The following is a 104,191-nucleotide window of genomic DNA, read 5'->3' as shown; positions in this document are numbered from 1 at the left end:
TTCTACTAGTTGCTTAATCAATAGTCCACCTCAATGTGAACAGTTTTCACTTCTTTCTACGGAAGAAATCGCTCATGAAAACTGTTTGCAGTGAAAAGATACATTCACGTTTTTCAAATATCATTTTTCAATGCTCAAAGGAGCACAAATAAAATAACCTCCACTGTATCGGTGTGCCAGCAGAAGATGACTAAAATCTCTATAAAACCAAAACTACAACAGGGGGTAAGTGAGGAAACAAAGTGTAATTTTGATGAACCAACCTTTTAACTCTGCATCCAAACTTAATTCTCTTTGACCAGAGGAATACTCCTCAGTATAAACTAGCTAGTTACAGCAGGTCATGTCAGTGTACACCTCAAAGGCCCTACAGGCAACCAACATCTAAAGGGTGGATACAACAATGATACTTGTAGAATCAATGCCAGCGTTGTTACCGTACAGACTGCCAATACGCTCAAGGCTTAAATCATTCACCTCTGATGTCTTACAGAAGGTGTTGTCAGTATGTCTTCCCTGTATGACGGGCGCACACCATCAAAGCCCAAAAGCAACCTGAGGTTTAGTCCCAGTCGAGCTACAATGTCCTCCCAGACTACTGAGTGAAAACAGGTATACACACGTGCTGCAGAATCAATATACAAGGAGATTGCAGCTGTAAGTGAGAGCATGATGAATGAGACAGACTTGGAGGTGATTGAGCATGTCTGCTCTGATGGTGGTGCATTTAAATTGGGCTGTGCATGTAAATGTTTCCCCTTAATTGGTAGCCAGAAGAGGTTTATCACCCGAGGTGAATACAGATCTGCAACACGGGCAACTAAAAAGAAATTCAATTCAGATTTAATGAGCTGTAGGCTTGAAATCTAGGTTTACGCTTATAGGTTGAGCGGAGACCCACTTCCCTTTATACTGAGATGTAGAGATTTTTTTAAACTCCGGTGATTAATGTCCTATCTTTGACCTTATTGACTTAAAGCTCAAATGAGGAAATTGCTCTCAAGAGCGGTGCACTTTACCCTTCATTCAGACCAGTATGTCACATGTACAGATCGTGTTTCTGGATGGTAGATTAGTCAGACCGATTTTCCTGTGCAGAGCAAAACAGAACCCGAATTAATTTTGAAAATTACACTACAAACAGCTGGGATGGGCCACAGATGGCAGTAATGTCTGTTCAGGTGGACTGGACATCAAGGTCTTTACTGTTGAGATGGCTCGTTGATTAACGTCTCAGAGACCAATCAGTATGTAGACAGCTCCTTTATGGTTGTGACAAAGCGTAGGCAAAAATACACAACAGGAAAAAACCACAGGGAACTGGAAAGTAAAGATCTGAAAACAAATCAGATGCCCATACTGAGAGAATTACAATAAATCATCAAATAGTAGTGGGTGCTGTCGGAGCTATCGTCTTCACACATCACAGCATGCAAACTCCTCAGTAAATGAGATGCCTCTCATTTTAAAATGGCCATGCACACATGTTTGATGCCGCACATGAGAAGATAAGCATATTGTTGAGAGAGCATTTATCCATTTTAACAACCAAGAATTCTTATCAGGGTTGTGAAAAACAATTTGACTGCACAAAGAAAAGTGATTTATGGATATCCTCTTTATGTTAGTAAAATCTAAATGATCTGATACTGCAGTGAAATTGAAATTATTGTAAAGGCACTGCATGGCAGCACCAGCGTCAACTTCATGTACTGATAGATGACTGTAATAAAGTGCGGCTATACGTGGCATTTTTCAACCTATGCTGAGGATCCAGGAGGTTATGAACAAAATGAAATTTTACATGAACGTACTTGATATCAGGACAGCCATTTATCCTACAAAAACAGAGCCACTGAATCAATAGAGCCACTGATATGTTTACTGTATTGCACACTGGCATAAAATCAATGTAATATGGTTTCTGAATATCCTGCTGGATGTCTTAACTTGTGCAATTGGTGGATAATCTTCTGAGATTTCCTTTGGGTTTCTTTTAGAGCAGCTGTACAGTTTGTTTTAAGTGGTTCAGTTACTAGGCTTTCCACACCATCAGAGCAACTGTGTGATTACTGCGCACTCTTCTGAGGCTCCGCGTAGCCTGCTAGTGTGCTGGAGCTAATCTCAGTTTAGCATTTTCACACAAAAGCTGTCTTTGTGGTTACTCAAACAATGGAAGACCACTACAGGCCTCAGATCAGGCTGTTTGTGAAAACAATGACACGCAACCCCCAATTTCAATCTTTCTGAAACGGCAGTTTGTGCATGTAAGCCGCAGCTCAAGTGGTCTCCCACCGGACTGCCCCTGAGGCCCTAAGTTCTTTGTCATGAACACTAACATGTTTATGAGTCATTTTGCGCAGACAGCAGTGACGGCTGTCTATATACTTCAATGAGAGAACTTAAAATTTCTTGGAGGGAACTACTTGAAGTTTACTAAGTTAACTTTGCATACATGCATAGAGGTGAGGTTTTTGTATTTGTTTAAATGATACTGCATCTTCTGTCAGACAATAAGCTCTTCAGAGACAATAAGCTCTTCAGGCAGGTCATTCCAGGGTCAAAACTGCAGTGACTTGATCACCTCACCTTTTTTCACTTTGCACACTGAAACAGGCAAAAAGACTCTGAAAACCTGCCAGTGATAAAAACCTGTGCAGCAACTTTGCAGCTCCAGCACAATGTTATAACATGCTTAGCAGTTCCACTGGGTCCTGTTGAAATCCACTCTTGGTTTATCATTCATGCCGTGCATGGTAATAAACCCTGTGCTAACCGACAAATCCTGTGCTCACCAGCTATTTATAACTTTTACTGGGATCACAAATAAAAGCTGAGAGATTCATAGAAAATCAGAGCAGCAGCATGCATAGCTCTAAAATCCAAGAAGAAGTAAAAAAAATTAACTCTGAAAAATGTATTGTTTCACTTTGACTGTAGGACCATATTCAGAGAAAAACATAAGAATCACATTAAAAATTTAGTAATACAGTTGGCATATATCAAAGAACATAGTGCACATTGGCTCGAGGGTTGGGAACGTACCATCAACCTTCAGTGTGCAGAGATTGAATCTGGCCTGGGAATTTTTTACATCATCCTCTCAGTCTTCATGTTGGTCCACTGTTGGCTGTCTAATGAATGCAGAGGCAGGTCTGTCTGACCAGTCTCCTCTCCTTCTGTAAAAAAACTACATCCATCTCAAAATCTATATGGTAATAATTTAACAATATAAGAAAACCACTTTTTCAGTAATAGTAATACTACTATTACTTTTAAATCCAGACCTCTAAATAAAAGATATAATGGGAATTGCTAGATAAGCTACAAATATATGTAACTACTGGAGCCAGCCAAGCCAATTACGATAAAATGTTCATGAGAGAAAGATGAATGTTTAGTAGCAAACTAAAATAATTTTTTTTCGACTTAAGACTGAAATTCAGATATTTTGCAACTTGCGTTGTGGTCATTACAGTGGACAGCTTTTCTTGTATATGCATGGGTTTATGGTTTAGTTCAGGGGACTGGCTCTGGAGCCACATGTGGCTCTTTAACCCCTCTCTATAGTGGCTCCCTGTGGCTTTGACAAAATTATATGGAAATGAAAAATACATAAGATAAAGATAAATATTTTATTTTATAATTTTTGTAGGCCAAAGTGATTCTTATATTATCCAACTGTAAAAATGTGTAGCAATTGCACACAATCACAGCTCCAGACAGATTCTTTTCTTTCTTTTTGGGATAAAAATGGCTCTATTCCTAGTGAAGGTTGCTGACCCTTGGTATGGTTGACCATCAGTCACCACAGTGGTTGCTAGTCCATCATCACATACATTGCCACCCCACCATTGGCCAGCCATTTAAAGTGCAACAAAAAATTCTCAGAACCAAGATGGTTTACAGAAGAGCAGAAACACTGAGCAGCTCAGGAATATCTTGCCAATCCCTCTATAGTAGGAGACCTTGCAGGTAAAAAATAAAATTAAAATGGTCAAGTAACAACTGAGGAGTAACACAGTTGTTACATTTTTTCTACTATTGTTTATGTGTTGGAAGAAAATGAAAACATTAGACATTTTATCATCATGATGTCCAGAAGGGGTGAATAATAATTTAAAATCATGAAACTTCATTGATTCGTATCATTCAGCCGTGTCACATTCCTCTCTGAGCAGCCTGGTTATTATCTGCAGCTGTTTCATGACAAATTCACAGAGGGATTTGTCACACCTGAGCATCAGAATATCAGATGTCCCTTCTCCCCTCCTTCCTACAATAGCCTACCTCACATTTAAGAGTGAGAGAGGTTTGGCAATGCTGCGTATCAAATCGCATGTCACATGAAAGCTAAGGATATAATCTGCTTTCAAGAAAGAGATAAATCCAGACACACAGGTATTGATATTGTGGTTGCTCTGATGCCTTGTCTGTGCTCATTACTTCTTATGTAAACAGAGAAATGTTGTGCACAGAAGTTATATCAAAAGTTTCGCAGTTCAAACTACATCCGGTTAGTTTGTATTAATTGTTTTGGGCATCTTTTGTCCTGACATGCTCATAAAGCTTGACACCGTAACAACAGCCGGCTTGGCGAGCTCAACACAACTGTTTATATTAGCATAAATCTTTAAAGTGGAAGCTGTCACTCATTTGGTTTGACTGGCATTACTGGTGATGTGAGGCAAACGAAAAGTGGCTAGATAAGCCTTTTGTCTTTGTCTGTTAAATGCCCTGACCTTGGATTATTGAGCTTCTGTCAACTGCAGTCTCCACTCCCCGTTGCTTATTTACCAGCAATGTGCTTGTGTAAGGACATTCTGGTGTGGAGATAGATGACAGTTTTGAAGCTGTCTTTACAGACACTCAAGACAGTCATTAGTCCTGACCTCACCTGGCACTTGGACGTAGGCTGGGAGCCGTGCTTTGCAATGTTTCGCATCATGTTTGTGAGTGTGAAAATAATAACTTGACATTTGTGAGCAGCATCTGCTGCACAGTGAGTACTGTGATGAGAAATGTGAGAACGTGGTCTTGTTTGTATATTTTGGGAAAATGTTTTGGACAACATTGAGAAATAGCTGGGTCCAAATGTCAGTATGCCTAGTTTACTAAAGTTATGCCTGCTTGGATACCAAACTGATTTAACTAATGCACCAAAACACAGTGTGGTTATGTTCATGGGTTGTTGCAGCTACCTGTTTACCTCAAACGCACTGGAAAAGCCCTATTCAATACCAATATTTACATAATGTTATAATTTGGATACATATAGTATTACCTGCCAAATGTACTTAAACTATTGAACATATTTATTATGTAGATAAATAATTTAAAATGTTTTTTAATATAGTGACGTTTTTAATATACATGATGTTTTCAGATTCATGTACTGCTGCATTTATGTGCATGTTAAATTTTACTGCTGTAGATGTAGGTTGTGCTAAATTGAACTACTTTGTATACTGTTGGGTAATCTACAGCAATGCATATTATGCAATATTCTTTAAGATCATTAAAGCGTCGCTGTCCTGTGAGACCCATGTATGTTTAAAAAGTAAACTTTTCATGAGCTCAGAAAAACAGCCCTGTTCTCAGCTTTGTGACAATGCATTTTCCAGCTAATCCCAGAGGGTTTTTAAATTGTTTATTTATCTTAAGAGGCAGGAGAATTCTCTTAACCCACGGAGGAACACTTAATCCTTCAGTCTATCAGAAAAAAAATAAAAACTTGCTTCTGAGGTGTTGTGAAGAATAATTATTAATTTAAAATGGAAGTAAGTCAAGTAAAGTATAAGTACCTCAAATTTGTAAAGTACAGTACAATACTTCAGTAAATGTACTTAGTTACAATGCATACTTTACACTAAGTCAGTTTGCTGAGTTATTTTACTGTTACACCATTTTAGATTACCAGTGATGATGTCTATGTAGGGAAACTCGATGTGTCATCATCTTGTAATTGCCACTTTTTACCACAGCGGTCGCTATTCAGTAAAGATTACTGGATCTAAGAATAGTAAAGACATCTCTACATTTTGAACACGTCTAACAATTTTGTTTTGGGGCATTTTTTAAGAATTGCAGTCTCACTGGGGCTTTAGTGTGGCTATAGATCTTAATGTTGTTTTGATTAATATCACTGAAGAAAATGTGATGAAAGATTATAATTATTAAATTCAATATCTTTTAACTTGTTTCTGTTTTCTTATTATTATTTGTGTGTGTTATTTTTATTATTATTATTATTAGTAGTAGTAGTAGTAGTAGTAGTATTGATTATTATTATTATTATTATTATTATTATTATTATTATTATTATTAATAGTAGTAGTAGAAGTAGTAGTATTGTTGTTATTATTTTTATTATTATTATTAGTAGTAGTAGTAGTAGTAGTAGTAGTAGCAGTAGTAGTAGCTGTGGTTGTTAGCACAGTTAGCCTTTGGAAAGCGTCACATCCTGCCATTAAATTCCTTGTTTCAGGGCCTCATTACAAAAATGTCCGAAGCTTGATTGAAAGGCACAGCTGTGATGCAGTAAGGCACACTGAATATAGTCTGTGAGGCATTAGTCTATTGAGCCCATCCAGGATTATGTAACTGCTGATGAGGCTGGTAGTGTTATGGATTTGTTGTCTCTCATTTGTGCCAATGCTCAGGATTTAGCCTTTCTTTCTGCTCTGTGGCAGCATTTCAACTGTCAAATGATATTCTATGCACCACACTGATGGACTGTGAAAATCTTAAGTTAATTTGAATGCATTATAAGCATGGAAGTATAAGCTATATTAATATCTGCATTAAACAGAAAAACAGCGATGGCTGGTGTTCCATTCAGCTACATGCTGCTTTTTGCGTGGGCTCTTTTTGCAGGTGCGACCCACACAATGACTTTTTTTTCCTTTTCAATTACTGGCTCAAAGCTATATGGATCCCAGGGAGAGCAAACAAAGCTTCAGTCATTCAATCACTAGCAGTGGAAGCATGTATTTGTGTGCCTTTAAAATTGAAAGCTACGTTAGTTATTACGCCTTGCCTGCAAAGCACATTCCTCTGCAAGAAAAACTGATCTCGTCTAATTCAGCTTTCCTCAACTTACTAATATTTTTCAAACTTGAAATAGATCCAATAACAGTTATTCAGCCTGAGCTCCGACGTACTTTTTGTTTCATCACCAATGGCCAAAGATTGCCTTTGTATCAGTTACTGAATGTGACATATACCTACAATATGCCGCTCACATATACAAAACCTCTAAAAACGTCTAAAAACCTGAAAATCTTGAATATTGCCTTCATATGAAATTAGAAAGTTTATTATGTATAAGAGTTTTGCCCTTACTCAAAGTTTACGCAACCACCCAGTGTTACCACATGTAACTGCTCACTCACTGGACGTGCTTATATAGCTTCACCGAGAAACATAATACCCCTTATTTGCCTCTGGGAACTCGCATTATCACAGTGGTGTAATTTAGAATTTTGGTAGGATTGTTTGCTTGATTTCTCCGTTAGCATGCTCCATGGAAGTTAATCTCTTTGGCCCCTTTCTCTCTGTCAGCAGAAGAAATATATTGGATAGAGAAACTTCAGGTGACATAAAACTAATGGGCTTTAAATTTAACCATGAGAAGGGAAGATGATTGGAAAACTTTTTGAAGAATGTGAAATTATAATTCAGCGTCCCTGAGGAAGAGTCTGAAGCATCCGAGGACCTGTGTAATTCTCTCTCTGATGAAAACCCTTAATACTGATTTATCTGATCAAGAGCGTCTCAACAGCTTTCTCAGGTTTGCTTGAGGAATACTAATAAACGAATCGAAAGGCTGGTTCGACAAAGAACTGAACAGGACTCAGGCCTTACAAACAACATCATTTGAGGCTGCAATATTAAATCACCCACAATTTATAGCTGTGACGGCCGGGTTGGATCTGCAAAAACAGATTTTGTTGTCACATTTATCTAGTAATATTACTTTAATATAGCCTGTAACAATAAACAGCAAAAGGCATCCGAGAAAAACAGACAAAAATGTGTTAGAGAGGTTTCTGGACACGTTTGGATTGATTCGGTGTGATTAAGTAACTGTAACAAAAACCAGTCTCAAAAACTTGTGAAAAAGCTGCAAATCTGAAATCTCGCTAAAACAAAGGAGAGTACAGTCACTGAGTCCTGTTTGGATCATATTATTCATGTTTATGTGGGGGGGAAAATGCTGGATGGAAATCATTTTACAAAAGCTTCTAAGGCGAGAAAAAACGAAAAGCCATGGCATCAATTCCAACCAAAATGGCACTCAAAAAGGATGTCTGGTCAAAAGCACGGTGCCCAGATGGAATAAACTGCAAGAGAGAATGATCCAGTTTTACATGCAATCTGTTGTTTTCTGTTGGGACTAAGATATCGACTGGATCCTTTGCTATTAAATCCCAGATGGTTAAAATGAATTGTCCAATGAGTAAATCAGTTATTGCATGTGACTGGTTTTTAACCATAGTTCTTTTGAAATTGTCATTTTTAAAACTAAGGAACCAGCATGTTTGTTGGGTTGGACAGCAACAAAAGGAATTGTGTGTGTCATGTTTTTCAAAAAGTACAGAGGTGATTATAATAAAAACTGGTAAGGAAGAATAACATTTTCATAATGTATTTAGTACATTTCAATTTGGCTTTTCTCTTTCTTCCAAACAGAGTTTTATTTTCTCATGGTCGAAGGGCAGGGTGGCAGAAATCTGTTTTCTGAGCCATGAAGAGAAGTGAATCATTCATTTTTCAGTGACATATTAGATGTGAAATATTCTACTTTGAGCTAAAATGGAATCAAAGTCTTCTCTGAGATTCAGAGGAAATCAAAAGCTGCTGCCAGCACTTGAAGTGGCAACCTGCATTCTATCTGGTTTTAAAAATAAGAACAAAGGCTCCTCTCTAGTGTAGTAACTCTTAAGCACTATTCTCTGTCTCACAGTTTCAGACTGGTGATGTACCAAAACATCCTCACAGTGTGGGGCCCACAGATGAAGGTGCCAAAGCGTCGTTTATTTGGCTCAACAAGGGTACGCTGGGGTTGAGAAACTTCTTTTTGCATTTTAAAGTCCCAGCAAATATCACAAACTGTTTGCTTACAAAGCTGGTAGAGCAGGTCTTGTAATTTATCACCCAGACTTAAATTTGTGCCTGGGGTCTGCCTGGACAGGTATCACCTCATGAAGGTCAATGAGGCAAAAAATAAAACCGCTTTGCTCCTGAGGACAAGCCTTCTTATGTGCGCAGAGAAGATTTGTAAGTCAAAAGCTACAGATGCAGAGACACAGACAAGGCTTTCATGTGCGCTGGATTGCATTTACTCTCTAGCTCTAGCATTTTCCAGAGGATGTGTCCTTTACCTGACACCAGACTCAGCTCATATGCAGCCGTGGCATTTCAAAGCTTACCATCCCAATTTTCAGCATTCCCCCGAAAAGCAATAGATGGAATCCCTGTGGACACTCACATGCTTTAGAGATGCCTCTTTGTGTAAAGAGGAGGTAATCGCGCATAACTGCTCAAACGTCATCTGGACATTGGAGTCATAAACGAGAGCCTGGCACTTGCCACTTTGGCAGATTGCACTGTCAGGAGGTAAACAACAGAAAGAATGAGGAAGGACCCATCTGATAGGAAATGTCAGAGCATGATTGGATTAAAAAAACCTTCTAAATTAGGGTCATTAATCATGAGTAGCAAAAACAGTGACAGGTCTTGTTCTCAAAAGCTCTCCTCTGGAACTAAGCTGAGTGCCACCCGGAAATTGTGCAATTACCTTAATACCTGATTTAAATGAAGAGTATGCATGGCAGTGTCAATTGTTAATTGGGGAAAACAGCTCATATTATTTAGAGGTAATTGCCATCACAAGAAGTCTAGTTATCTAATCCTGTCTTTTTTTTTGTATGATGCACCTGTTTGTCTTGAATGCATAATTCACACAACACTATTGCATTAAATTCACTTCTATCTGACGCTGCCCTACACTGTGCAGCTATGGCTTAATATCATATGAAATGTCTTCCTCTGATGTAGTAAGAACTGTTAGCCGCATCCCGGCCAGTAATACAAATGTCAAGTATGACATCTTAAACTCTATCATCTCTGCACTTTCAGATGGAAAATTGAGAGCTGTGCATTGAGCAGAAACTTATTTTTTTTTTCCGTAGTCCATCTTATAGTCATCATCTTTCACCCAATAACCCAGTTCAATACTGCAGAGAGCACACAGCAATTAACTCGGAGCAACAGTTACACTAATGTATCACATTTCTCTGCTCTCTGTGTCGATGTAACAAACTGCACCCCTGAGGGCTGCTGCTGCAGAATGATGGCACGAGAGCTGGAATTGACGGGGGCATGTTAGGAACCAACAACCCCCCACCTCTCCCACCACTAGGAAACCAGACAGCTTCTCACATGCACTGACTGCCCCACTGTGCAAAGCTGAGATATCAGAGGAAATCTAATCAGAACTTGCCTGACTTGTACATAAGTCATTACAGAGCTAATCAATGCTTATTCTGCATGAATTTATTGATATCTGTTGTGAAATCCAAGCCTTTTCTTTCCATTTGAGCTGCTGTTTCTCCATCAGGCCGGGCCAGAGAGGCTCTGTTTAATGCAGTGAGAGCGAGACGTGGGAAGATGTGTCTCACATCAAATTCTTCCCCCCACATGTACGATATGTTAAAGATGTCTCACTCGCTTAGTGTAAGCGAGAAGGCTGCGTGGTTTGAGCATGTGTGTATTTTGTTTGTGCATGCTCCCAGGCTGTCTCTTTGTGGATCTTGGTTGGTCTCAATAGCAGTCACAGAGAAAGCCATGTGCACTGGTTCTTAGTACACTTGTGTTTGCATGACTAATGTGAATGTTTGAATGCCTTTATGAGAGAGGAGTACAGGCATACAGCTCTCTATTGAGTAGCATCTTAATTAAACCAAATTTTTCTGAAAGACTCTAAAGGCAGCTATTTTAGATTGCAATTAGCCATGCTTCACACAGCTAGCCCCTTGTCCACAAGTCTTTACAGGTGTGTTGTTAAGGCAATATTTCAGACTACTTTTCTGCATAATTTGTCCAAATGCAGCACACAGCTGGAATGCACATCATATTTAGCTTTCAGAGAATTACCTGATCACTGAACCACTGCTTTTCCCATGGTCATATCACACCAAATGGATAATGCATGCAGGGGCAGTATTATTACGGCTGCAATAATCACATATCCCCAGGCAAACTGGGCTCTCTGGCCAGCTTTGTCACATGCAAATTTAATACGTTTTTAGTGGTGACCACAATGGGCGTTTCATCTCCCAATTAATCACTCAGGTTTTCTCGTTCGGTTTCATTAGGAGACTTGAGATTTCATCACTGTAAATGCACATGTGTAGGGAAACAGATGCAGCCATTGTCGCAGATTCCTCAGGTGCAGCCAGAGGCCAGTCTTCGTTCCAGTTCCATGTCCTCACAGCTGTTTGACTGTAGCTTGCTTCTGCCACACCTGAGGCATTTTGGGTATGTGTGCCACAGAGTCAGAAATAGTGGAACACTGTGTCAAACCTTTAGATATCTTGTAAAATCAGAGGTGAAACAAAGTCTGGGTTCACACTGCAAGCCTTAGCACTCAATTCTGATTTATTGCTCAGATCTGTTTTGGGGGGTTTTCTTCGGCTGTTTTTTTTCATTATATATCATATCAGATTCCAGTGTGAACAGGCCACGGTCCTGAAGTGCCCTGCATGAGGAATGTTAATCTAGAGTGACGTAACAGTCATATGAATTCTGATATGACTATGACACATTGTAAAAAATCAGGCCTGTATCTGATTTGGACCATGTATGAAAGACCACGTTCAGACTGCAGGCAAAAGTTGCTCAAATCAGATTTTTTTGGGGGTCAAGTGACCAGGAAGTAGTGTGAACACTCAAATCTCGCCCAGATCTGATTTTATCAAATCAGATTTAGACCACTTCCATATGTGGTCCTGAATCAGACCCAGGTCTGATTTTTTTCAATGCGGCCGCAGTGTGAACAACAAAGGCGGATTTGATGCGACTTTTACGTCAATTTACTTCGACATTTGTCACAATTATGCGCCGGCGAGTTAATAATAAGTTAATAATAATAAGTAATTTGCAGCCATAACCCCGCAAAAAAAAAATCGGATCTGAGCAAAAAATCCGAATTGAGCATTAAGACTTGGTCAAAGTGGTCAAACGTGGTCAAAGTGTCCTGAATCAGAATTTAAAAGAATAAATTCCATGTGATTTGTGCTGTTCACACTGTCATAAAAAAATCTGATTTGAGCCGCATGTGAGCAAAATGGTTAGATTTGGGTCACTCTGGCCTGCAGTCCAAATGTGGTTAAAGAGCCGATAAAAGATTGTGATGAGTTCTTTCAACAGGAAATGTACAGATCGGTGACAATTTAATGGAAAAAACAGCACAAACATCCTAATCTATGTGTTTGATTGATTTACATCATATTTAGTCTCATCAGAATGTGTGAAAACCACTGCATTATCATGTTTCTCCACTCATTTATTCACGTATTTCCTTCAATTTCTCACCTGTCTGTATCCAGATCAGAGAGCCAGTATGACCTTAAATTGTGTTGCAGTTTATATCAGTTGTGTTCTTTAGATCCAATATGGTTTTCAGTGAGAATCTTTTATATTAGGACATCATGCCTGTGGATTGATGGCTCTGTCTCATATCTCATGAACCTTCCAAGTTATGTAATATTTCTATGTTGCAGACTTGTCTCATTCAGTTATAGGACACATAGGGAGAAGCCTTTTAAGCCCCCTTGTTTTGTCAGATTCATAATGCCATTGTGCTCCCCTACCGTAGGTGAGCTGGGACATGCTTGTCAAAGCTCTAATAAAATATTCCTGGTATACTGCTTACATTATTTTTACCTGATTAGATGAAGCATCCAGGCATGACTTTATGGTTCATGAGAACAGAACATTGATAAAAATAATAAAAAAATAAATTTATTGTTATCTGTTTAGAAAGTACAGGTTGACCACAGGCCTGCTTGCTATTGCTGGAATATGACGTTAACACACACTAACAACTCAGCTGCAGCCACATGACTCTGCCCAGGAAGGTTATCTGTCTCCAATGATTTATCTCTCTGCTACCTACAGTCAAAGCAGGTATCTTATTAGGAAAGGTTGCTAGTTAGTTATCAAGGAAGAAGGCTACAAGGCAACCTTCCAAATGACACTGAGCAAAAGCTCATCCCCACCCACAGAGCTTATGGTCTGCTGTTGATAGCAAAGCACTAAATTATTAATGCATTTTCATTTGTGTGTGTTGGCTCTCACCAGCGCTGCAACATTCGCCTCTCCATGGAGATTGTTTTTACACTTTGCTCAAAGAGTATGCCTCTTCCCAGCCCCCTGATGCTTTAAAGCACCATAAGTAGAAAAAGTCATTGAAAAGACTTAGTGCCACTGGTGACAGAGCCTCCACTCCGTGCCTACCAAAATACTCATTTGGAGTGTGACATCATTATCACAATCCTTCCCTGTTGCATGAAGAAGATGTGACAAATTCCCCTGACTCCAATTAGGCTCTTGTTTAATTACTTCCATTTACTAAGGTATTAATTCAGATCCCTTTCCTCAAACCCTCACTAATTCCAGTATGATGCATTGTCACCCATCATTTCTGCACAGTATACAGTTCACAACTTTGGAAAGTAAGCCAACTGGCATCATTTATCCAAAAACCTAGGCAGAGTCACAGCTAAGAGTGTGTAATAATAAGATAACAATTAAGTGTAATATAGCAAAAAATAATTTAGATGTGGAGCACTGAGTAATGATTTGCAGAGTTAGATTTTGTGAAAAAGCCTATGACGGAGTTTGGATGTGAAGCAGAAACAAATTTGTTGCAAAACTCTGCCAAGAATAGCCTATTTGGCAGGTCTTAAAGATTTATTTTTTTATTTTAAAAAGGGTCATTAAAATCAGCGTACACATGGACTTCAGCATATTGATGCTGAAACATGCTGCTCTGACTCAAGCTGGCCCGAGAAATAATAATATAATGCTATCAGATTAGTATGCGCTTATATCTCGTGGTTTTGTACTATTTCTGTATTTGTGCAGAAATCGAACTCAGATTCACTGTGGTCCTGTCAATGTATCTTCTTTCTTAGTGATTTGTGGGTGAATGGGAAGTGAAGTGTGGTGCAGGGGGTCATATTCTGCTTATAGGAACCCCAACAACTCTTGAGCCAGCCCTGCTTTAACTCATCTTATCAACCCATAATAATATAACACATTAGTTTGCCTATGTATAAACTACGTTTTATTGTATCATGTGAAATGCTGCTTTGATACAGTATGTTCACTTTGAACAGGGGTTAAGGGGTGACGTACTGAATGTGGGACCGAGTGCGGGTCTACACAAACTGCTGTAAACTATCCAAAACTAACCAGCAGGAGTCACACGACCACTATTTTTTATGATAGGTAGCCGGAAAAAAAAAAGCGGAGAAAATCCAAGCGGAAGTGAGGAACTCAGCGGAGCAGGAAAACTTTTTTTTTTGGTCAACTTGGAGGCGCCTGTATTACATCGGAGCTACGTGATGACAAATAAAAAACTCTTATATACCGAGTTCTGAAGTTTGAAAAGCAACTTCGTCGCTGGGGTACAATGGGACTCCCCACTTTGGAGTTCACTGACTCTTTCCTGGACAGTCCGGACTTCAGAGAGCGTATTAAATGCCATGAAATCGAGCTAGAGCGGACAAATAAGTTCATCAAAGACCTCATCAAGGATGGGAATATGCTCATCACTGCGCTCAAGAGTAAGTAGCCCAACGTGGCCTTTTTCCACTCCTACGGGTCCAGAAATAATCTTTTATAAGTGTAACTACCTGAAAGCCACAGGCGCCTTGTAATTAGAGGATGCATTCATTACAGCTTATTTAAGTCTGCTGTGTTAGTGTCTGAATGGTCCATATTTGAACTCAAGCCACCGGAGCTGAATAACCCTGTGCTCTCCCATTGGGAAGCATTTATATTGCTGGGGAAAAGCCTTGCAAAAAAAACCCCCACACATAATTCATTATTTGGAGGTTGTTGTATTTCCAGGATTCCTTTTTTTTTGTGTGTGTCTTTTTGTGTTCCTCCCTGGCTGCATGCATGCATAGGCTTGTCTAACAGAGCCTGAGAGTACAAACCAGAATCTATGATATGAGTGGTTTTACTCTGCTAGATGCACAATCACAAGGCCACAGACAGACATGCATATGAGTAGTGCAGAGCTGGAATTTGCTTTAACTTCAGTCCATTAATGGAAAATACTTTCACCCTCAAGGGCTCTCAAGTCACCTATTAGGAGGGAAATATAGACTAGTCTTTAATGACTGCATGAATGAGAGCTGTACGACTGTCTGGATGCGGATGCAGCACTGGTGTGTCATGGGTCATTGTCCTCTCAAATTCCGAGTTTAATCTCAAATTCCACTGTGCTGATTAAAGTGGACTTCCTGTTCTGCTGTATCACTGTGGGGATGGGAAGTGTGTCTGTGAAATGAAGAAAGATTGGAAATATAGGCCTAATAAATATGGAATAGGCTTGGAATAGGATGAGAAGGCCATGGCAGTGCAGTAATATTCACAATTCAACCTGGTCCTGTCAACTTTTGTGAGATTTTTTTATCATCATTCCTACATACAGTACATGTTTTTGCTTTTTGTTGCTTTTTGTTGCTTCAATGACTGAGCGACGGACAAAACCGTCGCTCAGTCATTGAAGCTGAAACACCAACTAGGAATATAACACATTGACAAGGGTTAACAATGCAATATCAAACTTTAGCATAAAAATTTTTATTATAGTTTTAACATGTTGCACATTATTAGACTGTCTGTATTTGTGTCTTCTGTTTGTGGCTTTTGTACCAGAAATATTCAGGCATGATGGTAACCATGGGGGCGTAAGCCAAGATTTCTTGTATTGTATGGGCCTTGTGTAGTGATCACTGAGCTGAGTTGTATTAAAGCAAAGCTATATCACATTATGTTTTTGTTTTATCTTTTTGTTTTTTGCATGACTGGGCCTTAATATAGGTTTATATTGGCTCATTCTACTGTTAGGAGTACACAGAATATAAAAACATTTTGATTGTCCTCATGTATACTGAAGGCTTTGATAACTATGTAGTTTTCTTGGCCCCACATTTCAACCTATTTTATACTTTTTTTAGCAGGAAAGCTGTTCTGTCAGTGGGCAGGGCACAACAGGTGGACAGCAAAACCTTGCTGAATGGTTTATTCATGACAGCTAGGACACTCTGCGTGTCAAAGGTCCATGTGGTTTAATACCAAATATGACCATAATGCTCCAGGTTGTGCTATGCATATTCAGCAAGATAGTATCAATTGAATTGAGACAATGACTTTAATGAATGCAGGGAAACTATATAACAGAGACCCTAGTCTATCCCAAACACTCCATGTCCCAGGTCTCTGCTGTCAAAAAGTTAAACTAGATGAATGTAAATCAACTAGTGATTGTGTAACCTATTGTAAGCTCACCTACAAGTGAAAGTGTAAAGTGTTACAGTAAATAACAAAAAAAACCTCCCAACTCAACCAGCTATAGGAAGGGATTTTGGGCTGTATTTGTCTTTTCTGTGTAGCAATGAGTGGAACGGTCCTTTATCTGGAAAGCCCAGTTTCGGTCAGGGGTGGAGTGAGAGCACGGGAAGCGAAGAAACGGAAGTAAATTATTGATGGTCCTTAACTTAAGACGCCACAGAGGTTTATGACCCTTTATGACCCACCATCAGTGGTGACATTACTGGGAGACCTTTAATGGAGCTCTTTTTTAATAGTAATCACCTCATGTTTCAAAATAGAATAGTATAACATAATTTGTTGGCCTTCTCGTGGGCTGTCTGTGTGAATGAGGCCCGTTGAGCCAAGGTTGACTTTCATGTTAATACGTTATCTGTAAAAGGCTTCTGCACATTAATGAAACTGCATTAACGAGTGTGTGTGTGTGTGTGTGTAGTATATATGCGTATAGGATGTAAAATGGGAATTCTGTCATATGTTTAAAGACAATTAGGTATGGTCAGAAATGGTGCTTTACTTCGTTGTAGGATTAACCATGTAATAATTAACATTTGACTCCTTGTTGTTGCTGAAATAGTTTAAGAAAGGCAGAATCAAACTTGGCTTTGGGGATAAAATAGAGGCTCTTTTTTCTTGGTCCAACCATAACCACCATCATTCATCAATTTATTCTATTTTTCTCTCTTTCAATATGTAAACATGGTATGAAAACATTGCAGTCTTAGTCATATCATTATCATGAATGTATTAATGCTCATGATGAGGATTATGAAACAAAACATTTCCAAATCCCACCACAGTTACACTTATTTTTGTAGGTTTGCATAATTTGTTCCAGGTGCAAGTAACATCTCTCTGCAGATGCTGTGGATAGCTTTGCCTTACTATCTGTGGCTGGCACTGACTGTTCACACCTGGTGTAAATAACAACTGCTGACTTTTATTAATCCCTCCGCTTGACTGCAGTAATTGAATACACTAAAAGCACTAATTATCCCTTTGTGAGTAGGGTGGGTGAAACCGCAGATACAAGCCATATAATGATACATTTTAGATGGGCTAGGTAAGTTTGTATACAAAGCTCTTGGGCAGGTACCCAGGCATCAATGGAGACTAATGTTGTATATTTGAAATCTATCTGGTAAAGTTCAAATGATGAGAGAATGTGGGTAACACAAGACGCCCAAACCATATTGTCAAGATTTTCTGTTGAAACCAACTGACAGTGACAATGACTAAGTGAAGCAAACGTGGAAGTTCTGGGAAATATGCTATTTTCTTGCTTGCCAAGAAATAGATGATGAAAAATCGATACCATTGTCATGTCTATACGATAAATATGAAACTACAGCCAGCAGCTGCTTATCTTAGATTAGCACAAAGATAGGAAACAGGGAAAAAAGACTAGTTTGGTTCAGTCTAACAGCAAAATCCAGTTTCAAAATGCGCCTACCAGCACCTCTAAAGGTCATGATGCATCTTTGTTAAATTTGTACAAAAACCAAAATGTAAAAACGTCAAGCTGCAGATTATGATATTTCTTTTCCAGGTGCTTTAACTTTGGAAAAGCTCTGCCTAGCAGCCTCATAGTGATGTTAAGACTCCAGGAAGTGACCTTGCACGGACGAGAATTGGTCCCACTTACAACATTTTTCTAACAAATCACAGGCAGCAAAACTCAAAAACAAACTTATAGCAAGAAAACTTTATCATTCATGGCTCATCTTAGCAAATGCTTGCTTACTTATTACTTACTTATGACTACTGCCTAGAAAATACTTTTCTATATATACAAAATAACAAACATGGCAGCAGAATCATTTTCAGGACACCTTGTCATGTTTTATCAGAGCACCATCTGCAGTCCTCTATCTCACCACGTCATACTATAAGTCATTTAAAACGTGGATTGACTGGCCAGCTCCCAGGAAAAATATCTGAGACCTTTTACTCGCTAGATGTATGACATTTTTCAACCACCGCTTGTTTACTTGACTTTTGTCATTTCACACTGAACCTGTAGCGTTCAGTTGGCTTGTGAGCTTGTGTCCAGAGAGTGGGTCATGCGATTCAGAGGACAACCTTTACAAAATCCTTTCAGCAGGCTACGGGTGATGTCACCGATGCTCCATTAGTGTTTTCTACAGATTTTTTCTAGTTGCTGTCAAAAAAAAAGTATTGTTCAAAGCCAGCCCCAAATTGTGTGCTATGTCACATTCTTGCTTTAGAACATGCACAATATTGATCACAATTTATGAATTTAATAACACTGATAAATGTGTATGAAAAACAACACTGTGCACTATGGCTACTCCCAGTGCAGTGTAGAGACCCTCTCAGACTCGGGCAGTCTTTGGCTAAACAAAGGGCCGACTGCTTGTTCTTCCTTCATAGTGACAGCAGCTAGGGCATGTAACCTACTTTAGGAAACTGTGCATCACTGCCCTTCCACCATATCTGCCATGTATGCCTGGCACTTAGATTTTCTGCAACACTGCAATATTTCTCAAATTTAAGGTGTTTAAGAGTTGTTTCTGTCTCTTTACTGTTATCGTTAAAACCTTTCTAGAAGAATGTTTTAAGAAGATTCATAAATCCGAGTAAGCATTTAATTTCCATAAGGTTTTATAAATGCAGACAGATTATCTCAGTCTGAACTTGAAGACAGCCCATTATTATGTTAGCTGACTGTGTCTCTCTGCCACCACCCCATGCCCACTCCTGTTCACCAGCTACAGAGTGGATGCTTCCTCTCTGAGATACACGCAGTAATGAATGGCTGACACGCATGGGTGTTGTTATTATAAAAATTACAGTATTTAGCACGTCTGTAAACAGCATCTTTACTTGTTCAATCTGTGCCTTCATAATTTTGAGATGTTTATGCAACTTAATATAGCTTAATTAGTGACTGTCATTTTATTAAATGACGAGAGGCTTTTTGTTAAAAGCGATTGCGCAAAAGCTTTCAACTTTGGGAACTGGAGTGTTTGTTTGTCTGAGGACAGATGATGCTCCCAAGGCTCAGCCACAGGAAATGTCCTGTAAACATGCTTGTATAACCATCCCCCATCCTCCCTCAGATAGCATTTGGCTGGACATCATTCTGCTTCAGTGTGTGTGTGTGTGTGTGTGTGTGTGTGTGTGTGTGTGTGTTTTCCCTGTATGTGTGTCTGTTGGGCTGTGACTGTAAAGCAGGCTATGTGTTGCAGGATTATACCATTTATAATGTATTACTGCTGCTTTGACTACTTTGATGAATTTGAACTCATGTAATGGAAATGAAATACAGGAGAACATTATGTGACTTGTTTAGCAATAAAGCGGAGCGAGGCGGTAAGCACAGCTCATGCGGCACTGCAAGGGACTCGGATGTTTTTGTGGACAGATTTTGATAAAAGGATTAGACGTTGTATTCCTAAAAGCTGTTTCCCCTCAGACTGCGCAGGGAAATGTGTTAGACTCCAGATTGAGGTCTGGTCTGAAGTGCTCTGTTGTTACTCTGTCAGTCAAAGTGATTGTCACACCGAGCACCATTCTCATGCTTAAAGTCGCCTGGCATCGCATGCTGGTGCTTTTGTTGCTTCTTCAGATTGAAAAGGATACGTTGACACATTTGCGTTTCTCCTCCACAGCATTAAAAATTCACTCATTTCAGCTTCGGCTGCATTATTTACTATATGTGTGTTTTTGTCTTTTTTTTTTATCAAGGTAGATTAATGCTGTGTTGTGTACACAATTCAAAGTCACCAAATAGCTTAATATTATTAGAGGGTGATGACAACAAGACTCTCACTTGAGTGCTGTTCCTCCCAAAATGCAATTTTAGTATATTAAGATCAAATGACTAGTCACGTTGTCCGTAAACACATGATTTGCGTAGGTTATCTGTTAAAAACAACCCATCCAGACGTGGCCAATAAACAATATGAGGGTGCGATACATTCTTGTGATTAACCCAAAGAGTGTCTGGTAAAAGATGGTGAATTTCCATGTCACTTTAGCCTACGCAGATGCTAAACTCAGACTTTGGATGGCACATTAGAAAGTCTCCAGTGCCTGGCCCCATGTGTTGCCAAGTTTTCTCAGTAAGTGTTTGGACGATGGGGGGAGGGTTTAAATTTATTTTGCACACCTTTTTTTATTGTCTTACTTGGGAGCATGTTCTTGGCTAATTGTATTTGCCTTGATGAGAGCAAGAAGGCCTCACACAAAATAGATGTTTTGGAAAATGCTCCAACTATTGCTTCAAATGTGAAATTCGGCTTATATTTTCTGAGTGCTTTTTCTTTAGAGGCAAGTTCATCTTTGTCAGTAGTTGTGTCAGATGTGTCTTCTGAAAGAAAATCTCTCAACTCAGTCTAAAAGCTGTAGACTTGGTGATAAATGGTGGAGACTGGCCTGGCTGGCTTTTTTCATTCCAGCCGAATTGCAGGGCTAATAACTGATCTTTTTCTTTAGAGCTTAGCAATAGGCTGTAGCATTGCATCAGCATTGTATCAAAGAACCGGGGTCAGGCTCTTTCATCTCTTCAATTGTTTTTAACAATTTAGATGGATACGGTGCAAACAATGCAGATTGTATTCTCCAGAGGTAGAGGGTACACAAGGTTGATTTCTCCCTGTCATATTCTGCTATTCAGTGACCAATGCATTGTCACAACATATTTAGATCAGTTGATTTAATTAAGTACCCAATAGTCAACACATTTAGATTGCATTATATTATATGATATTACTGGTTATGTTTACTTTCGTTCTTGCTCCCCGGTTGTTCAAATGTTCAAAAGCATTGGTATCTGGCGACCTGGACCTGTATCTGTTTCTCCAGAATGAATGACCCCGCTTTGGAAAGCAGTAGTGTGAAAATGTTTAATAGCATCATACCAACAGGCATTTTAATTGTAACCTATACCATATAGGCTGTATCAGTGCACCCCAGAGACGCTGTTCTATAGTCTCCTCCGTACATATTTTATTCAGCCATATTAAGACCCCTCTGTCCCTTAAGAATTAGGTCTGCCACTTGGAGTTACTGCCTAGCTACTACGGCAGCGAATGTGGACTACTTAGATAAGGCTTTGTTCGAGGCAACAGTTGTTAATGGGATACGTTCGGTATGCTCCTGGGGTGCACGGGTCTGTCTGGTCGGCTCTCTTCACACAGCTATTCTTCCTCTCCTGCTGGGCGACTGACAAGCGAATGTAATAGTAGGCAGGTAGAAGAGGCCTTACCTGAAGGGCCACTCCCCCCATTACAATCCCTCCAAATGGAATCAAAGGGGGACAATGCACCCTACTGTTGCATCAAAGAGCTCTCCCCGTCTCTCGTTAAGCTGGGTGCATAGAAGTGTTCCCCTTTGAAGACCTTCTCATCTGAAATCAGCTGTCTCCCTCACAAGATAAAGTAGCTATGCTGTGTCTTACCACAATGTTGATGTACAGGCAGACAGTGAACTGTCTCTACAAAAGAAGTGTATTGTTGCGGTATGCTTTTGTTTTTGTTTGTTTGCCTCAATAAAAGACAGATATATAGTAAAGTCTGGGGATGAGCCTTGTAAATATTAAACAGAAAATACCTTGAGTGCATTCAGAGTCATTTGAGGGAAAGTGTAAATATGTAGCTATTTAGCAAAAGCTGAAGAGGATTTTTTTATCGAGCAGATGCTTTTGTTGCTTTTTAATGGAACACATTTATGCCCATGACTTAAGGTTTTAAAAGCTTTTCTGCACTAATTTGTGTTAAAGCACTTCATTAAAACCCCCAAGAATATTCGGAGGAGTGAAAGCACAACAAGGATGCTGCTTAGTAATTAGTGTTGTCATGTCAGTCACATAACACAAAGTGCTGGTATGGTAAGTGCAGTGTGATGTTCATGCCTCAACATGTGCTAGTCAACAGGACATTTTTTAAATACTTTCTTTATATATTTTCTAAGCCTGCAGCTATAAAAGAATCTGTCTGCAGGGGGTAGACAAAATAACATGGACATTTTGTGAAAAAAGTTTCTGTGATTTTTGAGACTATTCCAATAATTAGCAGTTAAACAGGTTTATGACCAGTGCCTATGCAGTTTTGGTCGGATGCATTGGCATTGTAGGAGGCATTTTCATTGAACATTACAACATGAAGGAATTAAAAGACAAATGCTTCTAATTGGATTTCAACTTTATAATTACATTTCTGAAATACCCCGATCAGCCATAACATTATGACCACTGACTGGTGAAGTGAATAACACTGATTACCTGGTTATCATGGCAGCTGTCACTAGGCAGCAAGTAAAAACTTTGTCCTTACGTTGATGTGTTAGAAGCAATGTGGGAAAATGGGCAGCGTGGGGATTTGAGTGACTTTGACTGTATGACACTGATATTTATGTTGCATAAAACGTCAGATCTACACGGACATCGTTTATTAAAGTCATTACCCCTAAACTAAAAATCTAAATTGCTGTCGCAGAATTTATGCGCGTCCTTAAATTGTAATTTATGTCCTAATAGCTACTGACGTAGACATGCACTTCAGCTGTTTGTGAGAAAACTGCAGACTTTCCTGCAGTGTTGTCTGTGTTTTGTCAGGGGTTTTCAGCAGATGGAATTTGGTAGTATGTGGTTGCCCTGGAGACGAGATAAAGGGCGTACCCAGGGGGCTCTGCTGTGAGGTGACTGACAGCCATAGTCCTCTCTCACATCTCTCACACTGGGCACTAACTGGGAAAGCTGCTTCATCCAGTCATGTCTTGGCCGGGTGGTCGGAGCTCTACTCTTTGATATAAAACCTGCACAGGAGGACGGCACACCATAACTATTGTTCTTTCCGTTACCCCTCTGTGCATACCCGCTGTGTAAAGAATCATAATGTCAAATATGATGTTTGTAAAATTGCATGCAGGGTAAGATTAAATGTTTGCCCAGTGTAGTAAAATTAGAAAACACTATTTTAAGGTGGTGTTATAAATAGTGTATTAATTAGTCAAAATGTCAAAAATAGGCTTTTCTTCTTGTAGCTCTGTAACTTCTACAGCAATAGCTCTTTCTTTTTTACTTCAGTGTTACACTTCATGTGGTAGATAACATCCTCAGTTTCAGACCTTATCAAAGTTACGCTTCTTTCCTTTTATTACACCCCTGAACATCACAGCTTTTTTTCACCACATCTTCAAAGTGATATGCACCAAGTTCCTGCTTCTGTCAGAGAAGATGCAGAGGAGTAAGATGAAATATCTGGGGAACCATGAGGTCTCCAGTTCCTATACTCGCAGCAAAGGTGTCCCTTCCTTTTTGTCTTTACTCCTTATTTTCTCCCTTTCTTCTAGAATGGATGCTACATTGCTATATGTCTTTGTGTAGCACCGTATCACCTGTGAGGTCTTATTTACTCTACAGTAATCATATGCCCAGCACCTAGCGTCATAAACATGAAAACCAGAGTATTCATATAGTTTTAATGCATTTGTGGACTATGATTTGGTTAAGCTACACTTTTGCTAAAACAACTGGCCTTCCAAAGTAAAATGTAGCCTTGGAAGCTACACGACACATTGCTCAATTATAAAGCTGATACACAAAACCTTAATTCATCAGTAGACTTAAATATTTGGAAGCAGAATGCCAACAGCAAGCATTGACATTTAAATAGATAAAACACCCTGAAAGAAGAGGCTCTTTGTCTGCATTGTTTCCACTAAAACTTTAAAATGTACAACCTGGAATGTGTTGCACTGATTATGCTTTTCCTGCTTGCCTAAGGTTAAAAATGTAAGCTGTTCATTTATCTTTCTTTATACTGATTCTCTTTCCATTTATCTTTGCTACTCAGCCTTGTGATCACTTGTAGTCAGTTGGTTTCTTTGTAACAGCTTGAGAAATATTTTCTGCAGTGTCCACTAATGAGAAGAGGGCCAAAATCATGTGTGGTGATTCCCAAACATAGTAAATAATGCATATAAATAGAACTTAAACACAAAATTGTTGTGACAGGTCTTTCTTGAGTATTCCACTAGTTAAAATATGGTAAACATTTATTAATGCATATGTTTACGCTGAGGTATAGCCGCGACAGGTGTAGTGAGCCTCATCATGTAGGCAGCCTGTTTCCCTAAGCTCTGCTGCTGTAACTTAAATTACACATTGTACTTAGACTATTAAGGTTTGTTAATTTAGAGTGGAGATGCAAAAATAAGTAAGTGTGTAGCCTCCTGAATGGACAGGTCCAGCACCCGTTTCAACCACATCTCCCATGGGCCCTTGGTGAAGAAGTGCTGTTATGAGAGCTGTAGCTGTGAAAATGCTAATGATGAGGTACTCGGGATTTACCACCAAGTAAAGTATTTGATGCCATGTAACTTTAGTTTTATGTGCCACCTTGAAGCTGAGCTAGATCACCAACACCAGAATTATACTTCTTTGGAACATTACCAGAAATATGAAAAATTATGTATACAGTATTTTTTATATGTATAGTTAAGAGGCAAAAAAAATTTTCAATCAGTAACTTTCTGAATAAATAATACATATGTACTTTTGGTAATTGACAGTTTGGGATTTGAGTTGATACTGAGTAACCAGACATTATATTGAATGCTGTTACTGTTAAAGATTATTACAAAGCAAGCAAATATCAGATGCTGAGGCTGATTTTGTTATCGTTTTTATGTTATATTCCTTGGTTTTTGGTGGCTATAGGGAAAGTGCATTGAGTTGGTGGCAACATTCGTAGGTTTGTTTTTGTGAGGTTGGTGCCTGTCTGTATGTCTGAGCTAAAAGATCATCCTGTTATTGATGGTCCTGTGAGCACATCCAGACAACTGCAGCTCGGTATTGATCTCAAATCAGCGGCTTTAGAGTCAAAGCAGGACCACATCACTGGCACAATACATCTGGTGGAAAAGTTTCACTCAGGCAGCCTCAGCAACATTTAGTGGTCAGACATTCTCATTCCCTATGGTGTAGATGTCTTTGAGAGCATTTCAATCTGTGGTCTCATTGAGCAAAAGTGTTGTTATTCTGTGCCTACAGATTACTAAAATACACTGAAATACATAGTAACAATGCTTGCTGTTATGTAAAGAAAAAGACACTCACTGACAAATATCACATGACTCTTCCAAGCAATTTATGCCCCTGTGAAGATGAGAGCATTGATTTTTGGGTGCTTTTAAGGCCAGTTTATACTTTGTGATGCCTGTTAGATAAACTATTGTTGTCACAGTAGGAGCTGTATAGGTTTCATCACTATATCCATTATGAACTGTCAGACATTATATTAAACAGAAAGGTTCTGTTAAACTTAAACTTAATAAAGGAAATTTTGAAAGCAAGTCATTTCATAATTTTCAGTTTTCAACATTCAGTTATTATTATTATAGTTGCTAAAAAAAAGTGATCAATTAAAAAACTTCAATCATAGCTTCTTTTATTCATTTATTTTGACAGCATGTCTCATTTTATACTTTTCATTATGTTGTTCCTGTAGTAATTATAGGTATGTAAGGGGTCCTTCTTAATGAGTAATGCCAAAATAGGAAGCATGTAAAGTATGAAAAATATATGAAAAAGTCTACATATGCATACAATATGTACAGGAATAATCTGCAAAAAAAAAAGCAGAACAGTTACTCCAGTTTTTTCCTTCAGACTAGTACTAGTAGAAGTAGTACAGTTTATAACAACCTCAACCTCAATAGCCTTCATATTCTTCTATCACATTAACACACAAGTTTGAGTCTGTAGCTTGTGCAATTTCTTACTTCCACTCAAGAGTCTGTTAAGGTCACAGTTCTTTGAAGTAAATACATGAGTGCTGGTGAGAGAAGAAAGAAGGAGAGAGGCAATTAGTGAGTCATTGTCAACAATGGATATAAGAAAATGTGTACATTTCAAACTGTGTGGGCTGACAACTAAAATGTCAGAGTATTTTAGAATCTGTCTTGTTTTGCTTTTAATTATAAACTCAACTGAATTATGAAATGTTAAAAGCCTCCATTACGTGCTAAAGCCTCATCCCACTCTTTAAAGTACTGGTAAACATAGGTTACGTTCACCTCAGCAAGAATATACCCACAGTGCTAATACAGTGGACCCACACACCAACCTTTATGTAACTGAGGTATGAAACAAATTGAAATCAGTTGCATGATAAAATTAAAATAAAATTACAAGTGATTCATGCTCTTGGTCAGCTATTCACAGGTCAGCACTGCAGTTACTTTCCCCTTTGCGTTAAAAAGCAGCTTAATTGCTTTTCCTCCCAACATGTTCGATTTTCTTGTGAATCTGACTGAAATCAGACCGTCCGTGCCTGATTTCTTGCATGCTGATAATTGGATACATATACTGTATCTGTAATGGGTCTGGATAGATACCACCCAGATTTTCTTTTACTCTAATTGAGTAGTGTTTATTTTTGTCTTATCTTATAGTTGTTAAAACTCCTTTCCACATGATAACTCAAAATCCATGCCATTATCGTAATGGGTTCAATAATTTAAAAAATAGAGAGAGACTCTAGAGAGATTTTTGTTGAGCTTATACATGCTGTTATTTCAGAGAGGAAAAAATTTACTAAACTCTAAAAAGCAGTTGTTGAGCAGCCTTGATGTTGCCTAATTGGTTTGAGCCCGTCTTTAAGCATTTGATACACCACATAAACTTTTGTTCACACTGAGAAAATTAGCATTACAACTCAACTATATAAATAATAAAAGCACATTAATCAACTAAAAATGGAATACTAACACAACATACATTTTTTATCCCAATAGCTATGGTTTTTAAGCTGAGAGAAAAGGTAAAAGCTGGGAAGTGCAGGTCACGTTGAGCTGCCTCAACATGACATACACTTATGGGCCAATTTTGCTGTTTGTTGTTTTTATTTATTCTGTGGATAATAGAGAAGTGAAGTGGGAAGGTTTATTTTGAGCGGGCAGGGTTCAGGGAATAAAAATCTAGTCTTTTTTTCCCCACATACACAGTGTAGGTGAGAGACTGTTAAAGCAGTCTAATTCTTGAATGGACATGTAACACTCCGGCTGACTCATCAGTACGGTTGACTCATCACTACAAATGATGAGCAATTGCTCTTTGCCAATTCTGGTTCACTGCTAGTAAGTCAAAGGTAAAAGACCATATACATATACTTTACTATAGAAGTCAAGCGGCTCCCAGGGATCTAACAGCAGGATGAAAACACAAGTTGTAGAAATTGTTAAATAACATTTAACAGCTTAAATCTGTTCAGATTTGTCTTTCTGATTTTGGATCATATTTGGATCGATTAATCAATTCAGCTGCTACGGTGCAGCGATTTGTTCCTGATTGCTACATTGAAGCTTTGTGAATATGTCTGGATTGATTTCAACCTTTAGCAATGACTGCAAAGGCTCATGGGTCCTGTAGTATTTAGAGCCATTCTAACATGCCAAACAAAAAAAAACATAGACAAACATAATTTCCCCCAAGCAAAGATGAAATATAGTATGTAACACACTGTTATAGCATAGTCCTGTGGCATTGTTAGGGATCTAGTGTTATTTAAAGTCATTGGAAGTTAATTGTCAAATGCAAATTTACAATCGGAAAAATAGAGACTGTAAAGGCACCAATTTTTCCAGTGACATCAGAGGTGAATGTTTGTATAAGAGGCAGGACTCACTTTTTTCTCGACTGGAAAGTTGGAACACAAAAGACTAACACCAATTCTCTGGAGGTTGTCAAATGTCACTCTGAAAAAATGAGGACAGCATTTTATCCCAACTGAACTGCTGGAATTCAATAAACATCATAAATTTTTATCTAACCGTGTGAGAGGATCCAAAGGTGGAATTTTTCTAAGAATTTTAACTTGTACTATATCATGTTTGACACAAAGGTTAGGCAGCTCAGCTGGGCTTAATATTTCTGGACAGATCTCAGTATTATGATCAATGGACAAGTGATAAAGTAAATATAGCAGATATTGCAGTCACTCACAGAACTGCTATTGTATGAATGTCAGTGGGCATAGAATTGGACAGTCAGCAGATCATAAAAGTGCATTATTTTGCTCTTTTGCTCCCAGAAGTTGTCAAGTAATAGTCTTCTTAGGTTCCACTATTTTGTTGCTGTTGTTATCACTATAACAAATAGCAAACTTAACACTGCTGTTGCCGCTGCTCGTTGTCCACCATTGTTGCTGTTGTCGTCGTCGTCGTCGTCTTTATGTTCATCATCATCAGTCACTACTATTAGTGTAGTTGTTGCTACTGTTTTTGCTGTACCCCAACTGGTCGAGGCAAAAGACCACCCACCTAGAGCCGAAGGATCTGTCCTAGGTTTCTGCCTCTTAACAGGCAGTTTTTCCTTGCCCCCGTCGCCAAGAGCTTGCTCATGGTGGTACTGTTGGGTCTCTGTAAATAATGTTATAAAGAGTTCGGTCTAGACCTGCTCTATTTGAAAAGTGTCCTGAGGTAACTTCTGTTATGAATTGGCGCTATACAAATAAAATTGAATTGAACTATATATATATATTAAAAGTACCACTTTATCCACAAAGGGAGAAATTAAATCTACATGTATGTATACTGGTGAATATGATGAACTATGACATATTATTGAGTTTGAATTTTTTGCTTTCTCTTTCTATACATTATGCTGCCAACTTGTCAATAATCAAAGTGATGGTAAGGCTACCTTGACACACTGATATAAACATATGACTTCAGAGGCATTAAGTAAACCAGTCTCCATGTAACTTCTAATAAGTAGTTCATGGGTATTCTGTATGTGCAAGGAGGTTACATTAGGTTTGCACTCTATTGTGCATATGTAGAATGTGATCCATGTGTCTTGAATGTCTGAAGCATTTGTGCAATGCTTTGTTCTGATGCTTAGACCTTCTGATTTTCCAGATCTTTCTGCTGCCGTCCAGAAGTTCTCCCAGTCCCTGCAGGAGTTCCAGTTTGAGTGCATAGGTGATGCAGAGACAGATGACGAGGTGAACATTGGTAAGTTTAGTTTGGCCAGGCCCAGGAGCGCACATCTCTCTCTTTGCAGTCTTTAATCTTCTTTCCTCTCTGCTCTAACCAATTACTTAGATTGTAACCTCAGTCCGAACCTTTTCTGACATTTCAGTAAGGATTCTCTGGGGAGACACTTGAACAGAATTGGCTGCAGTGCTTACACATATCATAAGAGCTGTCCTCTGGCTGAGGACCAAGTGCTCAACATATGATATTATTATATTTGAGCAATTTTACATCAGTGAAAGTAGTAGGAAGAGGAGAAAGCTTCATCAGAGTCACTGGGAACTGTTTTCAGACAAAATTAAGCATACTCTGCAAATTCTTGGAATGGGATTTGGCTTTTAGTATAGATCTTAAAGCTGTCTGTGATGCATGTATAATTAATGCTATTGATTTGCTTATGATGCTTCCCCTGTATCGTTTCAAGCCTATAAGAGATCAAAGGGACTAATTGTGATCAGTGTCAGAGATTAATGGAGGTGCGAACCTCCTTGCCTCCAACAGGAATATGAAAGCAGCTGTGCAGTGGGCCTCTCTGGCTCTAATGGGCAGGACTCCCAGTCTGGCCTCTTCTTCCTCTTCTTTTTTTTCACTGCTCATTATCCCCAGCTTGAGTCCTTCGCTCCGTGGAGCTGGAGACTGCTGAATTACTGTCCATCTGTGAGGGCTAGACTGGATATCGACCTCCTCTACATGAGGCTGTAATGTTCATCTGAATGCGTAATGAATAGGCATTCTTCCCTTTTTTCTCTCAAAGCTGTGGCGTCTGTATGATAGGCAGGGGTGCAGGAGACCAATTATGCTTATTGGAAAAGTCCACACCCAAATCCAAGCCTCATTAGAATCAAGCATGCTTTAATTTGAGGCAATGCACCCTTTCCCTGGCCTTCAATCAAGACCGGTGTCGCTCTCAGATTGAGCAGTGGATATTTTAGCTTCCCACCTGTTATGTTGCTGGACCTGCTGTGTATTTACAGTGCAAATCACTGGCACCATAGAAGCCAGTGGTTTGGCCGTGCCTGTGGCTCAGATGACAGAGCTGTTTGGAAGCATTTTATTGACTGTGTATTACAGACAATGGTAAATCTATGCACTTGGGAGGCATTTAATCAAGACCACTGTGGATGCAACACTGGCACAAACAACATAATGAAATTGAAAATAATATAAATAACTTAACACCAAGAAGATTTTGCATCCCCAACACATACATTCTTCACCATTAATCGAGCCACATCGAAGTGTGTTATTTTGCAAGTTTAAGGCTTTGATATCTTCCTAAAGAGAACTGATCTCCTCATACTCTAAGCTACTGTGTTCACTCACCATCTCGGAAGAGAAGAGGCTATGATTACAATTTGAGAAAAAATGAAACAGCCTGTTGAAATCAATCTAGTCATCAATGAAACTGAGCTTTCTGACTGACATAGCTAGACCCTTGCGTGAATGCCATCCACAATCTTGATGCAATATTGGTATAGTTCACTTTGATGCTCCCAACTTCCACACATAACACCGGGATCCTGTATGTGCTGCCAGACGGGTTCACCTGACCTTTTATTGATTTCACTCTATGACTTCCCGCAGTGACATTCACATTCCACGCCAGTTATTCTGGAATCAATGGGGCCAAAAGATTGATGTGGCTATAGAAATTTAAATTTTTAGAAAAGTTACATGCCCTTCTCTCAGAAGGTCAATCCTTTAGTCTCCAAGAGCTGTTCAGAGCCTTCTGGGGTGGGACAAGTCACGTGAGGTCTATCTCTAGATCTGAAACGTTAAATATCAAGCAGAGAGGCAACATTTAAACCCATAAAATTGATCAGAAATATACAAACTTCTTATAGTATGCAGAAAAAATGCTGATGTGTGGTAATGTCTCTCTTTATTTTCGCATAAGCTCATCTTCTTCATTCATCCACTCTTGAGGTAGTAAATTTTATTTCCTTCAGTGATTCATTAGGTCTATTGCCTTTCCTCCATTTACCAGTGAATGATATGCAAGCTGTAACCTCACTTTGACTCCCATTTCCTTTCTTTGGAGTCTAATCTTGTCCCATCAACGGCTCCAGCTGTGCCCTTTACCCCCTGAGAGGTTTGTGCTCTTGATAAAGGAGCTAGTGGCGTTAATAGGAGGCCAGCCTGCCTGCAGGATCACTGGCACAAAATCATTGCTCCCTGGTCTTTAAAAGCTTTGGTGTGTAAATGGACCAACGTGTCTAAGATGATGCATGGGTCCCCATGCCAGGCTGTCGCGGCTGATAATGATGTTACTGCGTTGGCAAGCAGAGCAGCTCGACCGCTGCTAAATGGCTGGACACAGGGTGACACAGGGGCTGACCAACAGAGGCCACGCTGTATCTGGCGCTCTATTTAATGAAGCTGTGAAGCTATCAAGGCACAATTCTCTGGCAGATAAGATTCAATGTATTTTATGCTGAATTCATCTGGCCCTGCAGAATGTAATATAAGCTACTAAAGTATAGCCCAGATGGTGTGAACATATCTCTACCATATCAGTCTCTCCTACATTGTGACAGTATTGTAAAGCCTAGCACGGTACGAAAATAAAGGGAAGTAATCAGTGGGTTCCATTCAATTGAAGTATTGTTTTTTACTGCTAGTCTTGGTCTTAAATTGGACAGCTGCACACTTTTATTAGGTTCTAAAATTTGCTGCACTGAAAGCTCTGAAGCTGCAGTGCAAATAAACATTTTAGCACCACGCTACAGTGCTTGTGGGGTGCCAGAAACATCTGATGTTTAACGACTGAGCCACTGTGTTATAATATCCTTTTTTATAATCTGAATACAACAACACAGGGGATAACAGTGTACATGTTCACTGGTGAACATATTGTGCATGATGTATCATACATGCTGATGCATTTATTGACCAAACATAGAGTATTTCACCTTTAAAATGCTCTTGTAGAAATCGGTAGCTCACTTGCAGTAGCGAGAACCACGTATCAAGGTTGAGTCCTTACCGCAGCCTTTGCTGTCATTCCCCTCTCTTTCTCTCCCCTCCCTTTTGTGTCTTCTCTCTCTGTACTGTCAAAATAAAGCAAAATGGCAAAAAAATATATGTTACCAAAAAAAAAGAAATGATCTTTCTTTGTATTTCAGCCCAGTCATTCAAAGAGTTCTCCCAGCTGTTGAACACTGTTGAAGAGGAAAGGAGACGCTTGGTAAGATTGCAATTTTGATATTTAGATTTTCTTTTTATAGATGATTTTCTTGATTTTGTATATGTATAGAACAAAAAAGAGGAAGGCTTTATTGCTGTGAGCAAACTGGTATAGAGTAGAGACATCTGGTGAAAAGAATGGAATCTGCAGTTCTAGCCTGCCATTTTTTCTCTAAAGCAAACAAAGCTGTCGATAGGACCTGTGGATTCTGCCACTTTGTACACCAGTCAGTCAGCTTATTCAGTGGTGGAAAGAGATTAGTGTTCTCTAGAAATACAATGTGGCTGAAATTTCCCCAAAACTCCTCAGTGTTACAAAGTTGCAATAGTAGAAACTGACAGAGAGAAAACTGGTTCAGAACATTCACAGTACATTTGAACATGGAGTGCCTTGTACTTTATTGATATACATTATGATAAGTTATGTATTTATCTTCATGTTTATTTATTTCACTGCAGTTGTTTAACAGTTTCACCTCTGTGAAATTTGCTTTTGAACCGTTTTGAAATAAAAAATATTTTACTTTTAATAAATACTATTTAACTGCTTGATTTCTGACTTCTTTGTCTTACCAGCTTTATAGTTGACTGCATATCTTTCTTAGTTTCATCGCTGTGTTGCTTCGTTTGTGCAGAAATAAACCTGGGCTTGCACTTAGCATTTGTTTTGCAAAAGTAGACATTTCAGAGGGTGGTACTCAGAGGTGCCTCAAGGCAGGAATTACTTTAGTCCACATACTTCAGCTGTGCATGATTTACCATGTCTGATATGCAAATGCGATCAGCTGCAGGTTTGCGCTCATAGGTTTTAAAACTACCTGAGACGTTTTCATTAGCACTCCATCCTCTTTAAAGGAGCAGACTACAACATTTTTACAGCCACTTTTTTTAGGCAAAGGGTGTGAGTGTTTGATACTGAAAAGATTTAGCTTGGAATAACACTTTAAAGGGCAGCAAAAATGAGACTTTTAGGATAAACACTGAAGATTAAGGTAATTCTAAAAATATGAAAAATATTGAACTGCTAAAGCATCATGTCCATATTGATTCACAGATATACTGTACTTCAGCTTGACTATGAATTGTATTGACTGAGTATTACAGTAGTAGACCCAATGTGAGAAATTTCCTCCTGACATTCAATGTGCAGCAAAATTTTATGATGTGAAAAGTTGCCCTTTGAAGATGTGGGTCACCTCTATGCAGGCCTTTTTAGCTTTATGGAATATTTTGTCATCATAATCAATTTGACAAGCATAAATGCACCGTTCATAAATTCATATTGCCTGTAAAGATTGCATGCATGCATGGCCTGTAATGCCCGTGTCAGTCTGAAATTGCAATATCTGGTTAATTTAGCATTGATACAGAGCTTGAATATATTTTGTCTAGGGAGTAAAGGACAGTTGCTTTTAATTCAATTAATCACTTTATGATACCTCCATAGTAATGTTTTGTGATTCGTAATCAACATTCATTTGCAATCATCTTCTAATGTGTCCCAAACATACAAAAATGTATAATGATTAGTCAGAATTTCTTGTGTGCATACAGCCACATTTGCATCAACCTTAAGTCAATCTTTGTCTTTGTGTGAATATCCTGTAGCATGAAGTACAGCAAACAGTTACCTTATGGATATGATGAAGCATTTGGATGACATGAAGTTGAAGAAATTATTTTGTGAAAAAGTAGTTTACAGTATTAAGTAATAGTAAACAAATGTGTTTTTTTTCTGTCACTGTTACTGCTTGATCACATCACAGGCAGGGACATTTTTTTTAAATAGAGAGATATTTACATACATATACCTGACAATGTATGTTTGCATTCATAAAGTTTTGTTAAAGTTAAGTCTGTTCTATCTTATAATAGAGAGGAGCAAAGGAACGCACATTTCTACTCAGATTTTTGGGATTATAAGACATTTATCAGATCATCCTGCATGCAAAAACAGGACGTGACATACTCGGCAGTTAACTCAGCGTGACACAGGGCTGGTTGGCTCTTACTGTCCCTGGTGTCTCAAACTAGGCACTGGCATATGGTTGTGACTCTGTCTTTCTGGTGTAGTGGTAGTCATTTGATGGCTGTCAGGGATGATCAGGGAAGAATTGGTCACACTGAGTTACATGTTACTTAAAACAGCCTTTTTGTTTTTGAGCGCATGGCACAATGAGAATGCAAACAGTACATATTTTGGGGTCAGATATCTGGATTGCACAAAGAGGGACCACTGCTTCACACACTGATGTGTTCACAGCATGTGTATGCAAAAACAATAGAAACACAGAAAGAAGACAAATACATATTAATGCAAGTATTTACACTTTTCTTTCTTTCCTTTTTCTTTTTTTTAAGCGTCTAATTTCAAAGGGTGCAAAGAAACCAAAACAAATCAAGATGACAAGCAGAGACACGGCTGAACTCGATAGCAGAAATTAAATGACACCACAGCTGAGTAGGACGAACACTGTAAGACAACAACGGCATGCACGATTGCAAAGTAATGAAAATAAACTTAATAAATCAAAGCAGCTGTGACTAGTCACAGATGCTATAGGATGCAGTACTTCATTCAGCTGTGATAGATTTAATAAGTAAAAAACCTGTTCATAGCACACACACCCTCTCTTATATACCCTATCTGTCTCTACTTGCTTGAAAAGCACCATTTTTGCATCATCTCTTTTCCCTTCACCTAGCAGTCTACTGTCTCATCAGATCACAGGAATATGCAAGAAACATGTCTCTGATCCCTGCTCTTTGAGCTTGATTGTAATGTTGGTGGTGCAGGAAATAAAACTTCTTCTTCACATGCACTTATTTTATTGGGGTATGGAAGTGCCAGCAATGTAACTAATGTCAAATGTAAACATAGTATTTTTGAAATCCCTGTGATATGAAAAACGACGAGTTTTCCAAGAAGATTATACTGAGGTGGTGCTTACTTTGAAGTGAAACTAACTTTTTTTTTATCTTTGCATCTCCTATAAATGAACTGTAAACTGCTAATGACTCACCTCACATGAGGGTGTAAAACTGTGATTGGCATAAGCTTCTGTACGTACTGTGCTAATTTTCAAGCTCATTTATAGAAACAGGTCTTGCATCAAAAAAAAGTTGCCAGTACCATTATTTACACCTTATTTCAACGTCTCAATTTCCAAAACTGTTTTCACAAAAATGCCACCTTGGCATAAATTGATCTCCATCATAAATAATTTAAAACGCTCTTTTATGTAGTCTAGGCCAATTAAACATAGACTCAGCATTGAAAACTGCACCCGTTGCCCACTGTAGCAACTTCAACTTGCATCAAACTTGAGATCAGAAACTCTATCCAGTACAGCTCAGCTCTGTCCTGCTGTTGCAAATGATGAACATTAGTCAGATTTTCGACATGGGACAAACCTTTATCATTTGCAGATTGAAAAACAAAGAAAAAATGATATATAAAAAATATATATCTGGTCCACTACCTTACTGATTATCAGAAACTAGCTAATATTGCTAGCTTGCTAAAAATGTTTCCTCTTTTGCTCCATGCTCTTCTTTTTCTTACTATAGTTCGTTTCCCAGGCCTGCTACTATTCTTTTAGAATTCCTCAGCCCATGTATGATATTCACTTTAATGGGAATAAACTCAGTTAACAGTTTTGAAATATAAATAGCTTCTTGTTGTTAGAAATTTATTGAAAATCAAGTTATGCAGTAATTTGGATGTAATATATTGGAAGTACAGGCTTCAAATGCCTCCAGATTGAATCCACATTTTTCTAAAACTAAATAGACCCAGACCATTTCCTTAATTCATATTGATTCATAACTGAGCTTTGCAAACACTCAGCAGTAACTGTTCTAACTACAGTCTACATATCCTATAATTTTCAGATATCCAAGAACTGTGATAAACAGTTTGTATAAATCATGTTTGTCAAGTAAGCTCTCCTATAATAGTTTTTCTTTGCTGTAATGATGTAATGAGTCCACCATAAAGTCTCAAGCTGAAATGGCTCCAGTTGGTGTGACCAGCAGCAGGGGAAAAATGCTCTGACAAAGTAAATAACGTCAGATTTGTCTTCAGAATAAACGCGAAGGGAATACAGTAGTTCTCATAAAGTAGTCATAAACCCACTGTGAGAATATTACATTCTGCCCCCTGTGACTAAATCACAGTTGCACCAACAAAAAATCCAACCTCTTTAAAGGGGTACAGGCTGAGATGATAGCCCATTTAATGCTACAAAACATATAACTGATATATTTTTGTAAAATTGTTAAATAATTCACTGTTTTAGTATAATAGGCACGTTGGGGCCAGTAAACTAATTGTTTAGACGAGTGGTTTAGACTCCTCGAGGAATAAAAGTATACATAGCAATCATTAGAGATAACTTTCCTTTTCATGACTTGCATTCATGTATTTCAAAAGCAGCGAGTTATGTCCGCCCAGTATTCATTAGATTTGTCATTTGACAGTCGATCTAGCTCAGGAAAATCACAACAGAGAATAGAGAAGCGACAATGGAACCTTTGTGTAGGCATTTATTTTATTTATGTACTGTCTGACATTTAATTTAAAACAATAATAGACTTAGTTTTACAGTGAGGTTCATATTTTGACCTGCTTTGTTTGCTGGTTTCTGACAGCTGTATCAGTGTAACATATTATGGTATTTCCAAACAGCAGACGATGTATCTCATGTTGAGCCACAAAGATACAAAATCAGGGATGACAGCATACAAATACAGTGTCGAGATGAGGTATGTGTGATTGTCAGGAAGAGAGGTGCCAGACACATATATTCAGCTGTCTGTCATTGGCTCAAAATATTGTTGAAGTTATGAAAAGCTTTCAACATTTTGCACTGAATACCTTTTATTTTTAATAAACGACTGCCTAACTGTTACGAGAGAGCACAATGAGGAAATTCCTTAAATGTTTTCCAGATCAGTGCTTGTCATAGTGTGTGCATCTGGTTGGGTGAGAAAAGCAGGAAAGCCAGATGACCAGAAGGTTTAATTTTGGTCTTTATGTAATTTGAAAGCAGTTGTTCTGCAGAGCTCAATTAGTGCATCTCAAACCAACACATGTTCACCAAATTTATTAAATCTTTCCTAAGGGAAGTATACTATTCTCAAAACATGAAATATTGTGCATTATACCAGTTGAGACTTGATGCTCCGCTACACTTAAACCACAATTGCTGCCAGATGGTGTTTCTATTTGTAAGGTTTGTTACTTCTGTTAAAGCAGACAGATGTGGCAGTCATCGCATTGGTAAAAAGAAACTTGTCACACTCACACTGAGTGGGTGTAAACTTTTAGCAGCAGATCCTGAAATAAAACCCTGATTCCCCCACCCACTTCACTTCACTTCACTCCCATTTCACATCTGGACTGAATCTGTTTACTAAAAATAGAAGGACACAGACTGATAAGAGTCACCGAAACCCAGACATTTCAAAGCAGATGGAGAGGAAACCTGTATGTCCCAAATCGAGCCCCCTGTTCTTTGTGGAATGTTAACTAGCATATTGTATATCAAAGGTGCCTCTGCTGCATGGGATAGACTCTTACCAGTAGCCCAATTTCTGCAGGCCTTGTCAAGCATGAAGTGTTTTATTGTCTGTTGGCTTGGCGGGTGGCCAGGCCTGAAATCTCTTTGCTTGTGCACTTTGTGATTGGCTTACCAACTACCCAAGTGTGTTATTCCGAGGGAAGACTTCCCAAATACTATCTTTTTAAAACGATTTCTGGTATAATTCCCCTGCTGATAACCCTTTCAGCAGCATAAAAAGAGTGAAAGTGGTTCAAGTTCTGCATGGATTGAGAAGGTTCAGCACTGCTGAGCGTGGATGGCATTTAGGAGTGGAAGGGCAGTGCCCCGATGTTGTGGCTTTTGGAGTGATGATCATAACCCCCTGGGAGGGAGCAAAGGAAAACTGATTGTGTTTTCCTGTTGTTGTTTTTTATTGAAATGAAACGAAAATGATCAGGTTTAGCTTTTTTATTTTTTGATCCATATAATACATGTGGTGTAAATTTGACTTTGAACAATTAATAAAAATAATAATAATAATAATAATAATAATAATAATAATAATAATAATAATAATACACTTAAAGCACTTTTCAAAACAAAGTTAGACATAAAATCAGGCAATTAAATAATATACAAATAAAATGGCCACCTTTTATCCTGGCTCATGCAATTCAGCAATGTAGCTGGGAGATGAAACATGAAGTGCTTTAAGAGCTGGAATATATTTCATTAGTGTATAATCGCCTAAAAATAAGAATTGCTGTGGTTCCGTTATCTTAGAATGAGTTGTTTTCAGGTCCTAGCGGGTCCTTTTCTTTGGAGTGTGCTATGTTGAACCGGCATGTTTCTACAGTTGGCCAGAAGAGACAAACCAAACACTGGCTCTAGATAGGGCCTTCTGCATTTTTCGTGAGTTCAGCAACCACTGTAGTTCTCCTAAATGAAGGCGAGCAGTATTTAGTTGCTTTAAAGGTCATTAAATCTTAAAATCAATTATAAAACTGACTAGTAACCAGTAAGGAGTGTATAAAACAGGGCTGATATGATCTGGTCTTAAAGTATTTGTTAAAAGCTGAGCAGCTGCATTTTGTACCAGCTGAGGATGTGAGATTGAGGGCTGAATACCCTGAATTACAAAAATCTAATCGAGATGGTATAAAAGCATAAATGACCTTCTTGAGATAATAAAAGCATGATTAAATAGCGTGTGTAATGGGGCTCCTGAATAGCTTCCCTCCTGCCTTAAGCTTTCTTAAGGCAGGAGGGAACACAGCCAGTGGACAAAGCTATTTACAATCAATAAAATAGTGGGACCAACTCTGTTAGAAAGCTCTTTGAGAGATCTAGCAGGTATAAAATCTGAAAGACTCAATGAAGGCTTTAATTTGGCCATTATAACCTTAAAAGGGCCTAAAGGTTATTGAGCAAGGCAAAGGGGTTACAGTGTGGAGAAGGGTCACTGGTGGCATTACTGATTGTTTTTTTATCTCAATTTTTGTTGTGAAGTAGAATAAAAATTGCTCACAGATCATTGGGGTGGCTTCAGTTAGTCAGCTTGGAGGTTAATTATGGATTCAATGGTTTTGAAAATAATTATGGAATAATGATAGTTTGCTGTAATGATGTTAAAGAAACAGAAGGACCTGGCTTCGTTTGCTGATTTCTGTTAGGTAGACACTAGTTATTTCATGATTTGATATGAAACCACCAGACAGTCCTTTTTCCATTTCCACTCTACTTGTCTGCGTTTTCTCTTTTTTTCCTCCGAGGTTGTTATTTAGCCAAGGCATGTGGTGAGTTACATTAAATTACATTTGTTTTGATGAATGGTCATGTGCTTAAAAAGAAAATCTGCATTCAAATAAAATAAAAACTTAAATACCCATGTTAAAACCTGAACATTTATAATAAATAATAAAATTATAAAAAAAAAAAAAAATGGTCAGAAATCTTATGTTTACTGTCAGGTTACAAATATTTCTGAATGGTGTGCCTTGCAGTATGCCCTCTGCTACTCTGGTAATGTGATCTTGTTTCAGTGAAAGAGTTTTACCATGCATGTCAGTTTTATCAAGGGTGTGTTGAGATTGTTTTCACACAAAGAAAATCTCAGCTAGTACTTATTGCATGTTCAATGATTTGTAAATATGAACAAGACTCTTTAATTGCTCAATGATCCTGGTCATTAATGAATCTAATAAATATGAAAGACGTGAAGTCACAATTTAGGGTCTCATTTTTCCTAGTTTGTTTTGATTTTGAAAAACCAAGCTGGGAAAGCATTAGGGCTTTAGAGTTGCTCAAATCTTAGACAGCTTAGCAATATTCAACAAGCTGTAGTGTCCTTATTTTTCTGTAATATGTGCAAGATATATCTTGTTATTCTGTTCTGCTTTTCCTGCTCTTCTATGAGATGAACAACAACAGTCCCTTAAGTGCTGATTTTCTGCCCGGCTCTGAATTTATTTCCCATGTTGAGAGTTTTCCTTTGGTTTACATATTTTCAGCAGCCCTTAAACACGTACAATTGCACATAATTTGTCTATGCCACAGAACTGAAACCAAATGGTCTAAAGTGTGTCTCTCTCTGGCATGAGGCATATGCTGCTGCTGTTTTCTCAGGATTTAACAGTACAGTAACTCTGCTCTTTGGGTAACTTGTGTGCTGGCCTGTGAACTGAGGAATGTCCCATTGACCCTGAAACAACAGTGTGAAATAAAGGCAGTCATTGTTCTTAGCAACATCCATGGTGGCTCGTTTAATGAAAGTCTGAAACAGACAGTATCAAACCTTTGTGCTATCCAACCCACAGCTAAAATGAACATCTGTGAGCATGAGCCAAGAAATCATTGTGTATATCATTATTCACCTCAATCATAGATATACATATACTGAAAGTTAAAATACTAAACTTAACCAGAGACTGTTTTTTCTTTTACAGAAACGTATAATACATATAAGCCATAAATTACAGCATTTTTCAAGAAATCCTGGCTGGCATGTAATATATATAAACTGAAAGTTTTATAATACATCAATAAATGTAGCCTTTATTCAAAAAGAAATGTTTGTTATGTCAGTTACGTTCTGGGTTTCTTTCAATAGCAGCCAAGTGAAGGATAAAGAAAATGGTTTTATCCATGAATGTATCTCAATATCCTTGTATAACTCACTTTTTATTATATTAACAAAGAATCTGTTAAAATGATAAGCACCTCAGGCAATGAACAAAATGCCTTCTATCCTCCAAATTTTCTGGCAAACCCAAGTTATTTCTACAAAGCGAGCCATATTGACTTAGTGCATTCCAGGTGTATTTCCAAATCACGTGTTAGCTGAGACAAACCAGGAAAACAAACCTCATGAGAGCTGATGAATGCCACTGTATAAAAGCACGTTCACGCTGCACTGCAGTGAATCCTCTTCTTCTTGCCCCTCTCGATGTCTTTATGCTTTCTGCTTGTTATGTGTCACTTCAGTATAGCATGGTCACAGATTCCTCTGATGAAAAAGCATCTTCTGTTCTGATGTGACCCATCAGTCTGGAGACAGCTGTTTCTGGGAAAGTGTAGAAAGCAAATAAGGCATTTAGACACTCACTTGAAGAGCGTTTGCTGACATAATGTATCACCTGTCACTCGTCTGTGCTAAGGAGGGACTGGATCCCACAGAGCCAGGCGTGCTAAAATACCTCTCCGAGGCTAGAATTTTTATGTTCCGATATATCAACCTGAAGTTTCACCAGGCATACATTAATTAATACATGAAATATGATACTTAAATATCTATGTTACTTCAGCAGACAAATTATCTCGCTCGCTCAGGGTTCTCAGTAAACTCCGCCTGCCAGTTTTACTAACTTACTGACAGCTAGCTACATTTTTTAGGATCCAATTGAATTTTTTATTACGACAGTTGAGTTGGAGTTGTAAATGTTTAGTTTCAGTGCATTGAGACTGCATCTGTATTGCTTTCTCCACATAATCTGGCCCACTCATACACCTGACTGACAGCAAAGCTTCCTGTTCTGACACACATATATCATGAGTAAATAGTAATACTATTTTGAAGTTGCTGTCATTTCCCCTGCCGAGTTTATATTTAATGTAATGTGCTTCAAGCTTATCGGTTCAGAATAACAAAAGTTTCACTATTAGACCACAAAAACAAATGATTTTGTACTGTTGTTGACAAAATATGTAAAACGATTACAATGTCAAAAAGGGTTTTACAAGTGCTATATAACTGTCTTAGTTTTTTCACTCCCAAATTGATCGACATGTCTTTTGAAACACGTCTTAGCTGATAACTAACATTAACATTAAACATTGGCTAATTCTAATTGAATACATCATCATTTAAAAAATGTTAATGATACAAGTTTCCTGATGCTGGTAAGGGGAAAGTCAGCTTTGTATTTATTTATGCCAGATCTAGCTATTTTGCATCGGCAGTCCCAACAACAATCACTGAAAACATGCATACGTGCATACATCACATACATACATACATACATATATACAAAAAAATCTACAGGCACGCATCAACATATGAAAATAAGCACATTTATTCATACAGTTTCTTATAATTAAAAATCGTAATCACTGTCAAATTAATGTTGATATGTGTGGTTGCTTTTTATTTTTTGTTATGATCAGTTGACACAACACGATTCAATTTTTTATGTACTGTTAATGTACCTCATATCTGTGTTGCAGAAAATAGAGATTAATAGCTCTTTGAGTACCTTGGCTCTTCATTTGGAGAAAGCAGATTAATACACAAGGACAAACACACATAGACAAGTACTTACAGCAGCCTCAAACTCTGCTATCAAGAAGCATTAGAATATATCACAGGGAACCAAACTGTACTTAAAACAAACAACAGAAAATCCTCATGGGACCCACACGCCCGCTACTGTCTCCATTTCAGCGGCTGCTTCGTATCCTTGCTTAACAGCTTACTCTCCGATGAAATGTGTAGGGCAAATGTGTCACATCTACTCTCACACTGTTCTGTGACTCTGTCTGCAGAAGGTTTGTTTTTATTTCATACCTCATAAAAGTTAGGGGAGGATGACTTTTCAGCTTGCTGCAGGTGCCAGTGCTGCACCAGATAAAGATTTAGCTCTGCAATGAGATTGTTACCCCCTGCCACAAACACACACACACACACACACACACACACACACACACACACACACAAACACCTCCCTCCAAAACAATCTGCAGACAGAAGTGACTGAAGCACAGAGCTGCACTCCCTCTTTTTAGTAAAGGTCATATCACACCGTCAGCATGAAATGGGACGTTTTATTCTGTCATGATGATGAGGGCAATAATGTTTATTATGCGTTTAACACATTAATTAGGTTGTGGGGGCTTTGCTTACACCTACTTTAATGAGTTAGGCTAATTCCTTTTGGTTGCTGCTTCTGTCATTGTGGTTATTGGTGCGAGTGTTGCTGATGTTTTTTATTTGATGCTGCCGGCTATCATTAGTTGTAATTCGGCTCAAGACAAAGACGTGCAGATGTCCGACACTCAGACAGTCTCTTTTTCATGTTAGGAAAACACACCCATGTTATCCAACTCAGAAGCTTTACCAGTAGCATTTATTAATATTCCTCGGCTGCATGTGCCAATGTCTCACTGCTGGATTTTACACTTAATAAATTGACACAGTTGCACATTCAAATCAGCTGCATTTCCATCTCAAGGGTCTTAGTTGATCATTCACATATGACAGCCGAACTTACGTGAGGACCTAATGGGAAAATGTAATCACTTACAAGAATGAAGGCCACTTTCAGTATGCATAGTTAAATAGTAAATTAATTAATATTTATCACCAGGAGACCTCTTTATAGTCTCAATTTGGAAAGACAACCTTTGTAAGAATATTCTTGATTCATTTTAAACAGATGGACAGGATTACAGTACATAATGGTCACTTTACCCTTTAAGTAAACTTATAGTATACTTTACTTTATTTCTACTGTTATGAGATCAGTAACTTGTTAAACATCCGACTTATACTTTGAGGAATTTTTTTTGTCTCTGTAGCAGCTAAATATTTGCTTCTCCACCTCTTTAGTCCTCGTCACTTCTACTTGTACAAACCTACAGACACTAAAACAAATCAGTATTGGCCAGAAGCCTGCTTGATGATGTTTGAAGTTGTTTCTATTAATGTACCATTACACATGGTTGTGCTAAGCTGGCTACATATATAAAATAATTGGACAAATTTAAATCGTAATGTAATTTCATGTAAATTGCAGTTTTTTTTTTAGATGTTAAAATGTCAGTGATTTTTTTTACCTCTTTCTGTCAGAGGCTTTCACTTAATTGTCATAGTTGGCAGATTTTAACTGGCAAGCACATACCGATTAAACACCCACTTTTGAAAGCCCAGAACTCTTTTCTCTGCTTGGGTCCGTGTTGGATACTGTATGTGAGAGTGAAACTGCTAAACAGCAACAGTAAACAACAACAACAACAACAACAACAAAAATAGGCTTTTTTTCATTTGAACGATAGTGCAGCATGGTGACCGAGCAAGCTTTTATGATGCCTCTTCAGCCTGCATAAAATTGCCGCACTGGCGTGTATGTATGTGTGTGTGTTTGTGTGTATTCATATACAAATAGATTCAGATGATTTGCAGTGAAGAAGAAGGGCTTTAGGTGTATCAAGCTGGCTTTTTATTGTGAGGACATTGTCATAACAGAACGGGCAAAAAGCCTATAAAAGTTATTTACTACCCAGTTGTAGACTTACATACGTTACCAGTGAGACAGAGCAATCCACAGTTAAATGCTACAATGATTATAACCTATAGTCATACAATAAAATAAATATACCAACAGATCCCTGGGCATGAATGTGACATATACAACCTACAGTACTGTATCTTCACTGAATGCTATTTCAATAGATATGCAACACAATATACTGGATAATGCAAACATTTGCAGAACAAACAACGTGGTTTTGTTCAAGAATGTATGTTTCGTGACCCAGTGAGAGTTATACTAACAAGAGCTTACCTTGGAGATGGTTATCTGGAGGCTTCTGTGAGTTATGCATATGTATGCACACTGTGAAGAGAAACTGTTAGACACAGCATACTGTATGTGTATGGGAACGCGGTGGGAAAAAGGCCATCAGGGCATTTTATTTGATAGTATTGTTCCTAAACTATTTAGAATAGACATTCACATTTAAACAAAAATACAATGTTTTTTGACAGGTGGCAAAGGCAAATTTCAATTGGTATATAAACTTTGAACTATTCAATTTCATCTGGCCTTGTGGCATTCTGATCTGTCTCTGCAAATTAACCTCAGAGCAAGACTTTTGATCCAGTTGATATTTGGACTGGTAAGAGCAGGAGCAAGGGAAATACAGCACATTGACATTCCTCCCCCTATCTGGTAATGAAATTGCTTAGCGCTATTGCATCCTTTCAAGCATCACACTGTGCTCGCTCATATGGATTTAATCCTGTTTAGAAAGGCTGTTGCTGAGGGCATTCGGCACAATGCCAGTTTGAAAGTAATCCATTGAGTCTTAAATAAGTTGGCCTCTTTCAAGTATAAAAATCTGAATCAGCTTATTGGAAATTAATCATCGAAACTGATCTGAAATCTCGAGCATGTTAAATCTTGACATGCTGATTACAATCTCTTTTGTCCATTATCCTCATTGTTTGGATGTGCACTATTGCCACTACCAGTACTCCACTGTTAATTCTTTTGACATGAACAATTGATAATAGATGTGTTCCTTTTCAGAGTCCAACTTTAAATTTAAGCTTTATTGTGGTCCTAAAACAGTCAAATATCAGGTTTCAGGGACCAGTAACCTTCTGAAATAATCTAACTCAACAACCAACTCTATTGAAATCCAGAAAAGAACAAGAATGTTTTTTTCTTTTTGCTTTCATTCAATTCTTAATATTAGACCATAATCTCAAAAGTTTATAGTGCTGTATATTTAATTGTCCTGTCCATTTAACTGAAAATGATAAAAGCTAATGGTATTGGAAATCTACCTTTAAAGCATGGTAATACTGCAGACTCAATTAGACTGAAAGCATGGGAGATAAGACAGAGGAAATGACATTATCACACTGGCAGAGTAGTATAATTCTCCCTGTTGACACAGTAGATAACACGATGACTTCGATATGACTGGAGGATTATAATAGCCAGATTTGATGACCGCAAAATGTCCTCTACGCTCCTAATAGAGTGTCACTTGTAAGCAAATTGCCTTGGTTTATCTCACAGAAGTACTCTCTTCCTTATGCCGTTTCAGTGCTTTTAAATCCCATCTAGTGATGGCCTATAATACAGGTTTTGAGAGGTTATATTGTATGTGAAGTGATTTCTGCATGTTGTAGATTGTAAATAAAGGTTAAAGATACCAAATTTCAAGGGCGTAACTTCAGTTTGAAAAGTGGGGTGGGGGTGGAGGGGGCAGGGGGGCGCAATAAAATGGGGGCCTGGAAATGGAAATGCGATTCAAATGTTTTACATTAATCCAATTTCGTGCATACATGTTACCAATACAAAATCCGGAAAATAATTTGGTAATTTGATAGTATCATAAGTGCCAAACCTATTTTTTTTTTAAAGCAGATCTAAAAGCAGATTTTCAATCGGCAGATAAAATAACAGGAAAACTCGGCATGCCGCCACTTTAGAAAAGCAGACAGGAGTACTGAACATAACATGTTGAGTTTATAATTCTGATAGATATTTAAAGAATGGAACTGACATATATATAGTATTATGACACATTATTGTGGTACTATCAATAATAAGTGTGTTAGCTTTTTTATGTACGTCTAGTGTGTAGTTATCTTTAATATGAGTATTTCTTTTGTGATATTACATGTGGCTTTGGTTCTACCATATCACAGTGTCACTCAAAATGCATACTTTTTGTAATCCCCCTTTGCATGAAGTGACAATCTTATCTAACATGTATTTCTGTAGAGTAGTAGTCAACCTATTTGTCCTCAAAGTTAAAATAAATGGTTCATTATTGATATTTTTTTCCATTAGTCCAACAATTATTCAGTCTATAGTTACCAAAACCAAAAATATCTAGTGTGACCTGTGTAGTGTGACCAACAGTCAATAAATCCATTAATACAGCGATGCAAGATAATCTTTGCATTTACACCAATCAGCCATACCATTATGACCACTGACTGCTGAAGTGAATGACACTGATTATCTCGTCATCATGACACCTGTCAGTGGGTGGAATACATTAGGTAGCAAGTGAACATTTTGCCTTCAAAGTTGATGTGTTAGAAGCAGGAAAAATGGGCAGCATGAGGATTTGAGCGACTTTGACAAGGGCCAAATTGTGACAGCTAGACGACTGGGTCAGAGCATCTCCAAAACTGCAGCTCTTGTGGGGTGTTCCCGGTCTGTAGTGGTCAGTACCTATCAAAAGTGGTCAAAGGAAGGAAAAGCGGTGAACCATCAATAGGGTCCTGGGTGGCCAAGGCTCACTGATGCGAGGGCTGGCCCGTGTGGTCTGATCCAACAGACAAGCTACTGTAGCTCAATTTGCTGAAAAAGTTAAAGCTGGTTCTGAAAGAAAGGAGTCAGAACACACAGTGCATCACAGTTTGTTGCGTATGGGGCTACATTTATTTGCATTTTGAATCTGTTATTGAATAAGTTCAGCATGATTTCCCCTTGCTTTCTTTTGTTTTCATTTAACTTTTAGTTTTTGTTTATTTGTTTCATCCATTGCACGCAACTTTTTTCCAAGTCAATACAATACTACCTGTCGCACAAAATGATGATCCATAATGTCTGATATCTCAGTTTACTGCTTAGCGTAAAGTAAACTATGAATGTTTATTATATAGGAAACACAGTACTAGACAACAGTTATTTAGAATTGTAATGTAGTGTAACAGCCATAATCTGATTATGGTTTCAAGTGTGAAACATCTGTCTTTATTTGATGGACCACAAATATCATGGCGTAATTAAAGTACATTATTACAACAAAGCTACAAATTTAAACTACAAGCGTACAACATCCCACAACACTGCATATAAAAGGAGAAGGAAACATTACGGGCTCAGAGAGATTGCAGCTTCTTTTGAAGTCACTCGTTCTGGTTGGCTGATGGAGCTGACAGGGTTATTTTGGGACAATGAAAATGCGCTGTGATTAATGGTTCAAAACAAAAACTCTATCCCAAGACGGTGTGTGTTCAGAGGACTGTAGGGGAAGGGGAGCTGATAGTCCATCTGAGCCGACACCTCTAAATTAGTGCTGGTATCATAGATGTATTATAGAGCTCAGCCCTTACTTTATCACATACACTCACCACACAGAATAACACCTTAAATCAACCTAAGAGCCATGTCATTTGTGACAGCACCTCCTGTAGAGCGGCCCCACCAGTCTGATGTCATCTGATCTCAGTGGATGAAAGCCCATCCACGGGAAATTCAGAAGCACCTTAATGGCACCTTGCCGAACTGCTCACTCGTAAGGATTGAGCGTAGACTGTAATTGGTATAATATATCTCCCCTTATCTATTTCTGTCTGGAATGAGAAAGAAGAGGCTCCAGGAGAGACCTTTTACTCCAGTCATGACGCGGGAGAGGTCACCAATATGTAGAGACATACCTCAAACATTTAAATGCATTGCATGCTGCAGTTGTAAAGCTCCCTCATCTGCTGTGCTGTGTCATATTTCAGCGAGGTTCGACAATGCTGGTGGTTCACAGCTCACATAAAAAGGCTCAATTTTCTTCTATCCAGCAGAACCATTGTTGAGTGCTCTATCTGCTATCTCTGCTGTACTCATTTTGGGTACCTCACTGTAGCACATTGTTCATTGTCACTGGCTTAAGAGATATTAATGAATATGATTGCTCTATCCTCTACTTGCGTTTGGACTTGCATCTGTATTTGACTTGGGCTGGAAAATTTTTGGTGCTATAATTTCCTGTGTGTCATACTCTTTCTGGCACAATTGTAAAGCAAGACCATTGTAGTAATAAAACTGAATGACAACTAGATTAAAGATTTTTGGGATATTTGTCCTTCTTGTAATTTTGAATTATTCAGAAGGTTACAATGAGTTAGACTAATAGACTATCTGAGTCTGACATCTGTCTGTCTCTGTATTTTTCTTTATTTTTCATTTCAGATTCAGAATGCTGATGATGTGTTGATTACTCCCCTGGAAAAGTTTCGCAAGGAGCAAATCGGTGCTGCAAAGGTAAGAGACCTCCTCCACACGCAATTAGCAATTTAACAGCGGAGGATGTTTCATGTGTTCTGACACCCTCGCCTCTCGTCCTCACTCCCCTCATCTCCCCTACAATATGTAAATCATTAATTAAAAGTAAAATGTGACACTGCTAAGAGAAATGGCTTAATCAGACTCATAGGGGATACAAACAAAGAAATCAGTTTGCAAGTGTGATATTAAAAGATATTAAGACTTGTGAGTTAAAAAGTTCATCTGTTTTCTAGGATGGCTAGTTTATGTTTTAGTTGAAGGTGGCATATTGAACCGAAGAATTATTTGTCTTTGGCAGACACATTACTCATGAATAGAGCTGTGAGTGTTTTTTTCAAAGATAATTCAACACAAATTTTATCTTGCAAATTACATATTAGATTTTGAAAATGTGATGTGATAAAAATAAGTATGTCACAGCCTTCTGTAACACAGTCTAAGTGCTGTTCTTCCTTCAAAGATACTGATTCTGCATGATCAAGCAACAAGGACTTCTTTAATGCATTTATAATCAGATTACTGTAAATTTGCAGTATCTAACATATTGCATTCAACATTTTTGTAATCAGATTACTGTAATCCATTCCGTAATGCATTCCTCCCTAACCTATTGGATATAGAGGACTGGTATCAGTAGGGGTTTGCATAATGTAGTTTGAAGGCATCCTGGTTCCACAGTGGATATGTTGTTGAAGCCAGTGTTGACTGCAAAGAACAGTGTGGGCTTTTTGCTACAAGCCATGCTTTCATTCCTGGCCAACGCAAAGGCATAAAATGAAAGCACGGCAGCTTGTTTGTGGTCATTCCCTTGGTGGGATCACACACGAACAAGCTAGAAGAACTCAAGCCTCTCCACAGATCTCCCACTGAGTTTCTGAGTCCACCACTAACTCTACACTCGACTCTGTGATTCATTCGCACATCTTTACATAACCCTAACCCCTGTGAGGGACATTCCAGCATCAAAGTCAGACTCTCACCCATCTTGATTTATTTTACATGACTTGACAGCGACTGGTCTACAAAAATAGTCATTTTACTGTACTTCATTGGTGTCCTCACAATCCAACCTGCAATGTAAAATAACTATTTTTCTTCTTAGTGCTGAGTTGTGAACATCAATCACTCTCCTTTTTACTGCCTAGACTAAATAACCATTGTCACTTAATGTCTCGACCATCACATGTATCTACCATAATGAAATCGCACATTTTGTAGCCATCTCCTTCTCTCACTTTCCCCATCATAGTGCTCAGTGTTATTGCACTGACTCTCCATGTTTATAAAATGGTTTCTTAAAAGCCACAGCCCCTGTCACTCCCACTACCTCTTATTTCCTCCGACCACTTCCTCCTAATGGCTCTCTCCTCCTACGGCCCATCCCCCACTAAACATTAGCCCAACTAGAGTGAGATAAAAGGCAGACATCACGAGTGGCTGAGCAACTTTCCACTGTTCCGAGAATCTGGAGAGATCTGCAGGCTGTCTGACCCTTCCAGTTACTGCGCTTCATGTCTGAGAACGTCAGATGGACAAACGGGGAGCTCTTGCCTTATTTGGGTATACTGCGAGTAATCCCACTGAGGTTACGTAGCAGTGTATCAGTTTCTTAGGCACAAGCACAACACTTCCATGACCATAACACACTAGCAGATTGACTGCAGCACTACAGGACATATTAGGCACAGTCTGTTTCACACAAAGCTGAACCAAGTGTTGGAATAAAACCCCTTAAACTTTGCACAGTGTATAACAAATACACATCAAGAAAGCCACAAGAGTTCAAACAATCATGTATATTCACTGGAACATGGACATAACCATATGTGCTGGCTGCCAAACCGAGATGTAGAACTGAAATTATTGTTACAACTTTTTTTTAAATTTCAGATACATTTTTGTGAGCTGAAAGTTGTACATTCCCAGGCAAAGGACAATGCTTTCAGAACTGAAATAAGAAATGAAACTCTGTCCTGGTTTCAGTGTGTATCTACCATTCTTGGCACTGTTTCAACACAGTGAGCTCTTCTGTTCATCCACTAAATTGCTAACTGATCTCCTACAACTTAGACCTCAACCTTGGGCCTGAACTCTCACATAGACCTGCTGTTTTTTTTTTCCACAAACTGAGATTCATTGGAGGTAAACTGCCTAAAGCTGGGTCCACACTACTTGTGTGTGCGTGTGTGTGTGTGTGTGTGTGTTTGTTTGTGGGTTGTCAGATTTTTTTCAGGCCTTGAAATTTAAACAGACCCCAGGGACACTTTCTCAACAAAGTACTAGGGGGTGTCCAAATAGTGGGTGGCATTCTTGCTCTCTGAAATTTTAACAATATTGTATTCCCTTCAAGGATCGTCAACATTAGGGGCACCATAGGGGTCCCACACTAGCTGAGTGTGAACAGTCAGTGCAAACAGACCCAGATGGGAGTCAGATGGCCACCGATAATTTGAGCTGTCCTCATCCTACAAAGGGTGCACAGACATCAGATAATTCTTGGCTAGTTATGGTCTCCAGAGGCAGAAATGACATTTGCATTTATGCTCGGAAATCTGAAAATGTCCTAAGACACTGTGGAGTAAAGGGATCAATTGAAGTGATTTGGGAAAATTCTTGCCAGCTGTGGGCTACACTAAAACCTTTCACATCATACAAATATGTACAGTACATTTTTGATTAACCTTGGGATGTTGTGGCAAGTCAGTAGAACTAGAAGAACCTTCTTCATGCACATGACTAAAAGCCTTCTCTTCTACACATCTCTCTAGAATTGTGTTGCAAATAACAGGATCTGGGCAAAAGCGAGTGTTAAATTAATTTTCAGTGGAATTGAATTGTGATAATATGATTGCATCGTGTTGTCATTTTACAAAATGTCTGGGGATCAAAATAGAGACAGGTTTAGTCTTGATTCCATCAAATGGTGCCAAAGTAAGAAACCTTCAAATATTACACATGATTTTAATTGATTATCAGAATTGTAATTGATTTTTACTCTCATCAACTAATCATCTGAACACTAAACCTTTCAGGCCGTTTATGTATCATAGGCTGTGACAGTTGCCCACCGCACAGCACAGCACCACACAGCACAGTTATCCCAGCTGTAACAAAATACCAGATGATCAAAGATAGAACTGATGTCCTGAGATATGCAAATCATATTGCATAATAAACGCTAACATATTATTGATTAATAAAAGAAATGCACACTGCAGTAAGACAAACAAACTTCTAAACACTTCACCAGTGAGGGAAAAAAAAAAATTAAGACAGCAATGCAGATGACACTCAGACGCCAACGTCATGCTGCAAAAACTATAAAATGCATGAATAAGGTGATGCAAATTGAAAGTATTTATTTCCATTATTCTCATGTCTGCCCCATCACTTTCCACTGTGCCTTACCCAATAAAGCAGAAACACCATTAAAACAATCTTTCAGAAAGTAATTACTTTTTCTCCTGATCACCAGAATTTCGCAAGGCAGTCTTTGAGGGGTCAGTCCTCACCTATTTGGAGGCAGCAACCACACACTGTGAACATATCAGCTTCCTTCCTTTTGCAAAAGCAGTATGTATTAAATTAGTTTATATACAAACAGCAACATTTCACATAATTAAATTAAAAAGCCCCAAAATATTATAAGTCATTATCCATTATTCTTGTCATGAAATAATGAATGCACAATGAAATTTAAGACAAGCAAACCAAAACTTTTTACATAATCTTCAAAACAGATGATTTATTCTTAAGGACTACTAATCTCACTGTATTCATGGCAGATTTTAACCTGAGAATTCATGGATTGCAGTTTTAATCTAATAGCCTTTAATCTAACCGTCAGTATGTGCCATGCACTGCAGTTGAGCAACGACTTCATGGAATCATTTTGAAGGATGAACTGACATAATGGCTTGTAGTATTACTTTATTTTCTTCCAGTGTATTCATTGTTCTCTGGAGAGGAAAGTGACACTGAACACAGGACTGCTTATGATTCAGGTCATTCCCTTTCTGTGGTGAATCTTTCCTGTCAGTCTTCCCTGTGTTTGGATTTAATAAAGCAGAATTGTTTTGAAAATGATCTTCATAATAAAAATAAAACACACAAGTCTGACCATTAGAATGCACATTAAATGCATAACAAAACAAACTCAACTGACCCTCATAAGAAATATGTGGGTTTATCCAGAAGATGGCTTGAATGCTGACATTAAAGAACTTCCTGTTATCTCGCTCCTTAGTCATGGACTTACTCAAGGGCAACACTGACCAGTGACGTAGTCCAAAGCAAATAATCATCGGATGTGTCATCTTAACAAGAAGTTCCTTCTAACTTGAACTTCACAGTTGTCTTTTCCCACTCATTATCTCTCTGGTTAGGTGGTGAGAGCGAGGTTTAGGTTGACAGGGAGAAGCCTAAGGCATCCCTATAGGATACAGTATAGATCTATATTCATGCAGAGCTTGTCAAAAGACCTTTTCCCAACATAATGAAAAGCTTTTGAAGGTTGATCTTATGAAGATAACAGCTTTTTTTTCTCCATGCAGCTTTGCTCAGACCTTAATAATTAGTTTCAGATACAGAGGCAATACAGAAGAAAGAATAAGTGTGTACAGTGTATGGAGCTCTTGTACTTTTATCTTTATTAGTTTATACTTATTACACCATGTGTCAGAGAGAGCAGGGGCACTGATTAGAGTTCATTTTTTGACTAAGGCTCTGCAGTTTGCCTGACACACACACTAAATATGGTCTATTTAGAAGTCAGAGTATTTGTTTTTCAACTCTTCAGAAGCAGATGTTTGTAATTATTTCGTGTTAATTGGCCAACTTCTTGCTGTCTGTGATGTCTCGTCAGGAAATGGGATTTCAGGTAAAGAGGGAGACATTTTTTGGCTTTACAGCAAAGTAACCGAACTCAAGCTGAAGCCTTGTGTTCTCTCTGTCTCCCCTGTGGAAGCGAGACCAGCTCATGTGTGGTGGAGCATCAAAATAACCTGGCTATTGCTATTTAATCGCCATTCTGGACCCCTGCTCCAATTAGCTTTATCTAATGAGCTCATAGAAATAGGCTGCAGAGTTCTCCCTTTCATGTCACTGTTCAGAGAATTGATTTAAAATGAACGTGTGGTGAAATACGCTGCACATGACGGCGTGCTAGCCATTGATGTTTGTATTATTCCAGGGCATTGGATGCAAGTGAAGAGTGCAGTGTGATAGTGTGTGATATCTGGGGTTCTTTCCTTTATATACAGACACATTCAACCTCCCTTGCCGCTTACATCTGTTACCATGGTGATGAGAGGCTCAGAAATGATGGCCCTGAGGCTCGTTAGGGCCAGTGTCAAAACTGGCGATGTATGGCTAGCGTCCAAATATTCCTCCTGCCGTCTTCATGTCTGTTCCCAGCATCCTTTCTTTAGCAAACTGAGGACACCTGACCAGAAGAGGAGCTGCTTGCAGTTTTTCTTGTTGATTTCCTCCCTGCAGCGTTATATTAGCAATTAGCAAACTCACCCACAGGGATTTACCCAGAAAAGTTGTTAGGCAGTGTGGCAAATGTTGGAGATGAGGGCCAGGCATGGGCCCGCGCCAGACTGATGGCAGCATTAAGGTAGGCCTCTATTGGTTTTTTTGATAACAGAATCACAGATGGAATCACATAATTGAGAATTTTAAAAAGCTATAACACAGATTCCATTAAGTCTGTGCTAAAAGCTGTCTGGAGATTTGAAAATATGACAGTAATAGGTAATTATGTATGTATGTATGTATGTATGTAATTATATAATTTATTCAACACACATTAAAAAGTCAATAACTATAGCAGAGTCTTACAAAGAATCTGACAATGTACGGTCAGGGAATTCTATGTTTTTAAAATCAACTACTAACTAACATGAATTAAAATAAATAATATATATGTAAAAATGTTGCACTCTATAAAAACTTGTATTCAAGTCCTGATTGGCTCCTGTGCTAGATCAACCATGAGATACAAACTAATCACTTTAAAGGGACATTGTGTAGTGTTTTAAGTGTTTTATTAGCTAAGATCAATGTCTTCATTCATAAATGTGTCCTCATTGGTGTAAAATTACCTCTGCCACTGATCTGACTTATCCTCGTAAGCAAAACATTTCTTATCTGTATATACATTGGACGGGCAAGTCCATGGAGGCTTCCATGTTGTTCCGCCATTTTGAAAAACTATAATCGCCAGAGGGACATAAAGCACTAGCCTACATGTCGAGCTAATCCACAATGCGTTTTCTTTCAAAGCCAGCGTCACGTGACTGAAACCAGCTATAACGGAGAAGGAGATCAGTGAGAAGCGCTTGTCACTGCCTGGCACATTTGAAAGTCTGCACTGCACTTTAGTTAATAATGGAGGATCATACTTATGCCGAGCCACAGGAGAAGGAATCCTCGCCGCCAAAAAAGCGAAAAAGGGAATTAAAAAGGCTATGTGACCGGCGAATTCAAAAAACAAGAGTAAACATCGGGGTAGCTTTTCCCAAATGGAAAGAGCTAATGCAGGAGAAAGACTTTCAAAGGGACGTTGAAGTTGCCTGCTTTCTCCTCGACAGTTAGGCTTCTTGGTACATAACGGCTACTGTAGTTGCAGTACACATTTGAAAACACGAGACACTAGAGAGCACCATTCGTTTGAATGCAAAATACAATTTCACCGCTACATGGGAGAAATTCCTACTCAATGTCCCTTTAAGGCATAAGGCAGTGAATTTGCTTTTAACTGTGTGCTTTCCTTCATGACCACTAAAAATAAAATAGAAAAGAAAACGGTGAAAGCTGGCAAAGTAACATTGCTACCATGTTGCATCAAACTATCCGGCTGTTTATCAGATCAGTGCTCATGAAGGTGGGACATAAGCTACTGAGATTCTTTTTCTGTTGGCGTTACTGAGCATGGGGTGCTCGGCTGCGCCTCAACCTCGAGGTTAGGCTAACACTGTTGACTTGGTGAATCAGTGAATGTTTGCAGTCTTTTCACCATCACTTCCAGAATTTGGCCATCTGAAAAAACTGTTTACGTTTTTTTGGCTTTTACCTTTCCTCTTTAACCTTATCACTAACTGTAACAAAGGCAGCATCTGGCATAGACCAACTGGATTACTAGCTAAGGTTGCTGGGTGATAGTTGAAAGAGGCCTCTGTTGAATTTCAGCCTACGCACAATCAGAGTAACGAACACTGAGCTCAGACCTGCTGTTTTCGTTCGCTTAGTTCGTTCAGGTTTTAACCAACAGATGTCGCTGGTGATCTTTCCAACCTGGCCACCCCAGTTTAACTGTAGTTTAAAAAGCATCTCTAAAAATACATAAAAAAAAAAAAAAATCCCAGATGCTTAGGCCCGGCAGGGGGTTCAGCTTAAGCCAGACGAGGCTCAATTTAGGCCTGGCGAGCTACCTGGTTTGCAGTACACTGGCAGAAATCCTGACCCAGACAGCTGGCATCAAAGCATTCTTAACAGCATTCCACTACAGAGAAATCTACATCCGAATATTCTCTTCCTGCATCTGATTTATTCATGAGGGCGAACAAAGCAATCAGATGAGGAAATCTCCCAAGTGGTAGGTTCATGTGTGTTTTCTACACCACAGAGTGTTGGGAAGTGCTTTGGCTTTATCCATTCCCAGCCAGCTGATTACTCTGGGGCACTGGCATTAGTTTGTGTCAGAAACTTGTGTGCTTCAGGGTATATATCTATCCCCATCTACTGTATGTCCTCTGCCACCATGTGTTGGGCTTCAAAGCCTTGTGCCTACACTGCTCCCCGCTTCCCGAGGAGAGTCTTTGCAATTTAAATAACTCATATTCCACTCTGATTTCACAAACATACCCGGGGGGGTTGGAGTGGGAGTGCACTCACCACATGGACAAACCAACAAACACCTGGTGTTCTGCTAGGGTATCATTAAGATAGCACCAGTTTATACACGTCCTGCCAGGATCAAAACAAAGCAGGACACTTTGGGTGACTTAATCAGGATGGCTCTGCCTCATGGACTGCAGCTCTGAGTCACTCCCCAGTCTTTGTAAGTGTGAAAGAGTTAGTCCAGACGTACGGAGGAGTTTTCTGGCATGCTCACACTGGTCAGCAGTGCTGGGAGATTCCTGCTGTGACTGCGGGGCTCAGCTAAACCTAAAGCTCTTAATTTAATGTGATCCCTAGTGTGTGTGTTTGTGTGTCTGTGTAGTACTCGTGAACGTGTGTGTGTGTGTGTGTCTTGGTATTTTCCCCAAGGCTCCAGTTGTATGCGTGCTCACAAAATAATGTCACGTCAACAGCAGTCACAGTGGCCGACACTCAGCTCCCTTTTTGGTCTGTAATAAAAAACACTCGATTCTAAAAATAAATGTATTTCCTGTCAGCACGTTATTATATTTAATCATATGTTTATTTTGCAATTCACCTGTTTATTTTCTCTTTGTTTCTGAATAGCAGTCACATACACAATTGATTTTCTTCCCCACTCCTGAAGAGATCATTCCTGGGTCAGACATGACAGGAAAGATGGAAATAAGATGCTACTACATGAAATTATCTATTGATTTTTGTGCTGTACTTGTAATAGTTATGTAGGAGGGTTACAGTGTCTTGTGGTGAATTCCTCCGGTGTGTTTAACTGCTGTGGGGGTAGCTGAGGCAGAACACGGCTCTAGGTCGTATCAGTAGCTACTAGATTAGACTTGCTAAATTTCAGGGCCATGGGAAGGAAAACAAACAAGCAGGATCTGGTTACACTGGCCGTTTCCTCACGCTTTCCCCATCCCCCCTCATTCTGTCTCTCGACTAGCCCCTTTATGAATGTTTGCATAGCGAGATGGGCATTAAGTGGGCAAAGCTTGGTTTAGAGGTCAGTCTGGCAGATGAGACACTTGAATGGCCTCACACAGACAGGTTCTCCCTGCTTGGGCAGAGTTTGATTAAGGCTTGCGAAGTGGAGCTTTTTTTGGGGGGAAAATGTTCAATCTCTTAGTCCATATGCTTTATAGATGGGCATCTGGCATGAAAAGCCCATTTCCTGTTCCTTCCTCAGAGCCTCCTGGGACACTCTGAATCCTGGGACTCATGACTACAGAGCTTGACTTGTCTTTGCAGGTGGAGCATAACAAGGAAGAAAAATGCAAACACCACTCAGCCAGTGCTGTCTGTGACAGTGCCAAACGCATTATGCTATTGATGATTTACAGTGTTATGTGTTTTGTTGTGAACTTATGTCTCGGCTGGGGAGCTGTGAGAATAATGGCGTTAGTTTCTCAGAAGCCCCACTGATAATGCATAGTCCTTATTGACCACGCCGACACTGTCTCCTCGTCATTACACGGCCACATGCCACTTTTATGACCTGTAATAATCTATTGACAGGAATTTTAAATGACATGTGCCAAATGCCATGTGAAAATGTAGTTAGACCTCCACCTAGTGGCAGTTGAATCACACACACCCACATCAAGAATGTATGACACATTTTTGGTAATGTTTAAGCCTTTCATGTGTCTTGTGTACCTTTTTAGGAGGGGAAGAAGAAATTTGATAAGGAAACAGAGAAATACTACTCTACGCTTGAGAGACACCTTGGCTTGTCATCCAAAAAGAAGGAAGCATATCTGCAGGAGGTAAAACCAAAACAAATTTTCTGATCCCCAACATGTCTTTGAATAATGCTGTTTTATGGTCTGCTGAGTGTCTCCTAAAAATAAAGCTATTGTTTGTGCACTATTCTTTGCTCATTTCTTCTTTAAGCACACACTGTTTCCAGGTGGTGATGTAAGCATTAACTCTCTGTGCACACAGTGCTCTCCCAGTTTGAACCCTGTCTTTGTTATGGCACTGACCCTGGTTTGTTTGCTCATTCCCAGGCTGACACGCAGATTGATAAGGAGAGACAACTCTTTTATGACGCGTCCCTTGAGTACGTTTTCAAAATACAAGAAGTGCAAGAAAAAAAGAAATTTGAGTTTGTTGAGCCGGTAAGAGAAATATCAGTTTTACATATTTTTGTGCTCAGTTAGTGCTGAATGCATATTGAAGATGTAGTAATTGCCTTGCCATTTTCTTCTTCTTCTTTTTGTACTTACTTCTCATGAAAGTGGCTTTTTAAATGTCCGTCTGTCTGTTTCTTCTCCTGACTGACGACAGGCATAATTATACCTCTCCCACAGGTATATATCTATGCTTGTATATTCCACTCATCTGTCATCTGGATCACAAATCCTCTGTAATATAGTCCATTAATTTGGTGAGGGTAGTGGGTAAAATTAGATAAAGTGGTTGTTGTCAAACAAAACAAGACAAAGTGTAAGTACAAATTAAAGCTTCTATAAAAGCCCCCGCCTTACATATATGTGGAGTCAATTCTAGCATTTTTAGTGGCAAAGTTACCAGGAAACATTAAGTTATCTAGGTGTTAAGTGTCAGTAAACGTGAGATGGGAATAAAGTGGCTTTAAACGCCCCAACTCCCATCTGATCACATTCACTGGCAGGTGACCCAGAACCCAGGCCAGAAATGTAAATCTCCAGGTAGTGCTGGGAAAAATGACAAGGCTCAACCTTGCCTGTGATGAATCTGGGCACAGATAAGATGGTTCATCCTTGAACATTTCATATACCAAGCCTTATCCTAGAAATAAAATGTGTCTGAGGAGTTGACTGAGAGCAGTTCTATGTTTGTGGGATGCTCCATGCTATAGATGGGATCAGTTCTTTCCTCCAACAATACTGCCAGTGCTTTTTGTGTGTGATGTTGGTGTGTTATACAAAAAAAATCAATATTTGTCATTTGCCATAGAGAACTACAACTTTGTGAAACTTTCCTTTTTTAGCCTTTCACCTTATGTGCAGTATTTAGTGCATTGACGTGAAAATACAACTGTTGTTAATAAGTTGATGAGGTTTTAATTGACAATGCAATATGTGCATTAGAATTATAGTTTTAGCACGGAATTAGAGTTAATTATCTACTTTTTAGTCGATAGAATTATAATTAAATCCATGACTGTAAAATCACTGCAGACTGGATTTCTCATGTTTTAGAGATATAATGATAATTGTGTGATTATAATTCAAAATTGACTTTTTATGTTGCACTGTACCTTTTTAAAATGTGCTCTCTGGTGTGAATTTGCTATCTTTATATTGTTTATTAACTCACCATTAAATATTGTTCCTCTCCAGCTCCTGGCCTTTCTTCAGGGCTTGTTTACATTCTACCATGAAGGATATGAGCTGGCTCATGAATTTGAGCCATACAAACAGCAGCTCCAGTTCAACCTGCAGAACGTAAGTCTCAACACCTCAGGGGTTGTACACAAAGGCAACCAGCCACGTAATCAGATTCTGCAGCTTATCATACCCCGACATAACAAGCAGAGTTTTCACAAATGGATAGCTGTGTGATTAAATGAGATTCTTTGCTGCACAGAGGATCAATATTTTCAGAGTGTTGTATCGCAAGCAGTTACTGCAGGCCATTTAACGCTACTGTGTCAAAAAAAAAAGTTAGAGTTGGGAGTAAAACTACAGCTGCTGCCATGCCCTCTCTTTCCATCACCATGACCTCACCACTTGCGGCCTGAGGGCCCAAATTGCTCTCTGACCCAAAACGTCAGCACCATTGCCCTGACAATTTCCACTCCGTAACCCTCTCTCCATGTCCTCAGATGCAGAGAGCTCTAATAGGAGCTGGAGATGGTAAGGCTGTCTCAGCATCTCTCTAGTAGGGGAAATGAAACGGCTTCATGCTGACCTTTTTGACTCCAAAAAAGAGGATTCCTGGGAGCTTTAAAAACTGAGTCTATATCCTAATTTTGGATCACCTCAAGTGTATTCTTCCAATATAAATTTATGTATTTGAATTAGAAGCTGTGTCTGTATTTCCAAATGGTTTGCCAATGTGTTAGTTTGTCTTTTCCCCAGGTGTTCTCATGCAGCTGCACAAATATAAAGCATTTGTCAGACATTTTTCCTTTATTTGTTTCGGTCTGCTCCTTGAAGCTAAAAAAGTGTTTTTTTGAGATGAGAAAATGCAGGAAAAAATGCAGGTACACAAGACTTTTTCTGCAAATGCAATTATAATCCGATCCTGCATGTTCTGCGCAGACACGAAACAACTTTGTGAGCACCAAGCAGGAAGTGGAGAAGCTGATGAAGAGGATAAGGTCTGCAGATCAGGACTATAAACCCCCAGGCCAGTGGACGATGGAAGGCTTCCTGTATGTCCAGGAGAAACGTGAGTCTTTCTCTCCGGGCTCCAAGCCAGGCAGGCCTTCTCAACCCCCCCCCCCCACTTATAAGTGCATGGTTTTACATCCATCACCATAAACATGTCTTGAGTTCTCCCAGGCCCCTGCAGACGAGATCCTCTCACACAGAGCTCATAATTCATCCTGTTTACCGATTCACTTTGATGTGCTCTCAAACAAGGGGGGAGATGCCCAAATGGTAGATTTTTATCAGCAGTGATAAACAACTTTTGATTTATCACACTTTAATTGCAAATTGATTTTCAGAAGTCTTTCCAGAGGCCTGTGATTCAGAGAAAAATATTTTGGCTCATCCACCATTTTCCTCTTTATTTTTCTGTCCTAGGTCCCCTGGGATGCACTTGGACACGTCACTACTGCACATATGAGAAAGGCAGCAAGACCTTCACCATGAGCAACACTGAAAATAAGTCGGCCGGGAAACAGGTAGTTTTTTTTTTTTTTTTTGGTTTAGTTTGGTTTAGTTTTGTTCAGTTTAGTTTTTTTAGTTCAGCTTAGTTACATACATACAAATGATAAAAGCTGAAAATACTGAGCAAGTATAATCTGTGTGGGTGAAACAAAGAACCCCCTTGAGGCTTATAAGAATGTCTCACCCCAGAGGAAATGAGAGAGAAAAAAGTCTCATGACAGAATTGCAAATTTGGCACAGAAAACAGAAGACTTGTTAACTCAAGGCGGACAGAAATGGTTCAAAGGTAACAAAATCCACAAATAACAAGAAAGGGCAACTCAAAAACTGAAAATAATCTTTTAACAGAGAAAGTTGTGTTGTCTTGTTTCCCACACAATCAACTGAACAGACTTCATTTATAAGCATTTACACAGACAAATTAGTGAAATGGGTGCATTAGATCAACCGACTGCCACCATCCTATAAGTTTCTGTCATGTGTCATTCCAATTTATATTAATGGATGGTGTGTTTATTTTTAGAATGGTCTTGTCCTGAACCAGCCAGAGATGTTCAAGCTCAAGTCCTGCATTCGACGGAAAACTGATTCCATCGACAAGCGTTTCTGCTTTGATATCGAAGTGGTGGAGAGGTCTGTGACTTTGTGAATCATCTACATGTTTCCAAAAATGTCTTATCACTTACATGGACTGAAAACATAAACGTGTAATATTATATATAATATAATATAATAGTACCACCACCTCCAGCATGTTGACATTTGTTTCCCATCACTGGTTAGTACTTGAAGAAAACAATTAGTAAAAAAAATGTTAGACTCCACCATTTTACATTTTAGCTCTCTATAAAAGTCATCCACATGTAAACAGTGGTAAAACTATTTTAGAAATACAATGCTTAAATGGAGGGTTCGATTTACAACTAACATATTTTAAGATTGATGAAGCGCATGTGGGAGGTTTTGTTCTCATACATCTTGTGTTTTATTGAACCCAACTGATACTGGCAATTAAGCCAGATTATCATGGGAGTACTCAGCGTTGCAGGTGTTGTTCAGGTTTGATTAACATCTTTAAAGACTCCCCATTTATCAGTGTTAGATGTTTTCAGCTCTGTTTGTGTCCTGCATGTTCCTCAAGCCCTCTCTCTCCCAAGCTCGTTTGTTGTATGTCCACAACATCGATATTTGCTCCATTTCTGAACCCATTACGTCTTTTCTCTGTGTTCATGTCAATGTAGAAATGACATCTATCGTGGAACTCTTTTCAGACCGCTTCAGTTTTTCTGTAAAGTCCGGTATGTGAACTGACCAGTGCTGCCCTTTCAGAGCAGTTGCATGTGCTGCATGTGTGCTGCTAATCATATCATTCACTCATTCTCAAATCCAAGCCTTCTAATGAAACACTGTTGCCTTCTTACCACTTCACAAAATCACTTGGTCAATATGGGCTAAAGGACACAGACATATTCCTAAATTATTCGTAGCCTGTAGACTGCAATTACTCAAGAAATATTGATTTTTTTATTATTCTGAGAATCAATTAATCATTTTGTCTCTCTTTAGACATTTGAAATCTTTTAGCCGTATGGGAACATTCATAACTGATTTGTATTTAATGTCGAACTAGGGGGATAGGGTAAGGGATTGCCCAAAGATCAAACACCTTCCAGTTGGCTGCCCTCTGATTAACAGTGGCTGAACTGATCAAGTCCTACATTATGAGAGCTTGATGTGAGCTCATTATTGTCATGTGTATTTCAGAATATAGATTAAGCTCATCACTGTGCGTTGTTATTGCACAGCACCAGCAGGGCCAGCACTGCTCACCCTTGGTGAGTGTTGCTGAGCATGGACTATAACTGCAGTTTATTTGCAGGACAACTCATTTATCATAAACGGCGATGCCCCAAGGTGCTTGTTGCAACCACAAGGACAATGTGGGCCAAGCTCCAGTCAGCTTCAAGCTCATCCATTCATCCTCATTATAATAAACATTCTGTTACATCTATAGCCCAGCTAGAATGAGTCCAACCATCTTAGAACCTCATTTTTAAAAGGTTGGTTCACCCAAATTACTAAAGGGGTATTCAGCCATACAGATTTTGAGATATTGGTATCCTCCACCCCAAAAAATAAAATTTAATGTGTGGGGCTCAAAGCAATGCACAAACAATAATTAAGAAGTCACTTCTTTCTAGAAAGAGTGTCTAGTTAATCCACAGACCTCACTGTTTTCACAGTTTTCATAGGGACTTCAGCAAAAGTACTGTTCTGTGAATTAGATTAACAGGGTCACTGTTTCTGGAAAGATTGTTGATTATTTTAAATGTTTTTAACGTTGTGAGCATCACAAATTAAATTCCTTCAACCCACACTGTATTGGGGTGGAGGCATAATAATATAATATCAGAGATAGATATCTCAAAACCTGGTCAAATAAATCCAACACTGTCTGCATGGCGAGATACCCCTAAGAGGTAAGATTAGAATTGATTAATTTGGTTAATATTAATCACAACACATGCAACTTGACATGGCTCCATGCTAGTACTAACTATCACTATTGGGTGGGGTTTGGTTTTGTTTGCCAGTAGCATCACATAATGTTATCATTAGGTGTTACTACATCCGGTAGCACTGCTGTGTATCAACTGCAGATAATGCTCAGACCAGTTTCAAGCTATGTAGCAGGTGAGACATGAGACACAACAACTGCTGTGCTGTAGAACACAGACAAGATGAAAGTGTATGCATGTTGGGTGCAAAAAAAATTAGTCACTCTAATATTAAGCACATGTAGCATTTAATTGGGAGTGGAATGTGCCGCACCAAGCCAACCGAGGGCACAGTTTGAAGTCAAGCATTTGCACATGAGCTATTTTAGTCACACTAGTCCTTTTATAGAGGTCTCGGCCAGTGTAAACATGGTCTGTCCAGGGGCCCCAAGGCAATGAGATCAGACTGAGACCAGCTTTTCTCTGAAATCTTTCCAGGCATGGCGTTATGACACTGCAGGCACTGTCAGAGTCCAACAGAAGATTGTGGCTGGAGGCCATGGATGGCAAGGAGCCGGTGAGGAACTCTGCCTGTTTGGTTCTGAAATATTCATATTTTGCTGGCTGCTGTTTGGCTGGGATGGTTTTTTTTGTTGTTTGTTTGACAGAAAATACCAAAACTGAATTTTGGGTCACTGGCACCCTCTTCTGGTGGGTACAAGTATAGTGTTTTTAAGAAACCATGACCTCACCATCTACTAGTGCTAAGAATAGGCAGTCCACTTAAAGCAAAGGAACTCTGGGAAAAACTGTGTGACATAAATCTCTTCTTCCTGGGATTTTTTTTCAATTTTAACCAAGGGGTTCCGTGTTTTTTGTAAACTTTCTCTAGATTTACAACCTGCCAGCCATATTAAGCAAGAAGGAAGAGAGTAAGTGTGGTTTTTTTTTATCTTTCTAAACCCCCTTCAGCATTGAAATACATAAATTCAGCTAAATAAAATAATAATAAAATATCCAACACACACATATCAAACACATACTTTATTACCTATAGCTATCTGTGTTCATTAACGCAATTACTTGACATAAACACCCACTCATCTGACATAGTGGAGCCTTCCAGCACAGGGGCTGTATCTTATTAGTCAGAGCACAAGCATAGGGGAGAGCTTATAATTCCTGCATGATGTGTGGTTAACCGATGGTAATTGACGTGTCAACCTTATTCTCATGTTGTATTACAGCATTTCTTAATGAGGCGGGCTTTAACTTTGTAAGGAAATGCGTTGACCTGGTGGAGATGAGAGGTGAGGCATTTAAATCTCTCAGTTTTAATTTGCCAGATGACTTGAGTGCAGCTTGGCTGTGATTATGAATAACAATGTGTTTCATTCATTAGTGGACATGACAACACATCTTACAGGAAATCTTCATTATTACAATTCTTTAATTTCCTTTTTCATTGCCATGTAGGGATAAATACAATGGGACTGTACAGAATTGGAGGGGTCAACTCCAAAGTACAGAAGCTGATGACTACAGTCTTTTGTAAGTATCCTTAAAGTCGGGAAAAAAGTAACTCATAGCTCAGTAGAATACAAACTGCTAATGAAATCTGTGTTCAAAGGGACTGGAGACAAAATTAAAAGTATTATCAGTCTCTATCAAGCTTGGAATTCTAATGCTTTTTTCTGTCCTCAGAGTCTTTCTGTGTACCCTTTACAGTATTTAATGACATTCTCATATGCATATACATAATTCTGTAATTTCCAAATGCTTTAATGACCATTTTCTTTTTTTGTAGCTTTTAAAGCTCTTGTGTATGAACGGCTCATTTTTGACAACCATCTCCAATAGAATCTAGAGCTTTAGCAAACATAATGTGACCAAGCAGAGTGAGGCAAGAGGTCCTCCTTGTGGTGTGACAGTGTAACAGCAATCTGGCCTCACATTGCTTTGTCATTACCTTATTAGATGACCCACGGTAATCCTGTTTGCATACATTTGAACAGGAAATGTCTGAATGATTTATTAAGGTTTCTCTGAAGCTTGATCTCCATCTCTGTGATACACCACACATGCACTCTTGTGCTCTTGCATTTATTCCAGAGTCTCTTTACACAAGAGCACATTCAGTATTTTTAATGCTCATTTAAGCAGCCTGCCAGGTCATGTCAGGCTGTATTGCGTTCTTCAGACACTTTACAGCTTTCTCATTTTGGTGATATAAAAATAAAATGTGTTTCCAATAGCCTCCAAGGCACCAGTGGATATGGACCTGGATCCGGAGACGTGGGATAACAAAACTATCACCAGCGGTCTGAAGAATTACCTCAGGTCAGCTTGCCCCACCAGCTGTGCGTCTTTAGCTGTCAGGAATCATCATTACCTCCATAATGCCTCTTTGAAACCTTCCTGGTGTTAGTCATGTATTCTGTGCTGCCAGTGACTCACAAAGGAAGGTGGCTGAATTCAAAAGACCCATGTTATTCAGGAAATAAATGATAACTGTTCTCTTTATTCACCAGGTGTCTCTCTGAGCCTCTAATGACCTTCAAGTTCCACAAAGATTTTATCATGGCCGTCAGTAAGTTCTGAAAAGTTATAACAGCTACAATATAATTATATTTTATATTATTTTTTAACTGCTCCATTTTTTTTATTACTTTACACAAAAGAGAGATTGTTAAGTTGTCAGGTCAAATATTGTTTTTGATCAAGGATGTATATAGGAAAATTGTATTTGTGTCATAAGATTGAAATATGAATTTGAAAATTCTATATTTTTAGATATATTTAGATCAGTTTAACATATTGTGCATCTGACCTTTTAAATGGGAAATGAGTTTGAACTGAACTGCATTTCAGATACATTATTTAAAGTGAGATAGCTTTGTGGGCACTGCATTAGGGCTCTGACAGTAGGGAAATCAAGTGAGGGAAGATTGAGCCAATTAAATAGTTTCCATCTCAGAAAATGCCTACATGCCATGTTAATTAAGCAGCTCACATACTGTCAAATTGACAAGTTAAATTGATTTAATCTGTGCTCACTTGCTTATTTCTACACCTCTGGATATGGTAACAAAGGTAATAATTATTAGTTAATAATAAGTAATAATTGTCAGCTTTGCCTTTTCCGTCTAAGTATTCAAGCCTGTTGATCATTTAAGATCCATTTGCCTTTCCACAGAGTCAGATGATCAGAACTACAGGGTGTGTGCTGTTCATGCTTTGGTTCATAAACTGCCCGAGAGGAACAAGGAAATGCTGGAGCTACTAATAAAACACCTCGTCACGTACGTTTTCTTGTAATGAATCAGTTACACTGCAGCCTTAAAGGATGAGAGGAGATAAAAAAAAGACTGACTAAATTGTCTTCACAGTTCAGGGACACCTTAATGCATTTGTAGCTGTCTCTAAAACTGTCAGTATCTGGTAAAGAAAACAAAATTTGTCACCACATTGTTAAGACTTTGTATTACTGGTGTATCAGCATTGAACAGCATCTTACACTTCTCTACCTGCAGAGTTTCCACACAAAGCCAGTACAACCTGATGACGGTGTCCAACCTGGGTGTCATCTTTGGGCCCACGCTGATGCGGTCACAAGAGGAAACGGTGGCCGCCATGATGAACATCAAGTTCCAGAACATTGTGGTGGAAATACTCATCGAGAACTTCATCAAGGTGAGTCATTATCTGGCTTTGGACATATACATATACATATATACATATATACATACACATTTATCATTTTACCTGCGCAATTTAACCTATTGTATATTGAATTCTTACTCTTTAAGGTATTTTATTGAAACGTTCACCTTACCATTGCTCTTACACAAGCTTTTCCCTATTTCCAAGGACAGATTTATGGGCAAAATCCTAATGATGTGCAATTTTTTTTATATTTTGCAGAAATGTTGCAGGTTCTATTTTGATTTCATATTGCAGTATTGATTAACTGTACGTCTCAGGGTATATATCGCTATTTCATCAAACACTGGGTAGTGATTGCCTTAAAAGATTGGTAATAAACTTCAAAAATCCAATTTCCAATAATCCAATATGTGCAGGGAATACACAGATTGTGTTGTTGTGTTGAGTAATCTGTTCTCCTCTCTGGAACTCCAGATCTTTCACCAGCCTCCGGATCCCAATGTCCCCCTGCCCCAACCCCAAAGCCGGCCTGGCTCTCGCAGGAGTAGGGCCATCTGTCTGTCCACAGGGCCCAGAAAGCCCCGCAGCCTCTACACCCCAACACTGTGCCTGGCAGATGCAGAAAGTGAGTACCAAAGCAGTGATTACCGCCACAGGTCATCACACCACAATTTCCCAAAACCGATGGGTGGCCTTTAATATCTATCAGACATCTGCACATGCAGTCTCACCAAATCTCTGAAAGATTCACCTCTTATTAGCTGGTTTCTCAACTATTTTAAATGGAAAACCAGTATAACCCTTGCAAATTAATATAATTTTGGCTTTCTTTAAGCCATAAAGTAACCACAGTCACTTCCTCACTCAGCAGGTTTTAATGAGGGCCTTGTATGCCTCTTCTCTGGTCCCTGCATAGGTGACACTTTTAGCAGCAGTCCAAGCAGCACCCCCATGGGCAGCATGGAGTCTTTGTCTTCCCACTCCTCTGAGCAGAATAGCTCCTCCAAAACAGCTTCCTCTGCTCAGGTCAAGGACAAGTCGCTCCTAGACCTCCACCAAACGCCATCACAACTCTTAAATGGCCCCAGGAGCACTGTATGTGTCAGCAGCCCAGAATCCAGCTCCAAGGAGGATGCAGGGCGTACAGATGGAGAGTCGGAGGACGCTCTCAGCCTGTCCTCAGTCAGCACCACACCTAGGCTGTCTCCTGCTCCTAAAAAAGCCCCCCACTGCCGCACTGACCTCAAGCCCGCACTGCTAAACCGCTCAGCTGCTCCCTCTCTGAAATCACTGCATATATTTGAAGGTAGGATAATCAGCAAGTAATGCCAGTTGATGTTTGTCTGTCATTAGTTCATTGATTTTGTTTCCCCTGCAGTAATGAAGTGGCAAGAAACCTCATCAAAGTGTCATTTTCAGGACAGAATTCATAAACTGGACAATTTTATTGTCATAACTTATTCCTCCGTGACTTAATGCTTTCAAAGATGGACAGCACCCCCTTGACTCAGGCATAATATTAACAGCAGTGTTAAAATGTTATTTACATGGCTCATTTCCTGCGTTACTTGGTGCAGTGTGTGAGCTGTTCTCGTATCAAACTTTAGTGTCTTTGTGTCATTTACATGGAGGCAGGAGTTATTGTGTGTATTTCTCCCTCAAGGCCACAGGAGCTGCTCTGGATCTGTCCAAAGTCTGTCAACACTGGAGCCCAAAGAGAGTTTAAAGCCTACTGAGCACCCAGACCTTCCACCAAAACAAGTGATCCGCCGCAGGATGGACACCTCTGTCAGCAACGGCTACCAAAGACCTGGCTCAGTGTAATGAGTTATAAAAAACTATACATTTTGGTCATTATAATGTTATCAACTGCTATATGTATAGAATCTTATCTTGTAGACATTTTATTCATTATTATTCACCTGAAACCCAGTGCTGAAATTATTAGTTAAATAAGTAATTAAACAATAATCAGAATTTTTCACTATTTTCTGAGATTTTATAGACAAAATGAATTATCAACTGTTGAATACAACAAGAGACAGAATAATTAATAACGAAAACAACAGTTGGTTGCTGTCCTCTTGATACTGCCGGTAGTTTTTTGGATATATATGTACATATATATGGGCAATGTGCATGTGTGCAGTTTAATGTTCCCCCCACAGAGTAACTACAAGTCAATAAGGCTTGAGGACAATAGCTCAGGAACATTTCTTTCCATCTTCCTCCCTCTCTCTGTCTCTCCCCTCTGAGTCATCACCCTCCCCCTTCGTCTCTGTATGAGAGTTGAGCATTGAGAGGTCTCTAAGATCAGATGAGTATGTGTTAGGAGATTTATGTCTTTTCCTCTCTGGTGGGAGAGCTGGCTTTAATTACGCTCTGCCTGCTCTGGGGTTGATGTGACCCAGCAGCAGTCTGTACTCGTTCTCTCGGGACAAATAGATTGTTTGACTTGTCGTATCTGAGAAGCCAGTCACATAGTCTCTCAAGTAGTTTCCGTGTATAGCACCCACCCATCTTGCCCTAGGCTCTGTTGTCCCCTTGACTCTGAGGTTGTTGCGTGCAGGGTCAAGTGAAGTCTTGTTATATAGTTTAATTCAATTCAGCACCGTGCTGAGGCTGAGTGTGCCCGGAGGAAGGAAACCTCCCGTATCGTGTCGTTACGCCTCTCACCTCATTCTAAACAATGAGGAACGCTGGCAAGACAGAGAAAGTGGACGGACTTGTTTGGTTTAGTTTTGGCTAGAATTGCTCACTGAGGCAGCACTGTTGATTTTATAGATATGACAAATTGATATGTCACAATAGATTACACTAGTATTTTGTTTACTCTGATCATTTGATCACAGGACATATTTTACTTTAGATGATGTCATTTACCAAACACAATTTTTTCAGCTGTTTATTTTATCCTTGATACAACTAAGTGCTGTGAACTCCATTGTTTTTTATTGTTTCAGGGTTGCTGCCAGAGCACTGCTTTTTGAAAATGCCTCCAACCCTCAGTCTATTCCAGTTGGAAGGTGCTGTAAAAACATGACATCATCTACCATGGTTTTACCTAAATAATCCCACTCTCATCTCCTCAAATCTGCAATGACATTGCCTGTTTTTGTTGTCTTTATAGAGACGCCAAAGCGATGTATTCCTGTGAGGCAGAGCACAGCCACGAGCTCAGCTTCCCCCAGGGGGCGCACTTCTCAAATGGTGAGTAGAGCCAATACAAGGAAGACATTATATGCTTCAGCTGATAGTTATTTTGCTGCAGAAGTTCTCACAACAGCATACATACCTCCTTGCATAGGCTTATTACTGGACATTTTGGACTCTGTTGTGTACTGGCAGGACACAGCAAGCACTTGGCTAATTCCCAGTATTATGTGGAGGCATAAAATAATTTTGCTCTTAGCATTACACCCCCATATGCATTGCTAAAATCCAAACAGTCCCAGGATATTTTATTGCCTCTTGCCTTTTCCGTGCAGAGATGACTTGGCATTCAACCAGTGCAGACAGGTCACTGTAACCTAGTGATGGAAAGCACCAGTGCCTGTTCCCTGTTAACACAGCCAACAGAGCCTGCAGCTAAACGCAAAAACGTCAACAAACGCTCCCTACCACTTAACAGCAGGCAGAATACTTTTATTGCTCTCTACGTTAACAGGCCATTTCTCTCTACATCCTTATTCAGCATATTTGTTAGATTGTTGTCGTTGATCATTTTTAAAGCCGTTACTCTTAATTTAGTGCATCTCTTCTTCTGTGCATTATTAATGTTGTTGTTTTAGGGTTTATACTGTGTGCGTGTCTGATTAGAAAAAGCAATTCTGCTTTCAAGACCGCTAAAATACTCCATAGGGAGCAGGCTGGCCCTGAGTCTTCCTCAAGTGTTAATTTTGCTGCCTAATACCCCCATATTTATTTATTTTATTTTTTTTTGCCGCTATTCACTAAGTCTGGGGAATAATACAACCAAATACAGGCTCAGTGATTCTAATCAGGTTACACTAAATCAAGAGTCTGCTTCTCTCTTCTCTTCTTTTTTTCTGTCTTTTTGTCCTGCAGTCTACCCCTCTGTTGAACCAGGCTGGCTCCAAGCAACATACGAAGGAAGAACAGGTTTAATCCCTGAGAATTATGTCGTCTTCCTCTAACAAGCTTGTAAACATTGCATCTTTTTCATGGTATCCATGGAAAGAATAATACACAATGTGGTTGATTGTTGTAATGTCATTATTGTTGGTAATTGTAACATTTCTGCATTTTATGCAGTCTTAGCAGCACCACAGTAATTGCTTTAACAGTGCTAGAAGTTCAAAGTCCAAAAATGTACCTCCTTTTCCTTTATAATTTCATTGTGAAATGTCTTTGGTAATCTGCAGAGATTCAGAAGTTAAGAAGAAAGAAGTATGACATTATTGTAAGGTGTAAATATATTACTCATCGAATGCACTGATGTTTTTAGTCCCAGTATTAGCCTACAGAATCACAAAACAATCACATCCCATTTCACAAGATTTATTTTCAGAAATATATTATCTTTCAACATGCCATTATATCAACATAACACTTTCATCAAATTGCTAATGAAAATCTGTAGTTTCATAAACTTAAACATTTTTTATTAACTGTGATTTAAAATAAGGATACTAGTCTAATCTATTAGAATCTAATAGAAAAAGCATAATGGATTTGCACCTTAACTTTCATGTTTATGGCCTGTGATCATTGTTCAGCCACTGAACCTGCTCACTGCGACAGTGCACTTTCTGGTTAGCTACACGGTACTGTACTGTACATTAATGCTCATGAGTTCTTCTGTTGTTGCTAATCAAAAATATTTACTTCTTATAACTGTTTATTAATATAAATTATCACTTCAAACATATGTAAAAATTTGTTTTTTATGATGTCATGAATGCTATGTTCATGAGGTGGAGCCTTAGCCTTTAATGCCTGTTGTGATACTGTACTAACTGGTACACTGGTGTACTAGTAATGACAACTAGACATGTGTCAGATTATATTATGTTATAGATGCCATTTAATATTTAATTTTCTGTTACTGTCACAACATTTCAAAAGTACAAAGTCCATAAGTATCTAAAATGTTAACTTCGGTGATACTTTTCCAGAAAAAGAAAGAAAATACAAGAAAGAAAATCACCAACAAACCTCCTAAAATTATTACAAATTGAAAGGTTACTCCAAAGTAAGGATTTGTCTGGTGGCCGAAAATGTATTTTGAAAGGTATTGGAGATCTTGCACTTGCCAAGATCAGGATGTTCTTTTCCATTTTCATATTTAAGAATGCGGGGTGGCCTTGAACATTGATGCTGGAAAAATACTCCCTTGCAGTCTGAATTTGCAGGGGCATATCACGGAATTGATATCCATATCCTTTATATGTAACTTCTGGCATCCCTTTTTTTATATGGCAAGCTTGTTTCCTTGCAATCATCTACTGTGTCTTGACAGTGCAAAAACATGTCTATAAATAAACAGCGTGATTTATTAGACCTGTGTTCCAAATTCTTTGTCATGGTTAGTGACTTTAACTTGTGTTCACTGTGGCGAGAAACTCTACAGTATACTGTTAACTGTATGAACTGTTAGAGGGTAAAATACAATTGTCTCTTTGTGTCCCTACTTTTAGACATGGTTGTATTTTTCTGTGAAAAAATATGATTAGACTGACAGATAATATATTTCACTTACGTTCCTTCATATCCATAGCTACATGAAAATGTTTTTATGACCTCTGCCAGGGATTATTTCTTTGTTTGTTTTTACAGCTCTGCATGCTGATCCAGAAATTTCACTCACTTGAATTAAATCTGTCACATGCATCCCATTAACGCCAGAGAAGCCCTGTGTGTATTGTGATGCAGATCCGGATGCAGATTAAAACATTTTTAAATCATTATGAGAATAACATTCAGGGAATTGAGCAGCCTTGGCGGAGATGTGAGTTACAGTAAGTCATTTATTTTTTCCACAAATATTTTAAAATAATTATCTTCCCAGTTTCTTCTCCCTGAAGTAGGTGCAGTGAGTCAGTCTGCTATTAACCCTAAAATAATTTCATTAGTTTAAGTGCCAGGTTTCAGTTTCTCCTGCATTTCTCCTTTATTAACAATAAAATGTTGGTGAGAAATGTTGAAAGTAAAAAATTTTTGCAGCTTCAGTACAAAAATATCAATATATCTAGTGGTTATTAATACCTACTGTATATCAGCTAGTAAATACCATCTGTACACAAGTTGGCAGGTACAATGGGAAAAGGCTGGATACACCTGAATCATACAGAGAAGCTTTATTGACTGATGCCTCTGAATTCATGAATTCATTATATGTAAGATATTTGTGTACTAAAAAACATATATTTTAAGGAACATGTTCATTCTGCTTCACCTCATGAAGTAAAAGAGCTAAAGACCATTAGATGCAATTTGGCAAAGTATAGATGCCTGACTACCAAAGCGAAGGTTATGAAAAATCCAGTAATTGAAGGGTCAGTAATCCAGTAACAAGATGTCTCTCCAGAGTTGTGATGTCTGTGCTGACATCCTCACTTGGTGTGAAATAAGAGAGGCCTCACCATGCCTGCCAGGACCTTGGGAAGCTGAGAGGCAATAACCTCTGACATCATCTCTGGAAACTCCACTTTCATGGCATCTGCTTGGAGGAAGGTGCTCAGACAGAACAGATTGACCTTCTTCACTATCTGTCAGAAAAGAGACATTCATGTTTGTCTTAGTACTCATTAAAGTAGCAGTCAGATTAAGACATGGAATTAATGCTCTTGTACTCAGATCTATGAGGGAGCCTACATCATGCATGGCGTCCATCAGTTTGGTGAGGTGGTAGAATCGCTGTGAGCAGGCCACCAAGCCCTTCTCCTTAATGTGGATTGCCTTGGTCAGCTCCCGAATGTAGTTTTGTCTCATCTCTTCAAATACTCCCTGACTTTTCAGTCCCTCAAGAGGCACTGAGAGCAGAAGGGACAAGAAGGGAGAAAATGTATTTCTCCAAATACTATGCACTTTTAAATGTGGAAAAATTATTACTCTGTTTTAAAACCTAAACAAACAATAAGGAAATGTAACAGAAGTGCCAGTCAGTCAGTGTTGTAGAAGTAACATGCCGCTATTCAAAACAATGTTTTTCAGTCAGTGTAAAACTAGAAGTTGATAGCAGCTGCTACATAAATCTTGTCAAGGTCCAGTCACCTCGTACAACACTCCCTTTATTGTGCGGCTCTACAGTAGATGGTCATCAGAGCTTCACATCTCTGCTACAATGTATACTTAGTGCGGTTTATTCAAAAAAGGTCAACATAAGATAAAAACTGAGTCATCTTGTGCCTGATTCAGCAAGTCCTTTGTATTTTACCTGTGTTGAGTAATATTATGGCCTTCATGCAGAGAAACTCCTCGCGGGTGACCTGCAGATTGGAAAATTCCTGAGGGATGAACTGTATTGCCAGGCAGAGGTCATAAATTGGAGATCTCCTCATTTGTTCCCTGAAGTACAAAAATATAAATTGGTTAATGGTTCTGACCAATATTGAGAAAAACAAAACAAAATGTAACTCTTTTAGATCATTGTTGATCAAGGGTTGCCTGTGTGACGATAGTTACTTACTGACTAAGAACCAGATCAGGTGCGAAATATAAATATTCACTGGTGACATTCTGAAAGGAGCGCCACCCGAGAGCGAACACCATCAGGTTCATCCATGAGTACTGGATGAGGGTCATCTGGTCTGTGATGTGAAGATTACGAAACCCTTAGAAAGAAAATACAATATATCAGAGCGAATTACATTTGTCACCTGTGCACTAATAAACCATCATACCCAGTGGTGTACATTGGTTTTCCAATATTTTGGCATTAGCTTAAGGGAATTGCTACAGATTTTCAACAATTCCTCTTTAATTTTAACATCTCCTTTGACAATCAAATGGTTTTTACCACTTGGAATGACTTCTCATATAGCCGATATTCATGTCATTACAAAGCCGTCTATCTCAGTCAGTGGTTAAGGCTGAGACCTTCGGCGAGGCTTGCCAATGGATTCCCATGGCGACACTTATGGTGACCCTGAGCTGCAGAGAGCCGTTACCTGGCAGAGACTTGGACCACTTAACGATCCACAGCAGCTGTTTTTCACACAGCCTGTTGAGACTGTTCAGCAGAAGATGGGCAACATCAGGCTGGGTGTTGTCAAAACCCGAGTAAACGACCTCTGGTTCGATGTTTTCCAGGATACAGATGATCTGCTGGGAGAGTTGCACCTCACGGATGCCTGGTATGCAAGACATGGAGGTCAAGGCCTGATTGTCACTGGACATGGCCATGTGAGACTGGAACATCAGGGACGGGGCCAAACCCAAGGCTTTTAAGGCCCCAAAACGCTTCAGCTTCCTGCCTGTGACATGAATACAAGGTCTGGTTAGATTTGAGGGCCCAAATGGAAGTTTTGAGTGGTAAAATTGAATTGGTAAAACAGGTTTGACTGCATTTGAAAAAAGAGCTCTGTACTTCTGCTTTTAGGACTTTTAATTCACTATTATCTTTTTTTATCTGAGCACTTTTAACATTCTCTTAAAAGCTAATCATGATTATTGTGACTTCGCTTTCATTTCTGCCTTAGCCCTGTGCAAAAAGGAATCCAACCAAATGGTACCTCCGAGCATCATTCCCGCCTGATAGCACTTTCGGAGGCGACACGCCGGGCAATTTTTCCTCCGGATTTTGTCCACAATGCAGTCATTTCGCCCAGCACAGAGATAGCTATGATGGCCTGTTGAGTGAAGGGACAATGAACACAAATTTAACAGTGCTTGAATTTCAAATAGGGGGGAGGAAAGGCACATAATGAGGAGAAAGGGTGTTGAAGGGCTCTTGACTATTAACATGGCTACTCCACGAACAGCGAGGCAGCGTTCTGGGGAGAAATCTAAAGAAGGAAATTAGATAGAGGCAAGGCTGTGAGGACAGAGTGACATGGCCATGGTGAGACATAGTGGCTCTTACATATCTCGCATTACAAGATAACAAGAAAAACAAGTTCAAGACGAAGAACACGGTGAACACTGGTCAATATGATACTGTTGCTAATGACATTTAACAACTACCATAGAAGGTCAGTAATTTGACATTGACTCCCCTTCAATGTACCAGAGCATTCACTGTAGATAGCAATAGCTGATATTAGAGATTGAAATTCAGTTACAGCCTCTAACCCCTGCTTTAGTGTTTTTTACTTCCTTTTTCATGTTTTAGTTTATTTGACATGTACAATGCCCACTGATAAACAGAAAAAAATAAGTTAGCATAGAGGCACCCTAAAAATGAAGTATTTTATATATTACAGTATGTATAATGAAAGATAGAAACAACAATGAGGATGAAACAACAGAAACCAACAGAAATAAAATACACACTGTTGCAGTGTAGACTGGAGAGATGAAAACCAGATGACTGACTACTAAAACAGTCATCCATGTTTGGTCAGGTGTCACTGGCCAGATGTTATAAGATATCTTAAAAACAATCTGGGATAAAAGCGGTTAAACTGTCTGCTGTAGCTGAAGACCTAGACCATGTCCAAATCATAACAGTCTCAATACAGTATCTATGTGGCTTGGACAATATTTGACTAAAAGTGTGTAAAACATTTCCAGAAGTAGGTTAAAGATTTTGTTTGCTCACCTTCAACTGCTCTTTTAAAAAAGACTTTGCAGCTCCCACAGGTTAAGACTCCATAGTGGCAACCAGATGCCTCGTCACCACAGATCACACACATTCTCTGAGGTGGCATACTGGATAAAGAAAAAAACATATATTGATTAAATTAAATTCATATAAAGAGAGACAGACAGGTCCATTCTGTGTTAAAGCAGAACACCCTCATTTTAAAAAGCAATCCCCCTTTAAACTGTACACATGATGGTACACAGAATAAGAAACGTAAAGAGGTAAAACATCTGAGTTTGACACTTGATTAAATAAAATAACTAAATATTACTTTAAATAAGCAGTTTCCTATAATATTTGAATGGTTGACTCTTTTAACCCTTGAGTGAATTTAAAGCTTATTTAGTTGTTTCTTAGCAAGTAAGACAAGACTCAAGGACCCTCAAGGACCCGAGTTTATGTTAAGATATAAGGGTGAAGAGAAACAGATAGTTAATGGTTTTCAAGATGTTTTTAGGAGCTTTCAGTTGGCCCAAGTGAAAAAAAAACCAAAACCACAACATCAGATGTTCTCATTCACTCTTGTTTTCAATACAAATTAACTCTGAGACAGACAGTGTAGTTCTAGAGAAGTGAGTGGAAGTGACTATAAGAAAATAAGTAATTTGTTTCCACTTTCTTAGACTCAGATAGACAGCCTTAGTCTTAGACATCCCAATCGTGATTGTTCTGGAGTGGCAAATAATGTATCCTAACACCTGGCATTAATTAATAATTGATCGTCAATGTATGTAGGTCTATGATCTGTCAAAACTGTTGTCTACTTTCCAACTTTTAACTCCAACTGGCACACAAACACACAGATTCAGAGTTCATGAGTGATATGGAACACTATAGCTCCATATCGACAGTGACTTGAAGGTGAACAATTAAAGCTAATTAACTAATTACCCGGGGAATGCGGAGAAAGGTGATGGGTTCCTCTGAGACAGGCTCTGGTTCTGGATCCCATCATAGCCGCTGTGTGGGAACGGGTCCTCGGACAGCCCTGCAGACCAGTACTGAGGCTCAGCCGGAGACATCTGCATCTGCCAACGGGAGACCTCGTTCTTGTACATCGTCAGTTGCGGGGCTGTGTGCCTATTGGCATCAAAGTTGATGACAGCCTTCCCGGACAAACCACACATGGAGTCAGTCCTCACCTGGCTCAACGCCGGTAGCTGCTCCGGTTGGTTCAGGTCGATCAGAAAGTTTGGAGATCCCCCCAACCCCGGTCGAGGACCCGCCGTAGCCGGCGTGAAACATGGCGACTCCCCGTCACTACATCCCAGCTGCTGCTTCTTGTCGGTGTCACAGCAGGTGTCAAGAGCAGGTATCTCCGATGTTGGATCAAAGTTGGGACAGGGGATGTCCATAATCACAGAAGGCTCATTTTCATCTTTGATGAACTTACACGCAACAGGTGTCGAGGAGAGGCTTAAACTTGCGCCAGGCAAACTTTCGGATGTGGCCAAATCCGTCCCCTGAACATTTACAAAATCTTCCCACGGCACAGTGTCACACTTCAGATATTCATTGCTACGATCATAAAAATGTTTTGCAACAAGTGAACCATCGAGTACGTTACAGTCTTTGAAAACTGCGCCGTCGCCGCTAGAATTTAGACCCAGGATCAGTCTGTCGGCATTTCCAAAATTACGCACGGAGGACATGCAAGTTAGAGACTGTGACTCATTCGATAATTTAATATTACTGTATCCAGCTTCAATCAAGTCGCTTACTCCTGTATCGGTGGAATCAGCGATCGATGTACTGGTGCTGCTCATCCTTCCGTTTATTTTATTTTCCATTTTGTGAACCGCGATGCGCTCAGCAGAGACTGGAGTGCGTCCGGGGGCTGGACGATGTGTGATAAGTTGTGGCTCAGAGACTTTCCTGTAATCCTCCTCCTCGTCAGGGAAGGCTGTGACTTCGCCTTCTTTCACTTAAGTCTATTTCAGACAATTTAACAGCTGCCCAGAAAAGAAAACCAATTTTGAATCTGCTGATGATGAGGGATTAAAGGTGCGCAATTATGAGCTCATAAAGCAATTTATCCTGGCATATTTAAGTAAATGCAAGTAGCCCATATTTCCTTGCCCTGGTTGTGGGTGTCATGTTTAAAAAATAAATGAATATTCTTTTCCTTTTTTCACAGATTTCCAATAGCTTTCCTTATTAAGACTAAATCACCAATCCTCCGAAGGATGCAGGGAGAGAGTCAATGCAGAGCCACGCTAGAGAAATGTATGGAGTAACACTACCCTTACAGCAGACCTACAGTAAAATAGCCAGCCAATGAGGAGAATTGAAGATGGATCACCTCAATGTCAAGGGTCATAAGTCTCCACCCTGCTGTTTACAAATGAGGTCCAGCATGTTTTTTCAAATATTGGATCGCTTTCAAGTTCATGATAATCCCAAAACTCATCCATTGTTATCGTTACCAACACACAATATTGTCTTATTTATTTATTTATACAAGACTAAATCCCTTCCTTGTGAAGTTTTATTTATCACTTTGAGCCATCATCCAATCCAAAGTGGCAGTGAGCTGTTCAAGTAAGTTAATGGCGTGTTATATAATGCCTGTAATAAGTCAAAGCAATTATAAATGAAACTTTGTGTTTTGTTTTCTGCAAAACACAATTTATATTTATGTTACTTTAATTTTCATGTCTTTCCCTTTTCTATATAAGGCTTCTTATTTCTAAAGTTCTTTATTTAAACATTATGTTTTTATTGTGTATTTGACCAAACATACATGAACAGCATTTGATGGAGTGAAAGACGATACAAAGATAAATGTTATCTTTGTATCGTCTGTATGGTGGTTCTCCACATTTCTGAAGGACACTGTGTTATGACAGCACGCTCATCTCCTATGTACTGATCTAATTTATATTGCTGTTATCCTGGATAACAGAGAGGGTTTTACTATTCAAGTTAATCAGTCGAGTATGTTGCTGATGCATGTAGTTATGATGCACACACAGGCCTTGGCCCTCTCTCCTGCGTCATCTGAGCAATATCAGAGGGGATTCTCATGCTGTGGCCTACATAATTCTTGGATAACAGTTTCATATTCATATCTACATGATGTGTTCTTCAAATGCTGTAATGGCCTAGTCTTCAGACAAACCTGTAATCTGTAAATGTGACACTCGTGGTTCATGGTGACCACACACAGCTTTCAATTCTTGTTTAATCCCATCTTCTGGTACTTTATAATTAAAGTTCTAATATTGCAGACACGTAAATGCATTTTACTGGGCCTCATGGCATTCACGTCATACAGCTAACAAGTTTTTTTTGTGGTTATTTCATTAGTTTTGCTGTTGTGATGTCTGACCCTTAGTTTTTTTTTTTGTATAAATGCTTCACAGTAACTCTGTTCAGGGACTTGACAGCTAAAGTCTGGCAGCAGATTTTACTCTCCTGGCCGAATGTAGATGGAGGTGAGCTGTTTGTCTATGTGACAGGTCAGACTGTTCTCAGACATTTGTCTTGCTTCACAGCAAGCATGAGAGAGCACAACAGCATCTGCTGCAACCATTTAAAAAACCCATAAACCCTCTGAAGTCCATGAGATGAAGATAATCATTTAATTATATTCATTAAACATTATGCTTTAGTGATCAACGTTTGAATGAAACACAACATTAAAAAAATGTAAAGTTAATGTCTTGTATGAAAATGTAAAGATAACAGAAAATCTCATAACTTGGGATTTCAGGAAAGGTCTGAGGACAGTTATTACCAACAAGCTTTCATTCATTTTTAGGTTATGTCTGCATACCACTGATACATATAAACATATGCTTATTTTTATCTGAACTGCTTTTCTATTTCAGAAAGAAAAATCACCTCTAAATCAAAACCTAAACAGCTGGTAACAGTCAGCACCATCACATGTTCGCAGTCAGTAGTGCATGTTAGTGTAACAGCCTGTGCAACAAGAAAAAAGTCAGTGCCACCATGTGATTAACTGTACACATACAGGGACAGGGACAATGTAATTAATTCTCCTCCAAAAGTGATACATCTACACTAAGGAGAAAAGATCAATCAATCTATTTTATATTTAAAATACAGAATATAAATGATAATTTTTATGCCCAAAAATGCATCCAGGGTCTGTGCCTAAGGGCCCTTTGACCCCGACTGAATGCCTCATTGATGAGAAGAGTGCAGTAAAGGCAACTCTAATAGCTAATTCCTCTGCTCTTCTTTCTGCTGAACAGCCATGACTTTTCCCAGCTGCCTGATGAGCTTTGCTAGTGTCTCCATGTCGTGTTTCCCCCTTTCCAGTAGCTCATAGCGGAGACTGGAGATGTCCTGTTTGATCTCTTTAAGTTCACCTGTGGTACAAAGAGCATCAAATGAGGTTAGTAATTCATTGATCCAAACGTGAAAAGCACTTTATCCAGAAGACCTGCTCAACTCACCTTCATTCACTTCATCGTTGTCTTTATCTCTCTGTGCTTTTAAGATGTATCTTTTGATGAGGCGGTTCATTATCTTCTGTAATAAAGAATAGGAGATTTTATTCTTAAACTGATTGTTCTGAAAAAAATCTGGGTTACCGAAAAATAAGAGCAGCCGCCAACTTGTTTCTGTGAGCATATTTGATATTGTATGGTTTCGACTGACACATTATATTAGTGCTTCAATATGTACTTTAGTCTCCTTTTGAGTAACTAGAAGTGTCTAGATTGGTGGTTCTCAACATTTTAGAGTTGCAACACAGGAAACTCAACGGCTTAGTTATTAGCAGGTGAATAAAATAGCTTTAAGAAATGAAAACTGCTTTACCTGGTGACGGGTTGGACAAAGCGATGTTTCCACACTCAGATCTTCTTGTTGCCTCAACTTAGATTAGAAACAACAAAAGGAGAAGAAGCACTGTTAATATTTGTTTTAAAACATGCTTTAAAGGGACACACTGACACCTGCAACTTGTAAATGTGACACAAGAGGGCCCTGTAGACCAGTATCAGAGAACACAAGTAAACCTCATCAGAAGTATTATAAATGTCTCTAACCTCTTGTTTACATGAAATATAATTTGCGTCAGCAGCTGATGCCTCACCTTGTTAAGCTCCAGCTCATCATTTGAATTTTCTTTGCTTTTGCCTTGAGGTACATGCCAGAGAAATTCCTTTATCCCCAGCAAGAGGGAAATGACAGACATGGGGCTGGGTACAAGGTTGAATGGCACAGGCAGTGTGACACCATGCTCAAAGTACGAGAACCAAAGCTTAGCTCTGGCGAACTTCCACTCAACGTCAGAATCATCCTGCACCAACAGGGAGAAAAAGGTAAGGAGGGGGAAAAGCCAGGGGAAACATTTAATGAGCAACAGATGAATATTCAGTTGTCAGTGAAGTTAACAACGTATGCAGCTTCCACTTGCTTATCTACATCTCTTCATTAAATCTGCAGTATTACTGTTTAATCCAAATACACAACTTTGGAATACATCAGCAGTAAAGCATATTATGCATTGAATTTTTTGTCAAATTAAACTATTATAAACCTGCTGTAATCTTACAAAAAGGCAATTATCTCTGTCATTATCAAAACAAAAATTAATATTAATTCAGAAATGTGGATGGTTGGGACGTACCTCAATTTCTTGGAAGGAGCTGTTGAACATGGCAATGAGCATATTCAGCAAGACTATCACCATGATGATGTTGTACACCCCGTACAAAACATAGCCAATATTCTCAATGAACTTATGGTCGATGTTAATGACCACTGATTTCACTTCTGACAAGCCAAAGATGGCCCAAAATAATGTTTTAAAACTCTCTTCAAGCCTGGTGGAACAGAGAGATGGGAATAAAAGTTAGTGTAGTACAACCTGACCACTACATGGTCTTACATCATAAAATTAGAAAAAAAGGCACAAATGGAAAATATTTAGCCATTTTACAAGCTTTTTCAGGCAAACTGTGTTATTGCAACAGTCTACTGGCACTCACGTTGTAAAGGCATCATTGTGCTTGGCTCCGAGGTAGTATGAGTACAGATTGAACATCCCCACCATGAAAGCCACAAAAACTGTTATGAAAATCACCATGAACTTAAAGATGTCTTTCACTGTTCTTCCCAGAGAGATCTGTAGAGGCCCAAAGCTCTCATTTGCAGGCAGAATGTATGCAATGCGAGAGAAACTCAGCACAACTGCAACTGCATAGAGGCCTTCAGAAATAAGCTGCGGGTCTGATGGCATCCAGTTGATTCGAGCTAAAAATAGACACATTTGACAGTTTTCATTCAGTAATCTTTAACTTCATTTAGATCACGACCTGTGTATGGAATTCATACAATGAACTAAACTTAGCATGGTTATTTAGATAAGCAAATGTAGTGGTCAAAAAGGACTGTGGATTCCTTTGTTTTCCTAGATTTCCTGTCCTAGGTCTCAAAATTATTGAGGAGAAAAAAAGTCTTTAAATAGCCAATAAAAGATAAAAATCAACATCCAGTGTAGATTTAAGTCAGGGATTCTCTTTAATAACAAATATTATGGTTTCAGTTTGGAAAAACAATTTATTGAATTACTACTTATAACACTTGGATTCTTAAGTCCTCACTTACCCAGCTGGAAATACTGAATCTCAAATGGCAAGGTCGTGTTGGACAGATCAGTATAGTACTTGTCAACATAACACTGGGCAGAATATGCATGCCAGAAGGCCATTAATCTGGCAATGAAAGAGGTCATAAAAATGGCCAATATACTAAAGTCAAGAAGGTTCCAGGGTTCTGAGATGTATTCCCGGATGTCCTGCGACCAAATATCTTTACATTCTTCCCATATCTTCCCTGTGGGGAAAAAAAAATCACAAATTTGGTTGACAGTCACACTGCTTCTCTCTCAAATTAAATAATAATATGATTTAAAAATGTAAAAAAATGATAAATAAGGCTTGAATTGATAGTCAAATCACATAGGATTTACTTATACTGTATGGCTCCAAACTCTCCCCTGTAGAGCTAGGTAAAGGTGTCACCTTGACTTTTCAGTCTTTGGAAAGTCATTACCGGTCTGATTTATTATGGTACATGTGGTAAGAATACATAATATATGCAGGCAATTTTGTAGCATGATAGATGTTTGGGGATTTATAACTCCTCAACGACTTATAATATCCTTGACCCTGCATGCGCCTGTATAAGTGATGTAATTGTAAAAGTGTGGGAGCATGACTTAAACTATGAGAAGTTGACAAGTGTCGGAGGGATAAATTAACATAATGAAAGGACAGATACTAGTTGTGATTTTGTACAAGGGATGTAGAAGGGATGCAGGGGTTTCGTATGATAATACTCATGACCTATGACCCAGGATATGATGAGAATCTCCATCCAGGTGAAGGGGGTAGTCTTCATACGAAACAGTTGTGAGGGGTGATCGTGGATGGTCATGTTGGGCAGCAGCGATGTTCCCCCAAACCTGTCTGCCGCATTCAGGACCAGTAGGCAAAGAAATATCATAAAGGAAGCTGCATGGGCCACAAACTTCAGGAAAGGTCCACACATGAGTTTCCCTAACTGCAAACAGAACAAAGTTTAACATTATTTAATGGGTACAGTCTCTGACAGAATAACATCTTTGCACACAGAAAGAGATTAATCCAAACTTTAGGCCAAAACACTAAACTTCCTTCGATATAGCAGTAGGCAACAGCATGTTGAAACACATACTTATCAACGTTAACTGAACCAGAAGAAGAATCATTTTTCTTATATTACGTTAGCAGTGTTGTTACAGATTGCACCTCTATGGTTTCACCCTCCCCTTCCAAGACCGCAGGAGAAACTACAGTGGCCAGGAAAAAAGCAAACAGCCTTATCTATCTATAGCCAGATTTGTCCGTTCTGGGTAGAAACATGACAACCCAGCCCCTCTGTACTGTAGATAAAAATGTCTCGCTTACGTAACAAAAACATAACAATTCTCTTTTTAAGGTGATTATACCTATGATTATTATATTCAATTTCTGCCAATAGCTCCTAAATGTTACACACTGGACATTTAAAGCTGCATTGACCTAGTTTGGTCACTTGGGAGCAGAAGGGCTCCACAATAAGCTGACCAACCCACAGACCTGACACACAGTATTATTACAATCACTTTCATTTTATCTCTGTTAAAAGTGTTTAAAATGTTTACTAAAAGTCAAGACAATGAATGCAGAATATTTTGTTAATTATTAAGTTAAAATAATGTATGACTTCTCGGTAACTAACCTTACTTGATGGTGCTATCCAGGACATAAAGGCCAGGACAGGCAACCAAACAGCTATACCAAGGACAAGAAGGATTTTAATTGCTGTGGTTTGCTGACGCAGTCCAGGCAAGTTCTCATACCAGATGGAGAGGAGTTGCTGTTGGCAGTTTGGATGTGCCACAAACTGCTCCATTGGGAGGTTGTGAGTGTGTGTGTGTGTGTGTGTGTGTGTGTGGGAGAGAGAGAGAGAGAGAGAGAGAGAGAGAGAGAGAGAGAGAGAGAGAGTATATTATATTATTATTATAATATTTGAATGCAAGAAAAACACAAGAATAAAGATGAAAACAAGTGCATCAATTCTAATCCTAACAATGTAAGTGTTTTTCTCATATGCTTACCTTTTTAACTTCATATTTTATTGCAAGTTTTAACCTGATAAGGTTCTGTCTGCCAAAGGTTTCAGAGCTTTGAAATGAATCAATGTCCCCATTTAAGACGGCCTTCACTTCCTCTGTGTTTCGACACAAATCCAGAAGTCCCACCACAAAGTCTTTACACTGCATGGACAGTTTCTTGTAATCGTTCTGCAACAGACAAAGGCAAAAATCTATAGCAGCTTATTCTTATACTTTTATGAAGTACTCATGAACATGACGTTGAGTATTGTCTGACCATTGTACATTTAACTAAAATACTTTACCTTGAACTCCTTTTCAATGTTTGCCAGAACAGCAAGCTCGTTGCCCAGGTCCAGAGCTGCCATCACAGGGTCTTCATTGGAGAGGGACAGATAGGCTGGACTGGCCAGACCTTTATATGCATTGATACGGGACTGTGAATGACTAAATGAGTCATGCCTCTGCTGCTCGCTGCAGTCCGTGCACTGGCAGAAGTAGTCATGAGGTCGCTCTATGCGGGCCCCCTTCATAAGAAGTATGTGCACTATTTCATACTCAAGGCATTGGGAAGCCAGGATGATGGGAGTGATGTCGTGAGAGAAACGTGTGCCATCCTCGTCATAGGCAAAGAAGTCATCATGTGTCTCTGCCTGGCCGGGACTGTTAGTAAGCCTCTGACCGTCTGCAAAGGCCTGATGGGTCAGTATGGCCTCCACTATACGGATGTAGCCTTTACTGATGGCTAACAGCAAAGCATCTCCTATTCTAGCGAGGTCTTTCTTCCTAAGAAGGAGCTTAGTCACCTCTAAATGCTCATTGGCAACTGCCAGCTGCAGTGCATTCTGGCCCATGTAGTTTACGCAGTTGACATTGAGGTCTTGGAGCTCCTCTATCATCCGTCTCACTTCGGGAATGTTGCCATATTCTGCAGCATCTAAGAAAAGTTCCTCTGTGATGGAAAGGCAGGAGGTGGATTGAGCATGGGACAGGTAACCAGCTCCCCGTAGAGCTTGTCTCCGGGGTTTGGCCATGACCTGCCGCAACATCATGGCTCTCCCTTCATTGCTCCACCTAAACACAGGAAAACATATTTTATATTTTAGTTGATAAAACAGTACAGTTCAAAGATAAAAACAACCCAATTCAAAATTAAACAACTTGTTTAAAAACTAAAAAGCATAATAAAAATAATTAAAATAAATGAATAAGAATTATGCATTTGCATAGTGAATAGGACTGCAGTTGTTTGGTGACAGAGTGAGGTAAATGTGGGTGTCACTGGCATAACTGTGATAAGCAACATTGTTGTTCTGGGGAATGTGGCCAAGTGGGAGCATGTACAAGTTAAACAGAAGGGGGTTGAGAATGGATCCTTGTGGGACACCACAGGTCAAGGGGCATGTGCTTTGGGTTAGGGTTCCAAATAGTGACAACATAATATCCCTGCCTTCCGAATAGGATCTCAGCCATTTTAAAGTACTTCCAGAAAAAACTGCTTTTCCAGTCTATGTAAAAGTATACTGTGACTGACATCAAAGGCTGCAATGAGATATAAAAGCACTAAAACTGATGTCCTGCCTAAATCACTATTAAAATGAACATAGTTTTAAACCTTTATAGGAGTTGTCTCTGTGATGTGATAGGCATGAAAACTTGATTGAAATGTATCAAAACAGTCATTTAAAGTTAAAAAGTGTGTTAGCAGTTTAAAAACTGGCTTTATATTTTTCCTAAAATGGATATATTTGAGATAGGTAGTGGTATCTAGGTTAAACATTTTTAATAAGGGTTTAACAACCATAGTTTTCAAGGCTGAAGGAAAGGTGCCAGATAGTAGTAATGTTAAGAACTTCTATTTCTATGGAGATAAAAACTTTTTTTTTTTTTTTTTAACAAGCTGTCAAGAGAGCAAGGTGTCTTTGTTGATGGGACTGAACTCTGACATTAGGAACGGTTCTTTTGTGGTCTTAGCTGGTAGGTGGTAGTTTGGCTCAGGTTTGAGCTTATGTCAAGTCTTATACCATCAACTCTACTTTCTACTTTTAAAAGAGGACGAAAATTCATCACACTTGTCAGCTAAATGAAATTCAGGAGGATTGTGTCTCTACTGTAGAAAATCGGATGCATGCAATTTTTTAAGTTTTGATTATGATACTGGAAAAAAAGGATTGTCTTGCTTTAAGACAAGTAGTCTACTTGTTTAGGTAAATTAACATCCGCCCCATCTATGGCCTTTAGAATGACACAGTATTGACTTAAGAAGTGAATGGACAACGATGTGCAATGGACAGCTGGTCTCAGACGAATTATAACTCTCACTACATGTGTGACACCACCCACAGACTCATCATCTGCTCTCCTTCATTTCATGGCCTGGCACTGTCCATCCACTCAGCCTCTGCCTCATAGTTGCACAAATTTATTTTGCATTTCTGAAATATTATACAAGAACATCATCAAGTATTTGATAGTTATTCCAGTGGTTGAAGTATGATGTTAACTCCATTCATTAGACTGTGACAATACTTTCCATATGACAGTGACTATTTTTAATACTAATCATGTTTTGTGTCATTGCCAAATGAGCAAATCTACTTTCTGTTCAGTAATTACATTTGAATAACGTGGTTATCTCAGGAGCTAATTGCTTCAGGACAAAATGATGATAGACGATGACAATGTCAGTTCTTTCAATCATAATTTGAGTTAATGAGATTTTACATTACCTGATTTGCACACGCAGTATATACAAAATTTGCTTTAATACCGACTGAATTCAACAAATTCATCTTTGACATCTCGTGTAGGACATCAGCTGAGACAAGATAAATGAAAATTGTGGCATGATGTTCAGCCAGAGAAGGTCTGAAAATCATATTTCAATTAGTATGAACATGAATATGATAGGTAGCATCTCCATGTGGATTTACCTGCCTGGATTTCTGAGAATGCCTTGTTGTTTTTTGTTCTGCTGCTGTTGTCATGACAGAAACTGTTCTGCAGTGGCATGATAGAAAACTCACAGTACCATCACTACTTAAATGATGCTCTGTGCATTTGCATGTAATAAAAAACACTCAACATGTGTAGTAATTTTAAAAAATACTACAGCTCCCCCTCAACATGTAGAGGAGAAGACATCAGTGTATCCATGACAAGGAGAGGCATCCCATTCGAAACATGGGGTACTGCAGGATGAGATCAGCTTATGAGAGTATCCTACTAGTCTCATACTGTTGATCATTTTGAGAATATCATGGGCCTGGAGGTTTTTTCCTTAGAAGTCTACCAAACACCGACATTTCACAACTGTTTGGGTTTTAAATAAGGAAAATATTTGTATTATCTTATATGTTTCAAAGCAATATTATAAAAGTCTAACCGAATGGTCCACTCACCTCACAGAAGACTGATGTCCAAAATTACTTTACTTTCATTTCATCACGTCGTTACGACACAAAATGTCCAAAGGCGACCAGCAGCAACTCATATACTCCCTCATGTTCTTGACCACCTGTCAGACTGACTCTCACCCTGCGTAACACCTTGGCTCTCTGCTGACGGTGCTGCCTCTGCTCGCCCACTGGGCGGGTTTCTAGCAGGTTTTAAGGTGTGTTTTATAACATGGGATTTACGCATTTGTTGAATACATTTTGGTCCTGTTTTGGGTCCTGATTTAACTGTTTCTATCTCAGTTTAATTTCCTTTATTTTCCATAACTGTGGCCGGTAAGTCCAAAAAGATATTAAAGTACTTTGTCAAACTAATAGAGGATTTAAACACAGCAGAACAGCACTGACCTAACTGGTTGTGCCATAAACTGAGGCAGAAGGCTATGGGATTATTTTCTTAAGAACTATGTGTAATTGTCAGTGTGCAGGCTGCAGGCAATAGCACCACTAATACTCAATATGGTGTATGACACACTGAAAATAGATTTGATGCAGTGGACCCTGTTCATAGGGGAGTATAAACAATCTAGAAAAAGCAGATTTTCCTAAATCCTCTTAACTCATGGTGCCATCAAATGTACCAGGTAATAACAACACACCTTTATATTTCAGGAGAGGCATCATCCCAGAGTATATATAAGCTATGCAAAAACAATTATGAAAATGTAAACTGTTTAAAATGGAGATATAAATTGTGTTAATAGGCACCATCGGGTTGGCCTATATTTAGCTAAAGGTCATGGCTGTTTAAGCTGTAAATCTTTCAGCTTTGATTTATGTTACATTAATTTATTTTAGCCTGTATGTTAGGCTATACATTTATATGTATAGACATGCAGTGCATTGTATGTGTTTATACGCCGATTTGCATGTAAAAGGGCATGTATAATATCAACATATGTTCGTCGTCATTGGTCACCAAACAAAAACTTTATACAATAATTCATGACGAAACAAATACTGTAATAGCCCTAACCCTAACCCTAAATGTCAAAAGCATCCCTTTCCTAATCTTTACTTAATCATAATATTAAAACTATACTATATTATTATATATTCCGAACATAATAGCATAACTCTGTATCCATCCTCTATTTTCCTATTCTTTCTCTAAAAACAATTTATTTTCGTCGTGTTTTATTTAGCTCTTTGTTTTCAGCCATACTCTGTTGTTGAGAGTAGTAAGTATTACGACACTACCAGCTGTACCTGAAGGCTGCATGCTTGTATTGAGCCCGGAGCCCTCTGCTGGACATGGCGGGTAAAACCACTCCGGTCTCCTGTTGTCAAGGAGCTGCGTCCTCGGTTGCTATCATGGAGGGACTGTACACAGACAGACTCAGGTGAAACAGCTAAAAAAAAAAGTGACAACTTAGCCGCGTTGTTTCTCACTTTTTATAAAGGACCAACGAGCCTGTCATTCTTCAGGAGAAGCTGCTGCGATGTGGATCCGAACATTTCCTCTGCAGGTTTATCTCCGCTCTGAAAATGGTTGAATGAGTTTAAACGGCGTTCGGCTGACGTTAGCTAAAAAGGACCCAAGAAGTTAGCGGCTAACGTTAGCAGCTTTGCTGGGAGCTGCACCTGTATGTCTGCCCGGTGTCAGCGAGGACCAGCAGCCTCGGAGGATGGATGTTTTTCAAGACAACTTCTTCTACCACTCGTATCCTATAAACGTAAAGTTATTTACCCCGTGGAGTTGTTATAGAAGTGTGTATTACACGTCCACATCTGCGTCAAAACAAGTGTAGAGAAGCAGTTCAATCAACCCCTGACACTGAATTACTATGATGACAAACCTGTATATGACCAGCCTTTATAATGAATGAGAAAGGTTAATACTTTTTTTTTTTATTTACTCAAGTCAAAGGTTAACGTTTATGTGACGTGACTACACACACTACCACAAAAACCCTGCTCTCCTTAGCTGCTCACTTCCAGAAATTCCAGGTTGGGAGCAGATGGAGGCCTCGAAGATGAGAGACAGCTTCTGGTTGAAGAGCAGAAGTTATGCAGAGCCCGAGCTCGCAAGTTCTCCCTGGAAACCAACCGTCGAAGGAAGTCAGTACAAACCAGTGTCTAATAATTATGCACTGTTGGTTTTATAATAATAACACTAATAATATGTGTCCTCTCAGGTCGAACTACTCCTTTGTGTATTTAAAAGCAACACCTTCCATTTCTTCCTGCAAGCAGAGGCTGCTTTGCTGTTGTACAGTAGGCGCCTCCTGGACAGACAGCTTATGGTTCTGTCCTCAGCTTAGCACCTCTGAGGGATGGATGGTGTTGACAGGATTTTGCAGTCTAGACCTGGAAATAGATCTGTTGGCCCAGAGGGAGACTGTGAGCCAGGGTAGTAACCGAAGCATCAACTCTCTGACGACTAAGCTGCAAAGTTCAGCACCATATTAGCCTCAAATCCACATACAGATATTAATAACCTTCTAAATGTGTGTTTCCATAGTTATCAGCAGAGGCTAAATGTGAGTGTTCCTGTTTTGAAAACTGAGATCTTGAAAAAGTACGTTGATGCAAGCAGAGCTGTAGGTGGAGGTCAGATTTATTGTGTAATGTCAGAGGCAGATTTTGGCAGGTGATTATGATTCCTTAAACGTGATATAAGTTAACAGCTTAACACATAAAACACTAAAATACACTAAAACTAATGTATGCTCTTATAAAGGAAGGACAAATTAAAGGAGGTGAATGAGCTATCCCTTTAACATTACATGAAATGGAAACAGACAACTGTGTCGTTAATGAAAACCTTATGAACTGGTCAAACTTTTACAGACTATCAGAGTTTATAAATCAATATTAAATGCAATATAATTTTGTATATATCAGCACACTGATGCTGGTAACTTAAACTTTATAAATAGTATCAGATCAGCAGAAATTCAATTTGAACTTTAAATTAAATGTTAACTCATGCACCATGCCAACAAAAACATTTAGATTGGAAAGTCTTACCAATATTTGTTTGCTTCCTTTCATGCAAATGTAAACCAGGGCTAATGATTATTTTCATTATGGATCAGTCTGTCAATCACTTATCGATTAATAGATTAATTGTTCGGTAAGAATGCCAGAAAATGGGGAACAAATTTTGACTGCGGTTTCTCAAAGCCCAAAGTGGCGTCCTGAAATGTCTTGTTCTGCCTACAACCCAAAGATATACAGTTTACTGTCATAAAGGACTATATATATTTATTTACAATAAATATTAACATTTAATTAGCTGAAATGAGAGAATTTGGACAGTTTTAAAACTTTTTAAAATCAATTATCAAAATAGTTAGCGATTAATTTAATCATTGACAACTAATCGAATAATCATGCAGCTCTAATGTAACCAAGGCATCTACAAGTTTGCATATTTAAATTATAAGAACTAATGTAACACCTCTTCATGGTGCATGATTGTGTTTGCCTTATTATTCTGAAAAGTATTTCCAAACTTTAGATATTAACTAATAAATATAAGATAATAAATATTCTGTTTAATTTGAATAGAACAGATATGTGTTAACTAAAAGCTTGAGCTACTTTTCGTTCCGGTTTTCAACACTGTTTAAAAATGTACTCTGCTCTTGTTGACATTGATTAACATACCATTTCAACCTAATAAAATAAATTAAATATTAATGCTGAACTTGTTTGACCCTGCTGATGTTATCATTGGCTTCCTCAGTGAACCCAGTAGTGAGTGGTAGCTTTAATTTATTAATGACTATGTTGAAAACATATCTCAAGGAACGACTCAGGTTTCTGTATCTAAAACATGGTCTATATTTAATCAGTTAAAATGTACCTCAGGTTCACACTTTGCTCTTTTTCATGGCTCAGGACTCTGGAGGAAAGACGGAAGCAGTGGGACGTGCAGGAGCAACGGCTTAGACAGAACATCCTACAGCAACGCAGACAGCGAGTACAGGATGCAACTGAGCGCTTCCAAAGAGCCCACCTACCTCCTTCTCAGAGATACAGACAATGTTAGTGATGAATCCTACATATGTGCCTCAGAACTGAGAAATAATGCACGACAACTTGACACACTTCAGTTTGTTTGCATGTTCTCCTTTATGGTGTTTTAGCTTTTAGAAGAAATGTTCCCAACATTGAAGATGCACTCAGTCACATTCAAGGCACCTTGAGTCCATACACCCGGCAGACCTCTTTCTTGTCCAGCAACTCTCACATTAGCAGGTAAAAAAGTCAAATTAATAATTAGGTCATTCTCATGTGTCCTGTGTGCTAAAAATAGTCACTGCTGATTCATTAAAACTGTATACTGTTTTCACATTTTGGTGATATTTACATTCATAATTCTAGATTTGATTTAAGTTAGTCATATATTTTATTTATATTCATCTGTTTTCTCCTAAAGGAGCTGCACTCCCTCTCCTAAGCCTCCCACAGTTTCTAAAGCCGCCCACCGCCAAGCGCTCTCTGCTGTGGAGGCCTACACTAAACTGCTTCAGGAGCAGAGCATGACTTGCTTCAAGAATAGTCAACAAACCGAAAAGACACAAGAGAAGCAGCAGGATCACAGTCCACGGGTATGTTCATTGTTTCACTGGAATGTGCACGGATGAAAATGTTTTGCCTGTTTTCTCACAAACAAAAAAAGGTTTTTATGTTTATGCTTGATGTTGTGAGATGCTGTTTTGTCTCTCGTATACACACCCCATTAATACTGTATGTCAACAGAGTGACCAGCATTGTAACTCTGTGCTCATGTGCTGTAATTATAGATTTTGTCTTCTTAAAGTTTTGAAGTTTAGAAATTGGCCAGAAGTTATAAAAAAGAAACGGGAGAAAGAGGGTAATTTTAACATCTCAGAGGAGAGTTGGCAAAGAGTGTGTGCTTATACAATACAGTGGAGTTCAACTAGTTCGTCCACGTGGCGGGAATTCTGCTGGAAAAATATTGCACGATTCTTTATTACTCCACAGCAAAAAGCTGATTTTGGAGATAGCAGCACTTGTTGGAGGCTCTGTGGGGAAAACCACTTCAACATTTTCTGGAGCTGCCAGGTTCTTGTCCCCTACTGGCAAGAAATACAAAACATGTTAACAATGTATTTGGTAGTAGTATTCCTCTCAGATGTGATACTATTTACATGGGTGATATCCAATTAGATAGATGGAGTAATAACGACAAGAAACTTGCTCATATACTTCTGGCAGCAAGTAAAAAGGCTGTCACAAGGAGATGGCTAAAATCAGACCCACCAACTATTGAAGAGTGGATAGAAATAATACATGAAATTTATATGGCACGACTATCATTTTCCCTCAGGACCCAAAAAGAAAAATTTTACCTGATTTGGACCAAGTGGGTTGAGTACATCAAACCAGTTAGATCAGATTTTAAATGGACTTGACAATATGTTTGTAAATTAACGGATTTATGTACTAGACACAACAGGAAGTGTAGGTACAAACATCAATAAGAAACAATGTGTTTGTAACTTTCTGTTTGATCTTGTTTTATGTATGCATGTATGTGGATATAATGTAGATATGTGTGCGTAGGTATATATGTAGGTATGCATGTGCGTATGCCTGGTATGGGGTGTGTGTATTCATTGCCACAGAACTCTGGTGAACCATTGAGTGAAGAGCTTCCCATGTTCGACTATATATAGTTAACTATGCCCTATTGTTAAAAAAAATACTTTGGAAGGGTAGCATTTGGATAATTGAAGAATGGAAAGTCTCAAAAATATGTTGTGTGACTTTATCAGTAGTACAGCTGTAACTGTGTGAGACGATATGTAAGAATGTATTTGCCAAAATAAAGACAAATTTATAAAAAAAAGAAATTGGCCAGAAGTTAAGGATGAGAGCGGAGGAGCTTTTTGGAGAGAAGTGTGACTGTTTCTCTCTTAAACTGTAACATGGTCCGATGAGAGAGAGGAGTTTATTAGAACTAAAATACAAGGCAAGACAAGTTGAGGAAGTAGCTGAAATGAAATCTTGGGCTGACTAACCTATTTTCTGGGTTTCAGTTTTAAAAACTGTTCAGCAAGCTGTATCTGTCTGTGAGTAGCATGCAGGTACTACAGTATTTAGACTATATAGTCACTCTAACTGAGTGCTGTGCTATAACTGTCATGAATCCTTTTGTAAACATAAACCTGAAAAAATGAGCAGTGAGAGCAAACACAAACAGCAAAGTCGCAGGATGGACAACTAAACAATGAAACTCGCTGTAAAGCTCTGTAAGGCTGAGGGGAGCTCCAGATTCAGACTCACTATGAGTGACTTGTCACATTGTTTTCTCATTGTCATCTGATACTTTGTTATTATAAAAATATTGATTATAGCTATTTTAATCATCTTTCTATCTATCCAGTCGTTTTCTATTATTATACTCATATTTTCATAGAAACTTCATAATTACACCACATGTTCGCACCACAGGATGATATATTGAATCTGGGCACACTTTAATATATTTTATACATTTACATATTTTAGAGTAAAAACTGTTTTTAGCTTAACCAACAATGAACATATTAGCATGACTAGTTTATTTTCCTTGTGATTAGGATATCAGGCAGTTCAAATGCTTGTCCTACACAAGTAGACCCCCAGGGGGCAGCAGTGTGACATGAGCTTCTTTTCTGTACCAGGATCCCTCAGACCTTCTTGGCTGCCACAAGCACCCTCTGGTGAAATGTGCACGTGAATCGCTGTTTTAAATGTCATTTGTTACATTATTTACGTTTTCAAAAAATTGCTGCCTCCATCAATGACAGAGACAGCTCAGGGCAGACACTTCTTAGTGTAGGTCTATCTATTTTCTAAAAACAAAACAAAAACATTAAAAGATGAGGAAATTTCAACACCCAACCTTGTGCATAGATATGTCAAAATTATGCAAGTGTACTTCCTCATTTATGATTCACCGTGGGATGATATGTTTACATTCCATGTTCAGGTGCCACTTCAAACATTTTCCAGTGAATCTACTCTCTTGTCACTTCCATGCTACCTCAGTTGGCATAAAGTGCACCTTTTAGTGCACCTTCTGAATCCTGCTGTTGACCAGGGTGGTTTTACAGTTATATTTACCTAGGTTGACCCTTTTACAGTAACAATTTGCTTATACCCGAACTACATCCCAGCAAATGCACAAAACACCTACATAAGCTTTTGTGTTTTGGTTGGTAGAATTGTCATCATGAGCTTGAATTGTTTCGCACAGTTTAGGTATGCCACTGAAAATTAATTTTGAACAGAAATATAAAGAGAGAATAAAAGGCAAAACACAGATATAGTATAGAGTTTTTATCACCTTTGAGAAATAATCACAAAGCACATTTCCCCTATCTCTCTCAAACACAAACATCTTCATTTTCACCCCTGAAAATATGTAGAAAATGTAAATCATATTATTATTTTCTACTCATCACCTCTCTTTTGCTTCCATATTTCAGGACAGCCACCTGTCCGACTGCTGTAATTCGGAAAGCCTTTCAAGTAGGGACAGTTTGGACAATGAGGACCCCAACCACAGCACAAAGCATCTGCAGTGCTCCTATTCATCATTCATGTTTGACTCAGAGAAGCCCCATCCAGAGACAAGAAAGCAAAATGATTTGTCTCCAACATCAGACCTAACGTCTTTCTCAGCCATGATGCTTCTTGGTGATAACTTACCCCAATCAAGAAAACTGCATGAACCTAAGCAGAAAAGACAAGAGGACTCTGAAGGGCCAAACAATAAGATGCATGCTTTCAAAGCTTCTTGGGGGTTCACATCTGTTGAGCAAACACCTACAACAGTGACCCAGCCTGCTCTACACAACTGCAACTTATTAACTCTTTGTGAAATTATGAATGCAGACCCAGAGCCCTTTGAGGTGAACACCCCACAAAACAGTCCCAACGACAGTGTCATTGTTACAGATGGAGTTGCTCCCGGCAACACAGCACTTCAGTCTTCATGTCCTAAACAAGAGGCTCTGCTGGATCTCAGGCAGCAGAGGGTCTATGATGACAGGCAATTAAAACATCCATCAGCTACAGAAATTCTTTTGCCTGCCAAAAATGGTAACAGCAAAGACATTTTGTTTGGGGCTCCCTCAAAGCCAAATATTTTCTTGAACGATAGCACAACAGATAATGCCTCACAAGAAGGAACTCTTCGGCAAACAGGAAAAGAAATCCATTATCTGTCATCCCAGAAAGAGGCTAGTGCTTCCATAAACAACCTCAATAAGGTTTCAAACTCAGAGCCCAAAACTGAGAAGCCTATTAATACAGCATCATTGCAACACGCATGCATGTCTTACATTCAGTCAGACACTCTTAAGTGCCTTAAGCGTCCTGAGGAGGAAGTACAAAAAGGTGCCTCGGTGGGGACGTCCCATTCGGTGTGTGAAGTCAGATTCATTAAAGGGATCCTTAAAAAACAGTCCAAATATGTGTCAGGAGATACCACATGTATGTATGGCTCAGGACATTTGATCTTTGCAAAACAAGTAGCTTTAGCGATCAGAGATAGTGTTGAATTGACTAGAGCAAAATCTAACGATGTGGAGGGCAACAACAGCGTAAAAAAGAAGCTACGTTGGTTTGATGAGGTACATGTGGAGAAAGAGGACAGAAAACAGGACATGATGAAAAGCAAGTCTTCCAATCCCTGTCAGTCAAATAACAACACAGAGGACCACCAGCAAAGTCTCAGTACAGTCTCAGGGGCTTCCAAGCCTGGACCTGGCATGACCCCTCCAGCCTCCACTGGTTATCACTTTACAAAGCAAGCGTGGACAGATGTTGGGGTTCAAGTAAGCTTGCCCCAGGAACGAGCAGACGAGGTCAAGGTGCCGTGGAGCAGCACCAGGACTGGTGGCCCCAAGGTCCCTCGGAGAGAGCGCTCTGCCAAAGCTGGAGCGGGTCCTGTTTCCTCACGGACTAGAAAGGGCACTGTCATACGACCTCAATCTGCCACCGAGGTGAGTCAGATTGCCAAAACCCAGGGGAAGATCATGGTGCCCCGCCCACCTCCAAGGATGGAATCGGTGGAAGAAAAGACGCTGTACATCACCAAGGCTCCATATGGCATGGATCATGCAAGTGTCAACTGTAAACAAGCTCTGGTTTCACAGCAGGCCCTGCACAAGGACACCTCAGAAGGCTTTTTGTCACCTTACACACATCATGTAATCAGAACAGATAGTTCTGTTATGTACACACCACTGCCACCCTCGTATACCTGCCCCGTCTCAGAGGGCAACACAAAGGGCACACCCAGCTTAAGTCCTCAGGAAACTCAGGCCTGCAGTAGAAGAAGAGGGATGGTGCACAATGAAAAGGGCCTCTGTTTAGATTGCACCCCCACAGATGAGGAGATCTCACAGCTCTGGCACGGTGTCCGCACTGCTTTAGCCACCAAAGACGGTAATGTATATTTTGGCTCACACAGCTTAGACTTGGTTTGTGTGTGCAGAGATCAGTTAGATTTTCATGCAATTTTTCTGAAGCTCCTTTGTTTCTAAGCATTATATATATATGTGAGTACTGGCTACAGTACAGTATACTGATCCGTTTTATGCTTTATGACTGGCATACAATTACAATTCCAGTGACCCTTTGAATCTGTCCTTTTATCTTTAACTGTCCTCACATATAATCACACTAAAAGGAAAATTCAGTGAATGAGTTGTCTGATGTGTGACTGCAGATTTGGAATTTGCTGCCAAGTTGTATAAGATTCCCAAGAGATCCTTTTTAACTGGAAAGTTATTTTTCATAATTTGCATCAATATGCCATGTCTTCTTTGGCACTAAGCGATTACCACTATTCATGCATTACTGATTTACTGAAATTGATCCATACAATAGCTGACATACAGTTCTCTCTGCGTCATCTTGTGTTTTGATGTTGAGAAATAAGTGATTTGATTTCTTATTTTGATCTAGCTTGAGCTATATACACAATATAGACAAAATATTAAATTCTGCTTTCAATATCCCTTTTAGCAGGACAAACAAAGCCCTAACAAAACAGAGAACAGCAACAATTACAGTATGTATGAATGAAATAAAGTGGTGTCTTCTCTTTTACATTTTAGGTCACACACTAATTTACATGCTGCTTTCTCAATTTCGCTGACTTTGGAGTCAGCAGTGTGTGTGTGTGTGTGTGCAGTATTACAGCTATCTTTTCCTTTCTTTTCATGCGTTTTTTTTGCTCCATTTATTCCATGACACTTTGTTTGGGAAAATGCTGTACACATGCAGTTTTTATTCACATGCTTAACATGGTCTGTTGTTATTTTCAGTAATTTTTATTGTATGCCAAAGATGAAAAATATTTTATTATGCATCCTCTTTAAAATTACCACAGGGCCTGGGCTCACCACATACTAGTTAACTAAGTCAACTAGTTGTCGTTTATGTCAATGTTGTGGTGTTTCTCCGTGTTATTTTTAATGATTAGAGCAAATGCATCTTTCAGCAAAAATCAAGCTTGGAAGACAGGCCCTGGAGAGTGGGCGAGTTCTGAGGAAACCCTGCGTGGAGCACAGCAGACAGCCTCCTGGCTCAGGGAACAGAAGGTTTCCTCAGCCCTCTCAGGTACATGCATGTAGTTTTGCCCTGTGGGGAGGAAGAGTGAGGATAATTACAAAAGATCAGTAAATGGGTGTGTGTTTGAACTTGTTGAATCGGTTTTGCAGTCCCTTTCATGCTGTCTTTAGTGTTGGTAAAACTGACTAGACGCCACGATTTATGCTTCTCAAGACGAGACTTTCCGGATGGACTTGAGTTGTTGGTGTTTTACAAAAAAGCGTTGATGCATAATGTTTTTGTTTACAACTTGCTCCACCTGTTATTGTGCTTAATGCCTGTCACCTAGAATTTTTGCAGTGTGCTATTAGGCTAAATGTCTGAACATGTCTTTTATTTTGTTATGTGTAGCCAACAAAACAGACCACAGAGCCAGTCAGATCGTTCTCCAGTGCATACGACATGGCCTTTCCAGATGAAGGTATTGTGTTCACTGTGTGTGTTTAGGTTTCTTGTCTTCTGTAAATTTCAACATTTCATCTCTCTCCTGCATATATTTTGTTTAATGTATAACCTAAAAGAACCCAAAGTACCCAAAAGTTCTTAGTAGTTATGTGAACAGAAAATTAATAATCTGAGCCAGTACCATTCACAGTCATTTTAGCAGTACAGCAGGGACATCAGAAATTTAGAAAGACAACAGCCCAACTTTATTTGCATCCATAAAAAACAACAACAAAGTAAAGTGGAAACAGCTGAAAATACATACCATTGATGTGACTTTGCCTGTGGTTTCAGGTTTGGAGAGTGCAGCCCAGTTACACATGGGTGAAGTGCATGCTGAACGCGCACTGGCAGAAAGGGATATTGTGGCTGCAATGGAAACAGCCCAAACACAGAGGCCTGGAACGGTGCAGCAGCGCAGCCAACTGCAGGGACTCACCACCATTTCCTTGGAAGAGCAGAAAATCCTCCTCTCTCTGGACAGACTCAACCACCAGCTGTTCTGTGAGCACTTTGTAAAGGCTGTTTGCATTAGACCAGAACTGACTGACTTGATTGTTTTGATCTGCATAAAACATGAAGTATTAACATGTTGTCATTTCCATGTAAGATAACCGCTCCTACCTGTTGTTGTTTGTAGGTGTCCGGGAACATGTGAAGAGTAATACTGGCACGCGTGCCCTTGTTCTTATTGATGGACCCTCTGTAAGTATGAATTTCTAAGGGTTTCAGTGTTTGCCTCAGGATATAAGGGGACTGTTGAACATGCTTTATTACTTACTTGCTTCCATTGTTTTCAGACAAGGGAAGTGAAAGTCACAAAGCACCGCACATCCTCAGCTAACAACCGGTCTCGATACCAGAAGAAAATCTGACCTGAAGCATGTGTGGTCCACAGTGGTCTTCTCTCCCATCAGTGCATTATTCCTGTCTTGCATCACACTGTATAACCACCCCCTTAATTACCCTGTAAAATGAGCTCAGTCTCCTTTAAAACAAAATATGTCCACTGGAGTGACTTAAAAATCTAAGGCATCAGCATCAATGGACTGTAGAGACACTAAACCATATCAGCAGAATTAGACCAAGCTGAATTTTTAAGTTGTCAAGATGAAAATACTTTGTATTTTCGCCTTCTGCTTAGACAACAACACATTGTCTCAAAAAAACTTTTTCAGTTCCTGCTGAGCCACTTACTATTGAGCAGTCAAATTGTAAGTGCCTCTGTAAATTGTACTGACTTCAGTTTGTTTTAATTTCACAAATGAATTATAATTGACACATGACTAGAATTGACTGCAAAATATACACTGTAAATTTGTACAAGATTAGTTTTTAGTTTCTATACTGTCCTATTCTGTATTTATTTTATATATTAAAACTATAATTTTATGGAAGCTATTTTAAGACCATATTGGCGGTGAACTGAATAAAGCTTGTCTACATACTGTGTGCGTGCAGTGCCTTTGACAGTGTTAGTATTTCCTCAACCAGAAATGGTTTCTAGAGAGAATGTGTCGCAATGTTAAAGGTGTGTTCCTTGATGGCTGTGGAAGGGATGATTATGTCTTGTGCAGATGACCCAACCTACTGGCTCAACAAGGCTAGTCTCTGCCAGAGGGCCTCCTGCCTTCTACTGCAATTGCATTTACCCTGAACCTTACCCTTGCTTTAGGTCCTATTTCATTTTAAATTGTCCATAGAGTAACATCAGTAGACTGAAGCATATATTTGATTTTAGTTGTCAGCTGCATAATAAAATGCAGTATTTAAATAAATGTATCTCTGTCTTACTTGCCAAAAAATAGGTGCTTCAAGGAAAAAAGCTGCAAGGATTATGAATGTGTGTTCAGTTGCCCCTCCTTCACCAGCATGTCTGGTTTTGCCCTTCAGTCAGCCTGTTAGGACTTGCTAAAAGAGGTGGAGGAAGCCCAGGCTCACTTGAAGATTCAGGCTCCCATCCGTGATGAAACTTTTTTTTGGTTTAACTGCAGGTTTCTGGTTCCATGCATGCATACATTCTTGAGTGTTTTAACAAGGAGCTGTAAACAGTGATGTGACTGGTGTCTGACTGCCATGTAGAGTCATGCATCATCTTGTTATCTTACACCAAAACTGAGGACATACACGTAGAGAGGAAAAAGAGAGAAAATATGCTCAGCTGTGGTGTGTGGTGATGCCTGCAGGAACAGAAGCCCTTTGACAAATTGTGTGCTAAGAGATTCTCTCGTAAAAAGGACAAAAGATGTCCACTGTGGTTATTTGAGGAGGGACATTTATGTCACTTTTAAGCCAATTGGCAAAATGTCATAAGAGGGGGGAAACAGTGACACTTTATCTGAATATGTCAATTCTGATATTTAACTTATTTAAGTGTTACTAATAACAATGTCCTGTATTTATAAAAAACTATATTTAAGTAAAAAATATATTCTGCTGATGATGCATGAATGACTTAATAAATATGAAAGTCCATGCACAGAGAAAGAACAGTAACAGTAATATCATGTACAGTAAGAGTTTATCTGTGCCAACTCTCTGCACAGCATCGACCAAACTTTTACTCAGAATACTCTGCTGCAGGTTGTCTCTGAAATCTGTTCCCTTTGGCCTATTACCGTTAATGTTCAGAGTCATTATATCATACAATAGTAAGCTTAATGACATTTGAGCCTTAACCAGCACAACACCCAGAAACCCGACAAGAAAGGGCAAGAGTGCTGAAAATAAGGGTAGACATTTTCCCCAGATGCGAGTTCAAGCT

General features: G+C 39.0%; 4 protein-coding genes across 11 annotated transcripts; 2 read left to right on the top strand and 2 right to left on the bottom strand.

Moving 5' to 3' along the window:
* Positions 1-14,572: 14,572 nt before the first annotated feature.
* LOC127362450 (rho GTPase-activating protein 42) lies at positions 14,573-74,075 on the top strand. 4 transcript variants are annotated; one of them, XM_051398151.1, is made up of 25 exons: positions 14,573-14,858; positions 29,524-29,619; positions 32,766-32,827; positions 49,583-49,654; positions 59,227-59,328; positions 59,572-59,682; positions 60,889-60,993; positions 61,813-61,942; positions 62,302-62,402; positions 62,912-63,021; positions 63,630-63,686; positions 65,385-65,463; positions 65,779-65,818; positions 66,134-66,196; positions 66,363-66,437; positions 67,142-67,226; positions 67,418-67,476; positions 68,083-68,188; positions 68,420-68,579; positions 69,027-69,177; positions 69,469-69,858; positions 70,216-70,372; positions 71,516-71,578; positions 71,683-71,762; positions 72,621-74,075. In XM_051398151.1, the coding sequence occupies exons 1-25, from the start codon at positions 14,705-14,707 to the stop codon at positions 72,707-72,709; spliced, it is 2,697 nt and encodes an 898-aa protein (XP_051254111.1). In that variant the 5' UTR covers positions 14,573-14,704; the 3' UTR covers positions 72,710-74,075. The 4 variants fall into 4 exon arrangements, with proteins under 4 accessions (XP_051254111.1, XP_051254110.1, XP_051254113.1 ...); XM_051398150.1 differs by having other exon boundaries at positions 69,027-69,179; positions 69,459-69,858; XM_051398153.1 differs by lacking the exon at positions 63,630-63,686.
* Positions 73,058-80,468, bottom strand: pgr (progesterone receptor). 2 transcript variants are annotated; one of them, XM_051398160.1, is made up of 8 exons: positions 79,213-80,463; positions 78,277-78,386; positions 77,249-77,365; positions 76,685-76,990; positions 76,204-76,348; positions 75,952-76,082; positions 75,390-75,547; positions 73,058-75,283 (listed from the first exon to the last, which is right to left on the bottom strand). In XM_051398160.1, exons 1-8 carry the CDS (start codon positions 80,109-80,111, stop codon positions 75,128-75,130), a joined length of 2,022 nt encoding a protein of 673 aa, XP_051254120.1. In that variant the 5' UTR covers positions 80,112-80,463; the 3' UTR covers positions 73,058-75,127. The 2 variants fall into 2 exon arrangements, with proteins under 2 accessions (XP_051254120.1, XP_051254122.1); XM_051398162.1 differs by having other exon boundaries at positions 75,166-75,279; positions 79,213-80,468.
* Positions 80,469-81,891: 1,423 nt separating this feature from the next.
* Positions 81,892-91,694, bottom strand: trpc6b (transient receptor potential cation channel, subfamily C, member 6b). 4 transcript variants are annotated; one of them, XM_051398154.1, is made up of 12 exons: positions 91,606-91,694; positions 87,247-88,015; positions 86,945-87,130; positions 86,566-86,733; positions 85,650-85,866; positions 84,910-85,137; positions 84,291-84,555; positions 83,930-84,125; positions 83,393-83,599; positions 83,116-83,172; positions 82,749-82,824; positions 81,892-82,661 (listed from the first exon to the last, which is right to left on the bottom strand). In XM_051398154.1, exons 1-12 carry the CDS (start codon positions 91,650-91,652, stop codon positions 82,513-82,515), a joined length of 2,565 nt encoding a protein of 854 aa, XP_051254114.1. In that variant the 5' UTR covers positions 91,653-91,694; the 3' UTR covers positions 81,892-82,512. The 4 variants fall into 4 exon arrangements, with proteins under 4 accessions (XP_051254114.1, XP_051254116.1, XP_051254115.1 ...); XM_051398156.1 differs by having other exon boundaries at positions 82,749-82,821; XM_051398155.1 differs by having other exon boundaries at positions 86,566-86,730.
* A 238-nt stretch (positions 91,695-91,932) lies between these two features.
* On the top strand, positions 91,933-102,877 carry cep126 (centrosomal protein 126). The gene is made up of 11 exons (XM_051398148.1): positions 91,933-92,059; positions 92,338-92,457; positions 94,246-94,391; positions 94,494-94,605; positions 94,787-94,958; positions 97,848-99,813; positions 100,874-100,992; positions 101,335-101,404; positions 101,722-101,931; positions 102,068-102,132; positions 102,228-102,877. The coding sequence occupies exons 1-11, from the start codon at positions 92,025-92,027 to the stop codon at positions 102,300-102,302; spliced, it is 3,090 nt and encodes a 1,029-aa protein (XP_051254108.1). The 5' UTR covers positions 91,933-92,024; the 3' UTR covers positions 102,303-102,877.
* The last annotated feature ends 1,314 nt before the right edge of the window (positions 102,878-104,191 follow it).

The sequence above is a fragment of the Dicentrarchus labrax genome, unplaced genomic scaffold (genome assembly GCF_905237075.1).
Source record: "Dicentrarchus labrax unplaced genomic scaffold, dlabrax2021, whole genome shotgun sequence".
In the NCBI taxonomy this organism is placed as follows: Eukaryota; Metazoa; Chordata; class Actinopteri; family Moronidae; genus Dicentrarchus; species Dicentrarchus labrax.
The sequence above is the reverse complement of the archived record's forward strand: the minus strand, read 5'-3'. Positions and strand labels throughout refer to the sequence as shown.

What these genes read in the sequence shown, in the direction of transcription:
- LOC127362450 (XM_051398150.1), top strand. Translation starts at nt 14,705, where the DNA reads ATGGGACTCCCCACTTTGGAGTTCACTGACTCTTTCCTGGACAGTCCG. An exon ending in GCTGATGACTACAGTCTTTT is followed by an intron (nt 66,438 to 67,141) that starts GTAAGTATCCTT and finishes TGTTTCCAATAG; the next exon opens with CCTCCAAGGCACCAGTGGAT. An exon ending in GGTCTGAAGAATTACCTCAG is followed by an intron (nt 67,227 to 67,417) that starts GTCAGCTTGCCC and finishes TTTATTCACCAG; the next exon opens with GTGTCTCTCTGAGCCTCTAA.
- pgr (XM_051398160.1), bottom strand. Translation starts at nt 80,111, where the DNA reads ATGGAAAATAAAATAAACGGAAGGATGAGCAGCACCAGTACATCGATC. An exon ending in TTTTAAAAGAGCAGTTGAAG is followed by an intron (nt 77,366 to 78,276) that starts GTGAGCAAACAA and finishes TTCACTCAACAG; the next exon opens with GCCATCATAGCTATCTCTGT. An exon ending in GGCGGGAATGATGCTCGGAG is followed by an intron (nt 76,991 to 77,248) that starts GTACCATTTGGT and finishes TTCATGTCACAG; the next exon opens with GCAGGAAGCTGAAGCGTTTT.
- trpc6b (XM_051398154.1), bottom strand. Translation starts at nt 91,652, where the DNA reads ATGTCCAGCAGAGGGCTCCGGGCTCAATACAAGCATGCAGCCTTCAG. An exon ending in TACAAGCATGCAGCCTTCAG is followed by an intron (nt 88,016 to 91,605) that starts GTACAGCTGGTA and finishes TCCTGTGTTTAG; the next exon opens with GTGGAGCAATGAAGGGAGAG. An exon ending in ATGAGCTGGAGCTTAACAAG is followed by an intron (nt 83,173 to 83,392) that starts GTGAGGCATCAG and finishes TTCTAATCTAAG; the next exon opens with TTGAGGCAACAAGAAGATCT.
- cep126 (XM_051398148.1), top strand. Translation starts at nt 92,025, where the DNA reads ATGGATGTTTTTCAAGACAACTTCTTCTACCACTC. An exon ending in TTCTCAGAGATACAGACAAT is followed by an intron (nt 94,392 to 94,493) that starts GTTAGTGATGAA and finishes ATGGTGTTTTAG; the next exon opens with CTTTTAGAAGAAATGTTCCC. An exon ending in ACTCAACCACCAGCTGTTCT is followed by an intron (nt 101,932 to 102,067) that starts GTGAGCACTTTG and finishes TGTTGTTTGTAG; the next exon opens with GTGTCCGGGAACATGTGAAG.